Here is a 144,179-nt window from a genome sequence, read left to right as displayed (position 1 = left end):
CCAAGCGCCCTCCCGGCAGATCTGTCTCTGAGAGGGGGGAGGGGCTTAGCATATCTGTCCAGGGTCCACTGGAGTGGGGTTCTGGTGTACGCTTCTTTCCTTACCATCTTGAACTCAGCGGTGGACTGGGTACAGCCAGTGACCCCCCGGGCCAATCCACTCCTCCCCACTTCTATCCCCCGGGTCCTGACAGGACCTTCCGCCGGCGGGCACCCCGGATCTGTTCTCGCTAGTATTATCTTCACCCCGGCTACCTTCAAGTGGCGTCCCCGGTCATGTTTCGGCCCTCGTTGGTGGCACAGTACTTTCTTCTGGGGCTTCAGGCTTCCGCCCCTCTACCCCTACCCCTGGCCGAGGCCGAGGGCCACTTCAGTAGGGTGGGGGGAGTCAATGTGTGGCCTCCCTTTTCTCAGTGACTGGCCCGCTAGGCCTCTCCTCGCCCCTCGGGCCTCAGACCCCTCACCCCTGTCTCCTGCTCCAGCGTCTGATCTGTGCGCCTCACCCTCAGTGCAGCGCCACAGCCAGCCCCGTGCTTAGTATAGTAGATCCTTCAGTAGGTTGGGGAAGGGGGGGTGACGTGTGGCCTCTCCTTTCACTGTTTCCGGCCCGCTAGGCTCTCTCAGCCCCTCTGGCCTCAGACACCTTACCCCTGCCTCCAGCTCCAACGTCGGATCTTCAATCCTCACCCTCTGTGCAGCACTGCTGTCAGCCGCGGTGTTCAGTGTCGCGCTCGGGCGCCCCGGCCGCCAAAGCGGGTGAAGGCGGCTCCCCCACCGCCAGACGGGCTCACCTCTCTGGGCCCCATCTCTGGCCGCTAGTCTTTTGCCGCCGCTGCTTCTCTCCTCATCAGCGCGGCCGTTTAGCGCTCCACATGAGCCCAGGCGTTACTCCACTCAGCCCCGGTTTGTCCTCGGGCGGGTCCGGAGCACCAGTCCACTCACCTCACGCTGCTCTCCGTCACCGGTGTCTGTGTCTTCGGCTCCATCCGGTCCTCTCTCAGCACAGGTATGCCGCCATTTTGGGTCCGTCCTCGCATCTCTCAGGGTCGCCTCAGGCTTCCACTTAATTTAGGCGGTTTTACACTGCATCGCCCGCATTTACTCGTGACCAGGACGTGGCAGCACCTTTACATTTGCTGCAGTGACGAAAACGGGACCACTCGACATCGTTTTGCACGTCGGATCTAGTCGGCTCGCTGGAGCTGCAGAGGCTCCCGACTTACTCGGCCATGCTGTCTACTTTTTTAATTTTGCACAGGAACTTAGGCACTTTAGTAAATCACTGGCAAATTACCATAAGATGAGTAACCGAATACGTATTTGTAGGGAGGAACATATAAAAAAAGTATATTCGTGCTGAATATTATACGATTCTTTGTATGTAATTTTGAAATGTCACTAACATGAGGCTTCATGTAAATATGTGTTTATATTAAGGAAACATTTTGCGGGGCGTGGCTTGGGCGCCGATGGCGATGGTCGCCTGAGAGCTCGGCTCCGGGACTGAGCCCGTGATTATCCTGTAAATCGGAGGCCGCGGGGCACCCCAGCCCCCGCATTCTGCTGACCGGCCCGACGGAGACCTGACGGGGCCCTTGGCGAGGTCTGAACGAGTGGTGACCCGGCGAAAATTCGAAGTTTGCGGAGTTGCGGAGTGCGACCCAACATGGCGCCCGGACTTCATTGTCCCCCTGGCCGGATCCATTAGGCTGGAGGGGCATCGCCGGCGGCGGCACACCCCCGGCTCTGCCATCTCCCAGTGATCTGTGTTCTGGATATCGGTCAGATCGGACTTTTTCAACGAGGATTGCATTCGGATGGGTGACTGGGCGGATGCCCACGTTATAGTGGATCCCGCACGCGGACGTCTGGAGTTCCCGGTGGTGGCCCCACTCACGACGCCGCACTTAGCTACCTTTTCCTGGCCGACCCCCTTCCATGGGAGGCGCAACCCTCCGGCGCCGCAAATCGTCCGGTGGGGTTGGTGACCCTCGCCCCGGGACTTTATCGGCCGTGCGGGCCTGCCCGACCTGGCGGCGACTGTCTCCGCCTCCTCCTCGGTGCCCTCGGACGACGTGGTGGTGGCGCGAGCCGAAGCGGAGAAGTTCCAACAGGCCCTGGAGACGGAGATCTCCGGCACTCGACTTGAGGCCCGGCAACCAGGAGAGTCTTAGCCGGAGCATGCACTCGGAGACGCCTGCTCCTGGACCCGCACGGTGTGCTCCCGGCGACATGGGGAAACCTAGAGGAGCCAAGGGGACTACCCCAGCCGCCTCAGACTCGGAGACCCAGGACAAAGAGGAACGTGGGGACCCAGGGAGTTCTGGTGGTGCATCGATGCAACAGCAATTTGACCGCGTCTTGGAGGCGATAGCGACCACGCGCTCGGCCCTTCAGCAGGACATTGCCCAGGTAGCGACGAGCCTAGGTCTCCTTAGAGCGGACCACGGCAAACTTTCGGACCGGGTCAAGGAAGTGGAGAGCTCGGTGAAAACCTTGGAGCCGGCGCAGCGAACCTTGGCTGCGACTATGAAGGATGCTTTATCCCGGATTACGGCCCTGGAGCAGAGAGCGGAGGATGCGGAAGGCCGCAACAGGAGGAACAACATCCGTGTGGTGGGCCTGCCGGAAAAGATTGAGGATGGCGACATGGTGGCATACTTGGAGGCCTGGCTCCGTGACACGGTGGCCCCGGAGGGTCTATCCTCCTTCTACACCCTGGAGCGTGCCCATAGAGTCCCGGCGAGGCCACCGCAGCAGGGACGTGCCCCGAGACCAGTGGTGGCGCGGTTATTGCACTTTAGGGACAGAGACTTCATCCTCAATGCCGCCAGACATAATGGTCCATTCAAAGTGGCGAACATCTTCCCGGATTACACCTACGAAACTCAACGCAAACGGTTTTCCTTCCTGGGGGTCAAGCGCGAGCTCAGGAGCGAGGGCATCCAGTACTCGCTCCTCTATCCTGCAAGGCTCCGCATAATTGTCGATGACAAAACTCAATTCTTTGATACCCCGGAGGATGTCTGTGCCTGGCTCGAACTCTATAGAGCAGGGAAAGATGGCTTTGGCTCCTCATCCCAGCAGGCGGCGGAGCCGGAGCAGAGACGGTGATCCAGGAGGATTCTGAGTCGCCGTGGCCGCTCGGGGGGGCCCTCAACTGCAGAGACATCGACGGAGCGGAGGGGAGTGCTGGAGGTGTTATCTGCGCTATCTGGCTCACGGGACGATGCCATTGAGGAGGAAGCAGACCCTGGTGACGAGGGGGCACCAACGGACTCCGAGGAATCGGTGACTGATAGCGTCCATACACCGGTGATCACACCGAAATCGGTGGAAGACCTTCTGGATGGACAGGGGTAAAGGAGTGAGCTACTCCATTTTGGGAGGGGGCCCGGCAGGGGGGTGGCGGGTGCCGACGATTGCTGTTGACTCCCAGGGCAGGGAGGGTGGGGTGCCCTGTTTTTGCCCCGAGGGTTTTTGGCACTGTTTTGGGCTTGCTTTAGTCCTGGTAGCCTGAGCGTCGACGGCCCACTGCCTCCGCCCGGCCCGCACCTGGCCCTTAAGGCCTTCCTACGGTGGCGACCGCAGGATTAGTAGGGGTTAGTGGGTTGTTGATGGGTATGGTTTGGATGGGAACTAGATGGTGCTATTTGGGTCCTGTTCTGGGGAGGGTGGATGGGGGTTTGGTTCATTCTTGGGTTGTTCAGTTTTGGTTGGGGAAAATGGCCGCCATCAGTGCTGAGATGATTGATATCCTTTCTTTGTTGGGACCCAGATGGGGAGACTTTGCGAGAACATTATGGGACAATGGCTGATGTTGCTAATCTGAAATGTGTTACTTGGAACGTGCGGGGGCTCCATACTATGTCCAGGCGCCACAAAGTCCACGCTTATTTAGTGCGTAGGGGGGTACAAATGGCGCTGCTGCAGGAGACTCATCTGAACAAGGCGGAAGGGGCGGCGCTACAGCGTAGATGGAGGGGGCAGGTCTTTTGCACTTCGTACTCCGCGTATGCCAGAGGGGCGCTGATTTGGGTTAGAGCTGGGGTTCCCTTCCAGGTCACGAAAACAGTGATAGATCCAGAGGGGCGTTATGTGGCTATCTCGGGCACTTTGGGAGGGAGGGACTTAAACGTTTGCTGTGTGTACGCTCCTAGTATAGACCAGACTGCCTTCCTTTCCAGGTTATCGGGCTCGTTGGCCCACTTCTTCTCCGGGCCCCTTCTGCTCGGCGGAGATTTCAACTCAGTAGTGGATGTAGACACTGACCGCTCGCATCCACCCCTTCCCGATTCTCCGGTTCGTCGCATGGCTAAGGGTCGTAGGGACTGGCAGACCCACTGGGGTCTAATGGATATCTGGAGGGCGCAACACCCCACATCTAGGGACTATTCCTACTTTTCGAGCCTCCATGAGTTGCACGTTAGACTGGACGGATTTCTTGGCTCGCCCGAACTGGTTTCGGCAGCAGTCCGGTCTGAATATTTGACCAGAACCATATCAGACCATAACCCCCTCCTGCTGGACCTTCGTTGGTTCCCCGGGGCGCCTGCAGTGCCCACCTGGAAATTACGGCCTGAGATCCTTGAGGACAGTGTTTTCAGAGCAGACCTAGGTGATAAGGTCTCAGAGTACTTTGCGTCCAACGGCGGCACCGCGAGCACGAGAGCGTTAGAGTGGGACGCTTTTAAGGTGGTGGTGAGGGGTTACTGTATTTCTAAAAAGGTAGGCATGAGGCGAGTTATCCTCGCCGACCTGGATGCAGCGGACCGGAAACTCCGCGAGCTGGAAATTCGCCGCCCCGGGCGCCCTGAATTACAGGTACGCACGCCGGAAGCGAAGGAGGCGGTGGCGGCGGAGGTCGAACGGCTTCGCTGTTTTGACTACAAGGCCTATACGGTTCGGTCCATCGCAGAGGGGGATAGATCGAGCGCGTTGCTGGCATGGCTGGCCAACCCTACGCGTCAGTCCTCATTGACGACATCTATGCGCACGGCAGACGGAACCGAGGTGTACACTCAGCCTGAGATTCTGAGCTGCTACCGGCAATATTATGGACGTTTGTACCGCAGTCGCTCAGCCCGAAACCCTGACCTGCTCGATAATTATTTACGGCCACTGGAGCTCCGAACAGTGGAGCAGGATGTGGCGAAAGCCCTGGGGTCCGACATAGAACTGGGAGAGATCCGTAGCGCCATTAAAAGGATGGCGAGGAATAAGACCCCGGGCCTGGACGGCCTTCCTGTGGAGTTTTATGCAGCTTATGCTGACCTCCTAGCCCCTAGGTTATTGGTAGTCTACAGAGAGGCGAAGAGGCTCGGGCGACTCCCGAGCTCGATGTGCGAGGCGTTGGTGGTTCCACTCCTCAAGCCCGGAAGGGACTCGTCCGACCCGGGGTCTTACCGTCCCTTATCAATGCTGACGGTTGACTATAAAATACTGAGCAGTATCTTGGCCTCGAGGCTGCTGGGACACATGAGCTCCCTGGTGCATGAGGACCAAGCTGGCTTTATCCCTAGGCGTAACACGACCATGAACATTCGCAGGTTGTTCCGCTTGCTAGGGGAGCCGCTTGTGGATGCCCCGTGCCCGGTTGTCTTATCGGTAGACCTAGAGAAGGCTTTTGATAGCCTGGAATGGGACTACCTTTGCACTGTGCTACGGAGGTTCGGCCTCGGTGAGGGCTTCATCAGATGGACCACGGTTCTCTATGCCTCTGCATCGGCCAGGGTTCGGGCGGGACCACTGATTTCCTCACAATATCCAGTGGAACGGGGCACGAGGCAGGGATGTTCGTTATCCCCACTCCTCTTTGCGCTGGCGGTGGAACCACTCGCGCTGCATCTCCGGTCGGGAACCCATTATACGGGCCTATGGACTCCTCCGGCCCGCACTACATTTCGCTGTATGCAGACGACCTGCTGCTCTTCTTGGAGGACCCGCTCGCCGCCCTACATGGAGCTGCGACGGCGCTCACGGAGTTTGGGGAGGTCTCGGGCCTCCGGGTGAATTGGACTAAGACCTGTCTTTTCCCGGTTCGCAAGGGCACCCCCGCCCCTACTCTAAGTAGGGAGATTAGATGGGAACCCGACTGCTTTAAGTACCTGGGGGTGTACGTCTATCACGAACCATCCGACCTTCTAGATGGGAACATTGCCCGCAGCACTCGAGCACTTCGAGGCTGTATGGACTTCTGGGCCACGCTACCGCTCTCGGTGGCAGGGCGGATTGCTTTGCTTAAAATGGTGGCGCTTCCCCGGTTGTTATATTATTTCCGGACACTACCGATTTGGGTCCCACCGGCCACGTTTCGACTACTACGATCAATGATAGTCGGATTCCTCTGGGGCTCGGGCCGCCGACAGGTGGCCCTCAAGACCCTGATGAGGCCGAAGGAGGAGGGTGGGCTTGCGGTGCCGGACTTTGAAAAGTATTATTTAGCGGCGCAGCTCCAGACCTTCACCCAGGAGATAGCCCGGGAATTCCGGGGCCCAGAAGACAGGAGGGGGACGGGTATGGCCAGGCATGTTCTCTCCTTCATAGCGCTGCGACAACGTTTGGCCCTACGGGACTTGTCGCTGGAGGAGCGGACCGTTCGCCTGTGTTGGAACCGAGCTCAGGCCCGGGGCCATCTGAAAACACCGTATGCGCCCGAAATACCTTTGGGGATGCTGACGGCCTTGCCCCATGGCGGCGATTGGTCACGATTGGCGAACTGGGAAGACACCGGCTTACAGCTAATGGGAGACCTGTATGAGGATGGGGCGCTCTTGCCCTTTCAGGAGCTCATTGATCGCTTCGAGATCCCCCGCGGCGACTTTCTGCTGCACTCCGCCCTTGTCCGAGCGATCCAGGCGCACTGGAAAAGCGGGCAGGAGGAACCCACTTTATCTCCGGTGTGCCAATACGTGATGATGTCTGCGGGCACGGTGAAGGCGGTCACTTGCCTTTACGGCAGACTGATCAACGAGGGGCTGGCTCCCCTCACTACTTTGAGAAACCGCTGGGAGGAGGACATTGGCAAGGAGATCCGGGAGACGACCTGGTCCCAGCTGGTGCGGCGAGCCTGGAAGGGCACACGCCACGCCCGCTTTCAACTGGTCCACTATTACGTACTCCATAGAGCATATCTGACCCCGGTGAAAATCAGGCGATATTTTGCTACGAATGCGGCGGACTGCCCCAGGTGCCCGGCCCAGGAGGCGGACCTTCTCCACATGCTGTGGGCCTGCCCGGGATTGTCATCCTACTGGGTAGAAGTGGGGAAGACCCTGGAGGAAGTGACGGGGAGGTCCTTATCTTTTGACGCGGCGGTGGGACTCCTGCACTGGTTCCCTCATACCCCCAAGAATAAAATATCCAGCAAATTCATCGACTTAGGGCTACTCCTTGCTAAACGAGAGGTGACCAGGAACTGGAAGGCACGAGTTGGTCCGACAGGGAGCCGGTGGCACAGCGAACTCTTGAAGTGGGCGGCGGGGGAGAGCACGCTAAGATACCAGTTAGCTTGGAGGCAGCGCAATGAGAAGGCGCAGGAGGCAGCGTTGGAGTGGGAGACGTTAGTACAGGCCCTTAGGGATTATTGCGCCCCCAGCGACTCTGAAGGTGAGGAAGCGGCTCGCCCCATGTCCCGATAAACGATTACATTTTCAGACCTGCTGCTTTCCCCATGGGTCCCTTAGCAGATCCTGTTGCGGTTGTTACCGGGCGCTGATGGCGGGGTTGGGTGGGGTTTTCTTTGATTTGTAGCGTTTTGTGGGTGGGGTTTTTCTTTCTGGGTTTATAGGCTTGTTTGGAAAAGCAGATGACGGACAGTGGATCATCCGGACCAGCTTCGACATCCTTCTGAACCCCCATTGAATTTCGCCGCCCGCCCTCAGGGTTGTGGGCCGACTGGCTGTGTAAGAAACTTACGGCGGGGGGACGGAGGGTTGTATCTCATTGATTTTGCTTGTGCTATAATGCTGGTCGATTATGTAACGATTTACTGATTCCTGCAATAAAAATATATTTAAAAAAAAAAAAAAAAAATTAAGGAAACATTTTGCTGCACATTAAAGTACAGAGCACTTTCTTTCACACTTTGGACATTATATTACTTGTCAGCACTTTATAAGATGATAAATAGCATAATTAGATTATGACAGGAAAAGTATGGTTGACAGCATATATATGGTTTAGCATACAATTATAATTTTGAGCCAATCATATACATATCCGTTATATATTGACCTGTGATTATACATTAGGCTCTAGGGGCTTCACAGCATAGAAGTTTGTTCAATTACATGATGGTGTTAGAAGTAGAGCTATGGGTAACTACTTCAAATGAGCAACATAGCATGTATAAAAAGAATTGTTCGTTGCCTAATCAACTAGAAGGTTTATATTTATATGTACATAAGAAAATAATGTATTTATAATGCCATTAAGAATTGTATGATGGTGTTGTCTAAGGTAATGTGTTTATATAATCTAATCACATGATGAGAGAGTCTTTTTTCCATTGTACTTTAATGAGCTTGCACGTGGACACAGTTGAGTGGTTTAAATAGCACATTGAGATGCAGGGCTGTCATGTGATCATGATTGTGGTCAAACAGTCGAAACGTGTCATAGTTTCAAGGCAGTAGCCTGGAAAGTTTGGGAATTTATGATACCTGAATAAAGCACATGAAATATCAAATCGACGAGCGGTCCGTTTCTATGTATATATGTGCGTGTGTGTATATATATATATATATATATTCACTGAAAAAAACATTGGTTTCACCCATGCTATAGTTAGCTGGACATTTGACTCATACAAAACCATTGAAATTCCCCCGTTATAGTTAGTTCAGCTAACTATAACTCGTGCGCCCGCAATGCACTGCTGATGACGTCACATATTACATCACTCATGACATGGTCAGTGGCATCACTCATCACATCACTGATGACATCTCAAATGACATCACTGATGACCTCACTGATGACATCATCCAGTGAATGTGTGTCTTTCAGAAAAATAAATATTTTTTATAAATGTATATCTAAAGGTTGATGGAAGAATAAATGGGTAAATAAGTGTCTAAATGGATGTTTTTTTTGTAAAATTGATTGTATAACTGACTTATTAAGCATACCTTAGTGAATACATGTATTAGCGAGTAATGTTTAAATATGTAAATATCTATATCAGTGTCTCACTTTGTATATAAGTGACTGCATGGGTTGGTGAGTACCTACATGAGTGTCTATATGGGTTATTAGTTTTTTTTTTTTAGTATTAGAATGAGTGTCTGTATGGTTTGGTGGGGGGTATTACTTAGCGCACTGATGCATGAATGACTGACTCACTGTATGTGTTTTGAAAACAGAATGTGTGCAGGACTGTATGGGTGGACAAGTGTGTGTATGGGTGTGTTAGTGAGTGAATCACTGTCTCAATAGTATCTTTATGAGTAACTACATATGTTTAAACTAGTATATGTGAGTTTTGATGTATATAAGTGAGTATATGTGAGAGTAAGAGATTAGAGGAGTTCCTGTATAAATAAGTATGTGTTTCTATAAGTGACTGTTTAAGAGAGTAAGTATGTGTACGTTTCTGTAGAAGTAAGTGTAGTGGTATGTGCATAGCTGTATATGCAAGTAAATGGATGTTTGATAGTTTATTTGCATGTGTGAGTATGTGTGTGAGTAACTCTATGGATGAGTATCGGTGTGTAACAGGATGTATAGGTGTATGAGTACATATGATGAGTGAGGACATGTATGAGTGACTATATAGAACTGTTGCTGAATGAGTGGATGTGTATGTAGATGTTGGAATTACCTAATAGGTTGTTGTAACTGGTATTGGTATCTTCATTTTTTTGAAAATGTTAGTTTCTATTTTTGAATGTGTGTATCAAAGGTTATATTAGGGTGAGAGGAGGTCTGCCACTCTTTCACAAGGATGATGTCATCAGTGAGGTCATCAGTGATGCCATTTGAGATGTCATCAGTGATGTGATGAGTGATGTCACTGACCATGTCATGAGTGATGTAATATGTGACGTCATCAGCAGTGCATTGCGGGCGCGCGAGTTATAGTTAGCTGAACTAACTATAACGGGGGAATTTCAATGGTTTTGTATGAGAGAAATGTCCAGCTAACTATAACATGGGTGAAACCTATGGTGTTTTCAGTGAATTTCTAAGGTTTTTCAAATGCTAATTCGGAACTATAACGTGGCTGAAACCTATGGTTTTTTCAGTGAATTTCTAAGGTTTTTTAAATGCTCATTCCTAACTAAAACGTGCCTGAAACCTATGTTTTTTTCAGTGAATATATATATGCACTGGAAAACTAAACACCCACTTCCTTGACAAAGAAATGGAAAGTTTGTAATTTTTCACCTTAGCCATTCTCCAATCAATCAACACAAGAACCACAAATACACACACCTACTTGCTACCATTCTTGCCTAACCTTATCAATTATTCTTCTTTAATTCAAATTCAAAGTGCAGGCCCTTTATTCAGCCTTCTTGGTAACTACTACCTGTGAATAGCAGTGGGTAATTTGCACACTTCTGTCCATTCTTGCATCTTTTCTACCACACACTGCGGCAGGTTTACAAGCCCCTTGGGCCACTTTTGCATCATTTTTCCCACAACCTTGTAAATCTTCCCAACTGTGTGCACTTTATGCACTAGCTTTCTTCCTTAGTTGTTGTACTAGTTTCTCTTGCTCCCACTGCAGAATCCAACACCCTATCTGTGTAATGACCAGGTAATCCAAAGATCCACTTCACTGACTCAATCTACACATCATCCACACATGCACACATCTAATTGCTGCATTCCTTAGCTGTGATTATTAATTATTCTTCTATTTTATATTCATATTCAAAGTGCAAGCCCTTTGTCGAGCCTTTTTGTTGTAACTACTATTCCAGGAATTCTGCTCATACACAAAACTGTGCATAAAGACTTAAGACCTCAGTGAATTACGGTGTACCAAAACCCACCTTACTACACAAACCCCCTACCAAAGTAGCAATCAGTCACTCATTGGTTCTTCCCCCTAGAGCAAAAACACCAATGACTAGTCAACCCAGAACATGCAACTTATATTACATGAAGTAAAGTGGATAACAAAAACACTCTTTCAATATACTCTTACACCAGTCAAAAACAAGATGTAAATAAAGTCATGTGCAACTTTGAAATGTTTATTTCTAACGCCATAATCTCATGCACACTACCTTAGAAAATACAACCAAACATATTATCAGAAACAAGGTTGTCAGCATTGTTACTATTCTATGAAATACAAACGGAAAAAACATCCTATAATGCTAAAGGTAAACAAATGTAAAATATACCTACATTTCACCCTCCCTATCTAGCAGATTAGTTTAGAACTACAGAAAGTCTCATAGGATTACATGAGCACACCCATACCTCTGGTACTCAGCAGTAATGGATCACATTCAGTGCTCCACAAACTGTCAAGATACGAATGTTCTGCAATTGTGTGTAACTTTGCCTCCACAATGGATTATGAAACATGCAAGTATCAGAGGTTCCCACAGCTCCATATGGATTATGGCTCGAACATGCGAGGATCATTCTGAATAACAGACACAGCATTCAAGATAACCTTGATGTTCCATGCTCTCACTATACACACAAAACTAGCAAGGCAGTTTACAAATCTAGCATACCAAATTATTCTCATATAAAGCAAAATACTCAGCCTTCTCTAAACAATATCACAAGTATGTGTTGTGTGCAAAGCAGAGCAGGAAAGCAAAAATAGCATGTAAGCTTCTAATAAACCCATGCTAACTTAACAGGGTGTGACTGCAAGGCTCAGCCCCACGACACCCTTCCTTGCTCGAAGCACGTGATATAAACATGCAGAGACACAAATCCAGGGCCCAGTCGAAATCGCAGCTCAAGCAATGGAACGCAGGTTGAACGCATGTGAAAAAGGAAAATCGAAACGATAATCCATAAACTGCACTCAACGTTGCAAGAGGCAGCGCTCCATAGTAACTAAGCATTTATTTGCAGAGTAGCAACAGCCGGGACATATTATCGTCTTCTGCAGGATGTGCATCCATATTTATGTAAACAAATTAATAAAAGCACACCGGCAACTAATGCGAGTATTAAGCGCAATCCACCAAAGATGCTGGAAAAAATCGAATGAAAAAATCCCAAAAAGAAACCAAATATACTTACTACAGAAGTCACAAGGCCGCTGCTTCTAACTTTAAAAAAGTACGGTAACCCCGTAGTCAAGGACACATTAAAGATACTCTAAATTAACTTCCCAAAATTCAAGACCACATCTGTATTTAATAAATCATGCACTTCTGTGCGGGTGTTTGCTACATAAAGGGCAAATGTTTCTGTACCAGATATAAGAGCGACCTCTTTTTGAGACAATAGCGCACTTATACGGCTCATTTGGTTGACTCTGCTTTCAAGGTTGAAATCGACCGCCAGATGGAAACATCCAGCTTCCCATGCAGAGGAGTTAACACAACCTTTTTTTTTATCAAACCACACGCTCAGTTACCATAATCATGTAAGCGATGCCTGCTAACATTGCACAACAATCTCCATTATTTCAAAGTAAATAACTCCTGTTTCCAGTAAACTGAACGTTGTTAAGATAGCAGGTGTCGGACTACCTTTCAAAACTCAGTCCAAATCAGGCGCATCTTGTATACAAGAGCCATGCAATTGTATGTGTCTACAAATTAAGGAGTGATGTGGTACTATTGTGCAATCCTCGCCATTCACATAGACTTCTTTTCCCTCCCTCAGGCACCCATATGTAAATGATAATAACCAAGGTTCATGGACATAAGCGCTGCCAAAACATCCATATCTGCCTATAGCCTAGTATTTCATGCAAACCTCAAACTTAAACAGGTTAAAAAGTAACGTTATGATACCATGGATAAGCCACACACCTGAATTGGATTAACGTGGGAGTCCCTAATGATCTTCAGTTATATGGACTCGAATGTTTTGGAATGATAGCACCAAGGTGCAGAAGTTTAGCTTTTTTCTTTGTTCCCTGGGAAGTGTCTGCGTGACATCTGGATAGGTCCTGAGGAAGGTGGCTTATAGAACTGTTGTCCACCGAAACGCGCGTCGACCTTGTGCGGAGTCCTTGGTTCGTCCGGGACTCCTTTTCTGGCAGCAGTATTGTCTTGCCGGATATCACTCAACTATGTACAGATATAGTATGAAGGTAGCTGTGGTGAGAGTGTGTGTATCTGTGGGGTTGTAATTTGATTATATGTATTTATTCTTTTCCAGGGTTAATTGTTCTTTGGTATAATCCATATATAAATGTTGTATGTTTTTGATTGCAAATTATTGCATTGTATTAATATGGAATTATGAAGATGAACAACTGTAAAAGAAATGAAAAATTTTGTTGGATAATATGAACTTAAATATGTTTTAAAAAAAGAAATGAGAAAAAAAGAACATGAAATAATAATAAAAGAATAATGAGAAGAGTTGAATGGTCACTATTGCTTTCTTAATGTTAATTAGTTTGATGAAATGCATATGAACTAAATCAATAGTTAAAAGTGTGTAGGTCACCGAGCAAAATATTTAGTATTCTGCTACAGCGTATACCCATCACAGACAGTCTCACTGGAGCTCAATTAACCCCAGAAACTTCTTTAAATAGTAACTCCAAAACCATAATCATTCAGGGAACTATCCACTGCCACATTTATTCCTAGCCACATTAGTCCTAAATGTTCTATTGTTCTATAAATGTCTACCACAGCCTCTGATCTATTAGCATTATAAATGACAATGCCTTTTATTTATGTGTTAATTTCCAAAACAGATAAATAAAAGGAATTGTCATTTACAATGCCAATAGCTTAAACCCTTGCAAAGGAGAGACCTATTGCGGTGCAAATGCTTGTTTTAGTATATGGTTTCCCCCCTCCCCCCCCCCCTTAGTGGGGCCCATGTGTGTTCCTATGCTTACTTACCTGTTTTAAAGTATTTATTTGTGTGTATTGCTATCTCCGGGTAGGAGACATACCAAGTAAATCTTAGTGTTGTGTTTAATACAACAGAACTATTTCTCGAACACTGGTGTGGTTCTTTCGTGTGTGTAAGCTTACTGACTGACTATTGTGGTAAAGGCGAACGACCTTTACAACGCGGTTGTTACACCGCAATACACTTACATTGCGGTCATTAGAACGCAAGTCGTTACAATGACTTGCCCTGGATGGAGCTAAACACTAAGGAATAGTATGATTTACTATTCCAACACCTTCCCTACTGTTACGTAGGCTGGAGTTGGAATAGTAAATTATACCATTCCTAAGTCCAGGGCCTCGAGCACAAGTCGTTGTAACGACTTGCGTTGTAATAACTGCGATGTAACGCACTGCGGTGTAACGACCGCGTTGTACCGTCCCATATTTGGGGTAAATGCACCCGCTTTCCACCCTCCTGAATAAGCCTTAGCTGCTCTCCACAGCTGCCCCCTGAGAGTTTGGTTATCAGGGACCACACCAGCTATCACTTAGGGTTGCCTGGACTCCGTGCAGGGTGCCTCTCCAATGGGCGTTCACCATACACTGAGCCAGCCTCCAGCACTATTGAAACGTGGCACCTAAGCAACTGAATTTGGCAGCTATGAGCTCATGTTGTAAGGAACCGAAGCGAGAGGGGCGAGGAGGTTATGCACATGTAACAGACCGAATGTTCTTGGGTCCGTTTGTTGCCTAGGGACATTTCTCAATTTAATTATCCCGACTTCAGAAATGTTGCTGAGCATCACTTGTGGGTTTAGATGTCACTTTCCTAATGAAGTGTTTTATGCCCCCCTTCCTTGGTTCTGGCATGTGTTGGCACGCCTGGATAGGAATGACCCGAAGCGCCTCTAATGCGTGAAAGAGATCACTGAACACATGGTAAGTCACAAAGCTCGCCAGAGGTCGGTGACATGCCCAGAGTCACACACTGTCTCAGGGAGGAGCTGGGATTTAAAAGCCATATACCTCTACCTTGCAGCCCCGCACATCATGTATAACACAGAAACCTAATAGGAAACATCATGCCCTGCAGCAGCACAGCCTGGCATCAGCCCGAGCCCCATGCAATGTGCTGCATTACTCGTTACTGCTGCCAAAAGAGGTGTTGTTGTAAAAATCTCGAAAGCACGAGGAAGGGTGGGGGAGATTGGAGCAGAGGCCTCAGCGGCCAGGGCAGGAGTGAGGAGTGAGGGGCGGTATCGGCAGGGTGGCATAAATACAGGTGTGCCACGCCTCCGCCTGCAGAGGTCGGCGCCAGGCAGTCGGGTGAGTACCTGACCCTTTCTATCTAGCCTTCTCTTTAAGCCTCACATGGGGGAACAGAGGGGTGTTTGTGCCCCTGTGGACAAGTTACAGGGCGAAAGCTACAGCCTCCTACCATTTTATTTCTTCGGATTCTGGCTGTGCTGGAGAGGGAGTCCCTTCTCTCATCTCCTCAGGCTGCGGCTGTGCTGGAGAGAAAGTCCCTTCCCATCTCTCCAGGTCTTGGCCGTGCTGTAGCGAGACTCTCCCCTTTCATCTCCTCACGTTCTGGCTGTGCTGGAAAGAGAGTCCCTTCTCTCAACTCCCCAGACCTCAATTGTTCTGAAGAGAGAGTAATTTCTCTCATTTCCGGTGGTTCTGGCTGTGCTGGAGAGGGAGTCCCTGCTCTCATCTCCTTAGGCTGCGGCTGTGCTGGAGAGAGAGAGTCCCTCCTTTCATCTCCTCAGGCTCCAGGTGTGCTGGAGAGATAGTCCCTCCTTTCATCTCCTCGGGCTCCAGCTGTGGTGTAGAGAGAGTCCCTCCTTTCATCTCCTCAGGCTCCAGGTGTGCTGGAGAGAGAGTTCCTCATTTCATCTCCTCAGGCTCCGGCTGTGCTGAAGAGAGAGTCCCTCCTTTCATCCCCTCAGGTTCCAGCTATGCTGGAGAGAGTCCCTTCTCTCATCTCCTCAGGCTGCGGCTGTGCTGGAGAGAAAGTCCCTTCCCATCTCTTCAGGTCTTGGCCGTGCTGTAGCGAGACTCTCTCCTTTCATCTCCTCAGGTACTGGCTGTGCTGGAAAGAGAGTCCCTTCTCTCACCTCCTCAGACCTCGGATGTTCTGAAGAGAGAGTCATTTCTCTCATTTCCGCTGGTTCTGGCTGTGCTGGGGAGAGAGTCCTTTCTCTCATCTCCCCAGGCTGCAGCTGTGCTGGAGAGAGAGTCCCTTCTCTCGTCTCTTCAGGCCTTGGCTGTGCTGTAGAGAGAGTTCCTCCTTTCATCTCCTCAGATTCTGGCTGTGCTGGAGAGGGATTCCCTGCTCTCATCCCCTCAGGCTTTGGCTGTGCTGGAGAGGGGGTCCTTTCTCTTATCTCTTCAGACCTTCGCTGTGCTGTAGAGAGAGTTCCTCCTTTCATCTCCTCAGGCTGCGGCTGTGCTGGAGAGGGAGTCCCTGCTCTCATCTCCTCAGTTCTGGCTGTGCTGGAGAGGGGGTCCTTTCTCTCATCTCTTCAGGCCTTGGCTGTGCTGTAGAGAGAGTTCCTCCTTTCATCTCCTCAGTTCTGGCTGTGCTGGAGAGGGAGTCCCTGCTCTCATCTCCTCAGTTCTGGCTGTGCTGTAGAGGGAGTCCTTTTTCTCAGCTCTTCAGGCCTTCGCTGTGCTGTAGAGAGAGTTCCTCCTTTCATCTCCTCAGTTCTGGCTGTGCTGTAGAGAGAGTTCCTCCTTTCATCTCCTCAGTTCTGGCTGTGCTGTAGAGGGAATCCTTTTTCTCAGCTCTTCAGGCCTTCGCTGTGCTGTAGAGAGAGTTCCTCCTTTCATCTCCTCAGTTCTGGCTGTGCTGTAGAGAGAGTTCCTCCTTTCATCTCCTCAGTTCTGGCTGTGCTGGAGAGGGAGTTCCTCCTTTCATCTCCTCAGTTCTGGCTGTGCTGGAGAGGGAGTCCCTGCTCTCATCTCCACAGGCTGCGGTTCTCACCATGCCTTGTTGTCAGGGCGGACACATATTCATTATTATTTATTTAATAGTTTTGTGTAGTACTGGTCTGGGCTAGGCAGCCACTTTATTGAGCCATGCTGAAAAAAGTACCTTCCTGGGTGATGGGGTATCTGTACCTGTGGGCAGGGGCACACCAAGACTTGAACGTTGGGGGGGTTGTACTTAGTAGTGTTGGTGGAGCTACCATTTCACACACACCGAAGGCCGAGACAGTATTAGACTACTCGTTTGGAAGGCCAATAGGTCTGGATGTGATGCACTAACACACGAAAAAGGCCTATGTCCATGCCTGTTCTTTCCTGCAGTGATCAACAAAAAGAAACGGGGGTCTAAAGGCCAATGTAATGGCGGGTTAATCCAAACTTCACGGTGGTAAGTTAGTACCCGAGTTACAAAAGAAACCCAAGAAAAAAAGAACTCATAGAAGGAAGAGAACACTTAAGTGATAAGTGGTAAGAGCCAAGCTCATGTATCTGGATTGCCATCAACTTAACCTTGTGATCAGTATTATCATTTGGTCGTCCAGTTCATGAAATGATGTGTCTCTTGATCATAGAGACGTACTACCATTACAATGATAGTATGCTGGCTCTTACCCACAGTCACTTGTCAGACAACAAATAAACAACTAAATAGTTGATTGCAAAAGAGTAAGTGCAGTGCAAAACACAAATAAATATGTGGTGAATTAAAATAGAGTGTGTGGCCAAAAATAGAGCACATTTTATTGAGATATAGACACATCCCCTAGTTAAAAACAGAACAGTGCAAAGGGCAGTGTAAACAAATAACTGACAAAAAGGGCCAACATGCAGTGACACATTAAAGCCAGAATGTTGTCTTAGCCAATGCATTCCACTGAGACACCGAGCGCTGCTGGAGGTCAGAGAGTGCCCACTTGACCTGCCTGCATCAGATGTCTGCAAGATGGTTGGTACCAAGCAAGTCCTGTGCATGTCAGAAATGATAGCACCCCTGGCATACTGGACAAGTGTCTTTTCTGCTTAAAAGTAAGATGAAATGCATAATGATAACATGCTTCCAGGGAACAAGAAAATGTGTCTGGATGAATCTCCCAAAGTGCTCTCACGAACATTGAGAAATAGACTTGAGGTGTAAAGAAAGAACCAGGATAAAGAAAATCGTGGGAGCTTCTATTGGGTTGTCACAAAACGAGGGAGGCTCACCAACAGCTCAAAAGGAAGGGGTATCCACAGAGAAAAATAAGCTGGGCACCTGTTCACAATGTGAAAGCATGCATGTGTTGGTATTTCTATAGCATGGACCTAGCCCGAGAGCGTTGCCCATTATAAAAAGTGACGGAAAATGATGCAAGATTGCATTCATCAAGTGGTGACTAATATTGTTTTGTAACACACACTTACACACTTGCACCATTATCTCACACATTTTACATTTAAGGCACATTGTGATGAAGTGATTTCCCAGAACTTTATCATTTTCTGTCCCTGCCAGGCTGGGCTGAAACCAAGGTCCTCAGCTTAGCCTCTAGACATCTTCCTCCTTAATTGATGAACTAGACCATGGGTACTCACAAACTTTCTCTCGGGGGCCAAATTTACAATGTGGTTTGTTTCCGAGGGCCGCATCGGTGGGGGCGGGGTCAGTGGTGGAGGGGGCGGGGCTAGATCAACAAAAAAACCTATGACCATGAGGTTTCTCACAGGTCCCTGCAGCGGATGCCTTCTTCGACTGCGCCACCACACCCAGCATACACACATCTGTCTCCCTCCCTCTCTCTGTCTCCCTCCCACTCCCTCTCACTCCCTCTCACTCCCTCGCCCACACTCCCTCGCCCACATCCCTCGCCCACATCCCTCGCCCACATCCCTCGCCCACACTCCCTCGCGCACATCCCTTGCCCACACTCCCTCGCCCACATCCCTCGCCCACACTCCCTGGCCCACACTCCCTCGCCCACACTCCCTTGCCCACACTCCCTCGCCCACACTCCCTTGCCCTCACTCCCTCTGTTACCCTCACTCCCTCTGTTACCCTTACTCCCTCTGTCACCCCTCTGTCACCCTCACTCCCTCTGTCACCCTCACTCCCTCTGTCACCCCTCTGTCACCCACACTCCCTCTGTCACCCTCACTCCCTCGATCACCCTCACTCCCTCTGTTACCCTCACTCTCTCTGTTACCCTCACTCCCTCTGTCACCCCTCGGTCACCCTCACTCCCTCTGTCACCCTCACTCCCTCTGTTACCCTCACTCCCTCTGTTACCCTCACTCCCTCTGTCACCCTCACTCCCTCTGTTACCCTCACTCCCTCTGTCACCCTCACTCCCTCTGTCACCCTCACTCCTTCTGTTACCCTCACTCCATCTGTCACCCCTCTGTCACCCTCACTCCCTCTGTCACCCTCACTGCCTCTGTCACCCTCACTCCCTCTGTCACCCCTCTGTCACCCTCACTCCCTCTGTCACCCTCACTCCCTCTGTTACCCTCACTCCCTCTGTCACCCTCACTCCCTCTGTTACCCTCACTCCCTCTGTTACCCTCACTCCCTCCGTCACCCTCACTCCCTCTGTCACCCTCACTCCCTCTGTTACCCTCACTCCCTCTGTCACCCCTCTGTCACCCTCACTCCCTCTGTCACCCTCCCACCCTTTGTTACCCTCACTCCCTCTGTTACCCTCACTCCCTCTGTTACCCTCACTCCCTCCATCACCTTCACTCCCTCTGTCACCCTCACTCCCTCTGTTACCCTCACTCCCTCTGTTACCCTCACTCCCTCCGTCACCTTCACTCCCTCCGTCACCCTCACTCCCTCTGTCACCCTCACTCCCTCCGTCACCCTCACTCCCTCCATCGTCCTCCTCTGTCGCCGCCCTCCCTCTGTCTCCCTTTCTCTGTGTCCCTCTCCCTCCTTCCCTCTCTCCCTCCCTTTCCCTCTCTCCCTCGGTCTCCCTCTCTTTCCATCCCTCCCTCTGTCTCTGTCCCTCGACCTTCCTCTGTCATCTCACCCTGCCTGTGTGTCAGCCCCGGGTGAGACAGCTTCCTGACACATACAGCCAAGGCCATTTGCATGCTAATGAGGCTTTGTTGTATTCCACCTCTCCTTAGGCCCCTGCTGCTCCACTCTGGCTAAGTGAGAATCGCCCAGCCGCGCTGCAGCAGACAATCTTTAAAAGAAAAAAAAATACATTGGTAGGATGTCTGCAAGGTCCACGGGCCAGCAGGGTAGGCTTGCATGGGCGTACTATGAGTACCCATGAACTAGACCTTTTAAAAAAGCTTTAAACATTCAACTTTGTGAACACTCGTGGTTTGTTTATGTTTTAACATAGCCATTAGGCTGCAGCACTCATGCGGTCTAGTGAGTGGACCAGATGCAAATTATTTTGGTATTGATGCTTTATACACCTAAATGAGCTGTCTCTTGTTTAAGGTTGAGGGATATCTTTTTGTATATACACAATGGTTTAAAGGTAAGTACATGCAGAACACACATAAAAGGTAACTGTGTAATCTGTTCCAATATTACTATTGAGAGGTTCTGATGATATTTTCACCCTGTGGTTTGTAAAAGTCCCCAGTTATCTGAGATGGCAATGAGAAGGTACCTGTGATGAATTTTTGTATGACAAGCTGTTTTATTCAAAGGGCAGCTAATAATGGGCATTGACTGGAATTAAAATGTTGATTTTTTTTTTACCTTTCACAGATCATTTTTTGATATAACAAAAGGCAATGGTGGGATCAGTGGATTTATGTAACTATGTGGCTGCAAAGTTTACAGCATGGTTATGAATTTACTGAATTTGCCATATAATTCCAAAACATGCAGATTGCAAAACAAGTGTTGTTTCCAGCTCAATCGGATGAAAGTAATACTGCCTGATAAAGTGCCACATAATTTGCACTTTTCGTCTCAGGGTAGAACAAAGATCGTGGTGCGGATGTGTCTCTCTTTTAATGTGGTATTTTCTGTCATCTTTGGCAGTGCTCAAATGGTTGATGAATCATTCTTCAGTTTTTGGCCCTGCAATACTTCTTTAAAATGGCTAAACACTGCTGTGAGAGAAATGAGGCTATATTGTAAATTACAACAATAGAGCAAGTTTCCATTTTGTTAGAACTAAATTAATTTTCTTATAAAAAAACACATTTACACATAAGCAAAACATGCACTCAGTCTCTGTTTCTGTCTCTTCAAATGATACAAGATTATACAAAGTTGCACAGCTTTAAAAGTGTGCATGCTGTAACACATGTTCATCATGGGAAGTGGTGTTGGCAGTCCAGTTAGTAAAGAAGCTGAAGCCATGTAAAGATTACATGTATTCTTGTTGTGGCAAGCATCAACACCAAAAGACACTTTGCAGGATTCGATTGATAGCGCCAGAAGGAGACCTGTGAGTAGACCCAGGCGTCTGGAAAGTTGTGTGACCATAACCCTGCAGCACAGCTCTCAGAGGCTTCTGTAGCTCCAGCCAGTGCACAACGCCCGCCCCCTCAGTCAGTGTGGAGCTCATGTTCCTTCAACTGAACAGATACACTTCACAAATACCCTTAACATAACACAACATAACATAAAGTTTGCCTTAGCATTAATGGTGTGGAGTTGTTCATATATCTCTCACACTTTGGCCCTGTTCTTTTACATCTCACTCACACTCTCCTCATTTCTTGCTTTCCTTTCTGTCCATATTTGCACACATTCTTAATTCTTTTTCACTTCCATCTACCATCTACCTTCTCTCTCTTTCTCTCTCTCTTCACTCGCTTCTCTCAATCCCTTCTCTCTGACTGTCCTCCTCCCTACCACCTTCTCCTCCGGACTTCCTGTCAGAAAGATTAACCTGGGTGAAAGATGTGTGATTCTCACACATAATATCAGCTGGCCCTGGTTTCTCAGTTCCCACAGAACCTCGGATTTTACTTAGAGTAATGAATGCTGGAAGAGTTCACTTTGGCTGTGAACTGGCTGACCTGTATCTATGTCTGCGTAGGGGCGCACCACTTCTGCGATGGAGCTCAGCTGCATATGTGGAAGAGCTCAGCTCTGTCTACCCAGGGTTGCAGTGCTATGTATGCAGGAACTCAGCTCCAGCTCAGTGAAAGAAATGACCCACAGGTACACTGTCTGTGCTCTACCTTTGCATGGCTTCTGCACTATGTATGTAGGGACTTGGCTGCATCTGTGCTGGAGCTCAGGTCTAGCTGCAGAAGAGTGAGTTCAGCTCTACAAGATTATAAGATATGGTAGAGCTCTCTGTATGCACAAGCACCTACTTTTCTCTGTGGAATGTAGGTCTTCTAAGTATTTAGCCTTTCCAGAAGAACAACCTACTTTCTCCCCTTAATAAAATAGGCACCAAAATGAGCATCTTGAGACCAAGCAGACTTCACCCTTTTGAATGGTGATTTTTTAATTGACTTTGCGCTCCAAGATTTTGGACACATGGTGCTGAACTCTATTTACCCTGTCTTCTTATTTCTCTCAATGGCACACCCTCTCCTTCCTAGAGTGCGATTTGTTGTGAACGTCTTCTTGGTGTTCACTGCTTCGTCTGTTCTTTTGGTGTGTTCTTTTGTTCTACATTTGTAGTGAGGAAATTTAGAAAGAGCAGGGATGGTGAGGCTTAGACAACGACACAATGTTAAATATGAAACGAGACAAAGATAAAAAGTATGGGATGGAATAGGGCAGGTTGCGAAAAATGAAAAAAAGATGATGACGGAGCAGGAGAGACGGCAGCGCGACACGTGGAGATACTGACAAGAGGGACGTAGGGTAGAATGAAAACTGCTGAGGTCCAGGTGGCTACCTGTGGGCAATGCAACAGAAGTTAAACTGCACTGTAACACATGGGAAGGAAGGAGTTGGCCTGAGCAGAGAAGTAAAGTTAAGGAAAAAAAACCTTTGAACTCTTGTCTGTGAGCACCGAGTGTGAACTTTAAATCAGGTGGACTCTGAAAAGGGGAGAGCCAGGTGGACCATGTCTTAAAAGTAGGTGTGTTAACCCATGGGTCTACCCTTACAGGCTTGGATCCTTTGTAATGTGAATGTATCTTGGATTTAGAGCAGGCATCATTCTCCTTTTGGCTCAAGGTTTCCCAACCACCAATTGCCACTTGCAGAGACAGTGAGGATGATCAAGAGGTAGAACACATGAGGGCAAAGCAATCTGGGGAAACCCTGCTGCTGTGGCAGAAAGCTTTGGTGGTAGAAGTGCCAGGCGAGGTTTGCCCACAACATCATTCTGATCCGCCTCTTCAGTCTTTTATATGGCTGTCTACCAAACAAACAAGCAATGGAAATGCAATAGGTCTCGCATTTGCTGGAGTTAGAGCTACTGGTGTTGTAAATGCCAATGCCTTTCACCCATGTGTTATGGAATGATGTATGTGGTGTGTAGTGGAATTACATGGATTGGATTGGAAGTCTTAGTTGTGGATTTGAGAGGCGTGGAATTGTATGTTGTGGAGTGGATTTGTGTAGTGGAATTATGTGGCATGGTGTACAGTGAAAATGTTCAGCTAGACATTATGTGATATTGAATGCACTGGAATTTTGTGGAGTGGGAATGTGTGTTATGGAGTGTAATTATGTGTAATGGCAATGGTATTTTGAGTTATGAAGTAGTATGTATTGGAGTTTAATTATTTGGTGTGCTGTAGAATTTTGTGGCATGATGTGGAATTCTGTTGTGTGGATTGGATGTATGTGGTGTGTTGTGTCATTGTGTTGTTGAGTTGAATGTTGTGGTCTGGTGTTGATGTCTGTGGTGTAGATGAGAAATGTCCACCACTGCAGACCAAATGGGTCAGCCTGCTTCAGTGGATGGCTGTTTGGTCTGTGATAGAATTTCCTGGTGACACGTGCACATACCTCAGGCAGCACAGTATATTTGCTAAAATGGGGTTGTCAGGGCACACATCAGTGCATCATTTTGCTACGCGTTTGTGTGTGTGTTTGTGAGTGATTGAAAGTGAACAGGATCAGTGAAAGTGTGTGTTTGAGAGTGTCAATGAGAGTGAAAGTCAGAATCAGAGTTTGGGAGTGTGCATGAATAAGTGAAAGTGAGTACGAGGGAGTGAGTGAAACAGTATGAGTGTGCTACAACATGTAACTGATTGGAGGTTGTGAGAGGAAGTGGAAGCAAATTGTGGGTGTATCTATCAGTAGTTCAGCAGGTGCAGTTGCAGCACGGCCCAGAGTTGGTGAGTGTGCGTAACTGTGTTAGTAAGTGTGAATGAGACAGGGGCGTAACACAGTCCCTTGCAGCACCCGCGCTGCAGGGGGGCCCCCTCGGCACTGCACTCTGACCAGAGAGCTCCTGATTGAACCTGGAGGGGGCCCTGCTTCGTACCGCGCAGGGAGACCCCCTTAATTTTCGTTACGCCAGTGGAATGAGAATTAGTAAGTATGAGTACTTTTGTGTGTGAGTGATAGTGAGTGGGAGTGGGAGTGAGGAGGAGTGAGAATGAGTAAGTGAGAGAATGTGAGTTAGAGTGATTGAGGGAAAAGAGACTAAGGCCCAGGTTACTTTTACATAACACAGCACAGCATCCAAAGTTGCTGTGTTGTATAAGAATAAGGGAGCAGGAAAGCACCATTCCTACAAAGATATTACACCATCCTTCTCTTTCCCTAGCACTGGCAGGCAATTAGGCTATCGATCACCACACACACACCTTTGCCCAACAGTGCAAAGATGCATGCTTGAGCCTAGCATAGGTTTTGTACTGGAAGGGTGCTCTTCCAGTACAAAATATAATTATTTGATTAACTTTAAAAAATTTCCTACTTAGGATTTGTGCTGTACAGTCCAATATACATGCCTAGTGGGAACAGGTAAAAGAAATAGAAGCATTTTTCCATTTTAATGCCTGCTTTCATGTGTTTTTGTTTTTTAATGCTAAAAACTCTCTACTATTGTTAGTAATGAGAATGAGTGAGGCAAACTTTGAAAAAATCGGGTAAACTCCTGGGCGGTATTACACTCCACCGCTTTCAAAGTCACCGCTGCCTTTAATGCCAACTGATGAGATTTGGCCTAACATCCTGACCTGCCAGCTTTGGGACTGGGGAACAAGGTTTGCATCCCAGCATCAGCTCAACAACCTGTGGTCCGGGGTAAGTCACTTAAACTCCCTCTGCCTTAAAACGAAATAATCAGATGTTATGTAATGTAATCTGGTACTCATGCCTTTAGGCCGGGTTTGCTCTATATTACTACATAAAATTGCACTGATAAAAAACGACAGACAGCCAGGAGCATTTTGCCTAGAGTGTCAAAACTGCTACCCACGGACCCTCTTTGCTATCCATCCAGCCCACACCAATTTTGCCAAAATCATTGTGCATGTTCTTAGAACATTTAGGACCAAAACCACAAACTCCCCCCATTCCCCTTTGTTATTGACTGAAAAGTCAGGACTTCTGGATGGTCATTGAGTTTAAAAAGCAAACAAAACTCTTTGTACCCTTTTGAGCTTTTATTTAGCGCTTATTACCCCTCACATGTGTAGTAAGCATTATATAAATGCATTTACAAATCAAGGTAATTTGGGACGTCTGCCTTGTCTGCTTGGAAGCAGAGGAAGATGGCAGAGATTGGCTTTAAGTTGCAAATGTGGTCCTTTGTCCAAACCACCAGGCGCCCAGATACTCATGCATGTTTCAGAAACAACCTTGAATCCCTCATCCAGGTGCCATGGTAAACACACGAGCTCTGTGCTCACCATGGCTCCGCGCGGTACCCCTGTTGTGGCTGCATCACTAGAACGCCTGAGGAGACAGGAAGATGACTATGTGTCACAGCCCCTCCTGTGCATAATAAAACAATGGTCACTGTAGAGTCATCGAAGAGGTCATGTATGTGTGGGCGCAGCCCCTCACCACTCAAGGAACATCAACATGGTATTAAACAGTATAATTTATACAACAATGTGAATGCAAATAAAAGCAGAAAACCAAGCAAGGGAACTGTCCTCCATACAGTGTATTATAGAAGTAAATAGGTCATTATGTAAATAAGCAAATCTGGTGCTCAGACGGTAGTGATCAAATAGTGCCAAGTGAGTGAGAAAGTGACAACAGTATGTTCAAAAGGAAGGTGGGGTTAAATAGACTCTACATGACCTGCCCTTCTTGTAGGCCCAGTAGATAGCGCATGGGTCTTGACCTCGTCTAGTTGGCTCTCTGGTTACCTAAACGCCTGGTAAAGGATGTCCATAATCACCCCACCAAGTGATAGGATTAGCTCTGGTGTCCGAAGACCTGTGACAAACATTAGGCCATTTTTTTCTATTCTTTATTCAAGTACAATGTTTACTTTGACCGAAACGTCTCTAAATTTAGTCTAAAAAGGCAAAAAGTTGGCGGAAAAGTGAGCGTCCATACCCCTAACCACGGACCTGTAGTCCACAGGATAGAAGCGGGCCAAACACCCAACCATACCCAATCATGGACCTGTAGTCCACAGGCATGAAGCAGGCCAAACACCCAATCATGGACCTGTAGTCCACAGGATAGAAGCAGGCCAAACACCCAACCATGGACCTGTAGTCCACAGGCATGAAGGAGGCCAAACACCCAACCATGGACCTGGAGTCCAAAGGCTAGAAGCAGGCCAAACACCCAACCATGGACCTGTAGTCCACAGGCTAGAAGTAGGCCAAACACCCAACCATGGACCTGTAGTCCACAGGCTAGAAGCAAGCCAAATACCCAACCACGAACCTGTAGTCCACAGGCTAGAAGCTGGCCAAACACCTAACCACGGACCTGTAGTCCACAGGCTAGAAGCAGGCCAAACACCCAACCACGGACCTGTAGTCCAAAGGCTAGAAGCAGGCCAAACACCCAACCACAGACCTGTAGTCCAAAGGCTAGAAGCGGGCCAAACACCCAACCATGGACCTGTAGTCCACAGGCATGAAGCAGGCCAAACACCCAATCATGGACCTGTAGTCCACAGGCATGAAGCAGGCCAAACACCCAATCATGGACCTGTAGTCCACAGGCATGAAGCAGGCCAAACACCCAATCATGGACCTGTAGTCCACAGGATAGAAGCAGGCCAAACACCCAACCATGGACCTGTAGTCCACAGGCATGAAGGAGGCCAAACACCCAACCATGGACCTGTAGTCCAAAGGCTAGAAGCAGGCCAAACACCCAACCATGGACCTGTAGTCCACAGGCTAGAAGTAGGCCAAACACCCAACCATGGACCTGTATTCCACAGGCTAGAAGCAAGCCAAATACCCAACCACGAACCTGTAGTCCACAGGCTAGAAGCTGGCCAAACACCTAACCACGGACCTGTAGTCCACAGGCTAGAAGCAGGCCAAACACCCAACCACGGACCTGTAGTCCAAAGGCTAGAAGCAGGCCAAACACCCAACCACAGACCTGTAGTCCAAAGGCTAGAAGCGGGTCAAACACCCAACCATGGACCTGTAGTCCACAGGCTAGAAGCGGGCCAAAGATCCAACCTCAAACCTGAAGTCCACAGGCTAGAAGCGGGCCAAACACCCAACCATGGACCTGTAGTCCACAGGCATTAAGCAGGCCAAACACCCAACCATGGACCTGTAGTCCAAAGGCTAGAAGCAGGCCAAACACCCAACCATGGACCTGAAGTCCACAGGCTAGAAGCGGGCCAAACACCCAACCATGGACCTGTAGTCCACAGGCATGAAGCAGGCCAAACACCCAACCATGGACCTGTAGTCCAAAGGCTAGAAGCAGGCCAAAAACCCAACCATGGACCTGTAGTCCACAGGCTAGAAGCGGGCCAAACACCCAACCTTGTACCTGTAGTCCACAGGCTAGAAGCAGGCCAAACACCCAACCATGGACCTGTAGTCCACAGGCTAGAAGCGGGCCAAACACCCAACCATGGACCTGTAGTCCACAGGCTAGAAGCGGGCCAAAGATCCAACCTCAAACCTGAAGTCCACAGGCTAGAAGCGGGCCAAACACCCAACCATGGACCTGTAGTCCACAGGCATGAAGCAGGCCAAACACCCAACCATGGACCTGTAGTCCACAGGCTAGAAGCGGGCCAAACACCCAACCATGGACCTGTAGTCCACAGGCTAGAAGCGGGCCAAACACCCAACCATGGACCTGTAGTCCAAAGGCTAGAAGCGTGCCAAACACCTAACCACAGATCTGTAGTCCACAGGCATGAAGCAGGCCAAACACCCAACCACGGACCTGTAGTCCATAGGCTAGAAGCGGGCCAAACACCCAACCACGGACCTGTAGTCCATAGGCTAGAAGCAAACCAAACACCCAACCACGGACCTGTAGTCCAAAGGCTAGAAGCAGGCCAAACACCCAACCACGAACCTGTAGTCCACAGGCTAGAAGCGTGCCAAACACCTAACCAAGGACCTGTAGTCCACAGGCTAGAAGCGTGCCAAACACCTACCCATGGACCTGTAGTCCACAGGCATGAAGCAGGCCAAACACCCAACCACGGACCTGTAGTCCATAGGCTAGAAGCGTGCCAAACACCCAACCATGGACCTGTAGTCCGTAGGCTAGAAGCGAGCCAAACACCCAACCACAAACCTGTAGTCCACAGGCTAGAAGTCTGGTAGGGTCAAACACCCAACCATCGACCTGAAGCCCACAGGTTAGAAGCAGGCCATACCCCCAACCATGGACCTGTAGTCCACAGGTTAGCGCCAACATTGCCTTCATCTGCACAAGATAAATAAGTCGACTTCCATTGAGTTGGGGACGAGCACCCTCGATGGGAGTTGGGACAGGCAATCCTCAGAGATAGAAGGGAGGAGGGCTGCACCCGCCTCCAGAGGCTCTGGACCACGAGAAAGATTGTTCACTCTCTTAATATGTTCTCAAGGTGTTGTACGTATGCATCATGCATGTAGAACTCCTATGCTACAAAGTTACGGCTTTATTGACTTGAAAATACCATGCCCTTGGTAGACTCTGCAAGCCTTCCTCAAAATATAGGAAGCTTCCCACTGGACTTGAGCATGGATTCAATAGCCCCTGTTTATAACATCTTCCCACTCTGCTAGATGGACTTCTCTGTGAACCAGAAACATTTTGTTTCAATCCATTAAGGAGCCTCCATCCCTACCTCTCTTATAATTTGCCTCTTCAGAGATGTCCCCTCTGTCCAACGCAGGAAGCGGTGAACATTTGTCCATCTTAATAGTCATGTTTTAGTATATTTAATTTCTTACATCTATTGCTGTTGTGGTTGTAGACACAATGTTTTAATGGGTGTTTCCTGTACAATTTACAAGTTTTGGAGTGTCATCTATATTTTACATATTTCATTGGAAACAAATCTAAAACTATGATGAAATGTTTTAATAGACAGAATTGATCAAAGCAATGATTTTTTGTATTACTTTTTTATTAATATTTGTATTTGCATTTTATCATATAACAATAAAACAGTCATGTCATCACTGGTCCACATATCCCGCCTGCCCACCCTCCGCCCCCTTAGCCTTACTATTAAAAACAATACTTCAGTGTCCTCGGCTCCCACTTGGCTGCGTATGGACCCTCTTCCCGCACCCCTGCTCACAGACCCCCAGAAAGCAATGATTTCTTGATAGCAGGAAGAGCTCAGTGGGTCAGACGAGGCGGCTGTGCCAGGGCAGTGTGAAGAAGAGAGCAATGCTATCCTAACTTGAACCTCTGCTGGATCCTGGAGGCCAACCCTAGGGGTGAAAAGAAGAAACAGAACACTTCATTACTTATGGAAAATGTATTGGACTGGCTTGGAAAAAGATTCACTGCTTGTATTAGGATCCTGCTTGGTTGACCTTCGAGAAAATAATCCATTGGGGAGACCTGGAATTTACTTTAGGGTAGGAACTTCTATTACGTAATTTTTGCTCCTGGCAGAGTTGGTTCAGGCACATGCACTGTCAACAAACAGTGGCAAAGCCAATAGGTCTCGCCAATAGACAGGGCAGCCCTGGGTTTGGTGTCTTAATGGACTAATGGTACACTGTAATGGCCTGTGTTTGACCTCATGGTCACAGGTTCAAATCACAGAAGGTCTATTCAGCCATTCATCCTTCTGAGGTCGATAGAAAGAGTACTTTTTAGTTGGGTAACAATAAACGTGCACCAAGATGCCTACGGGTGAACGTGCGCTTTACAAATACACATTATCTTATATGAGAGTTATTGGCATTGGCAATGCTTTTTAGGCATAATATACAGCAGCATGGCCCTGTACCGTTTCTAAAAGAAAAGTTTAGAAACAAATGCTATCATGCTGACTACTTAACTGCAATTTTTTTCTTCTGGTCGGTGGGGGTGGGCAAGACAGACACGGGAAAGGAGGATGCGAACAGGCAAGGCAAAATAGTAATGCCAGATGCAGAACCCATTTATGGAAAATAAGTCTTGTACATGGCCTTCTTAGGGGAATTTACCCCCAAACTTTTCACTTTCTCCTTCTAGTCTTTGCCGAATCTCTCCACACGACCGTAGGACTCTAGGCACTTTCCCACTGTACTGCAGAGGGAAGGTGCATGCAGTCACCTCGTCCACATTGGGCAGGCGGTGCATACATGAGAGGTTTAGGTGCCATACCTTCATGTGCCTGTAAAAAGGGTACACCTCATACACATGGCGGGTATGGCACTTGCTAGTAGTTGGACGCAGCACTAAGTATGCTCTCCACCAGAAAGCTTTTCAACACTGTATCAGGCCTGTCATTGCAGGCCTGTGGGGGTGACATTGCACTCCTGCCTAGGTTAGCATCACTTACGCCTCAGCCAACCCTGAGTGGGTCATCCCATACCATGAGGCAAGTCCTTACCCATATGGTGTAAGGGAGGGTGGTAGGCTGAAGGCTGGGCAGGTACATATGGATGTTCCCTGTCCCGGTAGGGCGGACCCCCCACGTGGGGTTTCCCCTAGTTTGGAGTTCATCTCTTGGGGTGTTGCCGTTTCTCTTGTGTAGCCTCAGGGCCTTGAGCACATCCTCACTGTCAAGGTAGTAGGGAAGTGCGTGCACCTTCCTACACGGGCTAGGAAGAGGTGCTGACCAGTTGTTTAGAAACATAGGCTGGTCTGGCAACTCAGACCATAGAGTGTGCACTTGTATCTGAGAAGTGTTAACTATGCGCCTGGGTGAGCCCAGGCCCTTATGCTGTTTTGAATACGAGTCCAGCCTGCCTTGTGCATTAGCAAAGACACACGTATTATTTCAAACCATGTCCAGACTGTGTGTCCAACCTGCCAATACAGGTGTGTGTGCACAATAATGCACGTGCGCCGAGGTAGTGAGGAATACCTATATGTGTTTTTACTACCTATGAAGCCTTCTCTTCCCATTAAGTTAACACCGGGAAGTGGTTGACATCACATCGGGCTGCAATAGTGGATTGCAGTGGAGCAGACTCCTGTGTTTCCTGTCAATGGATTTCCCATGTCAAGCCCTTTCCATTGGAAAAGGGGGTTTTGGCACAACTCGCTTAGAATGTCACTTACATAATATGGACATTTCTTTGCTCTAACTCCAGTGGACACCTGGGTCGGGGGAGCACATCTGTGCATTCTCCAAGAAGCAGCCTTAAACCGTTGGTATCCCACAAGAACGGCATAGATTGGAGAGAGCATTTTTGACACTTAGCCTCTATGGGCCGTTTCATGGATCTACTAAAGATTAAGATCTGCATTCAATGGCTCCATGACAGATAGACCTACAATTAAGGGGAGATCAAAGTGAACCTCTTTAATCCACCCCACTTCAAAGAAACACAATAGTATAACAACGGGGGCCATCCTTCAGTAAACAGTGATAAACACTTTTGGGACGTGGGACTGAGAAGCCGGACTGTATGGTGCACACTGCCAGAGGACTCTGTTGTGTATATGGAGTAAAACTGTCCAAATAGTGGCTGGAATGGGCAGAGGATCTGTTGAAGTGTGGCGCCCTGAAGTTTGCTCTCCAAGGGTCCGACACGGGCCTCCTGATCTCAGGGAGATCTCAGGGATATCAAAGATCTCCCATGAGGGACCTTCACCATTTACCTATGACATCTGGAGAGCTGTGCCAGACTGCTTGACTCCTTGTGCTTTGATACCTGTGGGTGATCTTCCAGTACAGCTGCTAACCTCTCCCTTGTTTACGCCTACCTCCTAATTCAAACTGCTATATATTCCCACCTGCTTCCTGAGGACCCACACTAAGTGTGGCTTTGGCCATGTGTGGACCAGTGTCAGGGAGAGGGGTTTGGATATCTTCCATCCGGGGGTATAGGACAAGAGGGGTGAACTTGAGGTTGGAGGTAGGCTTGGGCGACGGAGTCCGCAGAGGCTGAACCATTGACCTGCTGGGTACCAGTGACACAATATTACGGTACTGAGTGAGTATGTGTGCAAGAGAATTCTGGCTGGACTGGCTAATACCTACTGCACTGCGTAGCTGTGCAGAGTGACGGACTGGCTGATACCTACTACACTGCCTAGCTGTGCAGAGCGAGTGAGTGTGTGTGAGTGGGAGAGGGAGTGATCGTTCACGGACCACCTGTGATTTATGACACTGGCTGGCGGTGCCGCTTCATACTTTGAATGTATGCCAAAAGCACAATACCATTGGGTTTTTGCAGCATGGCTCATGCCTGTGGTGCTGCTCACAAGTGTTCTACTTTCGTTTACGTACATATTGTTTATATCGTGCACCGCATAAGGGTGTTTCTCTCAATTGGGTGGGGGGTGGGGGGGGGGGTTAGATTCGGAATTGTCCACAGTGTGCATATTATTGATAGCATAACAATACAAGTGGGCCTGGTACTGCTTGTAATATTTCCTATTGTGTTTTATGACCAAAAGTATAAGATAGTCATGATTTAATGATTGAATATGTGTGTTGAATATGAAAGTTTTTAAATACATCCTGTGTGAAGCCTCTTTTGTGAAGCTCAGTGCATTTATTGTGAGTGGCTGCTGTGCCTTTGCTGTCCTCATTGCTCTGTAGTGAGCCTGACTGCGCAGTGCCAAGCTACCCAAGGGTGAGCACAGGCTATACAGCACGCGTAATCACCCACCCATGACGGGAGCAGTAGATTCTACCTTGCTGTGAGCATCTCTTCCGCCAATCAGACACTGCCGGTTCCAACAATATGTGCTTGTAAAAGGAGAGGCGATGATGTAAGAAGGTAAAATGGGGTTGATTGCAAGAAACTGGAGGCATAACATGTGCTAGACGGAAACACACACTGAGCCTGATGCTAAAGGACAATTTCTTTTCACTAATGATAAATATGTAACAACGCATTGGGTTCAGTCATCTCTGGAGTCACCGCTGGGTAAACGTTGAGAAGTGGTTTCAGGATCTACACATGAGTGCAGCCTTCTTCGAGGGTTTAGGAACTCAGTCCAAGTGGCAAAACACTGGATTGCCCAAAAAATCCTAAATTGTGTAATCTTGCCTTCTTCCTCATAAATGACGATGCAATTGAATCCACACTCGAGGGCACATATGTTGATTACAATAGACTGCATTACTGCAGTTAGCGGGCAGTTTATCCCAAGAGCTCCATTATTTTGCCTTTAGAGGCGACAGCATTTCCGCATTTGCCGCATCCATTTCATGCTTCCTGTTATGCTGCTCCTAAAGTTAATGTATTTTTTAGCACAGAGTGCATTCTGAAGGTTTGTTACCAATAAGAACAAATATAACATGGGAGATTCTACAGAGAAATATATGCTGTGTATGTTAGAGGTGATATTGGGCTTGATAATATGCCCTTGAGAATTCCAATAGAAGCCCAGGTTCACACCAAAACATGGGCTTCTATTGTAATTCACAAGGGCATATTATCAAGCCCATGATCGCCGTCTTAGCGGCAGTTTGCTGCCGCTAAAGCGGCGATAATTTTAAAGCTGTTCCTTGATAATATGCCCCCAGGTTCGAGTCCCAGCGTTAGTTCAACATCCTGTGATTCTGGGCAAATCACTTAACTCCCTATGCCCAATAAACAAAAATGTATGTGTCCTTGTGTAACGCAAGTGGTGCTCGTGTAAAGCATGAAATCGCATCCTCGCCAGCCAGGGAGCATGCATACGAACACACCACACACGAAACTTGTAACTAACATCTTTATTCATCAGCGTATAACATCAAATTGAAAGTTTCTCGTTCTCTCGCAATCATAAATAGCCACACCTTAGCAACTTCCAAAAGATTACGTAATCTTTTCATGGAGCTGGCCCAGCACTGTGTGGTCCTAGTGCCCATAGTCCTAAGATATGACATCTCACCCTTTGACATTAAAAAACATGTACACAATGTGAGAAGGTGGCCTGATATGCAGTGCTCACTATTCTAGTGAACACTATGTATCAGTCCAGCAACCCTTATTGATGATTGGTTGTAAGTCAACCTTATAGACCAGCTATCCTAGTAGCGTGGATACGAGCAGTCTAAGGCTAAAGACTCGAGAGGGCGTGTTAAGCCAGCTGTTATACCACACATATACCCCTTGAACACCAAGTGAAAGGACACCACACAAGTGTTATGAAAATAAACAGTATATTTATTAAGAATCACAACAGCCCTGTACTCTTTATGAGGACAGGGTACTAGGCACAAAACAAAAGGCTTATGAAAATACTTAAGTTAGCACAGTATATACAAATGCCCGAGGGGCACGGAAAACCATATACTCTGAAAGTGGAATGCGAAATTACTAGCAGGTAAGTACAGTACTAATAAGCTTTGGAATCGCTAGGTCTTGACTATAGAACCTTCAGATTACTTACAGGAGGCCTAGGGGACTCGGGTGCAGAGTGTGCACTCTCACGCGTGATGCGGGACAAAGTCTATGGTAGCTAGTAAAGACAAAGTTAGTGTTCTCGGGCGAACCCGACCTGGTAGGAGGAAAACGAAAGTGGATTCTGACCCTTGGATAGTGAGGCTATGCTGGGGCACCGAAATGCCGAAGTTACCTAGCCCAGGGGCTGCAGCTGCATAGGTCTCAAAAGACGTCGGGAATCCTCGTAGACGGACCAGGAGCCTGGAAGAAAGAAGTTGCTGGCAGGCGACCAGTGAAGAAAGTTCGATGGATCCAAGCCTGGATCGAAGGAAAATGACACCTGAAAGCAGAGGGGACCAAGTTTGAGACTACTAGCCAGTAGTCAGTGGGCACCAGGAGGGCACCGGATGGTAGCCACCTCGACTAGGTGAGTGGGTGACGCTGTGTTTGCAGATCTCACGGACCAGGAGGCGTTGTCGGCGACCAGGATGGAGGAGCGAGCTGTCCCACGATGGATGAAGCTGTCGGCGTCGCTGGACCCAGGATTGGGCAACAAAGCCTTGGCAAATTCAAGCCCACGCGGTGGACTCAAAATGGCGTCTGGAGTGGACCAGGAGGGTCCGGGGTGCCTCTCTTGAAGAAGGAAGCAAGGGCCAGTCTGGAGCAACCAGACCAGCAGCAGTGATGTCGTCGGGCGTCGTGTAGAAGGCCACAAGCCAGCCGGCTAGTAGCCACACAGCGCGGTGAGCACGCAAAAGCAGAAGGGCCCCACGCAGATCGTGGAGATGCTGGAGGGCTGATCTTCGGTGCTGGGGCTGCTCAGGGTTGGGGCTTCTCGGACCCCAAAGCACTCACCAGTGGAGCACACGGTGGGCTTGTTACAAAGAAGTCGTGCAGTCTTGGCGATCGTCGGTCCCTCGAGGTCTCGTCGCACTCACAGTTCTCAGCTTTGCTGTAGAGGTGAGTAGAGGTCAGAGGTGCCAGGGAAGCCGGGTCTCGTCGAGCTGGGTCGTCGGATTCGTGAAGAAGGACTTGCAGCAGACCGCAGTGTTCTTAGGATGGTGCCTGCGGATGCAGGGTGACTACTCCTTAGCCACAAGGGAGAATCTTGAAGAAGGAAATCTTGATGTCTTTCGCAGAAAGTCGGGTCTTGATTCCAAAGATGATCTAATCTGAACAGGGGGCCCGCTCCCATCTTTATACTAAAAAAGGGGGCTGACCCGGTGACTAGGTCCTGCCTATGGGTGGGACTAGGAGGGGGGTGGTTACACCCCTCTCCCATGCCGGACTTCCCCAGGCCAGGGGCTGGTGTGCCCCTGGAACTGGTTCAGACTGGCCTATGCGTAGTGAGCACCGGGGTGCCACTCAGCAGTCACCTTCCTGAAAAGCCCTGCCTACCCAGGATACACAAAACCATGTCTGGGACGGTGCTAGCACCGCCCCTGACAGGAAACCCTTTGTCCAGGCTCCCCTCGCTGGAAGGACTCCCAGCTGCAGGGGGTCAGACTCGTGTCTGTGGTGGCAGCATCCATTTTGTGGAGCTGAGGCTTCGTTTAACTTTAACCGGGGTTCACAGTTACATACATGTCGTGTCCCTCTAGAAGGGTGGAATGCTAACCCCGTCGCCAGAATTGGCGAGGGGTTAGTATTCCAATTCGTATGACACCTTACTCGACATGTTTTGATAAAGCAATACCAAAGATAGCATTTAACCGCGAGGATTATAATGCACTTAAGAGTATATGGTATGCGATATCATGGAACAGCTATTAGGACTTGGTTCCGCAAGCTGCAGACAGGCTCAGCTCATGCCAGAGCACCATCTCACACGATTCCAAGCACTCTGCCTTCAGGATTGTCAAGGCCTGCCATAGGAGTGACTGATAGGAATCTGTGTGTCCATTTTAGGGTTAGATATAGGTATACTATATCTACAGCAAAGGGTGATTACACGACTTTGCCCCAGCTGTCATGCAGCCAGTTGTGTTAAATTTAGGAGGCCAGCCAGGGGTGGCATAATACATGCTTCAGCCCCTGGTAGGCCCTGGGTACACCTATGCCCTGAGTTACAGGGTCTGATAAGGTGGCCCAGTACCAATTGGAAATGTACCTAGGGTACATGGAATCCATTTTACAGAGAGAGCAGTAGGCCTGGGGTCCTGATTGGCAGGATCCCAGGTCGACTATGTCAAAAACCAGCTAAAACACAGGGCAAAAAGTTGGGGGCAACCATAGTCAGGAGGTACCTTCCTACACAACCCCCCCCCCCCCCAAACGAAAGGAGATAAGGCTATCCTTGTCCAGGTATGCCTCTATTACCTAAGTGGCCATATAAGGAAGGACCAGCTCTGGCTTGGTTTCCCCCTGGGTCATGGTCCACTAGGCAACCCCTCACCCTAAGGGTATCTGAGGGTCTCCACCATAGGGAATCTCTGCCTTTGGTGTGTCTTGGGAAAGAAGAAGGCTGATGCTGGGATGGAGTACTGAAGTGAGGCTCCTCTACCTTTGGGCTCAACTTCCTCCAATCACCATTCATCATGTGTGCCTTTCTTTCTTTAGCTGAGATGCACTGAGCTCTCAGGGTCAGCCTCTGGCTACCTAAAGCTGGAGGCTGAGTCCCTCTGTTTGGCTTACTGGAGGGACAGGTCAGGTCTGGGGTTTTTAGGCCCCATGTTTGGCTGTGCCCAACAGTGTCCAGCTGTGGGATGTCCCTAACTACTTTTAAGGGGGATCCCTCAGGAGTCTGATTTATTTTCACTTGGCTAGGTTTACCAGCTTCAGTGATCCTAATCTGCTGATTAAGGAGTTCTTTTGGACAGGGGGGCCTTTGGGGTCCACCACTGGCCTCCCTGACCTCCACAGCCCTGGGCTGACTGAGGCAGGGTAGAGAGGTGCAGGTTACCTGCTCCAGACTGGGTCCCACCTGGGAAGGGTCCACTGCCATCAGGGGCCCTGCCAGGCTAGGCCTGACTACCTCTGGGGCAGTTCCTTCAACAGGGGTAGAGTCAGTTCCCTGATGAGGCTGGCTCTCACCTAGTGTCTGGGAGGGGGAAGACTCTTCTTCCTCCTCAATGCTCTCTGTTTGAGTGGAGTGATCCATTGTTTCAGGCTTCACAACCTCACTATCTGTTTGAGTAGAGGCTGAGACCATTTCAACCTTGCCAACCTTTTCAGGAGGGCACTCAGTTTGTGTTGGGGCTGTGACTGTCACAGCCCTCCTATCCTGTTCTGGAAAGTCTGTCTGAGCCTGGGCAGTGGCTACCACTGCCCTTCCAACCTTTTCAGGGAGGAATGATGCTTGGACTGGGGCTGTAGCTATTACTGCCCCACTAACCTGTCTGGATAGGCCTATCATTCTGGAGTGAGTTTCCTGCTCCACCTCAGCCCATGCTGAGAGTTCCAGGTCATTCCCCAGTAAGCAATCTACAGGTAGGCTATCTGTCACTGCCACTCTCATGGGCCCTGTGGCATTACCCCAGCAGAGTTTGACTACTGCCCTGGGATGCCTTCTCTTCACTCAATGAATGTCTGTCACCTGATAAGTAAAACCAGGGGTCAGTTGAGCAGAGGGGACCAGATGGTCAATCACCATGGTGATGCTGGCCCCTGTGTCTCTGAATGCCTCAACTTTCTGACCATTCACTATGACCTCTTGTCTATACTTTCCCAAAATGTGGGGTCCAGTAGTGAAGTTGGCAAACCCCATGCCAGTCTCACAGACAAGAGTGTGGTCAGGGGACCTGGCTAGGCCATAGTCCTCCTGATTGCCCAAAGTAATGCCCACCACATTCTTGGGGACACTCCCACCACCTGGGGGATTACCACTAGTGGTAACAGGAGGTCTGGGAGTATTACTTTGGGGTATGTTTTTCTTATTGCTATTTTTAGGGCACTTGGCATCACTTTTGTAATGGCCCACCTGTTTAAAGGTATGGCAATAAGGTTTCTTCTGTTCTGAAGGAGTGTTCTGGGACCCACCACCCTTGTTGGAGTTTTGGGGCCCTTGGGAAGTGTTCTCTGTGGATTTATCCCCACCCTTCTCTTGAGGCTTGGTTGATTCCTTCTTTTGGTCACCACCCTGGTTTTTAGGCCTGACCCTGGTTCTGACCCATTTGTCTGCCCTCTTACCCAGTTCCTGTGGAGAGATCAGATCAGAGTCTACCAGGTGCTGGTGTAATAACTGGTTCTGACAATTACTTAAGATTTGCTCCCTCATAATTAGATTGGTCAATCCTTTAAAATCAGTAACCTTACTACCCAGTAGCCAGCCTTCAAAAGCCTTAGTGGCACAATCAACAAAGTCAGTCCAATCCTGAGACTGAGTTTTCTGGGTGTCTCTGAACATCAACCTGTACTGTTCAGTGGTTAAACCAAACCCATCAACCAGTGTATTCTTCAGGATCTGGTAATTGTTAGCATCCTCCACTCTTGTAGTGAGGAGCTTATCTCTACCTTTACCTTCAAAGGAGAGCCACAAGATAGCTGCCCACTGACTTTGGGGAACACCCTGCACAGTGCAGGCCCTCTCCAAAGCAGTTATCCATTTGTGGATGTCATCCCCTTGTTTAAAGGGGGGCACTATCTTATTCAGGTGCTTTGTATCAAAACTCCTTTCCCTATTGCTAGGTATATTGCTGCCACCAGTGGGGACTACCCCACTTAACTGTTGCTCTCTAGCAAAGGCAAGCCTCTCTTTGGCCAGGGCAAGTTCTTCCCTTTCAATCCTCAGATTGACTGCCCTTTCTTTAGCTTCATACACTCTCCTCTGAGGGGAAGTCATCCCTCTGTGAGAAGAGCTTTGAGAGCCATTGGTTTGAATAGATCTGCCAGAGCCTCTTGATAGAGATCTGGCTCGTCCTTTCCCAATGTTAAGCTGACCTGAGAGGGGCCCCAGGGGTCCCCCAGTACCAATCTCATGTCTGCTTAAGTTGGACCTGGTTAGTCTGCTGACTTCTACCTGTCCCTTATCTGCCTCATCCCCAGAGGGATCCTCATCCTCCTCCCCCTCTTCAGTCTCAGCTGAGAGGTGGATTAGGTCAGGGTCTCCTCTGGTTCCCTCAAGGGGAGGCATGCTTCCATCTGGATTAGAAGAGCTAAGAAGTTTCTCAGCTTTTCTGGCATCATAAGTCTCTAAGAGACCAATCAGAAAGGAAGTTGTGGGGTTAGACCCCTGTTTTATCTTCCTAGAGGTACACACCTGTCGTAACTCATGGAAGCTAAGAACAGTATATCTGGAAGGGAGGACCTGTGGAGGGTCCACTGACACAAGGGGACACTCAGAGTTTCCTCCTTTGTCTGACATACTGTTTATAGTGTGGTGTAAGTGATGCACCTACCTACACTATGTGTTTGCCTACTGATCCCTTGCTAAGAGTTGCAGCCAAGGTGTGCTAAGCCTTGAGGAGCTGCAACAGCTGGTTCAGTAGAACTCAGAGTATTCTAAGCTAAGTTATATGTACCTAACAGTACTTATGTGATCTTTCAACAAGATATTCTTAGGATACGTGTGGTAAAACAACAGCAAGCTCAAATCCCAACCGCTGCTCACCAATGTGAGAAGGTGGCCTGATATGCAGTGCTCACTATTCTAGTGAACACTATGTATCAGTCCAGCAACCCTTATTGATGATTGGTTGTAAGTCAACCTTATAGACCAGCTATCCTAGTAGCGTGGATACGAGCAGTCTAAGGCTAAAGACTCGAGAGGGCGTGTTAAGCCAGCTGTTGTACCACACATATACCCCTTGAACACCAAGTGAAAGGACACCACACAAGTGTTATGAAAATAAACAGTATATTTATTAAGAATCACAACAGCCCTGTACTCTTTATGAGGACAGGGTACTAGGCACAAAACAAAAGGCTTACGAAAATACTTAAGTTAGCACAGTATATACAAATGCCCGAGGGGCACGGAAAACCATATACTCTGAAAGTGGAATGCGAAATTACTAGCAGGTAAGTACAGTACTTATAGGCTTTGGAATCGCTAGGTCTTGACTATAGAACCTTCAGATTACTTACAGGAGGCCTAGGGGACTCGGGTGCAGAGTGTGCACTCTCACGCGTGATGCGGGACAAAGTCTATGGTAGCTAGTAAAGACAAAGTTAGTGTTCTCGGGCGAACCCGACCTGGTAGGAGGAAAACGAAAGTAGATTCTGACCCGTGGATAGTGAGGCTATGCTGGGGCACCGAAATGCCGAAGTTACCTAGCCCAGGGGCTGCAGCTGCATAGGTCTCAAAAGACATCGGGAATCCTCGTAGATGGACCAGGAGCCTGGAAGAAAGAAGTTGCTGGCAGGCGACCAGTGAAGAAAGTTCGATGGATCCAAGCCTGGATCGAAGGAAGATGACACCTGAAAGCAGAGGGGACCAAGTTCGAGACTACTAGCCAGTAGTCAGTGGGCACCAGGAGGGCACCGGATGGTAGCCACCTCGACTAGGTGAGTGGGTGACGCTGTGTTCGCAGATCTCACGGACCAGGAGGCGTTGTCGGCGACCAGGATGGAGGAGCGAGCTGTCCCACGATGGATGAAGCTGTCGGCGTCGCTGGACCCAGGATTGGGCAACAAAGCCTTGGCAAATTCAAGCCCACGCTGTGGACTCAAAATGGCGTCTGGAGTGGACCAGGAGGGTCCGGGGTGCCTCTCTTGAAGAAGGAAGCAAGGGCCAGTCTGGAGCAACCAGACCAGCAGCAGTGATGTCGTCGGGCGTCGTGTAGAAGGCCACAAGCCAGCCGGCTAGTAGCCACACAGCGCGGTGAGCACGCAAAAGCAGAAGGGCCCCACGCAGATCGTGGAGATGCTGGAGGGCTGATCTTCGGTGCTGGGGCTGCTCAGGGTTGGGGCTTCTCGGACCCCAAAGCACTCACCAGTGGAGCACACGGTGGGCTTGTTACAAAGAAGTCGTGCAGTCTTGGCGATCGTCGGTCCCTCGAGGTCTCGTCGCACTCACAGTTCTCAGCTTTGCTGTAGAGGTGAGTAGAGGTCAGAGGTGCCAGGGAAGCCGGGTCTCGTCGAGCTGGGTCGTCGGATTCGTGAAGAAGGACTTGCAGCAGACCGCAATGTTCTTAGGATGGTGCCTGCGGATGCAGGGTGACTACTCCTTAGCCACAAGGGAGAATCTTGAAGAAGGAAATCTTGATGTGTTTCGCAGAAAGTCGGGTCTTGATTCCAAAGATGATCTAATCTGAACAGGGGGCCCTCTCCCATCTTTATACTAAAAAAGAGGGCTGACCCGGTGACTAGGTCCTGCCTATGGGTGGGACTAGGAGGGGGTGGTTACACCCCTCTCCCATGCCGGACTTCCCCAGGCCAGGGGCTGGTGTGCCCCTGGAACTGGTTCAGACTGGCCTATGCGTAGTGAGCACCGGGGTGCCACTCAGCAGTCACCTTCCTGAAAAGCCCTGCCTACCCAGGATACACAAAACCATGTCTGGGACGGTGCTAGCACCGCCCCTGACAGGAAACCCTTTGTCCAGGCTCCCCTCGCTGGAAGGACTCCCAGCTGCAGGGGGTCAGACTCGTGTCTGTGGTGGCAGCATCCATTTTGTGGAGCTGAGGCTTCGTTTAACTTTAACCGGGGTTCACAGTTACATACATGTCGTGTCCCTCTAGAAGGGTGGAATGCTAACCCCGTCGCCAGAATTGGCGAGGGGTTAGTATTCCAATTCGTATGACACCTTACTCGACATGTTTTGATAAAGCAATACCAAAGATAGCATTTAACCGCGAGGATTATAATGCACTTAAGAGTATATGGTATGCGATATCATGGAACAGCTATTAGGACTTGGTTCCGCAAGCTGCAGACAGGCTCAGCTCATGCCAGAGCACCATCTCACACGATTCCAAGCACTCTGGCTTCAGGATTGTCAAGGCCTGCCATAGGAGTGACTGATAGGAATCTGTGTGTCCATTTTAGGGTTAGATATAGGTTTACTATATCTACAGCAAAGGGTGATTACACGACTTTGCCCCAGCTGTCATGCAGCCAGTTGTGTCAAATTTAGGAGGCCAGCCAGGGGTGGCATAATACACGCTTCAGCCCCTGGTAGGCCCTGGGTACACCTATGCCCTGAGTTACAGGGTCTGATAAGGTGGCCCAGTACCAATTGGAAATGTACCTAGGGTACATGGAATCCATTTTACAGAGAGAGCAGTAGGCCTGGGGTCCTGATTGGCAGGATCCCAGGTCGACTATGTCAAAAACCAGCTAAAACACAGGGCAAAAAGTTGGGGGCAACCATAGTCAGGAGGTACCTTCCTACACACAAAAACAGTCCTATATCTTTGATAAGGCATTGAGGTGCTTGTACAGTCTGGCCAGATCGTGTGGTATGAGGTAGCTGCAATGTCACTGGAGGGAATACCAAGGGTACAGGATCCACCGTCTGATTTAGACCTTCGGGTGGAGCAGGCTCTTTTGAGACAAACTGGAGTGACAATTGTCTAGATAAGCATCTGAAATGCAAAGAGTCTCTTGTGACAGACTTGCCTGGATGCTGTGTTGTTATCATTTGTCCTTTTCTCCTCACAACTTGCAGCTTTTCAACCACAAATGGAGGATCTGTTTTTCACTTCTTCCTTTGTTTTACGAGGACCAAATTGCCTTTTTCGAAAACAGTCTCTCAGACTTAAGGGGGATAGGAGCACACTGCTTCACCTCTCAGCACAGTTCACCCGTTAGCATTATGGTAAATGCAGCACACATAGAAACAGCAAAAATAAGGAGAAATAAAGCATTTATCCTCATTTCACAATGTGAAGACCAGGTTTTCCCTGGTCTTAATTTGGCGCTGCCTCCTATTTCCACCACCCTTGTAAATCGGGGCACCGTCAAAATTAATGGATGCTGCGACGGAATGCCCACTGCCACACCCATTGCCCACCCCATTCACACTAAGTATAGCATCCATGAGTGCCTTATTTTCAAGGCGGCGTTAAGCCACGTTAAGCAGCTTAAGGCGGCCATGTAAATAAGGCGAAGACCCTATCGTCACAGGAACGTCATTAAAATTCGATAAGGGATTGTAAATATGCCTCCAAGTATCTTGACAATCCCAATTATCGTTTCACTGACTTTTTGTCTCGCTTGACTGAAAGTGTCCATTCATAGTCAATGTCTGACATCGGTTTGAACTTGGCCCTCAATGCTTTTTTAAGTTGACTGTGCGATATTGTTCCAGTCTGTACATCATATCTTTTACTCAGTCACCAGCAAGATTCTTTAAGTATTTTAGGGTTTTTGCATCACTTACTTCTTCCAGAGTAGCAATGAAATCATCCGAGGTTTTGATCCATGTGGCCCATCTGGCACAATATTCTGCTTTTTGGCGGCAGAGGTTTCAAGAATACCACAGCTGTGTATTTTGTGCCTCTTTCTGTGGTCATTGAGTGTATGTGCTTTTCAGAAAGCAGTTGATTAGCAACTGATTATGAACCTTCTGGAAGTACTGGCTTAGCGATTGAGTTTGGGTCACTGGTTGCGTGGCGCTTTCTTCATTTTTATCGCTAAGTGCATGTTCTGTTTCTTGCATGCTCTGGTCTTTACTTTTCTCCCTTGGCTTTGTTTGAGTAATTCTTTTGTGTTATTTCAACATCTTTCACCACTCACGGTTCAAACTTCAGTTTTCAATATCGACGGGCTGCACATATGAATCCCCTCACTTGGGGCTTTACTCGAATATCCTTGATGCCAATGCTACGTTGCACACATCCCCTTCTCCAGCAGGTCTTGCCTGGTGTTAAACTTGCAAACGATTTGCTTTGCTGGTGAGTATATCTTTGCACTTCGTATCTGTTTGTCGCTGTCTTTTATGTTGAACCTGGTTGTCACTGTCCCTTGCGTTAGCTTTGTATTGATGTTGGCTCTGTGTTATGGTGCAGCACAGGATCTCTTCTTCACCTGTCTTGGTAGGCTTTTCCAACAGTGCTCCTCTGCTAGGGCTTCGACTTCTTTGCGTGGCCTGGTATGGGCTGGAGCAGAGCTGGCACTCCAAACTCGCTAACTGCAAACAACGTTGCACTGGCTTGGGGCGCACATGACACACCCAAGCAGTTTGCCCTAGGTTTGCAAACTCTCAGGGAGAGAAGTCTTGCTTCTTTGGGGCACGTATCCCCACTGATCGCCAGCTGTTGCATTATCAACGGCCCGGAAGCATGCACAAGAACCTGCCAAACACGGAGCTCGGAACTAATGTCTTTATTCATCAGCGTGCAACATCAAAATAAAACTTTCTCATTATCTTGCAATCATTACAAGCCACACCTTAACACCTCCCAAATCATTACGTAATTGTTTAAGGAAGTCCATCCAGGACCGTAGGGTCCTAGTGCTCATAGTCCTAAGGTACGACACTAACCAATACTTTTAGTTCACAGTATATAAAATTGCAGAGCAAAACAAATGTGGAATGATGATGTAATTACATCCGCAGGGAGAGGGATGGGGCAAGCAACGATGGCTGAGGGGCTAAGCAGCAGCAATGAGGGAGGTGGCGGGGGATCGGTCAAGCAGCAAAGGTGGCGGGGATGGGGAGACAGGCAGGCAACAACGGGGAAGGTTGGGAGAAAAAGACAATGATAGGAAAATAAAATCAATTGAAGCAAGATCAGCAGAAGGAAACTTAATTAAGCATTACTTGGTCCATTCTCTAGAGAAGTGAGAAATGCACAAAAAGGACGTAAAGCACACTTGCACCTGCAAATGAGAAGCAAGGAAATGAGAATGACAATCAAGCCAACCAATAGTCAGTAATGGGTCCTTCCCTCCACAATTCAGGGAGGCACTTTGGCCGTTAGCGTATCCCCTACTGAATTCTGCGGGCCAACCTGTTAAGAACCTGGGGATCTGGTTTAGTGAGGAGCTCCGGTTTTCCACGCAGATAAAGAAACTAGCCGGACTGTGCTTGGCTCATTGAAATCCCGCAGGAAGTTCTTCTCACTGTTACCCAGGTCAGCCAAGGAAATGGTTACCCGTGCCCTTATTCTCTCACGCATTGACTATGCTAACGCACTGCACATTGGCTAGTGAGGGTACCAGCTAAAGAAACTGCAAATAATACAAAATGTTGTAGCCAGGGCTCTGTTTAATATCCCAGGAAGATCAAGCATAAAACAACATTTGCATGACTTACATTGGGTTCCTGTGGCTCATCGTGTCAAATTTAATGCTCTCACTCAGACACATCGAGGGTTGACCAACGGACTACTCTTTGGATAAAATCATCATTTGACCATCCCCTTCCCCTCCCCCGTGTCTTGATAAAGACCCGCCGCGACCACCAACTGCGGCGCAAACAGGGTCGAAACGTCGACGCTTTTTTCTGGCCAAGCTAATTCCAGGAACTTGGACATCAACCATTTGCTTTCCTTGGAACATTTATGTTTATAATACTGGCCACATAACGACAAAGAACAATTTGTTTTGTCCTGCCCCCTCCTTCCCCCTTGTGATTTTATTGTATATATATTCTGTATATAAGTGTCACTATATGCTTTGCACTAGTCACTTTAATCACCACAGTCACTATTCACGAATTTGAAATATCTATCATGAATTTAGTGGAATGAATTAATTCCAATGTATGTTTTTTCCTTGTTTTTTATTTTATATAAAACAACTTTGCTTCAGAGAGGTTTGTTTGTCTTTTGAGCTGTTTCAGCCTTACTTAAAGCAATTTATTTGTCACCCAACAGAACCAATTGTTTGTTAATCATTACATGAATGAGGGGCAGTTCCTTATCTTTTAAGGCAGCAGAAGCTTGGAATTCCCTACCATACGAACTGCGGAACACACAAGACCCCAGGCTGTTTAAGAAGCAGATAAAAACCCTGCAGTTCATCAAATCCACAGTTGTTTTCAGCTCTGTAGCGTTCGCTTTTGGCTTCTGCGCCGGGACACTCTTGACTAGCCGTCCGCGATATAAGTGTTAATAACATAACATAACTTAACAATGAGTGGGTGTTTGATTTGGGGGTCTCTAGTTGGCATAGGTAGGTACCTGTGACAAATAGGGACCCTTGCGTCTAGTCAGGCTAAGGAGCTAATAACCCCTGCTCCCTCCCTTGGTAGCTTGGCACGAGCAGGCAGGCTTATCTCAGAGGCAGTGTGTAAAGCATTTGTGAACACATACAGTAACACAGTGACAACACTAAAAATGGACACCACACAGGTTGTATTATAAAAATAGGTATTTTTATATAGACTTAACACAAGACACAAACAATAAAAATCTACAATACTGTACTCAAAAATTGTCTCTAAAAGGTTATAAGATAGCTCAGTTCCCTCAAGTTGTAAACATGCTTCTCGTTGTTGCGTCCCAGCGACCCACAGTCTCTCAGAAGGCCCAGCACAACAGCAGGCACATCAATTCCCACCAAGGGAATTCAGGGGGGAGCTGGTTGGTGAAGTCTTGTATCCCTGAGACTTCAGGCAGGAGGCAAGCTCTAGTTCAAGCCATTGAAGATTCTTCTTCAAGTTGATAGAAAGAACACTCAGACCTTTTCTCCTCTCTTTGGCAATGAAGCAGCCACTGCAGGCCAACCCCCAAACACACAGCACAGGGGTAGTCTCCTCCTTCAGCTTCCTGGTTCTTCTCATCAGCAAAGGTTCATCTTGATTCCCAGAATGATCTAAAGTTCTTGGGTCTGAGTCCCAATATTTATACTACTTTTCTCTTTGTTCTCTGAAGGCAGAGATGCCTTTGCCTAGTCCAAACCAGTTCTTGTCAGTCCTGGAGCACTTTGTTGACAAGACTCCTGCTTTCCTTTCAGTGTGTAGGCCAGGGACATCAGACACACCACAGGAGGCAGAGCCAGCATTGTGGAGGGAAGGAAAAGCCCTAGTCAGGTCCCAGGTGCAACTCCTCCCTCACATCTGCATGCAGATCTCTCTATTCAGCCCTGTGCTGACTCACCCTGTCTCCTGGAATCCCCCAGCCCCTGTCACTCAAACCCCAGACAAGGAATACACAACCTAGCAGAGGCAGGCTTGGATCAGCGGCGTCACTAGGGGGGTGCGGGGGGTGCGGACCGCACCGGGTGACACCATACATAGGGTGACACCAATCTGACTGGTTACGCTGTGTAAGACAGCTCTGCAGCCAGCCTCGCCTCTACTCTGCAAGCGCACCTGCTTAGAAAATATTGCAGTGTGCCCTGAGCTCGGCTTCCCTGACAGTCGGCCTGTGCGCTGCCAGAGCCCCCACCCACACAGCTTGGAAACAGACAAAGGATGCAGGGGTCAGGACACACGGGCACACACAGTCAGACACACGCACAGCCATGCCCCCCCCCCCCGCCCCTCCAGCTTTATTGGTTTATTTACATTCTGGCTCTTGCCGTTTTCCTTTTCTCGTTATAACCAGCTTCTAAAGTATGGATGTTTGACATTTCAGACTGGATTCGGTCGGATTTATTTTTCTCCAATTGGCATTTATCCATATTTTTCAGTGGTGAAGAAATTAAGTTGGAAGTAGTATATTTTCACTTTTATTTAAGTGATAAACGTGTACAGTACTTGCACCGTGGTGTCTTAGTGTGTTAAGGAGACACATACAATAAAGTATATATTCGCCTGATAATATTAGCATAACCCTGGTTATTTTTAATCCGAGTGGAGGATGATTTACATAACCTTGTTTGTTGTTTTTTGTGGCCCATTAGAAGGATAAAGCAACAGTGCACATTCTGGTGGGGAGCAGGAAGTTATGAGGAGCAGTGTGATGCAAGAGAGTGCGGCTGAGAGATTGGAACCTGCACTTGGAGATGGGAGAAAAGTGCACAGCTAGTTGAAGTGAAGGTTCCCTCCTTTCACCATGGCACATATATTCGCCTGAAAATATTAGCATAACCCTGGTTATTTTTAATCCGAGTGCAACAGTGCACATACAGGAAAATATTAGCATAACAGTACTAACAGATCCCCCCACGTGCAGCTATGTAAACTTCATTTGGAAATCTCTTTTTAATCTCCCTTATGCGCAGCTATCGGCCGGCCATCCGTCAAGCGTATCGCAACAATAACATGGTCCAGTATTTTTCAGCGTTTACAAATAAATGGAAACAGGGATCGAACTTTGGGCAGATAAGGGAATTATGCAGTTTTCCCAGAATAACACAATTTGGTGAAATCGGGATTAGGAACTAAGGGGCAGATTTACAAGCCCCTTGCGCCTCTTTTACGCCACAGTTGCGTCACTTTTGTGACGCAGCGGCGGCGCAAAAGATGTGCCATGGTGCGGGGTATTTACATGACGCATCTCCAAGATGCAACACGTTGTAAAGCCCTGCGCCAGAGGGAGGCATTCCATTGCAGGGGGGGGGGGGCCTTCCGGAGCAGGAACACCTCCTAAAAGTCACTGAGTAAAATCGACAAGATTTCAGTCACTTACTTTTAAGTCCATGCTGCGTCAAAACCCTGCGCCTGCTTGAAGCAGGCGTAAGGATTGACACAGTATTTTCAGGATAGGGCACCCCCGAGCCTTGCTGGAGCTGCTTCCAGCAATGCACCGCCTTACGGCAGCAGATGTGTTCCGCATCTGTCCATTTGTGCACCATGGTGCGCCACATTGTAAATGCGCCGCATCCATGGTGGCGGAGCCGTGAGGCACAATTACTGGTGCATCCCTGCTGATATGCAGGGATGCGCCAGTTATTGTAAATCTGCCCTAAAGTATCCTGTTCCCACATCTTGTAATTTAGCTGCTGGAGCACGCAAAAATGGAAACATTGCATGAAACATGTTAAAGGCCAATTAAAATGTCTTTCCTTTTTAATTCTGCAGGCACAGGAATGTTCTAAAAGTTGTAATTTCCGATTTTGGAGTAATTTATTGCAAGTGGATGACGAGGCACATAGATAGACAGGATGTGAATGTGTAGACATGATGTCAAAATTAGGAGCCGTGAGAGTAAGGGGAGGTGAGGAAAGGTAGAGATGGGAGCTTGCAAGAGGGAAGGAGCAGCAGGAAGTTAATGAGCAGGATTGGGAAAGGAGCAAGAAAAGTTGGGAAGAGAATGCCAAAACAAGAAAGATGGATGCAAGAGGAAATAGCCTTTAATTTGCTTATGGTAGGAACATCTCTACTAGTCAAAAGGTAGTAGGAAGTTGAGGGTGTCGTTAGAAGCACTCTGGGTTGAGTAACGTGCATTCTATTCCATAACAATTCAACTCTGTCGGCTCAAACTATTTTGAGAGTTTCATTATTAATTTCTTTATCAATAGTTTTCACATTCTGTTTTGTAGATTTGAGGCAATATTCCGACACGTTGCGATCTGAGCTATGATAAACCAACCAGCTTTATCAAGAAATGTATATTTGCTTATTAATGATGAGTGAGAACCAGGCTTAAGCTTTCATGTCCCCCACAGATTATGACATCTAATGCAAAATGTATTTGTATAGGGCTATGCAATGCTCAACGTGAATTGCTTATGTCAACTCTTCCAATTTCAGGGATTCATCTTATCTTATCTTATGTTGAATTTGTTAAGCGCGCGGTCACCCAGGGGTTTCATGGCGCTGAAGAAAACAGATGGTGGATGGTAAGAGAAGGGGCAGATGGAATAGTGCTCTAACCGTACGCTTGTATGAATAGCCAGGTCTTCAATGCACGCCTGAACTCTGTCAGCTTGGTGCAGTTCCGGATAGACAAGGGCAGTGAGTTCCAGGTTTTTGGGGCGAGGTATGCGAAGCTGGATCCGCCAAGTCGTTTCTTTTTGAATGTCGGCACCGTGAGGAGGGACAGATGGGCAGAGCGGAGCTCGCGAGTAGGTTCGTGTTTGTTTATGAGTTGGTTAACGAACCTGGGGCTTTTTCCGTGGAGAGCCTTGAAAATTATGCAGCCTGTCTTAAAGGTGATCCGATGGGAAATGGGGAGCCAATGGAGGGAGGCCAACAAAGGTTTGGCTTACTTCCTGCGATTGCTCTTGAATATTAGTCTGGCTGCTTGATTTTGAACAATCTGCAGGCATTTAGCGATGGTGAGGGGAAGGCCCAGGTAGATAGAGTTGGAGAAATCTAATCGCGAGAGTACCAGTGCAAGTACTACCTGGATGAGGGCAGAATGGGTCAGCAGATGGGCGATTTTTTTGATCTTTCTTAGTTGAAAGAAGCAGGAGGAGATCACTGTTCCGGCCTGGGTTTTCAGTGAGAGATCGGCGCTGAGAGTAACCCCGAGGCTTTTAGCTGACTGGGAGGGGGAAGGGGGAGTGCCCATTGAGGATGGCCAGAAGTGGGGGCCACAGCTGAGTGCGCTGTTGCAAGGGAGTACCAACTCAGTCTTTCCTGGATTTAGCTTAAGGTGGTTCTGATCCATCCAACTCTGAATGTGCAGCATGGTCTTTTGAAATTCCTCGACGGAGTCCGGGGAATTGAGGGGGAATACCAGTCGCAGATCGTCTGCGTAGTTATATATAATGACTTTCCTATTTTTCAGGGAGTGCAGTAGGGGTTTAAGATACAGATTAAAAAGAAGGGGAGAGAGTGAGGAGCCCTGTGGGACACCGCAAGTGGTTGGGAGTGTGGGGGCTGTGAAGTTCTCCAGCTTTACAGCCTGGGATCGGTCCGTCAGGAAGGACTTGATCCAGGAGAGAGCCGCGCCGCTAAGGTCGGCTTGTTCGACACGGTGTAAAAGAATGGTATGGTCCACCATGTCGAACGCGGCCGATAGGTCAAGAAGTACGAGGGCCTGGTGAATTCCATTGTCGGCGTTTGTCCGAATGGAATGGAATTCATACAGACTAGAAGATGGAATAGATTAAATGCCTATATTTCAGAGGTTTTCAAACTAAGGTCTATGAGATTTCCGGGCTATCCACATAAGGTAAACATCCTTAAAATTAATAGAACTAGAAATTAGTTTCACAGCAGCTGGAGCTGCTAGTCATTACCAAGCAACTCCCCAGTACCTTGACTGCCCTTCACCTTGGCTGGGGCCATTTAGTGTCCTAATTCCACTCGTAGCTAGGGCCACTGGAATTATGCAGCAGAGGTGGGCCACATTATGTGGGAGGGTTGACTAAATTATGCAGAAAGAAAAGGAAAAACACCTGGTGTAATGTGGCATAATTTTTGATAGGGTGGCATGGTCCTGTTATTTGCTAACTGTGTCCACTGGCGGACTCGGCGCGGAGGAGTTCGATGCGGTAAGTCGTGAGGGGGTGACACTATGAGTTACCCTCACCGGGTGACACCAACCCTAGTGACGCCACTGGCTTGGATAGGTAGGCAAGAAAATACCTACTTTCTAAAAGTGGTATTTTCAAACACAGAATGTTAAAACCAACTTCACTAAAAGATGTATTTTATCATTCTGAGTTCAGGCATACTAAGCTCGCATTTCTACCTAGTTCCCTGAGTCAGTTAGGATTATAAAATGTAATAATCTAACTGCTCATTCTGGCCTATGAGTTACAGGTAGCCTTGCAATAGTGAAAAATTATAATGGATGTAATTTACTATTAGGACATGCCACACACATCATGGCATGTCCTACCTTTTACCTACAATGCACCCTGCCTTGAGCCTACCATAGGGGTGACTGATATGTATAAAAGGGAAGGTTTAGGGACTGGCAAGTGGGTGCACTTGCCCAGCCAACATGGCCGTACCAGACTGCCCACAGGCTCTGCAATGCCAGACCTGAGACACACTTTACAAGCTGCTCCGGTGGGTGGTACAACCAGTGCTGCGAGCCCACCAGCAGCATTGGATTTACAAGCCCTGTGCACATGCAGTGCACTGTACTAGGGTCTGACAAGTAAACCAATCAAGCCAATCATGGAGTCACTAATCCATACATCAAGTTACCATAGGAAGCACTTGCACTGTGGCACTGAACAGCAGTGACACAGTGCCCAAAAGCATATAAAACCAGCAAAAACATAAGAGGAACAGCAAAAAGTGGAAGGGAGACCCACGCCAATGGTGCCAGGTCTAACAGTGGGCTACTAGCCTCTTTTGTGTATACAATATCTCTTGCAAAGTAAAGCGCAAATGCTGTCACAGGCAAGACCTTAATATTAGTGATTTTAGTTCATTAGTCACATCTAAGATGTTACACTTTCAAGCATAGAAGACAAATTCCTTAAGGTTTCTTAAGAGGTGCAAATGTATGTATATCTGTTACGAAGGAGGAGAGGAGGAAGCAGAGAAGAAGCACTATGCGGGGTTGGACTTGCCTCTAAGGTAATCAGGCAGTGCCCGATGGGCTGGAGTGACAAGTCAGTGTGTGGACCTGTTCTATAGTCTGCTGGGCTGGATTTTACTGTTGATTTCCCTGATATTAAAACAAGCATTGCCTGCAGCAAAATTCAAATCTATGCAGTCTTCCATACCTTGCAAAATACTTATCCAGCGGCCTTCATATCTTAAAAACTGGCCTGATTGGCAAACGTGGGCCACCGTTTTTGCCTATCTGGTTTGCTAATGCGGCCTACCGTTATTTTGGTGCCCAGGCCTAAATTTTGTTGCAGTTCAACTCTGGAATTATGGGACAGAGTGTTTGAAGGGAGACAGGAGGGGTGATGAGATGAGAATTAAAGAAAGGGTGAGTGTATCAAAGAGTTTGATCGACATGCAGTTGTGTGAGGACATATGGTGATAAGGCGTGGGAGAAGGAACTCTTCGGGAATTGTTCTGAAATCCGGACGCATTCCCTGTGATGATGTGTTGCTTGAAGAGATAACCATTTAAAGTGAAGAAGGTCCACCGCAGAAGAGACTTGTTAACTGGTTTCGGCAGAAAATGTAGATGTTAGTGGCAAAAACGTCAGATGTTGGACTTTTGAGACTTCTCCTTAAAATAATGGGGCACCAGGGAATTTTGAGGTTTAAACTTGAATGTTACAAAGTAAGATGCATTTTTGGGCACAACAAACAAGTGGATGTGCCTGCTGTTGAAAAGAAGTTAGTATTTCTCTGGTGGATACAAGCTCAGTGAGTCAATACCTGGGACAGGTGTGCTGGAGTTAACTTCAAGACAATCTTTCTTTTCCCAACAGGATGGAATTTCTTGCAGTTCTCCTGTTCACAATCAGCATCTTCAGAGGAATATGGACAGACCATGTATGCTACCCAACACCAGCAAGTAAGAGAGGGATTAATTTGAGCAGATTTAAATCAGGAAAATCACCATTTAAGTAAGGGTTTAGAGATAAAACCTCAACGGTCAGGTATAATGTTCATCATTGAGGTAGATTTTCAATTTCGTCTAATTATGTTTGTGTATGACTTTTCTGTGATACGTGTAAATAGAACAAAACTATTTTATTTTGTGCATAAATATAAATTTAAGTTTCATACTGAATTTCTGACAAATTTGCTAATTTACCAGACAGCAAATATTTATATGCCAAAGTAGGAGTCTGATGCACAAAGCCATTTGAGGTACCGAAGCCTGTAATTCGGAAAATCATAAGTCCGCCGTAATGCATCACTGTTTGGAAGGGGCACATTAGGGCATCCTTTTCAAATAACAATTCCTTAACACCTTGGCTGCTAGGCGTTTTCCCCCTCCTGTGCTGAAAATTACCATTTTGCTGGTGTCATGACGAGCTCAGCTCGTCATCAGCACAGCTCAACTGTGCATCATGACGAGCTGAGCTCGTCATGAGCATCGAAAGGGTTTAAAGTATGTTTTAATATTTTGTGACTGCAATCTGATCGTAAAACATTGAACTTTCACCACACCTCAAAAAAGTTAGCAACACATTTGCAAACAGGAATGGGTGTCCTTGAAACCTCTTCCCCTTTGAAAATGTTTTTTAAAAAGTGTGCTGAGGAGTAAGCAGTGGTCCAGGGGACTGCTACCAGGTCTCAAACAAACACATTTTTTTTAAGTTTTACTTTTAAATGAAGCATTGTTTCCTTTAAGGAAAAGGGGCTGCATTAAAAAAATAAGTTGACTCCCTGTGATGGTCTCCAATCTTAGAGAGTCACAACAGACCTCATGAATATTGATTCGGTAGGTCAGATTGTGACTCGCTATGATTCTCATTTTTTTAACCAATCTATTTGTACATAGGTTAATAATCCCAGCTGTAAGGTATGCTTGACGAATTACACAGAACTTAATAAGCTTAAACATCGCATTTCGGGAGGCCTTGAGTAAACATTCCAATATGGATATCCAATCTTTCTCCGGTATGGACACTCCCAGATCCTCCACCTTGGTGGACCTAAGATTATCTAAAGTTAGTTGTGCGTCACCCCTCAGTATTTTATATGGATACGTGACAGCCTTAAAGTTCTGCTTAGAGAGGAGTATTGACAGCTTTTTGTGAGTGGTGGTTCCGCCATGCCCATTCTCCAGTGTCTGCGTACTGCTATCGTCACTGCACCGTGAAGAAGGAAATGGCCCCTGTAGTCGGTCACATTGTGAACTCCTCAAATGGAAGTAGCGTCTCATCACAAAAGAGGGTACTCACTATTGTTGCGCCTGCTGCCACCCAGTCTGTCAGGCCTGGCCAATCACCACCGTGTGGAAGCATTTCAAGGAATCTCAGTGGAATATCAGGGGAGTATGGGAATTTCACCTGTGTCCTCCGCAGGCTCTGGATCCAACACTGCAGCAGAAACTGAAATTATATGGTGCCGTCCAGCCGAGATGGGTGAAGTCCATGCATCACCCTAATCAGTTCAGAAAGTTCAGGCGCAAAAGGGGCCATTGTCCTCCCCAGTGCAAGTCTGCCTGCCATCCACTGCATCAGCCACTGCAATATATTAGGCTTCAATGTCGGAAACAGCTAAGCCTCTATCCTCTCTTGCTCTCTAAAGGGTGTGTTTAACCACCCTCCTGTGGTCCGATCCCCAAAGAAATTCTGTGATGAGTTTAGCATTCTCCCAGAAGGACACCCCAGGTATCCAATACCTGCAGTACCACAAAAAGATATAGTAAACAGGGGAAAGCCTCCATCTTTAAAAGTATCACTGATAAGGGGAGTATAGACCAAAACTCAATGCTAGAGCAAAGAGCTCTCAGAGCCCTCCCTCCCCATATTCCACTCCAGCAGGTCTATGGGTGCATGATATACCTGAACCCCCAGGTAAGGCAAACATCTGGACTCCCATTATAAACCCCCTGGTGTAGCCAGGGGATCCCTGGCTGCCAGTGTTGAAAAATGCAGAACTTCTGCTAATTAACGCGCATACCAGAGCGGGATCCAAAACCCTCCAGTAACTGGCATGCTCCAGTCAGCTCCCAGTCCCCGCCATGCAGGAATAGCGCAGGTCATCCTCTTACTACGCAATGTAATGCATTTGTGCGCCAGAGGTTGGGTCCCAGAAAGCTCCCCAGGCTCTGATATAGCTGGCCGGAGGCTCCATTACCAGGGCAAAAAGCAAAGGTGACAGAGGGTAGCCCTGGCAAGTCCCACGTTTCACGCTGTAATCACTCAAGATAGTTCGACCCATCCAAACTCTGGCAGGGGGTTCCATATACATTAGTTTTGTCCAGGCTATAAAGTCCTGTCACAAACCCAAAAAAATTATTACACCATAGAGGAAGGCCCATTCCAGGCTTTCAAAAACCTTTCCAATGTCCACTGCAAAAACCTCCGCCTGTCTCTTGTCGTATGAATTATCCTCTAACAGTACAAGGAACCTGGGAATGTTGAGTGATGTATTGCAGCCCGGGATGAATCCCGCCTGTTCTGCATGTATGAGGGTGGGCAGATGCTACAGGAGTTGAGTGGCTAGTGTCCTACTAAGTATTTCATAATCGATGTTCTTCATCAATAATGGAAGGTTTGCTTTTTTGTCATGGGCTGGTTTTCCTGGCTGCAGCAGTGACACTGTTGGGAGGGTCAGAGGTATCAAGAATGCCTTGATATCGGCAGATGACATCCAACAAAGATGTGCATTTAAAGTTGGCTGCCTTATTATCAAAACTCTGCATGGTGCTAGTACAACATATTTAACTAAACTTGACCAGAAATATTTACCTGCGCGTAGCCTTCGCTCTGCCCACAAGAACATTCTAACCATCCCTTCCTACAAACGGAAACAACTAGGTGGCTGCAGATTTGCTGTACTGGCACGCAGCTTTTGGAATAATCTCCCTTCAGATCTAAGAATCTGTTCTGAGTTTTCTAGATTCTGTAGGCTTCTTAAGACTTGGCTATTTGCCCAAGCCTATAACTAGACCTTGCAGACAACTAAAATACACAGGGCCCCAGCAATACCTCAAGTTTAGCTCCAAGAAATTAATCGATGTATGTGCGCTTTATAAGACATTTTAACATAACATAACATGTAGAACTGTGGTACAAGGTGGCATATTAATTATAAAATTCCCGGTTAATGTCCTCTAGGGAGTGGAGCTTGGTATCCTGTTCAGAGTCTAGCTCAACAATAAATGAGCTTCTTTTTGTTGTGTTGGCTAGCCTCTCCAAGAGTGAGCCAGTACGGTCACTCTCTGCATGTGCCCTCACATATAATCCTTATAGAAAAACTTATGCAATCGCTCCACTTGTTCAGCTACTTTTTCTTTGCACTCTAGCATATCTGGTTGTAGGTCTGGATGACCTGTTCGGTGCCTTTCCATTGCTCAAAGGGACTCCTCCACCTTCGAGACTTCTAACAACAGGGTCCAATGGACTCCGACCGATCCAGATTGCAGCGTCCTCTGATCACTGTTTTTAAACGTGTCCCACTCCACTTGGGGAGTGGGCGCTGACCCAGTGTTATCCTCAAAGTATTTACTAATAGCAGTCCCCATAGTATCCTGGAAGGCTCCGTCTTCTAATACCTCCAGTTTAACCTGCCAGGCCGAGATGTATGGTGGGGCTCTCTCCCATCCCATGCCCACAAGTAGGGGGTTGTGATCAGAGATGGCCCGGTGAGGTATTCTGAGGATTGGACTAAGCCATGCAGGTCAGGTGTACAGAGGGTCCGACCTAAAATGCAAGTCAGGTAAATGAGAAAAAAAGGAATAGTCCCTTTGACCCAGGTGGTGCATGCACTAGGAGTCAATCACTCCCCACTCCCTCTACCACGCGGAAAAGGGTGGGCTGGTTGCATCACAGGGGAATCTGACAATGGTGGATGGGATCAACCTAGACCTGGATCAACCATACAGTTATAGTTACCCCCCAGGATAATGTAGTCCACCAGGTGAGGGGCCAATGTCCTAGATAGTTCAGTGAAGAATGTTGCCTGATCATTATTTGGCCTGTTTACACTACCTACAACAATGTCACATCAATCCAAGCACCTTTACACCACTACATAACAGCCTGCTAGGTCTATGAGATGCTCCAAATGTTGGAGAGGGACCCCTGCATGTGTCCATACCAACACTCCTCTCACGTACGCTGAATAAGAAGAAAAGCATGCCTACCCTCCACCGGCGCTGGAGCGCAGCTCCTTCTTTTGTAGTGTAGTTTCTATATTCCCAATAGGCTCTGCGCATTGGAATAATATATCCTATGGATTAGACGTAGGACTCAGGTCAACTAGGTCTCTATCGAATATACTAAACTTAATTGTGTGTGTGCCAACTAACTCAGAGGTCACTAGAAAATTTCTCGAATATACAAGAAGGGATTCGTTTCTGACAACCGCATAAACATGACAACTTTGTTTCAAGAATAAGAATATATCTCTCAGAGTCGCGGAAACAATAGATAAGAATTTCACTCAGTAAATTGTGCATGCTTCGTTTCTACAGCGTTGCAGAGAAATAGTGAGAAGGGCGTTTTCAATAAAAAGGGTTTATTGAACAGTCTTCGTTCTCATGCAAGAGAAGTGAACTGCTACTATCGTTATACAGACTGCAAAGTATAATGCGTACAGCGTAAACAGTAATATGAAATAATACTGTAATAGCATTGTATGGTTTCTAAGCCATAAAAATACATACATAAATAACATTTTTTTTAAACCGTTTTTATTGGCATTTTCTCCAAACTGAACAGTGCAGTCACCTCTACAGCAAAGTGCATTATGCATTTCCCCCCGCTCCCGCCGCCCCCCCCAGTCATTACCCACAATAAGGCATACAATTCACATACAAAGGTGAGCACCAGATGGGTTCTCCACAACATCATCAGCATTTCAATTATCATAAAGTCTCTTTGTCCTCCAGTATGGACCTCTCATGATGAACCCTTACAGTCCGGCATCAAGTCTGTGATAGTTGCGCCATTTCCCCCACACTTTTCTGAACTTCCTGGGACATCCCCTTGCCTTATATGTAACCCTCTCAGCCGCCATATACATCTCTAGGCCTCCCCTCCATTCCTCTAGACGTGGATTTACTGGTGCCCCCCAGTATTTCGCAATGTCCCTCTTAGCCACTCCTAAAGACAGAACAAGGAAGGTCAGCAGAGGGCGTGGAAGGTCCACATCAATTGTCATGCCCAATAGAGCCAGCTTGGGGTCGACCTGTAATTGAATCTCTAGTACTGCAGACAATTCCGTGAAAACATCCGACCAGTACCCCTGCACTTTAGGGCACGACCACAGGACATGAAAGAAATCCCCCCTGGGGTCCTGACATCGCAGGCATTTGGCATCATCCGTATTTCCCATCTTTTGAAGCCTCGCCCTGTCGAAGTAGGTTCTATGTAGCACGTTAAATTGGATAAGGCGGAGTCGAGATTTAACTGCCACCTCACTAGGATGTGTTAAGACCAGTTCCCAGTCAATGTCTTCCATGCCTCCCACGTCCGCCTGCCATTGTTGTCGGACAGATCCCCCAACTTGTTATTCGTGAGGGTCTTATAGGTTAGAGATACCGCCTTCTGCTGGATATGTTCCTGTAGGAGCCTGACTTCAAGTGGGGCAAATTCTGCCAGATCTACAGTGTCAATATTCGGGTTTCCCCATGCATGTTGTAATCTAGTGTATTTGTATCTCTGTGTGGGGTGTAGGCCGAATTCTGTGGCCAGGGCCGTGAATGTTTTCAGTTGCCCTTTGGCAATGACATCTCCCAACGTGGAAATCCCTATGTCGTCCCACCTACTGTATCTCGTCAGTTTGTGGAGCTCCGTCAGCCACGTGCAGTGCCAGATTGGTGTTTGTTTTGTTGGCTTCCCATCCCACCCCATGCATTTCGTGGACGCCCTCCAGGCATGGATGATAATTTCAGTTGCCGGTAGAAGACGCTTCCGGCCATGTCCCCCATATAGATAGGAAAGGATGTGCCTGGGTGCTAATTTGTGGCGCTCTAGTGCATAGGAGGGGTGGTCCGCCTGCGCCTGCAACCATTCGTTAATCGGGGCCAGGTGTTCCGCCCAGTAATATGCTTCTAGATTCAGGAGCGAGATCGCCCGCTATATTGGTGCCTCTGCAGGGTGGTCAGAGCCACCCTAGGTTGTTTGCCCAGCCATATAAAGGCACGGAGGTCCGCATGTATCTTGGGGAAGACTTTTGGGGGGAGGGGGCAGTACTCATTTTGAAGGGCGTATAGGTACTTGGCTAGAGCAATCATTTTATATATGGCTGCTCGGCCTAGGAGGGTGAGAGGGAGCAGTCTCCAGCGGTCCATATCTGCAATGGAGTTCACCATGATACGCTCAATATTACGGGTGTATGAGATATGTCTATCCAGGGTGAGGTAGACCCCTAAATACTGAAATCCCTCAGTCGTAGTGAGCAGCTGTCCTGGCAGGTCCGACCACTCCTCTCTCCCTGCGGGGTCGTATAAGACCGACTTATGCCAATTTATTCTGTATCCGGCATGGTCACCGTACAGTTCCAGTTCGTGAAATAGCTGCGGAATCGACGTCTCCGGCGAGGTTACATACAGGAGGACGTCGTCTGCATATAGCGAGATCTTTTCCTCGTTTACTTCTCCTTCGGTCTGCCGGAAGCCTCTGATGGTCGGGTTCTGGCGAATTCTAGCCGCCAAGACCTCTATCGTTAGAGCGAATAAGAGTGGGGAGAAGGGGCACCCCTGTCTGGTCCCTTGTCGTATTTGGAATTCCCGCGAGAGGACTCCATTTACTCTCACCCTGGCCCTCGGTTCAGTGTACAGCAGCTGCACCCATTTCTGGAATTTCGGCCCAAAGCCGAATTTCTGTAGGACACCCTCCAGAAAAGGCCAGTGCACCACATCAAAGGCTTTTTCCGCGTCTAGGGACAGGAACCAGTGCGGGTCCTCCCTGTCTCTGACCTCCTGTAGCCAATTGTGAGTGCACCTAAGATTCAGTCTGGTAGCCCTGTCTGGTATGAACCCAGTCTGATCAAGGTGGATCAGCTGCGATATCACCTGTCTCACTCTCATTGCCAGGATAGTGGCCAATAGCTTTGTTTCCGAATTTAATAATGAAATTGGACGATAGGACTCGCAAAGCTCTTTCGGTTTGCCGTCCTTGTGAATAGGGACAATAGTGGCCATGGTCAGATCGGGAGGGAGCCTACCGTCCCGGAGGGCATCCTCATATAGGCCCTTCAGATGTTTTACTAGTAGGTCAGCCGTTCGTTTAAAGAATTCGGCTGGGAAGCCATTGGGGCCTGGCGTTTTCCCCGGTCTCAGTTTGGCCAGTGCCTCCGATATGTCGTCGAGTGCAATGTCAGAGTCCATCGCTTTCGCGTCCTCAATGGACAAAGTCGGGAGGTCAGTTTGGTCCATATACTGTATCGCCTCTTCTCTTGTCCCTAGATCTCTAGACTCATAGAAGTGTTCATAGTGGTCTGCGAATGCCTCAGCTATATGTACATCTGAATGGTGTGTCGTTCGCTGAGGGTCTGTAATCTGCTCCACCCATCTCTCTGCCCGTTCTTTTTTGCTGAGCCACGCCAGGAGCTTACCAGACTTATCCCCTACATCGTATAGGCGATGTAAGGTAGCCAGTGCCTGTGTTTTCGCCTCTCCTGTCACCAGCTCTCTATATTGTGATTGTCTGACTGTGAGTCTCCTGATTGCCACTGGTCTCTCGAGTTCTGGCATTCCCTTTCCAGATCCAATATGTCCAGCTCGATGATTTCGGCCTCAGAGTGGAGCTTTCTTCGCTCCTCTGCCAACCTATTCTTAGTCCTATCCTTCATAACTGTCTTGAAAGCCTCCCAGAAAACCACTTTCGAGGTCACTGAACCCTCGTTTTCGGCAATATAGACTTTAATGTCCGCTCTGAGTCCCCGTAGGACGTTTGGGTTTTGCAGATCCCATGCCGTTAAGTGTAAGTGCTGGCTATCTCCCCGGCGTTTCGCCCCCAGTCTGACTAGCAGCGGTGAGTGATCCGAAACCCCTCTAGCTTTATATTCTGCTACGTCTTGTAACGTCAGTTATTGGCAGGCCATAAAGACATAGTCCAATCTCGAGAAGGCCTGGTGAGCGCCCGAGAAGAACGAGTAAACCCGTACCTCAGGGTGCAACCACCGCCTTGTGTCCGTGAGACCTAGGTTGGTCGCCCATTGTGACAAGGGGGTCTGCGTCCCTTTCCTCTGTGCCGTGCTTGATCTATCCTTAGAGACCTCCATTACGTCATTAAAGTCTGCCCCTACAATCTGTATAGTGTCGGCTGTTTCCAGCAGTATGTCTGCTACTTTCTTAAGTGTGGGGGCCTGGAGTTTCGGTGGTGCATAGACTGAGACAATAGTGTAGGCGCATCTGTTCCATATCCCCTTGATTGCTACATATGTTCCCTGGGGATCTGTCCATGTTTGTGTTATGAGAAATGGAGTGGTCTTTTTCAGAATAATGGCGACCCCTCTAGAGTCCGACGTATACCCTGCGTGTGCTAGGAGCTTGAAACGACCTCTAGCTAGGAAGCCGCACTTAGTACCTTTGAGATGTGTCTCTTGTAGGAGCGTGATGTCTGAGGCTGCACGTTTCAGATACGAGTTGACCAGTCCCCTCTTGATCTTACTGCCCAATCCATTCACATTCCATGATAAGATACTAATCCCTCCCCGGCTTTCCCGGTGTGTGTCTTGGTCAGCTAGCATGGCGTGGGCCTGAAGTGGTCAGGCGGGCAACCCCCTCATGGTAAGCGACCCAGGCATTCGTATGGTATGTTGTGAGGTACCCAAGGCCATCTCTGGGCATGTGGGAATGACTTGCGGTGCGGAGGCACGGCACAGCACACCAGTAAATTTGACTGCAGTTAACCAACTGTCCCCCCCTTTCCCCAACAGAGATCCCCCCAACAGAACTGTTTCAACTGTTTCCCCCCATCCTCCCTCCTCCCTACCATTCCCCCCCTTCCAGCCCATTCGTGTAACCCTCAACTGGTTGGACTTTCAGGCGGTGAAGGTCTGTCGCCCACCCACAGGATCCCAGGTCAAACTACGTTCAGGATGCAAACCAGGGGTATAGTCCTTACCGGCGCCCTGTGGAGCGTGTCCCGCCTCTCCGGAGATAAGCAAGACCACAGGGGCACCAGCAACACCCCATGTACAGTGTTTCAAGTCAATAGAAAAGGTAATGAAATATGAAAAGGGTTATAACTTGCACAGCACTAGCAGCGGCGTGCTGCTACTACGGATGCAAGGTCCAAGCTTCCTCACGATTGCGAGTCCTGCATTTCAATGTCCTGTTCCTCTGTTCCGCCAGTTGCACCCAGCTCCATCTCGCGGATTACCTCGACCAGCGGGTGTGTAGAACGGTCAGTTGGGTCCTTCACCTCCGATAAGAGTTCGTTGTCGAGGCCTCCAGTGTTTGCCTCTTGTGAATGAGCCAGTCCTCCAAATCTAGATCTCTGATCCCTGGGGTCGAATCGCGTTGCGGCCTCCTCTGCCTCATCCTGCCGCATGCGGGTCCGGATAGGGCGACGGGTGTGAGCCCCGCTGCATTCTAGGGATTTGGGATCTTTGCGCCCTAGGCGAGTTCCTCCGAAAGTTCGCGGCCGCCATTTCTGTTCGGATTCTGCGGCCCTCCTCCTCGGCTTCTCGAAGCAACGGTCTTTCCTCCAGCCAGTGCAAGGCTTCCTCTGGGCAGTTAAAGAAATGTGACTTCACCTTGAACATTACTTTCAGTTTCGCCGGAAAGAGCAGCATATACGAGATATGGAGTTCTCGAAGTTTCGCCTTGACAGAGTCATATGATCTTCTCTGTTTTTGGACATCCTGACTGTAATCAGGGAAAAGCATGATGTTCACATTTTCAATCCGGAGCTCTCCTTTCCGCCTAGCTTCTCTGAGGATAAGGTCTCTGTCGGCATAGTTCAAAAAGCGCGCAATGATCGGCCGAGGCCTTGCTCCCTCGGGCGGTTTCGCTAGTAGTGCCCTATGCGCCCTTTCAATGATAAAGCAGTTAGAGAACTGGGCCTGTGGGAAGGTTGAACGTAGCCAGTCTTGTAAGAAGGCCGCAACATCTGTCTTCTCAATGCATTCCCTAAATCCTACAAATCTGAGGTTGTTTCGTCTTGCCCTGTTTTCGGCGTCGTCTACCCTCCATAGCAGCTGCCTGTGGGAAGCCTGCAACTCCGCCATTTCTTTACGGAGAGTAGTAATAGAGTCTTCCGTTCCGCTAATTCTGGTCTCCGCCGTCGTCACCCTTTCGGTGAGATTTCAGAAGTCCTGGCATAGCAACAGAACCTCGGAGCCCACCTCTCCTATTTTGGTCTCAAGTGCCGCTCTGGAGTCCTTGATATCAGTCCTGGAGGCCTGAATCGCCTCCAAAAGCATGGCCGTGTCCGTGAGCGTTTCCGGGGGGCTCTGGGGCATCTCCTTTTGCGCTCTTGCCGTGGCGTAGGTTTAAATGGTTTCCTGCCTGGCCGACCTTGCAGGCAGGTCTCTCTTCCCCATGTTGCTAAATTGGGACAGCGAGGTGGTCCTGCGGGTACGGAGGGCGCCTGGTTCGTATCGGGCCGCTCGTCCCCCGCGGATATATCGTGTTCTCACCAGGAATAGCGATGGAGTGCCTCAGGAGGATTCGATGGGAGTTCCCCAGGAGCCCCGCAGGCCAGGGCAGGGTTTTTCCTCTCCAGGGACGGGGGGTGTCCCGCCTGTCTTCTCGGTCGTGCCGCCCGCCAGTCCCACTCAATTGGCTCGGGCTCCTCTTCCAGGGCGAGGGTCCTCGGGGGTCTCCCCAGGCCGGCCGCGGCGCCGGCCTCACCCAGGCTCCAGCCGGGCACTCGCAGGATGTGTCTGTGCGATGTGGTTACCCCCTCCGTCAGTGTCGCTTTCTCTCTGGCTCCGATGTCTTGAGAGGCCCTCAGCAAGAGTCTCTGGTGCTCGGGCGGAGTCAGAGCCAGGCCGCCAGCTCTCGCCCGGTCGCCATTTTGTTGCGTCCGCACCGCTTCGGAAGTCTCCTCTCCCCGGCCGATTGCCAAATTACTTGAAGTTTTCGTGGCGAAAGTATCAGTGCCAGGCTGGGGCACGGATTTGGGCTGTTTTTGAAGGCTTTGGAGAGATATAATCGTCAGATTAACGCAGCACGCCGGGAGCTGAGCCGAGGCACGTCTTACTCCTCCATGCTACTGGCCTCGCCCCTCAATACATAAATAACATTGACTAAAATACTCAACTGGTGCTTCTAAATACGCGTACCCCAATGTACCTAACCTAAGTCTAGTACGAGGGAAGAAGTAAGTATTGTGTAGCATAGGTTTAGTTATTGCCAAGAATCTACCAAAGGTGTCTCTAGGTTCTAATCAGCTCATACCTTGGTTAGAATGAAGGAGGTGTGGTATCTCTGTCTCGGGACTCGATTTCCCAACACCCCGCAAGGGGAGCCGGAAACACTGGAGCTGGATTCTTGGCATGAGAAAGTAAGCTTCCTGATCAGTGTGTCAGCTGGAGAGTCTGCTTCCTTCTGCACTTGCTGTAGCGAGCTGCGTCTGACAAGTAGGTCTTCGAACTGCTCCGAACTACCGTATCTTGCTAGAGTAAGTGAAGGTATATTTATATCGTGAAGGTGTTTAGGAATGCCATAGTTTGGTGTAAAGTCGGCCATATGAACGTCAGGAACAAACCCCTAGGGTAAAGTAACTGAGTTCTTGGACAAATCAAATATTCAATATTCGAGCAAGGGGAAGTTCCCTAACTGCTTAAGCTGGTTTTCCAAGAAATCGTTGTGACGTTTCGTACGGGTTGAAGTCGCCATGCCTGTTTTTGGGTAGCATGAGCTATGCCTAAATAAGGGCTTGATTTCTATGCCTATATAAGGGCAATGTGAATTGTACTTATATAAGGGCACGAATCGGGAAAATTCACTCAGAGCTTAAAACGCCACACAACACTTTGACTATTAGATGTGTCTCCTGGAGGAGTGTGATGTGGACCCCTCGTCTGTTAAGATATGAAAGTACTTTATGCCTCCTAGCCATGGTATGCATCCCGCTAATATTCCAGGAGACAATCTTATAATTTAAGGGAGACGGCATTGAGAAAGATAATGCGAGAAAGGGTGGCACCAACTCAGGGAAGCATCCTCCCCACAAGGACTACCTGAAAACCCGCAAGAAGAGGAGACTATATCCAGGGCACGACTTAAGAACCCACCCCCCACAACAAAGAACCAATGAACGCCCCAACACACACACCACAGGACAAGCAGGCAAACACCACCCAGTCAGTCAACGCATAAGCAGTAGTGGGAGCACCCAACAAAACTACTAGGAACAAAAAGCTTGGGGGAATGACAGCTCTAAAACTTCTAACCAGACTGATCCCCCACCCAACTGAAAAAAGAGGAGAGTACACTTGGGGCCTATCGTTAATGCAAGTTATACGCAGATTATTAAACAGTTAAGCCTCAAGAGGCAAGAAACGAAGCCCACACCAGTATTAACATTCAATTAATACATCACAGACTTTAAATGAGTTTGTTAGAAGAACCAGGGGTGACCTGTGGAGTTCATTGTCTGAGTCCTCTGAGGAGCTAGCACCCAAGGACAGGTCTGAGTTCCTAGTGACACCAGTCCCCACCAAAAATGTCCGGCTCTAGAGGCTGTCACTCATCGCCACCACCACCTCCACTGCTTGTTGCTGTTCCCATTGGGGCCCGCATTCGTTGGGGCTCCACCCCATAGGGCCCTGCTTTTGTGCCTCAAAGATTTCTGCAGGGGATCCGCGCCTGGGGCTCTTGGCCAGGGTACATCTGTGGTTGCATCTAGCTCCATTCCCTTGCCGCGCCCGGGGCTCTTGGCTACGTCACATCTGTGGGTACCCCTAGCTCCATTCCCACACCTCCTGTGGAAAGCTAAAGAACTGTATTCCCTTCAGGGTCACCACTCGCAGTCCGACTGGGAAAAGCATAGCATATGTTAGGCCCATCTGGCTCAATCGTCTCTTGGCATCCTGGAAGGTGGAACGCTGTTTCTGGACCTCCTTAGTAGAGTCAGGGAAAATCATAACTTTGTGATTGTCCACTATAATGTCACCTCTGTCTCTATCCTGTGCGAGGATAAGGTCTTTATCTTGATAATGGAGGAGCCTGGCCCCAACTGGTCTCAGTGATGTGCCCAGGAGGAGGGGTTGGGACAGAACTCTGTGCACCCTCTTCAGGGCATAGATCGAGGACAGGCCTTCTGGAGCAAGTGCCATGCGCAGCAAGTGTTCCAGGTAGGACAGCATGTAGTTCCCCTCAATGCATTCCGGGAGTCCAACAATGCAGATATTGTTTCTCCTGAACCTGTTTTCGCTGTCTTCAGCTTGCACTTCTAGGGTGCATACTTTGTCCTCCATATCCCATAGCTGTGCTCGCATCGTCGCAAAGTCAGAAGGAACATCCACCAATGAACGCCCCATTGTTGTGACCCTTTCAGCTAGATGACCATGATCATCCTTCTGGATGGTAGTCGTCAAGGAGGAGGGAGAGTGATCAGTCGATCAGCCGGGCACCAATTACCACCCAAGGAGGGGGAAGGTCCAGTGTCAGCTTGTGCCCGTGTCAATTACACGTTAAACAAAGGAGAGTGCTGCACTGTTCCTAAAGAAAGTAAAACAGACTGGCGTGACCGGAGGTGTGTGTGTTACACCTTTGGGCATCCATTTTGTTGGACGTGTTTGCCTCACACACCCGAAAGGGTGTCATGCTTCATCATAGGCATTGCTCCTCGTCGGGGAGGCGGTGCAATCCCCGACGGGGTCACCTCAGAGAGGGGCTCTTTGGCGGAGATCTTTTTGTCCAACAGCCTATTGGTGAAGTGCGGGTGTGTGGGTTAGGGCAGTAAGTTTCCTGGAGAAAGTGATTAATATGTAGCAGGGGGTGCCGGAAAAAGCTTTATTCTGAGGGTCCCCCTACTGCAGTTAAAAACGTGGATATAGCTCGCTGGGTGACGGCAGATTAGGTAGCGTAACCCTAGACGAGACTAGAGTGAGGGTTGGTCGACATGTTTCTCGCCTGGGAATGATCTCCCGCGATTCTTCAGGACCTAGTGATGGTGAGAGCTAAAAAGAAAGAAAAATATGCTAGTGTCATGTGTTTCGTGTTGGTGTAGTTTACCTAAGGGGTTAATCCTATGCCTAAACAGGGGAGAAAAAAGGAAAAGCTTTTTCCGGCACCCCCTGCTAGATTTTAATCACTTTCTCCAGGAAACTTACTGCCCTAACCCATACACCCGCACTTCACCAATAGGCTGTTGGACAAAAAGATCTCCTCCAAAGAGCCCCTCTCTGAGGTGAGCCCGTCGGGGATTGCACTGCCTCCTCGACGAGGAGCAACGCCTATGATGAAGCATGACACCCTTTCGGGTGTGTGAGGCAAACACGTCCAACAAAATGGATGCCCAAAGGTGTAACACACACACCTCCGGTCACGCCAGTCTGTTTTACTTTCTTTAGGAACAGTGCAGCACTCTCCTTTGTTTAACATCCTTCTGGATGCTCAGGTCTGTTCTGTGGGTGTGGATCTTCATTTCTAAGGCCTTGCAGGACGCAGGGATAGCTTATAAGATATCCTGGAGGGTGGGTCCCGCCGAAAGCTCCACCTGAGAGGACACCAGTGTTTCTGCAGGGCCACTGGTAAAAGTCACCTCAAGGGCCAGGCCGCTGCATTCAGGTGATGAACTACAAAAAATATCAGAGGGTCGAAGAAGGAAGAGGTGAACGTCAAATATAAACTAAAAAAGAACTAAAACCCCACTCCTAGTGTTTATTCTAAGGTCACCCCTACACCCAACCCTCAAAGTGGTCAGGTAAGGATGCCCATCAGTCACCACACGAAACCGCCCTTCATCATTGGGTTTCCTTAAAGACCACCATTGAAGGTGCCACTCGTCTTTCACGGGGAGTGCCTAGATTGAAAAATGGCTCTCACCCGGTCAGACCGAACTACTGTGGTCTCGCTTCTCACTTAAGAGGATGTGACAATGTTTGAGGGGGGGGGACTGATGTTGCAGTGCAAGGAATAAATAAAGTGTGAAAAAATAAGAAAAAATGTGTATTTAAAATTGGATGAGGGGGGACTGGAAATTAATTTTATTCAGGTGCTACCCACTCTACCAATGTTAAAAAGTAGTCAGTGACAACCACAACATTTTTGGATTGTCTACATGTAATGTGAGGTCAACATGTTTCAGCAATTAGCGACACATTATGTCATTGCTTTCATCAGGACCATTTAAACTGATAGCTACTGCAAACCAAGTGATAAAGTAACAAGAACTGTGCCCAAAACCATATTTAGTAAAACTGATACAGAGATCACCTGAGTCCACTAGGTGTCCGCATCATTTTCTTCACCCTTCCAAGTCAGGAGAAGTTTCCAGCTTGGAAGATGTACAGACCTCACCCCACCTGGCCACGGCTCAGGGACTAAAGGGGGAAGCACCGCTCTCTCCGTCGGTACTTCTGTAATCGGCGTCCGAGCTGCATTCAGGTTACATTTCTTGGAAACTTTACCCATACTCAAAGAATTATATGAGACGCCGAAGAGCTCTACCAGGGCTCTGCCACAGCAATGCAACAACTTCAATGACTATAGTCAGGCAGGGGGGGTAGGGCTTGGGCAGCAAGGGGCCACTCCATCGATAGTCGTACAGAGACACCGTTTCAAGGCAATCCTCGCCTGCAGGGTCTTGGGTAACCGATATCCTTAAGGCCCAAGAGGGTGGCTGGATATCTGTGAGTTTCAAAGTGCCTCAGCTGCAAACCACAGGGTCCCCTAGTAGTAGGACCCCCAACTCCTGGAAAGTATATTACAGTGTCCCCAGGCCACAAGCCTCTATGGAGCAGAATGTCAGAGCCACCTCCTTCAAGTGACCACCATCCAGCATAGCACCCACCGCACCAGTCCAAACTGCAGTGGCTTTAGAGAGTCATCCAGCAGGACACAAGCCCAAGACAGTGCTAAGCCACATGCAGTGGGTGGCAGCCAAGGAAGGGGTTCCTAGATTTCCTCAGAGCCTACGATAATGCACTGGATCCTGGTGAAAGACACTCCCCTGTGTAGCCACAGGCCAAAAAAGCCTGCAGGCCCACTCAGGCCCCTTCAGCTGTACACTGGTGTGAATCTTGCCAAAATAGTGTCCAGCGATAGGTGGAGGGAGGCCAGGATTTGGCCACAGCTCCTTGGGGCCAACCGCTGTTTCGCTACCCGCAAGACCTCCACACCTCACAGAGCATCTGGCGCCAGCAGGAGCATCTCAGTTGGACTCCACCCTTCGATCATTACGCGGGACCAGGCGGTGTCTCAAAGCCAACTGTGCCCTTGAATTGCTGCAGGCATCGCACCAGTACAGTGGCCCGCCATCGTCTCTGCAGACACCGGCTCCCACCTGCAGTGCAAGGGCCAATATGATGCTCCTTCAAGGCCGGTAGCTAGGCCCAGCAGCGGCGGCACTCACTTATCATCAGTGTTGCCAGTCCCAATGCTCGAGCACCGGGATGCCTCACTTCTCCATCCAGGGCCCCGGAGCTCGGCGGGCCTATCCGCTGGCGTACTGCCACTCAGGTGCACCGTCTGCCGCGCTGCAAAGTTGTCCTCAGTGGGTGACACACTCAGGTTGCGAGCCCAGGCCTGTTCATGGCTCAATACCCAGCGGCCGCCATGTTCTCGCCACAGCCATGCCAGGAGCTGCCCTCAGGTGATTTGTTCTTATGGCAGCCCTGATACTGCAACAGCATTGGTCGGGGAGGTCAGCTGCACTTTGGGGGGCTCAGCATGATGTTTGGGGGCTCCCTGGTGGCATAACTATGCAGAATGTCGTAGGATATGGGGTTGCCAGGCGAGAGCTCCAGAACTCGCAACTTACGGCATCTGCATCAGGCCGCGCCCTTCCTTACAGAAATGTCCAATCCCAATCCCCCAATTTTACAGAATCGGTAAATTTACCGATTCTGTAAAATTTAGGCCCCCCTACATCTCAATCACCAAATACCGGTCGGCCGTTACCGACCGGCATTTGGTGACCTACATCTGGCCCTTGGTCTCTGAGCCAGACTGACCAGTGTACCTTCTTAACCCTGCAGGGAAAACCCTAGATATGCGCAAGAAACTAGTTCACTGCAGGCACCAGTGTCCACTATTCACCCTCAGGAACACACAAGGTGCAAATGCTGCGCCAAATATCCAGCAACAGAGTGGAAGTAAAATAAATTTGACGGGCTGCCAAATATCCACAATAAAAGTAGAAGTACTTAGACTTCAGACTTAGTATATTTAACACGTTGCCCAATGCAAAAAAATACCTACAGGTCACATTTTCAAAGTTGCAAAGTAAATGCTGAAGATAAACAATTGCAGCGGCGCTTTCATAGAAAAGTGCCATCGGATGCTGCAAAATCATCACATACAAGTTTTCGAAATGACAGGACGCGTGAATAAAGCTAGACCAAATACAATCAGACATGACGGTTCACCCGTAGGCGGCGTAATGACGTAGCCGCAGCGAACGTGAGTGCAGAATTGTGCTGTGTTGCAGGAAGAATGACATAAGCTTTAGCACGTCACAGAGAGCTAGGGTGACCAACTAGCAATGGGTGCAAATTCAGTAACGTAAGTGTAAAAATTCAGGACAGAGGATACAAATTCAGGACAGACGGTCAAAATTCAGGACAAAAGTTACGTTTTACAGACACATCAGAGGAAGTTGTGCTATAGTATAAAAGTAAGTAAATGGACAACCACTTAAGTACAAGTCAAAATAGGTTTTATATTAGGTTGAGACAATCGTGCACGTCACGGTTTTTCGGTATGAATGTAGCTTTGAGCAACTGTGCAGGTCTTTTTGTGGTATTTCATATGATAATAATCTATTTATATGTTTGCTGCACTGGGTTTTCCAGTCTGATATTTTGTTTATAATTCATGGTCCTGAGATGGCATGTTTGGTGAGAGAAGTGGTCAGGAAGGTCTGCTCGGATACACTTTGTTACTAGCATCTCATATCTAAGTGCTATTGTGAGATGAAAAGAGGCACACATAGGTGAGCTAAAGGGAGGATTGCTGTGATGAACCCACTACAGGGAACGCGTTATGGGTGTTTCAGCAAGTGGAACATACATTTGCTTATGGGGGCTTTCCAGAAAGTTAAGCTATCTGACAGAAGTCAGAAATGTGCTTCTCCGTACAGCTTAAAGAAGGCACTGGCTATACACCATTACATCGTTTATTTTTGACCCCTTACCTATTGCTACAAATACAATATTCATCTCAAGCTCAGCTCATGGCACCATGAGGCTCTTTCTACAACCTTGAACAAAACATGCAAACATTTACAATTCCTAGGGTAACATTCTAGTAGCAGTTGGGTGTCACTCAAAATGTAATCTATTAATTCTTTCATCCATCATTCAGTCTTTTACCATTCATTCTGTCCTTCCATCTGTGTGCCCATCCATTTCCAATCCTTTTCAACCATTTGCACACCTATTCTATCCATCATTTTACTCATCCATCCCTTCTTCCATCCTTTCACTCATTCATCCATCCATTCACCCTTTCTCCCAATCATTTCACTCATCCATCCACTCTTCCACCCATCCATCCATTTACTCATCCATCCAACCATTTACCCTTTCACCCATCCTTCCATCCTTTCACTCATCTATCCATCCATCCTTTCTTCCAGCTCTCCACCCTCCCTTTCACTCATGTATGCATTCTTTCACTTATTCATCGTTACATTCTTTTCACTCATCCATGCACCCATTTACCCATCCATTCTGTCAATCATCCATGCTTTCACTCATCCATCCATCCTCCCTTTTTCTCTCCATTCCCCTTCCACCTAGCCACCCATCCTTCTATCCACCCTTTACCCACTCACCCATCCACCCACCCATCCAGTGCAGACAGAAAAGGCCCATCAAGAACTTCATCCTCGCTGTAGTTCCTAAAGTAAGGGGGGGAGGTGGGGGGGGGGGGTCACTTTGCCCGCACCTAGGCAATCTGAAAACTTGGAAGTCATGAGTCATGCATGATGCACAGGGCCAGGACGCGAGGTGGCTGTGACATGGTGTTGTTTCCAGAGCTTTAAGTGGGATGAAAATTTGGGGTCTCTCCAAGGAGCGTGTCTGATGTAATTAAGGGCGTGACTTAAAACACCTCAGCTAAAAATATGTGCTGAGCATAATGTGCCGTCCGACTGGTATTTTGCTCTTTCTATCATTGCATCCAGTAAGATTAGACCTACAACAAGCCATGACTATTGGCTTTGTCAATGGATGTTAGATGCATAAAATAAATAAAAAAGCAGCAACTATTGCTTCGTTTTATATAATATTAAAAATGCTTCAGCTCTGAAATGAAATGATGACTGTAGGAACTATAACCTCTTCTTTTTAACTTTGTACATTTTTTTTGTATGTTTCGTCCATCTAACCCTAACAGAATGCCCTGCCCTTAATCGCGGCAGGAGGTGGCCCACCACATGCTGTAACACCCCAAACTGGCCCATTGTCATTCTGTATGTGGCAATCAGCCTTCATGTAGAATGACAATGGGCGGGGTGGGTCTGCTCTTGTACTCCGAGGATGAGTGTGAGGCAGCCCCATCAGGGAGCTGAGGCCTCTCACAGGGGAACAGCTCTGCTCCATGCAAGGCCCAAAATTAGGTGCCCGTAAAAGGGATCCTCACGGACAACAGACGTGAGGTCCAAATTACGGACGGTCTGTGAAATTTACGAATGGTTGATCACCCTACAGAGAGCTCACGAGCTCAGGAGACACGTGAGTGCCAGGATGTTTATGGTGCCACCAATGGCCAGTAAGTGCAAACTTTAAGTCCTAAATCACATTTTTGTACAAATTCAATAACTCACGGCCCACAATAAAGTGGGAGACTTTCCTGGGCTACATAAACAGTACCTCTGTGACTCCCATTAGACTAGTCATGAATAGCGAGAATTAAGGAATCCATACAGAGAACTTCAAAATCCAACAATGACTTTGCGTGAAGGTTTCCCGGGGTTGTGCTGTAACTTGTCACTACTCTGTAAAGTAATACGCTTACCATAAGTAATGCTTTAATTAAGATTTATTCATCTACAGCACCACTAATAACAATGTCCTCTGTCTCCCGGCTCATTGCAGCACCTGACTGGTGACAACACCATCAATCCAGACTGGAACTTGTAGTGCACACCATAGCAGCATGGCACAGGCACATATAAACACAACAGTGATCCGCAAAGAAGCACATTTTACCACATTTAAAATGTAATCCTATAATTGCAGCATTCCAGGCCATACACCCTGTAAACCATTGACACCCTAAAAAGAAATGGCCACATAATATTAGTATGGGAACAAATTTCATCAGCGGATTCCTCTTTTTGTTTAGCACCTCCTCCATATGTTGGAAATCTACCTTGCCCTATAGGACTCAATGTATAGGGTAAATCATTAAGTTCTCAAATGGAACAAATTGCATACGTTTGTAGAGGGTGAAATATCAAGCGTGCTTATGGAACCATCTGCATACAACTGTACAGGCTAAAACATCAAGGGAAAACTTTATCAACACTTTGCACTGGCGCAAGTCAGAAGATACAAACTGGTCCATAGGGTTGATAAATGTTTTACCTTCCAGTGCAAAACTGAAATTTACCATAGTAGTAACATGATAGTGCACTTCTTTACATGAAGGAAGCATTACATGAGTGGTACATGTGCATTCTCACACAATCTACTAAAAAAGATAGACAGGATAAAGTACTAAAAAAATGCCTCTTCGAGGCAGGTGCCAACAAGGAGAAATGTTTTCACTTCTAACTTTTCACATTCCATGCGTATTGCACTGTACAGCATGCATATAATGTGGGAAACACTTTAGAGTCTATCTAAGCATAGTATTTTGTACAGGGAGGGTACCCTTGCATTGCAAAGCCCATGCCAGACATCACTCATACACCTTTTCGCTAGTGCAAAGGTATGTGCAAGGCACTAGGCAGCCAGGCCTGAGGACGAGAACAGCAGTGCCATATTTTAATACATATGGCGGTGCCCTGAGCTCTCCAGCGTTACAGCTTTGGTGGCTGTGCTGCGTTGTGCTATAAATTAGTAAATCTCCACAAAGTTCACCGATAAAGCGGACTTGTGTTATAGGTGAATCACAAATATATTGACCTGCTTCAAAATATTGGCTTGCACAACATTTTCAAGGCAAGCATGCACAGAGGAGTGTAAATTTACTATTCTATCACCACATCCACTACCATGATGATATTGTGCAAACTAATATCTTGCATTAAATGTTACTGCAGGTAGGTATATCTGAGTTGATATTTTCTATTGAGCCAGTGTTTCGACTTATTTTCTACTTACTCATTTGCGTTTCATTTTTAGCTGAAAATTTGGCACTGGAAGGAACAGCTACACAAAGCAGCCAGTATCCAAACCTTGGGCTGCCATCATACCCACTAAACTGCGACCGCAATGGGAACTACTATGAAAAGTACTGCTCTTCCACCAACGGGGACATGAATCCATGGTGGAGACTGGACTTAGGACAAAGTCAACCAATTGGATCTATTGTGGTAGTGAACAGAGCCGACTGCTGCCCTGAGAGACTCAGAGATGCTGAAGTTCGGGTCGGAGACAACAAGAACAATAACAACCCTGTGTAAGTTCTGATAATTGTGCATTTGACTGCAGTGAGTCAAGGGAAGCTTGATATTGGAGAAGCTTTACCAACAGTGTTTAGCATAACCTTGTTGCTCAGCAGGTACTCAACAAACCTCTCCTCTTTGATTGGGTGATTGGTGATGTGACTCTTAATCGATCTTCCTCAAGCTTCATAATACATTGTCCCAAAACTCACCTTCGTCTTCGGACCGCACCTTATGTTCGATACTGATGGGTGGGCTTCCATGACATCAGTTCTGCCTAACTTTGTTCCTCTGCTTGTCTCTCTGGTTCTACAGGTGTGGCACCATCACTGACCTAAGTGCCGGATCCGTAACTACGCTCTGTTGTGAAGGGATGGTGGGCCGCTACGTCAGTGTCGTCATCACAGGCCGTCGGGAATACCTCACCCTGTGCGGAGTGGAAGTATACGGTGTTCTGCCAGAACAGCTGCCACCACAGCTGTCACCACTGCTGCCGAGTGTGTACTGGTAGTCAAGAGGGGCGCTCGCTCACATCCATGGTCATGTGTCCAAGATGGTTCTGTTACTTTGCAGTCACTTCTTATGTAGCAAATACCTGTAATTTTAAGTCCAGCAAGAGTTGTGCAACCCAGTATGCACCATTGGTTCCCTGGGCATTTAGTATGTGTGAAGTGGCTGGAAAGCCATTATGTTTGCTCTGCTTGTTAGAAACAATACAGTTCTCTGTTTGAAGAAAGAGGTTATTTTTGCCCAATTATGAAGCAGTCTATATTAAGGCACCATATGCTTAGTAGAGGAAGATGAAATCACTGAAAGTGCCTCTGTGCTGTGAGGCCAGTGCACTTATTCCATGGGAGAATGAGAGGAAATGGGAAGTAAGACGAAAACCACAGGTACCCTGAGAGTTTTGCAGTTCGGGTGTAACTCTGTTATGCAGACCATTGCCATTAGGCAGGTTTACCAACATTTCAAAAAGCCCAACTTTGCTCCAGCCGCAGCCGGTACAGGTAGGAGCAGTGGGGTGGGGGGCCCGGGTGAAGGGGGATTTTGATGGACGATGACCAGGGGAAATTAAATTATTATTTAATTTGCCCAGGTCATCGTCTGTCGAAATCCGCCCCTCACCCGGCCCCACCGCCTCACCCTTCTTACCTGTACGGACCGCGGCTGCTCTGCTCAAGAGATATGTGGAATGACATTATAGCTTCAAGGTCACCGAGGTCAGCCTGATATGTGGATAGAGCTACCTTTTCAGATGCAAACACATAGGATTTCCATAGGGATACAAGGACTTTTGGTTTGCACTCTATCAACAACTAAAGGACACCTTTCGCCAGATGCCTACTGTGCCATGTACGAACAAAGGTTTGCATTCGCCCAGTTTTGCAGCGACTGGAGTCTCTTCCCACTTTTCATCTCAGTAAATTTTCATTGTTGAGTATACCAGCATGGATCATCTCCTGTCTTGCTATCAACTTTTTCTACTTGAGACCCAGGTATTCAGGATCCAAATCTTGCTTTGGTAGGTTGTTGGAGAAACTGGTCACTTTTAAAGGGAAAGCAGCCATGCCACTATGACACCACCATTTTGGCATTTCTACCAGCTGAGTCTTCGGAGCCTGTCAGCTGGCACAGTCCATGTGTTCATGCAGGTCCTGCATGCCGGCTTGTTCAGTGATGTCAAGTTATGATCATGTCCCCCCTCTCCATGCAGTAGCCTCAGATCTGTGCACTGCTTTGTCTGGCTGTCTTTACATACATTGCTGTTGCTAGGTTACATCTTGCAGCAGTGGTACTTACTGAATGACAGCATAGATTGTGGACTTATTTACTCACATGAGATCTGAGAGGAGGATTTTAAAGAAAGAGACATTTGAGCAAAGGCTTTTATTGAACCACGAGATGCTTATGGATTTGGAACTATAATGAGAATCTTTTCTCAGATGGCTTTCTTCAGCTCCCTCCTTTAAAAGGCTCTGTGTGAACCTGTGGTCTGGTTGCTCTTGGAGGTTTCAGTTACTTTCAGGATTTCTGAAGAGAATCAAAATGATATAGAGATTTTGAAAAGTGACAGAACATGAAATAATGCTTACCTTGTTTTCAAAATCCGTATAGCATTTCAATTCTCTTCAATGTAAAATTCCACGTCTTTTCTAGCATCACGCCTACCTGTAAATTCAGCCTTTTCTGTATCCATCTGACTGATAACCTACTTGTAAGTATCATGGACAAAGGTCAAAAGTTTTATAAAACATACATTCACAGCCAGAATAGGAGAGAGCTAGATATATATTACAAGCTGATAACAGCAGTGCCATCGCTCAATTTATAAGAAACTTGCTGATAATAAATTAGAAAGTTATACCAAGCTTACCCACTTAGGCCTAAAACAGCAGTAGTGATATTATAAAAAGTTGTATCTACATAGATGATGAAAATGCCAATACACGAGCCAAAACATAACATTTCCAAACATTTAGCTAGTTTCTGGAAAAACTCATAATTTAACTTCAAATACAGGCTTTCGATTTTGGATAAATATGTTTGAATTCACTAAAAAAGTGTTATTTTTGTGTTTAAAACACAATTTATATTCTTAATTGCCAGATCTTCATATATTTTTTTATTTCACATAATTTTGACTTTCATTAAAAAAAAAAACATAATAAGTAACAACAGTATGGGATACACTCCGGCTACAGTACATTCGAAGCACAACATGAAAGACCAGGTTAAAGATTATGTCTGAAAACCTATAGTCAAGACCATGAGTAGGGTGTAATATAAGTAGTAACAAGTATTGTGTTTAAAACCTGGATCAGACTGAGTGTAACTTGGCAGAAAAGTTGGCTCATGGAAAGAGAGAGATAGACTATACAAAAGGCAGAAGAGAAGAGAGGGAGAGAAAAAGAAAGGAGGTAGAGAAAGAAAAAAGGAAAAAGTGGGGAGGGTGCAGTAGGGAAGAGGGGGTCTGCTGTGGGTTGTAGACGCACATGGCAACATGGGGATTGACAACCTTAGTGGATCCTAGTGTACTAGTCTTAGCTTGGGGTGGTTTGTTCTCTTGTAGGTATCTGTCTAAGGCATCCCATAGTCACCTAGGCCTGTTGGAGGAGCGGAGTCTGGAGGGAAGTACATTGTCAGCATCTTTGATGGAGCATAGTAGGTTCCACCATTTCTCAAAGGGGCTCGGGGTTGTCAGTTTCCAGTCTGCAAGAATGGTTTTAGGTCCTAGTGATATAAGAAGGTTCACTAGTAATGTAGTATTGCATAATATTTTAGAGGAAAGGGGGTTAGCGTGGAGATCCACCGTTAATGTCAAGAAGTCAATTTACAGATCTTTGTTTTTAGGGCTCTAGCGTTTATAGGCGGACCCTCAAGCTAGCGGTAGTGGTTATTTCCCATTTATTTTAATGTGGTAATTGAAAGTCCCTGGAGCCATGTGTATAAAATAGGTTGGATTTATTAAAGCTTAGTTCCAGGTTAAGTTCATTATGAGAAGATAGGTAGATGGAATAAAGCTCCACCAGGAGCCGCCTCCCTGCCCCTCGGCCTGCCTGCCATCAACTGACACTCTACACTCAGGCCAGGCACTCCAACATTCCATGAGGTCATCAGGCATTCTAACAATCATACTTGCTGAGCAACAGGGACGACACAGGCAGAGCAAGGAAAGACACGTCAATTATAACAGTTAAGCCCCCCCTATTAATCCGTGACCCACTCCAACTGTTTTCAAATCATAAGTGTTCTAGTGCAAAAGCACAAGCTGGCCCCCGGGGCCGACTGGCCCAAAATCAGTCTTTCTTGGACCAGCAGGTTCGGAGTCTCTGAGTCTAATCCAATCTACAGGCGCTGGAGCAGCAGATGCCTCTGGTAACTATTTCACTGATGGCCTGACGGGTTGCAATTGGTTGTCCTCTAGTTCCTCACATGTAGTTGTACAGCAGCAGCGATAGAGTGGTTTGCTGCTCCTCCAAGCCACGTAAGTTCTGCTCTTCATATAGTTAGTGGGGGTGATGTGAAGGTCCTGGTGCTAGTCATCAGTCAAGGTGCAGGCCCGCTAGCTTCACCTCAATAGCTGCCTCTCATCTCTGATGATGATCACGAGCATGTCACACTGCTTGGTTGGCCCCAGTTGCCTCCTCTGGCACACGAGGTCACTCTCTCTCCACTGTACACAGGCTCCACCCAAATAGGCACAGTGGGTCTCCTCACAGTGGCCCCTTCTGGCATTTGAATCTTCCAGTTTGCCACCATACATGGACTACGGACCACTCAGCATTGCAATACTCTTCATAGCAACCTTATCTGGCATATGGGGTCACCAAAATCACACTGCACCCAGCCGATGACCCATTCGGTCAGCGACGTTCACGTTCCACTTCGGGCAACAAGCCGATTGGTGCAGCAGTCATCTCTTCACACCTTGCTAATGAGATCCACCAACACACACAATGAATGCATCCAGGCAAGGGGGACCTATCTCATAGGTATGGTCAAAAACCCAAGTTTTCTGATCCACAACAAAGTTGTTTGTTTTAAGTACGAGAAGCCTTACCAACCCCTAGGTGGTCTGCTTCATCATACCATCTACAGGCGCATTCTCACACCAGATGTGGGTGAGAATGAAATACCAGATTTGGGTGAGAATACCAGCATGTGGTGTGAATAGGGTGAAGATGAAAAATTCCTTGTGGTGGAGTACATTATTAAATAAGTCTCCCCAAGGAATATACTAAAAATTATTAGGGTGATATGACTTCACCTAGTTGTGATATTCAGGTCTAGATATACTTGACATTCTCATACCCTACTAAGGTATGCAACCGTTTCAACGCAACTTTTACAACGCATACTGTTTCAACGCACACCATTACAACGCAGGATCCTTTACAACAAATGCCTTTACAACGCATGACATTACATAGCAGATGCTATTACAACGCATGCCATTACAACGTAAGTATAGGTAAGTATATCATTTTATTTAAACATTTTTTTATTACAATTTTTTTTAATTAATTTAAAAAATATTAAAAATAAATTAAATAAATTAATTTAAGTAATTTTATATATATAGTTTGGGTTATGGGGTACAGGGGCATTTTTAGGGTTCAGGGCTGGGTTTGGGTTTTGGGATACAGGGGTATTTTTAGGGTTCAGGGCTGGGTTTGGGTTTTGAGGAACAGGGGTATTTTTAGGGTTCAGGGCTGGGTTTGGGGTTTGGGGTACAGGGGTATTTTTAGGGTTCAGGGCTGGGTTTGGGGTTTGGGGTACAGGGGTATTTTTAGGGTTCAGGGCTGGGTTTGGGTTTTGGGGTACAGGGGTATTTTTAGGGTTCAGGGCTGGGTTTGGGTTTTGGGGTACAGGGGTATTTTTAGGGTTCAGGGCTGGGTTTGGGTTTTAGGGTACAGGGGTATTTTTAGGGTTCAGGGCTGGGTTTGGGTTTTGAGGTACAGGGGTATTTTTAGGGTTCAGGACTGGGTTTGGGTTTTGGGGAACAGGGGTATTTTTAGGGTTAAGGGCTGGGTTGGGGTTTTGGGGTACAGGGGTATTTTTAGGGTTCAGGGCTGGGTTTGGGTTTTGGGGTACAGGGGTATTTTTAGGGTTCAGGGCTGGGTTTGGGTTTTGGGGTACAGGGGTATTTTTAGGGTTCAGGGCTAGGTTTGGGTTTTGGCGTACAGGGGTATTTTTAGGGTTTTGGGGAACTGGGGTATTTTTAGGGTTCAGTTTTTAAATAAATAATTTAAATAAATTAAAATATTAATTTTAATAATTTTATTATTTATTAATAATAGTTCTTTTGTAATAATAGTTCTTTAAAAAATAAAATTAAAGTAATGTTTTTCCCTACACTATCCAGCACTTACCCTACTATTACACTCCCCAGAGTTAGAATATTATTTATAAACACCTAAACTATTTTTTATATATATATATATATATATATATATATATACAAATAAATTAATTTAAAAATAATGTAATTTATTTAAATAATTAAATATTTATTAATTACATTTTTAATAAAATAATATACTTACCTATACTTACGTTGTAATGGCATGCGTTGTAATAGCATCTGCTATGTAATGTCATGCGTTGTAAAGGCATTCGTTGTAAAGGAATCTGCGTTATAAAAATTGCGTTGTAATGGTGTGCGATGTAAAGGTATGCGATGTTACGTCATACATCCCCTACTAATGTATGTATGGCATTCATCAGGAACAAACTGTTGGATATCACTCTGTAGAAAAATCTGCGTAGATAAAAACAATAATATTGTGAAAATATCAAACAACCAGTGGACTATTTCTAATGTAAATATGTTCGTCCGCTGTTGTAACCTAAAAAGGTCAGGTTTCAGGCCTCGGCTCACAGTCCTACAGACAGTGTGCTTACAGAGCCAAACTGGTCTGTTGTTCTGCCAAAAGAATCTTAAAGGAGACCTCCACCAGGATTCTCCACCTGACCTTGCTCCCTCTAACACTCTCTTTTTCCTTACAGGGCACATTGGTGTTCTAGGTTCCAGGGCAGGTGGTCTTTTGTTTATATATATTTATCTGTTTAGAGAACATAATCAGGAAAAGCAAATCAAGTAACCATAAAGCTGTATTGAGTCGAGCGTTGCGATGCCACTATCTTTAGTAGGAGAAAGGTATACATCAGAAAGCGCATCCCATGGATAGGATAGATTCATAGTAGGATATCCTGTCTCCCTATATCATATACTGTTTCTCAGGGCACCCCAGGATTTGAAAACACATTCTCTTAGGTAATTGCAAAGTCCATCTCCCAGGTCCATTAAAGAAGTAGAGTAGATTAAGGGTACATTGGTGTTTTATTTTCATGAGGTCCGCCGTGATGGCGGGATCCTGGTGGTCAGCGAAGAACCAGTCGGTGATGAGGAGAAGGTGGGTGGCCAGTAATATAATTGGAGATCAGAGAACCCCAAACTGCCCTCGTAGGCGTGTAACACACATTTCCGAAAGAGATACGTGGTAGGCCCCCATGCTAAAGGAAGCTTGTTATCTCTGCTTGTAGTGTGCAGAAAAAAGAAGGGGGGTGGGGTGGGGTTAGTTCTGCAGGGTGTAGAGAAATCTCACAATCTTGAATAGGGCGAGAGTGGCTGAGTGGGCCATATCCCTCCTGGCTGTAGAAACGAGAAGAATGATGGTTCCATGTTAAAATATCGATGAAAAAAATATCGATGTAAAAATATTGATTACAAAAATATCAAATCCCTATACTTAAATAGGTGAGTACAGTAATATCGACTCAAAAATATTGATGTAAGAAATATAGATGTAAAAAATATCGACTTTAAAAAGATAACATACATTGAAATAAATGATTTAAATAATATTAACAAAATAAATTACATTTAATATATATTTAAAATAATTATAATGAATAAACATAATTTATTAAATATAAACACAAAAAGGTGTACATATACATATATTTACATACATACATTTTATTAACTATTATCTTTATTGAATTTATAAACTTTTTTAATTATATAGAAATAAAAAAACACATATATAAATAATTTAAAATAAAATATTCTATATTTAATTAACACCTTAGCTGCGTGTAAACATTTCTCCCCAGTGCTGCGCTGTCCATTAGAACTAGTGCTGAATGGACGTTCAATGGTCGTGCGCAGCACTGGGGAGGTAGCGCTGCTGACGACCATTGGCCGTCAGCAGCACTTAAGGGGTTAACACATTAAACTATTTAAAAAAAATAATACATACATTTAATAACCAAATAAAAACATTAGTAGTTAAAAAGTTGGATAGCAAAGGGGTAATAATTACTATTCCCACTCCAGTGAGTGTAGCAGTAGGGAAGGCGCTGGATAGTGTAGAGGTTAAAATTACTATTCCCACTCCAATGAGTGCAATGGTAGGGAAAGCCCTGGATAGCGTAGGTGTAACAATTACTGTTCCACTCCAGTGAGTGCAACAGTAGGGAAAGCACTGGAGCCCAAAACAATTTGAAAAAAACATCAACATTTTTATTAAATTAATTTCCAATATTAACATCATATATTATTTATTATAATATTAACAAAGATAATAATTACTAATTAATTAATTATTATCAATTAATATTATTTATTAATTAATCAATGCAAAATTAATTACTTACCACCTTTCACACCCTTTACACATATTAATATCAAAACACACACCTAAAATGAATTACACAATACAATTAATAATTACTAATTAATTAATGGTAATTAGTTTTAAAATATTTAATAATAAATCAATAAAAAAAGGTAATTACTTACCACCCTTCACACAATTTACACATATAAACACCACAACACACACCTAAAATAATTAAGCAATCAACATAATTATTTATTAATTGACTAATTGAAATCAATTAACAACTTATTATTAAACTATTATTTATTAATCAATTAACACATTAATTATTCAATACATTTTATAAAATTAAATTACTTCCCACCCTATTCCCCTATAAACCCACAACCCGCTACGGAAGTAAAAACGCAGAATTAAACTTAAAATAAATTCATACCTAGTAAAACTCTAAAACATGTAATAAAATGACAAACAATTCTCATTAAAAACACTAAAATACATACAATTATTAATAAATCGATATTTTTGTAAACTATATTTTTGCAAACGATATTTAATACAAAGATATTTATGTAATCGATATTACTTACCTGTCAAGTCTATATTCTTGTCAACTATATATTTTTTGTCGATATTTCTTCCCCACGATATTTTTGCGGCGATATTTCTGTCCCACAATATTTTTGCTGTAATATTTCTTCTCTGCACCAAGTGTGATGTTGGGTTCCTATGCTTAATGTTGTGAGAGGGCGATATTTATCTCTAGGTAGTGGAAATGTTCCTTGGAGCATTAAAACAGGGTTATGGCCTGCATATCATTATGGTAGCCCAGGAGTGGGATAAAAAGGTAGATTTTGACCACTTCACAATGACACCTGAAGCATCAGCATAAATCTGTAGCATATGTAAGACACTTGGGATCGAGGCCTCAGGGTTGCCCACATAAAGGAGATATTTAGGATCATCTCCGACCTCGCTAATTTAAATAGAGTAACACTCCCGGCTATAACTACCCAAACCTTGTGTGACTCTTTCAATGCTTTTTTTGTGAACAAGATTGGGGCCATCAAAAAAAGCATTTCTTCTTGCTCTACAAACAATAATTAATCTTTACGTGATCCTAATAGTCACACGCTGGATCTAGCCAATCTTTGAATCAGAGTCAGTCTGGATCCCCAAAATATAATTGTCACTCGTAGGTCCTGAGAGTAGTAATAATTTACTTTGCCGATTTAACACTGTCACTTCTCAACCAATCAATCCATACCGGGATCATTCCAAATTCCTTTAAAAGAGCAATCATTGCACCTATTCTAAAGAAAGTGGGAGCAGATCCTTTGGATATGAAAAGTTATCGGCCAATTTCCCTTCTGCCATATCTGGCAAAACTACTTGAGGCTCATTTAGGTCCCCATCTCTGTTCATTTTTAGAGGAGTCAGACTTTTTAGTCCCGTGTCAAGCGGGTTTCCGGCCAGCACATTCCACAGAGCAGTAATCATGCCCTTAACCCCTTTGCTGCAAGGCCTTTTCCCCCCTGTGCTAAGCCATTTTTTGGCCATTTGGGGTAGTTCGCGCTTAGGTCCCTATATCTTTTTGACCACATAAGGTATCCACACCAAATTTGCGTCCTTTTTTTCCAACATCATGGGGATTCTAAAGGTACCCAGGATTTGTGGATTTCCCCTGGAGGGGACCCCGAAATTATCCAAAATACAGGTAAACTTTGTTTATTTTGGGAAAAATAGGAATAAAGGGCTACAGATGAAAGCATCTGGTTTTATCCCTGCAAATGGTATAAACTAAGTAGTTGTGGTGCTGAAATCAGCATTTTCCCAGCTTACAGGAACAATCAGACATTTGTCAGAAAAGCACATTTTCTTTACACCGTTTTGGCATTTTTCTGGGATATAGCCTATGTTTGCTATTTATTTTGCTTTCAACCTCCTTCCAGTTTATGGTAGAAATGGGTATGAAAGCAATAATGGATCCTGGAAAGCTATACATTTTAGAAAAGTTGAAAAAATTCGAAATTCAGCAAGGGGTCACTTGTGTAGATCCTTCAAGGTTTCTTCATAGAAACTAACAGTTAAATATAGGAAAAATTGAAAATTAGTTGGAAAAAAACAGCCATTTGGGCCAACGTTTTCACCTGTAACTTCTTCTAATTGTGACAGTTGTTTGAAAGCAATACACTGTTAGATCCGCTAGACCTTTTTGAATGTGAGGATATATAGGACTAGTAGGTTCACCAAGAACCCGACGAACCCAGAGCCAATAACTGAGCAGCGTCTTGCAATGGTTGTTCATTATGTTCCGTTATATAGCAATTAATTTGGGGAAATATGTACATGGAAAAATCGGTATGAAAGACACCCATGTATTTTCTTAAATTGGAACAAAATATAGAGTTTAGAAATTGCAGATATTAGCACATTTCCGAAATTGTGAGTACCCACACTAGCATGAGACTTAAAGGTTATTTTTCAAAATGACTTCTTTTTTACACGTATTTCATTTGGAAGGCAGAAATGCATCGTAAGTCAATAGGTAATAACAGTTGCTCAACAAATCTGTGTTACCCTAAGTCTCCTGATAAAAATGGTACCTCACTTGTGTGGGTAGGCCTAGTGTATGCGACAAGAAACGGTCCAAAACACAAGGTGAACACACTTTATTTTTACAGTGAAAACTGACATTTTTTTTGCAAAGTGCCTAGCTGTAGATTGTGAACCCTAGTTCTGCCGGCCCCTGGGGAAATCTAGAAAACCTATAAATTTTTAAAAAGTAGACACCCAGGGGACTCCAGGGGACTCCAGGATGGGGTGACTTGTGTGGCTCTCACCAGGTTCTGTTACCCATAATCCCTTGCAGACCTTTAGAATTTGTCAAAAATACCCCATTTTCCTCACATTTCTGTGGTTGAAAGTTGCTTTTGCAAGGGGGGGATGGGGGGGGGGGGCAGCTGGGGTTTTGGTGCTCAGCGGCCAACTAGTGAAACCTACCAAATTTCGCTGAAAAAAACTCCCCTTTTCCACACATTTTTGTGTGGGAAAGTTGTGGCATTACTGGGCTGACACTGATTTCCTACCACCCAGCGTTTCCCCAGGTCTCCCGATAAAAATGGTGCCTCACTCGTGTGGGAGGCCTAATAACGTATTGACGCAACATCAAAATTGTCTATCAAATAACGATCTGGTTTTGCAAGGGGGGGTCACCTGGGTTTCTGGCCTGTGCTCTGCGGCCAGCTAGAGAAACCTACCAAACCCACACATTTCTGAAACCTAGACACCTGAGGGATTCCAGGGAGGTATGGCTTGCGTGGATCCCCCAACTTTTTCTTACCCAGAATCTCCTGCACACCTCAAATTTAGCTGAAAAAATCACTTTTTCAACATTTTTTTGTTTGAGAAAGTTGTGGCATCACCGGGCTGACACAAATTTCCTATCACCCAGGGCTCCCCCAGGTCTTCCGATAAAAATGGTGCCTCACTCGTGTGGGAGGCCCAACTACCCGCGACAGGCAAAGGCCCAAAACGAATTGAGGCAACATCAAAATTGTCTATCACAAAACGACCTGGTTTTGCAAGGAGGGTAACCTGGGTTTTTGGCCCCGGGCTCGGCGGCCAGCTAGGGAAACCTACCAAACCCACACATTTCTGAAAACTGTACACCTGGGGGATTCCAGGGAGGTATGGCTTACTTGGATCCTTCAAATGTTTTCTTACCCAGAATCCCCTGCAAACCTCAAATTTAGCTGGAAAAATCACTTTTTCCACATATTTTTGTGTGGGAAAGTTGTGGCATCACCGGGCTGACACAAATTTCCTACCACCCACAGGTCTCCTGATAAAAATGATGCCTCACTCGTGTGGGAGGAACAAGTACCTGCGACAGGCAAGGGCACAAAACGTATTGAGGCGACCTCAAAATTGCCTTTCACAAAACGACCTGGTTTTGCAAGGGGGGTCACCTGAGTTTTTGGCCCTGTGCTCGGTGGCCATCTAGGGAAACCCACACATTTCTGGAAACTAGACACCCGGGGGATTATAGAGAGGTATGACTTGTGTGGATCCCCCAACTTTATCTTACCCAGAATCCCCTGCAAACCTTACATTTGGCGGAAAAAATCACTTTTTCCACACATTTTTGTGAGGGAAAGTCATCATCTGGCGGACACAAATTTCCTACCACCTAGCATTCCCCCAGGTCACCCTTGGGGTGGGGGTATTGTCATGCCCATTTTGGGCAGCCCCCACACCTACATGAATAACAAAAAAAATACCTGGTTTTTAATCGGCTTTCTGCCCCCGGTGGGGGGGGGGCGGATTGGGGGCTACTGACCGCTACAGAGCAGAAAGACTGTAATTTTGGGGGGGGTGGAGAGGTGGAGGCTTTGGGATGCCCATTTTGGGCAGCCCCCACCCTCATTTTATTTACCCAAAAAAAATCCCTGGCGTCTAATGGCTTTTTGCCCCCAGGGAGGGCAGAAAGGCTGTATTTTGGTGAGGGGTTGTGGGTGTTTTGGGCAGCCCCCACCCTAAGTAAATTTTTGGACAAAAAATCCCTGGTGCTAGTGGGCCTTCTATCCCCCCTCCCCCTCCCGGGGCAGATGGGGTCTACTGTCCCCATCTGCCCCCCAGGGTGGCAGAAAGACTGGTGTCCCCAAAACGCAATGGGGGGGAGCAAAGGCCCTTGCCCAAGGGGCTGCTACTCCTTCCCTGGTGCTAGTGGGTAGATCCCTGCTTGGGGATTGCCCTCCCAAGCAGGGATCCACTAGGAAAGGGTACCATTAGAATGGGGAGATTCTCCCCTTTCTAACGATACCTCTCCCAAGTGTTTCTGTGCTCGGGGGCTGAGATAGCCCCACAAACACTGAAACTGTTTTGTTTTCAATGTAATGACATAAGCGCGCCATACGCACAATCGTCATTACTTTGAACACAAAGGGAGGGCCTCAGGAGGTTGGGGAAGCTCTTCCCCACCTCCCGAGGCCCCCCAGAGGCTGCTATTTACAGCAGAGGGATTTCGTGCCCTTGGCCTCATGAAGGAATGGTTCCGTCATGAGCACAGGAGCACTGGTGCTCATGACGGAACCATTCCGTCATGAGCACCGAAGGGGTTAAGAGAGGACATGTGCAAGGAAGTAGACAGTGGTAATACCCAAGTGTTGGTGTTACTTAACCTGCCTGTGGCTTTGGACACCGTCAACTTCACCCTTTTGGCTGACCGTGTCAGAACCGCAGGGCTATTGGACACAGTCTTCGACTGGATCACTTCGATTTTGAGTGACAGAGCTCAATCGGTTAGACTACCACCGTTCAATTCAACAGAGGTTCAACCTAACTGTGAGGTGCCACAGGGCTCCTCTCTATCTCCTCATCTTTTTAACATCTACATCCGCCCCTTGTTAAGCTCTTTTAAAAAGAAGGAAATCAACATCTTCAACTACGCTGACAACATGCAACTGCTATTTATGATCAACAACAGTTCCACGTCTAGACAGCAATTTCATGACACAATGCTATTCACTCGTGTTTGGATGAACAGTAACCACATGAAGTTAAACTCTGATAAAACTGAGATTGTTATCACACAAAATAAGGTGGATCATTGGAATCCCTCCTTCTGGCCAAGCGAGATGGGCTTTCCTCCTTTGCCCAAAAAGACGATAAAAAGCCTTGGGGTCATCGTTGATGAGGAGTTATCATTTAAACAGCAGGTAGGCTTAGTGACATTGGCATGCTTCTGTCAACTCTGGTGCATAAAAAAGATAAAGAAATTCTTGACAAGGGAGGCCTTGATCCAAGTTATAATAGGCTTAGTCTTGTAATGCATTGACTATGCCAATTCCCTTTACTTGGACCTCCTCAAATTTCTTCTGCGTAGGCTCCAGCGATTGCAAACTCAGGCCTCTCCGTCTAACATACTGTCTACCTAAAAATGGACACATCTCTCAGGTGACTAGGAAACTCCCCTGGCTGCCTGTGGTACAGAGAACCATGTTCAAGGTGTGCTTTATAGTATTTAAGGCCTTACAAATGAACTGCCTCACCTTTGGTAAATCCTGAGTTAGTAAATAATGTCCTACCAGAGAACTGAGATCCAGACACCTACACTATTTGGATATTTCACCATGCAAAAAATTAAGGACCAGTCGGTGTAAGTTCCCCGTCATTGCTACCCGAGCTTGGAATTTATTGACACTTAACTCAGGACTACCACTAACTATGTCAGATTTAGACAGCTACTGAAAACATGGCTCACAATAACTGTGGATCAATATCGATCTGCTTCCTAGCACCAAGAGACCGCTTGGTGAACGTGCGCTCTAGAAATACTCAATAACATAACATTAAGAACGGAGATAGGCCTCTAGTATCCACAATCCCTGGAGGGGGGCTAGTAATGTGGGTTAAGGATGACAGATATTGTGGGTCTGTGAAGATCACACAGGAGTTTGCCCACCTCCAGTGGCTCCTCATACATTGCAAGTAGGGGTTAGATAGCAAAGAGGTGAATTTTTTATACACTTCCAATGGAATACCATTGAGGCCTGGTGTTTTCCTACTAGGGAGTGCCCCTATGGTTAATGTAATTTCAGCTGCCATAATGGGTTACTCCAGTACTTGCCTGCCACTGTTGGTTAGTCGGGGGCGAATGAGATCCTCCACAATAGAATGAAGTAGTTCAGCCTCCGGTGTTGGGCGGTCGACATAAAGGCTTGTGAAATAACGGGCAAACTCCTGCTTTACTGAGTGTGGGTCTGCTGCCTCTTGACCAATCTCCATAATAATGGAAGGGATCAGGTGAAGAGCCAGGTCCTGTCTTGTCACCAGTACAGGAGTTTCCCAGCCTTCCCTGACCTCATAGATCCAATCCTGTGTGGTAAGGTGAGCAGAGGTCGTAGTGTTCAGTTGTTTCTAGCGGAGTACACGTTTGTTTAAATCTGCTGTATGTTTCAGGTGGGCAGTGAGGTTAGCGTTGTAGGCCTCGTCGGCTAAGCAGAGGTCCTGTTCAATTGTCAGGCCCTCTTACAAGTCTACAGGTGCGTAAATAGCAGGAGATTATATGGTCATGATGTTTTGCCTTCAGGGCCTCCTTGACTGTGGTGGAGGAGGTAAAGAATGCTGCATTATCTTTAAAGCAGTATGAAATGTGTGTATGAAGGAAGTCTGCAAAATCGGAGTCAGTGAGCTACCATGCGCTTAGGAGCCATTGACTGAGTTGTTGGTGTCTAGCAGGTCTAAGAGTCAAAATGATAGAGGCATGGTCTGTCAGTGCATTTGGGGGGATATGTGCATTGAGCAGTATGACAGCATCAGCAGATGGCAGAAAGAGGTACATAAGCATATCGTGGGATATATGGGAGTGAGAGTAAAAAGTGTATTCCTTGGCCTGATGATGGAGTAGGCGCCAGGAGTCAGAAGGCCAAAGAGGTAGTCCAGTTGACCAGATCATGCGTAAGACGCACAGAAGTGTTGCTTGAGTCAAGCTGAGGGGTCATGAGTTGAAACCACCATCCAAAAGGGTGGGATCAAGGAGTGATTGGAGTAGTAGGGGGACGAGTGCTTGTAATGCAGGTGGGGTTAGATTTTCCTGCATAACGTCCACTCACCCAGCTGGGACGGATGTACGTTGTTACAACGCATGCTTTTACCATGCATGCTGTAACAACGCAAGTTTTAAAACGCATTCCATTACAACGCATTACACTGGGGGGTGCTGGATTGTGAATAGTTTAATTTACTATTCCAAAACCAGTCCCCGTGGACACTAGGGAAGGTGTTGGATAGTAAATTAAAACTATTCCCAATCCTAGAGCGCCCCCCAGTGTAATGCATTGTAATGGTTTTCGTTTTAAAGTCTGCGTTGTAATAGCACTGCGTGCTAAAAGTTGCGTTATAAAGGTTGTTCCCCAGCTGGGACACTACCCAGCCTTGGCCTCCGATGGAACTACCTGCATAGGGTTGTAGAGGAAAAAACATCAAGCTTGCTAATGGAACCATCTGCATACTGTTGTACAGACTAAAACATTAGGGGGCTGCTTTATCAACAGTTTGCATTGACGCAAGCTAGAAGTGATACAAACTAGTGTAAAATTGTACATTTGCCCTAGGACTAACATACTAGTGCACTTCTTTGCATGATGGGGGCTTTCCATGAGAGGTACATGAGCATTCTCACATTATCTACCAAGAATGGTAGACAGGTTGTGCACTAAAAATGACGACTCTATGAGGCAGTCGCTAACAAGGAAACATTTTTTTATTCATCTTACTTTCGCATAATACATGTGTGTTGCACTGTACAGCACATATATAATGTGGTAAACACTTTAGAGTCTGTATAATCATTGTATTTTCTCCAGGAAAGATACCGTCGCAATGCGAAGCCTTTGCTAGAAGTCAGACACACCTTTGCACTAGTTGCAAAGGTATGTGCATGGTACTAGGCAGCCTTGGCTGAGGACTAGAACAAAAGTGCCATATCTTATTATATATGGGGGTGCCCTGCGCTCTCTAGTGGGACAGCCTGAGGAACAGCACTATAAATTAGTAAATCTTAACCAAGTTCACTAATGGAGCTATCTGACTTGGGTTGTAAGTTAACCACAAATGTATTGACCTGCTGCAAAATAGTGCCTTGCACAACATTGTTAAGACAAGCATGTATAGTGGAGTATAGATTGAATATTCTAACACCACAACCACTACCTTGAAGATATTGTACAAACTCATATCTTGCACTCGAGGTTGCTGCAGGTTGATATTTTTGAGTTGATATTTTCTATCCAGCTGGATTTTCTACTTATTATCTACTTGCTCATTTGCTTTTCTTTTTGACCTTAAGATTTGGCACTGCAAGGCACAGCAACACAAAGCAGCCAGTATCCAAACCTTGGGCTGCCGTCATACCCACTCAACACCGACCGCAATGGGAACTACTTTGGAAAGTACTGCTCTTCCACCAACGGGGATAGGAATCCATGGTGGAGACTGGACTTAGGACAAAGTCAACCAATTGGATCTATTGTGGTGGTGAACAGAGCCGACTGCTGCCCTGAGCGCCTCAGAGGTGCTGAAGTTCGGGTCGGAGACAGCAAGAACAACAACAACCCTGTGTAAGTTCTGATAATTATGCACTTGACTGCATTGAGCCAAGGGGAACTGGATATTGGAGAAGCTTTACCAACAGTGTTTGGCATAACCTGGCTGCTCAGTAGGTACTCAATATACCTCTCCTCTTTGATTGGCTGATTTGTGATGCAAGCCTCATAGATCTTCCTCAAGCTTCATATTACATTGTCCCAAACTCCATCTTTACCGTTGCACCTTATGTATAATACTCATGGGTGGGCTAGCAAGAAAATCGGTCAGCCTAACACTGTTCTTCTTGTTGTGTCTCTGGTTCTACAGGTGTGGCACCATCACTGACCTTAGTCCCGGATCCGTTACTACGCTCTACTGCGAAGGGATGGTGGGCCGCTATGTCAGTGTTGTCATCACAGGCCGCAATGAATACCTCACCCTGTGTGGAGTGGAAGTATACGGTGTTTTGTCACCACAGCTATCGAGTCCGAGTGTGTACTGGTAGTGAGGAGAAGTGGGAGGGGGGTAATACTTGCTTTTATGAAAAAAGAAGCATTTATTTACAGCTACCACTACAAAATTAAATACAACATTCACAAACAATACACAGTTAGCTGATGTCAAGGCTCTAGTGCTTCATAGGCAGATCTCCGATTCCCACTTCCCTCAACCTAGAGGTAATGGGTATTCTCTATTTAGGTTATCCCAACTACTAGTCCAAGTCCCACTCCAACTCGGTATTAAAATCATAAGTGTTCCAGCGCGAAAGCACTATTTGGCAAGCAAGTTCCCTTGAGGCTGACGGGCCCAAAATTAGTCTTACGTGCACCAGCAGGATCAGGGTGACAGAAGTCTTAGAGCATACCCCTGCCACAGCACTCTGAGCATAACCCCTCCACAGGCGCGGGAGCAGCATCTGTCTCTGGTAAGTATTTCACCCACAGCCGTGGGGTTCTCATTGCTTCTCCAAGCTGGGTAAGTTCTGCTCTTCCTGTAGGTAGCAGGGGTGGTGCAAAGCTGCCTGCGCAAGTTTTCAGTCAAGGTGCAGACTCACAAGTGTATCTACACTTGCCACTTGCCTCTTTGGACTATCTCGACCAGATCAAATTTTTTTTGCTTAGTGCCTGTTATCCCACTCTGGAATTCAGAGTAATTGTCTCTCGACTGTACACAAGAGCCATCCAGATCGGCACAGTGGGTCTCCTCAAGGTGGCCCTATCTGGCATACCAGGTCACCAACATCGCACTGCTTATAGGCGATGACTTATTCAGTGCAGTACAGTTCATTTTTCACTTTATGGCAGTCCTCCTCTGGCATTTGAGTGTTGCTGAATGTACCAGCACATGGGCAAGAACCCGATCAGTGCAGTAGCTGTCTCCTCAGACCTTGCTGGGGGAATCCACCAAAACACACAATTAATGCATCCAATCGAGGGAGACCTATCGCAATCGCATAGGTTTGATCACAAACCTAAGTTTTCTGATCCACAACAAAATCTTTGTTTCAAGGACGAGAACCTAAACCCACCCCTAGGTGGTATGCTTCATCATAGGGCTCCTCCTCACAGCTTACCCAATGGTTGGCGATGTGGGCTACAACTCCCATTCGGGGAGGAGCTCTTACAGATTATTCACAGACCATATGTAAGCAATCGGATGTGGGTAGTAATAGCAGAGTGTAGTGTGAACACTGTGAAGATTAAAAATATTTGGTGGATGAACACATTCTTGATTAAGTCTCCCGAAGGAGTATACTAAAATGATTAGGGTGATATGACTACCACCCAGTCGTGATACTCAGGCCAACATGTTTATATCATTCTCATACCCTACTAGCATGTGTGTGGCATCCATCAGGACCAAAAAGGTTGGATATCACTCTGCAGAAAAGTCGGTGTAGAAGAAAAACAATAATATTGCGAAAAAGATCATACAACCAGTGGACTATTTCAAATGTAAATATACTCACTGCTGTTGTAAACTGCAAACGTCAGGTTTTCAGGCCTTAACTCCTAGTCCCACAGATAGTGTGCTTACAGGGTCAAACTGGTCTACTGTACTGCCGAAAGAATCTCCCTGGGGCACGAAGACCTTTACCATGATTTCACAGTAGGCCACACTGCCTCAAATGCTCTCATTTTCCTTACGGGGCACATTAGTTTTGGCAAGCAGGCAGCCGCTGGTGCTCAAGGTTCCAGGGCAGATGGTCTTGGATTTCCTGTGTAATATCTCCTGACCCAGCTGGAAGAATAGCAGGCCTTGGCCTCTAATGGAACTAACTCCATAGGGTCGTAGAAGGTAAAACTTCAAGCTTGCTAATGAAACCATCTACATACAGTTGTACAGACTAAAACAAAAAGTTTCAGCTTTATCAACACTTTGCACTGGAGCAAGCCAGAGGAATTGACTCAAACTGGTGCAAAGGGTTGACAAACGTATTAATTTCTAGCGCAAAACTGGAAATTTGCCCTAGAAGGAACGTAATAATCAGGTGTGGGTGGAGTACATGGAGTGGCACTCTGCGGAGTTCCACGGAGTTAAGAAAAACTCAGTGGAACTCCGCTCTGCTCCACCGTAGTCCTACCGACAATTTTAAAAAGAGAAAAAAAACACTTACCTGCTCTCTGGCGTCTGTGGGCCGCCCTCCACCTAGCTGTGGTGTCTCATCCTTGCCGACATCCTCCTCCTCGTTGTCGGTCGCAAACCCCTACGTTTTACGTCATTGGTGGACTGTGCATGCGTAGCCAACCCAAGAAGAGAAATGCATGGGTTTGTAGCGAGGACAGCGGTGAGGAGGAGAGAAACCACGGCAAGGAGGAGGGCTGCCTGCAGACACCAGAGCAGGTAAGTGGGTTTTGTGTCTTTTTATGGGCTGCGAGCGGGAGCTTAGGGGTGTACTCGGCTCTGCTATGGAGCCCGAGTTTTGCCTCAACTCCACGTTCCCAACGGAGCGCAGAGTTGGTAAAACTCTGCTAACTCCGCTGACGGAGAGGAGTACGATGCCCGGGCTTAATAATGATGCACCTCTTCGCATAAAGGAGCCGTTCCATGAATTGTACACAGCGTTCTCACACTATCTACCAACAGAGGTAGACAGGTTCATGCACTAAAAATAATGCCTTCTCAAGGCAGGGGCTAACAAGGAGAATGCTATTTATTTGTCTAACTTTTCACATATTGCATGTGTATTGCACTGTACAGTACACAAATATAATGTGGAAAACTTTTAGAGTCTGTCTATGCATAGTATTTTGTACAGAAAGGGTACTATTGCAGTGCAAAGCATATGCTAGACATCACACATACATCATTGCATTAGGTGCAAACGTATACTCATGGCACTAGGCAGCCAGGGCTTAGCATGAGAACTTCAGTGCCATATCTTAGTACATACTGGGGCGCTCTGCACTCTCTAGCAGGACAACATTGGTAGCTGTGCTATAAATTAGTGAATCTCCACCAAGTTCCTCCAGGGAGCTATCTGACTTGGGTTGTAAGCAGCCACAGCTTCTGCAGGTAAGAGTGGTAGGGCCCGCTGGGTGGGGTTCGAAAGATGACGATGAGGGAAAATAAATCATTTATTTAATTTTCCCTAATGGTGGTCCCTCAAAATCCCCCCACCCCCGCACCATCACCCACTGCTCTTACCTACCGTAGCTGGTTGTAAGTTAACCACAAATATATTGACCTGATGCAAAATAGTGACTTGCACAACATTATCAAGGTAAGCATGCATAGTGGAGTATACATTTAATATTCTAACACCACATCCACTACCTTGAGGATAGTGTACAAACTCAAATCTTTCACTCAATGTTGCTGCAGGTTGAGATTTTTGAGTTGACATTGTGTATCACGCTAGTTTTTTAACCCATCTTCTACTTACTCATTTGCGTTTCATTTTTAGCTGAAAATTTGGCACTGGAAGGAACAGCTTCACAAAGCAGCCAGTATCCATACCTTGGGCTGCCATCATACCCACTCAACACCGACCGCAATGGGAACTACTATGAAAAGTACTGCTCTTCCACCAACGGGGACATGAATCCATGGTGGAGACTGGACTTAGGACAAAGTCAGTCAATTGGATCTATTGTGGTGGTGAACAGAGCCGACTGCTGCCCTGAGCGACTCAGAGGTGCTGAAGTTCGGGTCGGAGACAGCAAGAACAACAACAACCCTGTGTAAGTTCTGCTAATTGTGCATTTGAAAGCAGTGAGCCAAGGTGAGCCTGATATTGGAGACACTTTTACAACAGTGTTTAGAATACCCTTGTCGCTCAGCAGGTACTCAATATACATCTCCTCTTTGTCTGATTTGTGATGCACCTCTTAATAGATCTTCCTCAAGCTTCATAATACATTGTTTCAAACTCCATCTTTGCCATTGCACTTTATGTATGATACTGGTGGGTGGGCTCTCATGAAAACCGGTCAGCCTAACTATGTTCTTCTTGTTGTGTCTCTGGTTGTACAGGTGCGGCACCATCACTGACCTTAGTCCCGGATCCGTTACTACACTCTACTGCGAAGGGATGGTGGGCCGCTATGTCAGTGTTGTCATCACAGGCCGTCGGGAATACCTCACCCTGTGTGGAGTGGAAGTATACGGTGTTCTGCCACCACAGCTATCGAGTCCGAGTGTGTACTGGTAGTGAGGAGAAGTGGGAGGGGGGTAATACTTGCTTTTATGAAAAAAGAAGCATTTATTTACAGCCACCACTACAAAATTAAATACAACATTCACAAACAATACACAGTTAGCTGATGTCAAGGCTCTAGTGCTACATAGGCAGATCTCAGATTCCCACTTCCCTCAACCTAGAGGTAATGGGTATTCTCTATTTAGGTTATCCCCACTACTAGTCCGAGTCCCACTCCAACTCGGTATTAAAATCATAAGTGTTCCAGCGCGAAAGCACTATTTGGCAAGCAAGTTCCCTTGAGGCTGACGGGCCCAAAATTAGTCTTACGTGCACCAGCAGGATCAGGGTGACCGAAGTCTTAGAGCATACCCCTGCCACAGAACTCTGAGCATAACCCCTCCACAGGCGCGGGAGCAGCATCTGTCTCTGGTAAGTATTTCACCCACAGCCGTGGGGTTCTCATTGCTTCTCCAAGCTGGGTAAGTTCTGCTCTTCCTGTAGGTAGCAGGGGTGGTGCAAAGCTGCCTGCGCAAGTTTTCAGTCAAGGTGCAGACTCACAAGTGTATCTACACTTGCCATTTGCCTCTTTGGACTATCTCGACCAGATCAAATTTATTTTGCTTAGTGCCTGTTATCTCACTCTGGAATTCAGAGTAATTGTCTCTCCACTGTACACAAGAGCCATCCAGATCGGCACAGTGGGTCTCCTCATGGGGGCCCTATCTGGCATACCAGGTCACCAACATCGCACTGCACATAGACGATGACTTATTCAGTGCAGTAGCGTTCATTTTTCACTTTATGGCAGTCCTCCTCTGGCATTTGAGTGTTGCTGAATGTACCAGCACATGGGCAAGAACCAGAACAGTGCAGTAGCTGTCTCCTCAGACCTTGCTGGGGGAATCCACCAAAACACACAATTAATGCATCTAATCGAGGGAGACCTATCGCAATCGCATAGGTTTGATCACAAACCTAAGTTTTCTGATCCACAACAAAATCTTTGTTTCAAGGACGAGAACCTAAACCCACCCCTAGGTGGTATGCTTCATCATAGGGCTCCTCCTCACAGCTTACCCAATGGTTGGCGATGTGGGCTACAACTCCCATTCGGGGAGGAGCTCTTACAGATTATTCACAGACCATATGTAAGCAATCGGATGTGGGTAGTAATGGCAGAGTGGGGTGTGAACACTGTGAAGATTAAAAATATTTGGTGGATGAACACATTCTTGATTAAGTCTCCCGAAGGAGTATACTAAAATGATTAGGGTGATATGACTACAACCCAGTCGTGATACTCAGGCCAACATGTTTATATCATTCTCATACCCTACTAGCATGTGTGTGGCATCCATCAGGACCAAAAAGGTTGGATATCACTCTGCAGAAAAGTCGGTGTAGAAGAAAAAAATAATATTGCGAACAAGGTCGTACAACAAGTGGACTATTTCAAATGTAAATATACTCACTGCTGTTGTAAACTGCAAACGTCAGGTTTTCAGGCCTTAACTCCTAGTCCCACAGATAGTGTGCTTACAGGGTCAAACTGGTCTGCTGTACTGCTGAAAGAATCTCCCTGGGGCACGGAGACCTTTACCATGATTTCACAGTAGGCCACACTGCCTCAAATGCTCTCATCTTCCTTACAGGGCACATTAGTCTTGGCAAGCAGGCAGCCGCTGGTGCTCTAGGTTCCAGGGCAGATGGTCTTGGATTTCCTGTGTAATATCTCCTGACCCAGGTGGAAGCATAGCAGGCCTTGACCTCTAATGGAACTAACTCCATAGGGTCGTAGAAGGTAAAACTTCAAGCTTGCGAATGGAACTATCTGCATACAGTTGTACAGACTAAAACAAAAAGTTTCAGCTTTATCAACACTTTGCACTGGAGCAAGCCAGAGGAATTGACTCAAGCTGGTGCAAAGGGTTGACAAACGTATTAATTTCTAGTGCAAAACTGGAAATTTGCCCTAGAAGTAACATAATAATCAGGTGTGGGTGGAGTACATGGAGTGGCACTCTGCGGAGTTCCACGGAGTTAAGAAAAACTCAGTGGAACTCCGCTCTGCTCCACCGTAGTCCTACCGACAATTTTAAAAAGACAAAAAAAACACTTACCTACTCTCTGGCGTCTGTGGGCCGCCCTCCACCTAGCCGTGGTGTCTCATGCTTGCCGACATCCTCCTCCTCGTTGTCGGTCGCAAACCCCTACATTTTACGTCTTTGGTGGACTGTGCATGCGTAGTCAACCCAAGAAGAGAAATGTATGGGTTTGTAGCGAGGACAGCGGTGAGGAGGAAAGAAACCACAGCAAGGAGGAGGGCTGCCTGCAGACACCAGAGCAGGTAAGTGGGTTTTGCGTCTTTTTATGGGCTGCGGAGCAGGAGCTTAGGGGTGTACTCAGCTCTGCTATGGAGCCGGAGTTTTGCCTCAACTCCACGTTCCCAACGGAGAGCAGAGTTGGTAAAACTCTGCTAACTCCGCTGATGGAGCGGAGTACAATGCCCGGGCTTAATAATGATGCACCTCTTCGCATAAAGGAGCCGTTCCATGAATTGTACACAGCGTTCTCACACTATCTACCAACAGAGGTAGACAGGTTAATGCACTAAAAAATAATGCCTTCTCAAGGCAGGGGCTAGCAAGGAGAATGCTATTTATTTGTCTAACTTTTCACATATTGCATGTGTATTGCACTGTACAGTACACAAATATAATGTGGAAAACGTTTTAGAGTCTATCTAAGCATAGTATTTTGTACAGAAAGGGTACTATTGCAGTGCAAAGCATATGCTAGACATCACACACATCATTGCATTAGCTGCAAACGTATACTCATGGCACTAGGCAGCAAGGGCTTAGCATGAGAACTTCAGTGCCATATCTTAGTACATACTGGGGCGCTCTGCACTCTCTAGCAGGACAACATTGGTAGCTGCGCTATAAATTAGTGAATCTCCACCAAGTTCATCCAGGGAGCTATCTGACTTGGGTTGTAAGCAGCCGCAGCTTCTGCAGGTAAGAGTGGTAGGGCCCGCTGGGTGGGGTTCGAAAGATGACGATGAGGGAAAATAAATCATTTATTTGATTTTCCCTAGTAGTGGTTCCTCGAAATCCCCCCACCCCACCCCCGCACCATCACCCACTGCTGGTTGTAAGAAAACCACAAATATATGACCTGATGCAAAATAGTGACTTGCACAACATTGTCAAGGTAAGCATGCATAGTGGAGTATAGATTTAATATTCTAACACCACATCCACTACCTTGAGGATGGTGTACAAACTCAAATCTTTCACTCAATGTTGCTGCAGGTTGATATTTTGTATCACGCTAGTTTTTTAACCCATCTTCTACTCATTTGCGTTTCATTTTTAGCTGAAAATTTGGCACTGGAAGGAACAGCTTCACAAAGCAGCCAGTATCCATACCTCGGGCTGCCATCATACCCACTCAACACCGACCGCAATGGGAACTACTTTGGAAAGTACTGCTCTGCCACCAACGGGGACATGAATCCATGGTGGAGAGTGGACTTAGGACAAAGTCAGCCAATTGGATCTATTGTGGTGGTGAACAGAGCCGACTGCTGCCCTGAGCGACTCAGAGGTGCCGAAGTTCGGGTCGGAGACAGCAAGAACAACAACAACCCTGTGTAAGTTCTGTTAATTGTGCATTTGACTGCAGTGAGCCAAGGGGAGCCTGATATTGGAGACACTTTTACAACAGTGTTTAGCATAACCTTGTCGCTCAGCAGGTACTCAATATACATTTCCTCTTTGTCTGATTTGTGATGCACCTCTTAATAGATCTTCCTCAAGCTTCATAATACATTGTTTCAAACTCCATCTTTGCCATTGCACCTTATGTATGATACTGGTGGGTGGGCTCTCATGAAAACCGGTCAGCCTAACTCTGTTCTTCTTGTTGTGTCTCTGGTTGTACAGGTGCGGCACCATCACTGACCTGAGTGCCGGATCCATTACCACACTCAGCTGCAAAGGGATGGTGGGCCGCTATGTCAGTGTCGTCATCACAGGCCGCCGGGAATTCCTCACCCTGTGTGGAGTGGAAGTATACGGTGTTGTGTCGACACAGCTGCCAAGTGTGTGCTGGTATTGAGGAGAAGTGGGAGGGGGGAATACTTGCTATTATGAAAAAAGAAGCATTTATTTACAGCTACCACCACAAAATTAAATACAACATTGACAAACAATACCCAGTCAGCTGATGTCAGGGCTATAATGTTTCATAGGCAGATCTCTCAGGACCACTTCCCTCAAGCTTGTGATAGTGGATAATCTCCATTTAGGTTATGCTCCACTACTAGTCCAAGACCCACTCTGACTCGGATTTAAAATCACAAGTGTTCCAGCGCTAAAGCTATATCTGGCAAGCAAGTTCCCATGGGGCTGACTGGCCCAAAATCAGTCCTATGTGCACCAGCAGGATCAGAGTGATCAAAGTCTCTGAGCATACCCCCTCCACAGGCGCTGCAGCAGCATCTGTCTCTGGTAAGTATTTCACCTGAGGCCCGACAGGCTGCAGTCGGTTGTCCTCGCGGTCCTCACATGTGGTTGTGCAGCAGCAGTAGTCGTGGGGTTCTCATTACTCCTACAAAGTGGGTAATTCTGCACTTCCTATAAGTAATGGGGGTGGTGCATAGGTTCTGGCTCTAGTTGTCAGTCAAGGTGCAGGCCCGCTAGTGTTACCACAGCTGCATCTTGCCTCTGTTGGCGATCTCAACCAGATCACACTTCTTACTTGGTCCCGGTTGTCCACCCTGGCATTCAGAGTCACCACCTCTACACTGTACACAAGCTCCATCTAGATAGGCACAGCAGTTCGCCTTACAGTGGTCCCTCCTGGCATAATGACCCAGCAGCTTGCCACTTTACATGGGCTACAGCACACTTGGCACAGCAACCCTCTTCATTGTGACCCTATCTGGCGTATGAGGTCACCGACATCGCACTGCATATGGGCGATAACTCATTCTGTGCTGTAGCATTCACCATTCACTTTATAGCAATGTTCCTCTTACATGCGAAGGTTGCAGAATTTACCTGCATGTGGGCAATGACCAGGTCAGTGCAGCAACTGTTTCCTCGCACCTTGCTAGGTGGATCCACCAAAACACACAAAAAATTAATACAATCAAGGGATACCTATCACATAGGATTGATTACAAACACAAGTTTTCTGATCCACAACAAAACTTTTGTTTTAAGGACGAGAACCCACACCCACCTCTAGGAGGTACACTTCATCAAAGGGATCATCCTCACAAACATACCCAATGATTGGGGGTTTGGGCTACAACTCCTATTTGGGGAGGCGCTCTTACAGATTATTCTTAGACCCTATGTGAGCTATCAGATGCGGGTAGGAATAGCAGAGTGGGGTGTGAACAGTGTGAAGATTAAATATACCTCTTGGCGGAGTAAAACATTCTTGATTGAGTCTCCCCAAGGAGTATACTAAAACTTATTAGGGTGATATGACTACAACCCAGTGGGGATACTCAGGCCAACATGTTTATGCCATTCACATACCCTACTAACATGTGGGGCATCATCAGGACCAAAATGTTGGATATTACTCTGCAGAAAAATCTGTGGAGATCAAAACAATAATATTTTTTAAAAGATCCTACAACCAGTGGACTATTTCAAATGTGAATATGTTCGCCTCTGTGGCAAACTGTAGGTTTTCAGGCCTCAACTCACAGTCTCAGAGATAGTGTGCTTACAGGGCCAAACTGGTGTTCCAAAAGAATCTGGCTGGAGCAAGCTGACCCTTACCAGGATTCCCCACCGGACCTCGCTCCCTCCAACACTCTCCTCTTCCTTAAAGGGCACATAGGTCTTGGCAAGCAGGCAGGCACTGGTGCTCTATATTCAAGGGCAGATGAGTTTGGATTTCCTGGGTACTTCCCCTCACATATCTGGGAGACTAGCAGGCCAGGGCCTCTAATGAAATTAACTGTATAGGGTTATGCAGGGTAAAATGTCAAGCTTGCACATGAAACCATCTGAATACAGTTGTACAGACTATAACATCATGATTTAGCTTTATCAACACTTTGCACTGGCGATAGCCAGAAGAATTGATGCAAACTGGTGCAAAGTGTTGACAAATCTTTTACTTTACAGTGCAAAACTTAAAAGTTGCCCTAGAAGTAACATAACTGAACACTACTTTGCATGAAGCAGGCATTACACGAATGGCACATGAGCGTTATCACACTATCCACTAACAAAGATAGATAGGGCCATGCACTACACAATATGCCTACTCGAGAAAGGCGCTCACAAGGAGAAATGTTTTTTATTCGTCTAACTTTTCACATATTGCATGTGTGTTGCACTGTACAGCACGCATTTAATGTGGGAAACGCTTTTAAGTCTATCTAAGCATAATATTTTGTATAGGAAAGGTACCCTTGCAGGCAATGCCTATGCTAGACATCCCACCTATGTCAATGCACTAGTTGCAAAGGTATGTGCATGGCACTAGGCAGGCAGGGCTAAGGACGAGAACAGTAGTGCAATATTTAAGTACATATGGTGGTGTCCTGCCCTCTCTAGCATGACAACTTTGGTGGCTGTGCTATAAATCAATAAATCTCCACCAAGTTCACTAATGGAGCAATCTGACTTGGGTTGTTAAGTTTACCACAAATATATTAAACTGCTGCAAAATAGTGACTTGCACCACACTGTCAAGGCAAGCACACATAGTGGATTATTGATTTACTATTCTAAAACCACATCCCCTACCTTGAGGATATTGTACAAACTAAAACCTTGCACTCGATGTTGCTGTAGGTTGATATTTTTGAGTTGATATTTTGTGTCGAGCAAGTTTTTCAACCTATCTTCTACTTACCCATTTGCTTTCCTTTTTGACCTTAAGATTTGGCACTGGAAGGAACGGCTTCACAAAGCAGCCTGTATCCATACCTCGGCCAGCCATCATACCCACTCAACAACGACCGCAATGGAAACGACTTAAAAAAGTACTGTACTGCCACCAACGGGGACATGAATCCATGGTGGAAAGTGGACTTAGGACAAAGTCAGCCTATTGGAACTGTTGTGGTGGTGCATGCCGCCGCCGACTGCTGCCCTGAACGACTCCGAGATGCTGAAGTTCGGGTCGGAAACAATGAGAACAACAACAACCCTGTGTAAGTTCTGCTAATTGTGCATTTGACTGCAGTGAGCCAAGGGGAGCTTGATATTGGAGACACTTTTACAACAGTGTTTAGCATAACCTTGTTGGTCAGTAGCTACTCAATATACCTTTCCTCTTTGATTGGCTGATTTGTGATGCAACTCTTAATAGATCTTCCTCATACTTCATAATGCATTGTCCTAAACTCCATCTTTTCCTTCGCATCTTATGTATAATACCCATGGGTGGGCTTGCATAAAAAACTGATCAGCCTAACTTTGTTCTTCTGGTTGTGTCTCTGGTTGTACAGGTGTGGCACCATCACTGACATACGTGCCGGAGCCATAACTACGCTCTGCTGCAAAGGGATGGTGGGCCGCTATATCAGTGTCGTCATCACAGGCCGCCGGGAATACCTCACCCTGTGCGGAGTGGAAGTATACGGTGTTTCACCACAGCAGCCACATGGGTGCTAGTATTGAGGAGAAGGGGGGGGGGGGGGGGGAATACTTGCTTTTATGAAAAAATAAGTATTTATTTACAGCTACCTTCCCAAAATTAAATACAACATTCACAAACAATGTACACAGTCAATGAGGTCAGGGCTCTAGTATTTTATAGGCCGATCCCTAAGTCCCACTTCCCTCAAGCTAGTGGTAATGGTCATTCTCTATTTAGGTTATGTCCCACTACTAGTCAGAGACCCATTTCGACTCTGTATCAGGCTTAAGTGGAACCACCAGTATCGTAGCAACCTGATTCTCCAAGCGTACCCCCTCCACAAAAGCTGGAGCAGCAGCTGTCTCTGGTAAGTATTTCACCCACGACCCAACAGGATGCAGTTGGTTGTCCTCAAGTTCCTCCCACGTGGTTGTGCAGCAGCTAGGGGTTTCTCATTGCTCCACCAATTTGTGTAAGTCTGCTCTTCCTATCGGTAGTGGTGCAAAGGTCCTCGCGCTAGTTGTCAGTCAAGGTGTAGGTCCCCTAGCATCACCACAGCTGCCTCTCGTTTCTGATGATGATCTCGACCAGGTCACACTTCTTGCTTGGTCCCAGTTGCCCCGTCTGGCATACAGGGTCAGCGTCTTCACTGTACACACGCTCCATCAAGATTAGCACAGAGGATCTCCTCACGGTGGCCCCTCCTGGCATATGGATCCACCAGCTTACATCCATACAGGGGCTATGGCCCACTCGATATGGCAATACTCTTCACAGTGGCCCTATCTGGCCTGTGGGGGTCACTGGCATCACACTGCACTTGGGCCATAACCATTCAGTGCAGCAACGTTCACAGTTCATTCATGGCAGCCCTCTTCTGCCACACTAGGGTTGACGACTTTCCCTGCATAAAAACAACAACCTGATCGGTGTATGAGTCGTCCCCTCACACCTTGCTAAGGGAATCCACCAAAATACACATTGAATGCATCCAGGCAATGATGACCTATCACATAGGTTTAATCAGAAACCCACGTTTTCTGATCCACAACATAATTTACCCCTAGATGGCATGCTTCATCATTGGGCTCCTCCTCACACCCTTATCCAATGGTGGGGGGCGTGGGCTACAACTCACACTCAGGAAGGAGCTCTTGAAAATTATTTTCATACCCAAGTTATGCTATCAGATTTGGTTGAGATTAGCAGAACGTGGACTAGACAGTATGAAGATTAAAAATACCTCTTTGTGGAGTAAACATTTTATGATTAAGTCTCCCCAAGGAGTATACTAAAAATGATCAGGGTGATATGGCTTCAACCCAGTCGCGATACTCAGGACAGAATATCAACTAATGCTTAACTTTTTTTCAAAATTGCTATAACATTTTAATTCTCTTCAACATACATTCCACGTCTTTTCTACCGTGGCTATTACCTTTAAATTCAGCCTTTCCTGTATCCATCTGACTGATAGCCTACTTGGAAGGATCATGGACGAAAGTTAAACGTTTTATTAAACTTACATTTACAGCCAGAATAGGAGAGCTAGATACAAATTACAAGCTGATAACAGCAGTGCCACTGCTCAATTTATAAGAAACTTGCTATCATATGTCCCCTGCAGGCCCATTGTCATTTCCCCTATGTTAGAATGAGCACATTGCAGACTGCCCACTGCTTTGCGCGCGTTACTATACAAACTTATTTTGCTTTGTGCCACACTGTACTTTCACACAGACCTTGCTGTTGTTTTGCGTTCTCTTTTTTTCCTGGGATTTAGTCTGAACACCATAGAAAAGGTCAAATAACAATGCCCCTTATTATTGTAGTCTGGTCAGACAAACATGCAGATGCAGCTGTTGTTTGGGAACATGTACTTTTGTCATATAGGTATGCACAGATAGGTAACAACACACTTGGAGAGGGATCTTTCCAGGGAAGGGATTGTGAAAGCACCTAAAATGTAGAAATGTTATCTGTGTATGCTAAGCTACGGGGTGTTCTGCTAACACCTAGAGATCTGATAGATAATCATTTTGCCTCTGTGGAAGGGTAGAGGGGTTAGGCTACCCTGTCTTATATAATGCCAGCTCCTTTTATGATTTCTGGACTATTTACTATGCTGACCATTTTTGTGTTAAGCATCTTCTTTCTTATTGTGGCACATATACTGCATACTAGAGCATGATAGTTAAAATAAACATTTTAAACTTCTCTTGTGTCTCTGTCAGAGCTGATTGAGTACTGGTACGAGTGTAAGAGCGAAAGGGTGTGTCCTGCAACAGCGATTCCTGAGAGAGTCAGGAGTGTTGTGTTCTGGGGTATCTAATCACTTGTTCTTCTGAGTGAGTAGGAGGGCAAGTGAGATACTATAGATAGCCGGTTCCGGGCTCATGGGTAACTAGGTCGTAGGATAACTCAGTCCCTACCTATTAAGGTTCTATGATCCCAAGCATAGTTTTGTGACTCAGCAGAATCCCTGCAACACTGCTAATCATACATTAGAAAATGTATACCAAGCTTACAGACTTAGGCCTAAAACAGCAGAAGTGATAATATTATAAAAAGTTGTATTGATATAAATAATGAAAATGCTAATACACCAGTCAAAAATAACACCTTCAGCAGTATGAACATGAATTGTTGCTATAATAACAATTCTAATTGTTGTTAAAAATGCAACCTTTGTGTCTCCAAACGTTGTGCTAGCTTCTGAAAACACTCATAATTTAACTTCAAATGCAGGCTTTTGATTTTGAATAAATATGCTTAATTTCACCCAAAAAAGTGTTATTTTCATTTCTAGAACACAATTTCTATTCTTAATTGCCGGATCTTCATTTTTAAAAATACAAGCTTGTGTTCCCTCCAACAACGATAGGATGCTCAGGTAGGTCATTAGTATTTATTGTAGAAGAGCAGGAATCTACGTCTGCTTCATCTCCAGTTTACATCCGGTCTTTTTCAGCTACCAGTCCCCACATTCTAGAACCCTTTACGTCCTTTGTAACAACTATCAGGGCAACCAAACTGTATCAGGGTAGTGCTGATACCACACATCCTTCCCTTTTAACAAATATTACAAACGATATAACAAAAATAAAGATTTCAATTACAATTCCTAAAAACAAGAATTACACAGATGAATCAACTACTTTTAGATATAATTCTAAACAGTGCTATATAATTACGTACTCTCATATTATACAGAAGATGACGATGTGGTATAACACAAGTAAGTGCATTTGTAACCTTACATAATAACATTATTAACTCACAATGAAATCCTTAAACTTCTTAGAACAAGAAATAATCCTTACTCTTTGAGTAGTCTTGGACACTTCCTTCTGATCAGTAGCCCTTCCGCCTCTTCTCTCACACATTCTACTAGCCCTCACAATCTCCTCCCCATCACAACTTGTTCCATTTACATCCAAATCCTGCCATAACCAATTGTCATTCAAATATCCATTGGTGCCAATCTCCATTCCTTTATCGCCTTTGTTACATTTAGCTACTTCACTGCAATTACAGACTTTACCATAGGATAGTTTAGATGTGCAAGCAAAAACCTCTACCACTTGAAGAGGCAGAGAAAACGTACTGCCCTTCTTGACTTTGCGATCAATCTTGATCTGCACCCATTCATCCTTCAGCACCAAGAACACTTTTCTTCTTGCGTCCGTCAATACTCGGGATGTAAGCTTCGTAAAAAAATGCCTCTTTCAGGTTTTACGAAGCTTACGTCCAGAGTATTGACGGGCGCAAGTACTTCAATGATTCAGGTGAGTGCAGTTTGTAAGCTCACTCCTTAAATCACCACTAACCCAGCTCATAATATTGATAGTTGCCGCATTTACGTTTCACAGATAACTTTGATCTTGTGAGATCAGTCGGGACTATCGTGTGTCTACTTTTATCGCTGACGTTAAGATTCATGGTGACCACGTGCATTTCATAAGGCAAGCTTCTCTTAACGTTTCAACCCCAGGGTTTGGTATCTTTGTCACTGACTATTACAATTGCATGTTACACATCTCGAGGTGACTTTATAATGCTGGAATTTATTCGCTTACTTTAATTAGACAAAGCATAGAACTCTCCACTCACTTTCCTTTATGAGCACCTATCATAGTTCTGAGTGCAAATCCTAGGTTTTGGATGCAGTAGACTTACTGCGTTTGTTGTCTTATAGATTACTGTGGATCACATCGACATTGGGAAGATGCCTTTACTGACGGAATTGATTCTACCCTGATGAAGGGTCCAATCTTGAACCCGAAATGCTTTGGGATTTTTAAAGTCAATGACATTGTTTCCGATTCATATGTTTATGTATAATGTTTTGTTACTCAATTAACCACACAAGGAAACATTTTTAAGAACGATACATGACTATTAGCAATGCATATAATGTTTGGAGCCATGTGTTCATATTTTGTCGCAAAATGTTGATTTGAAATTTGATAAAACCTTTTTGCCCTTGAGCATTTTTGAATACTTGTGTTTGAGCTAGAACTCAATTAGTTTGATTTGAGACATTTTTGTCCATTAGCTGTGCACTCCCTTTACTGTGGGTATTCCCACAGTCTATATTTGCATTCTCCCTCAGAAAGGCCTCTTCTAAAAATGAAACAACCACATCAGCATCCACTGTGGAATTGACTCCCACTTTCGGCCATTTGGAATACAAATCCATGAGGACAATGACAAATTTTGGCACACCAACTTTATCTGGAATGGAGCGCAACATATCCACTGCTAAAGTTTGCCAGAGACTTTCTCGTAATTCAGTCATTCCCAACGGAGATCTCAACGTGTTCTGGGACTTGTCAGCATTAGTAAAACTACGGCTTACTTTTCTATTTCTGACTATAACCCCGGTTACCAGTAAGAATTATTTTCTGCATTCTGGTCAGCTGATCTGAACAAGTGCTTCAGATTCTCTGGCAGAGCAGAGCGGCATGGAGCAAGGTCACTGTACAGGGCCAGCAGTGCAGGATGAACAAACCAGAAAAACCTGAAATGCAGATGGAAATTCTCCAAGGAATGGCACTCACAATGCAGACATAGCTAGAAAAAATTACAAGATCATCAAGGTCAGCAGCAGCGTGACCCCCACACTGGACTGTCTGTGACCAGAGATAGTGGACAAACTGGCCTTGCTTCCAACTGCACTTACCTTATTGGTGGTGGAATTGAAACGCATAATTAAAAATCACCCAGGCACTCAGATACCTGACCCGGCCACGAACAACGGATTTTGGGCGACCACTGAATTAGGCCAGGAAATAGACCTCCCAAACAGTCAAACCTGCCCACAAATCAGATCAAATAAAGATTTGCTATCACATCCAACCCCCACTATAGTGCCCAGCAATCAAATTGTGGGGCACAAAGACAACATCAGGGGGCACTGGAATGGAGGATACCTCCCACCTCACCAGATGTGACTGGAAGAGAAAAGAAACGTCTCAAAAAACAATGGAAGCACTCAAAACAACAGTCATAAAAAACAGCATCCACCATATCACGTAATATGGCAGAGAAAAAGGAACCAGTAACACAAACAAGCCTGGCAAGAAACAGTGCTCTCATTACAGCACTTTACCCTATATTCCAAATGAGTACACAACGCTTGGCCCTACCAATACAGGGACACACAACAACAAAATACACCAAACATGCAATCATACGCCCAGGGGGCCACCATCAGTCAGGCGACCACAGACCTATAAAGGGACAACATACAACATACCCGGAAAGAAATGCCTCTAATAGAAAACAGGCAAAGCGTCCCATCATGACACAAAATGAAGATATGATCTACTCAACGCAACACATTTTGCACCTCCAACAGTGATTCAAGCTAAATCACACAAGGCCAGCACCCTGATACATTTCAACCCATTGTTAACCAAGCCTTACCTGGAGGCCACACAGGACTTCCGATAAAAAAAGCTCCCGCCATAGGCGAGAGAAGAAGGCCGTCCATCAATCAGGAGATGTTAGGTAAACACGGAGCCAACGCCAATAACAACAAGGGCACTTAATGACACAGCAAACAACACACCAAGGAAGCCCGGGGAACAACGACAGAACAAAGGAACTACTTCAAGGGCCCCTGTCAGACCCCAGGCTAACAGAACTCCCAAGACCAGAACAAGGGTCACAATCTTGTTTGCAAGGACACTTACAAAACCCAAAGAGCACCCAATTACTTGCTCCTCCAATCCCATCAACACAAATGGCTCCACACAGTGACATTCGCCCATGGCCAAGCAACTATACCCCTCACTCACCGACCTGGTCGGTGACATGCTTCATCATCGGGGTCCACCCTGACAGCCGAGTGCCATCAGGGTGTGCTGCGACACCTGGACTACAGTGGAGCGGGTATTTTGTGTGTGAAGTGAAAAAAATGTTAAAAATTGTCCTGGTATACTTGTGTAGAAAGTTTTTATTATCAAGAACTGGACAATATTAAAATATGTGTGTGGATACGTTTAGGTATTATGACCGTGTGTATCTCTTATGTGTGAGGTCTACATGTTTCAACCCGTATGTTGGAAAAATTCCGGGTTTTCGTCAGGACCAAAAAGGAAAATGGGTGGTCAGGACACACTAACGCCCTGCCGGTCCCTATTTTCCTGTGCACAACTGACAAAATTAGGTCAGAGTGAAAAAAGCTCATAAACAGCAATGGTTGAGCTGAAAAGCCAAAAGACCTGTAGGAGAAGAAACGTAAAAGGTCATAAATATAATTAATACAAGCCTGTTACGAGGTGCCATGCTGGTTCTCACGTGTCTTCTGCTGTGTCGTACATTCCATTCAAGGATATTTGTGATCGGTAGTGATTTGCTATCACTAACGCTAGCACACTCTTCCATTGGTGATGTGCTCGGTGATCACTAAATACTCACTATAGGCATTCAGTCAAATTAAGCACTGAATCGTGCGTGGAAACACAAACTCACAGTGCTATTAGCGTGAGAGAACAACGCAGTGAAATCTACGTGTTACACCTATGACTCATACTTGCACACTCTGGTGATGTTGGTGCGCTAAGTGGTTAGGTGGTTGATTAATAAATTATCATTCAAAATGAGTAGCACTCAGCACTTCCGAATGCTTGACATGTCTGCTCACGTACAAGTTAGAGTGAGCACTGATTAACGTAGTGAATTTGCCCCAACAAACAAACACTCACACTCAGCAGTCACACAAACAACTCACAAACACGGGCGCACAAAGGGGAAGTAAGGCTTACTCCTATTTAGGATCTTTTAGGCATCACGGGGTGGAGGGAAGGTAAAACCATGCTGCCATATTCTGCGAGGGGATTAAAGGAGATATCTGTCACGGATAGGGTCTCAGGATACTGAATCAAAGTTGTCAGTATCGGGCTTGGAGTATTACTTACAGTTCAGCTGGTCACAAAGTTCTAGGTACCTACTCGCCTCTCCGTGCCTCCCCGTAATGATACAGGCGCCGCCGGGATTGTTATAGCGGCAACTGTGCTTCCGGGTGGGGCGTGGCCACGTCCATGCGTGATGACGCCATGGTATCTCAAGAGTGGAAAGAGAGGACGGGGCGAGTACGTTCCGGGCGTTGCTAGGCAATGCCAGGCAGGATTGTTTACATGAGGGTTAAAAACGATCCTGTAGCGGGGGGAATTTTAACACGGAAAAGAGGCTGTGAGTGCACCCAATTTAGGCAAGAAACACACAAATCTCGGGGTTAGATTACATGGCTGCCGGAGTGAGAACTCTGCGAGAGGAGCGGGGGAGTCCCTGGCAGTGATGTTGATTACCTAGGTGGGGGGTAATGAATGGTTCAAGAAAAGGTTGTCAAATGGCAGACCTTGGAGGTATTGGGAAGCTCACTGTCTATGGTGGGTTTAGTTAATGTTGGCCCAAGGAATATTATCATTCAGTCCTGTGACATGAGTGGATAATCTATATATCCATCTTTGCTCTTTTTCGAACAGCCGTTTTTGCATGTTAGGTCCAGCTTTGATTTGTTCAATCACAGTCCACCACATGTCATTGGGTGTGTGGTTATGTTCAAGAAACCAGAGCAAAGATGGATATATAGATTATCCACTCATGTCACAGGACTGAATGATAATATTCCTTGGGCCAACATTAACTAAACCCACCATAGACAGTGAGCTTCCCAATACCTCCAAGGTCTGCCATTTGACAACCTTTTCTTGAACCATTCATTACCCCCCACCTAGGTAATCAACATCACTGCCAGGGACTCCCCCGCTCCTCTCGCAGAGTTCTCACTCCGGCAGCCATGTAATCTAACCCCGAGATTTGTGTGTTTCTTGCCTAAATTGGGTGCACTCACAGCCTCTTTTCCGTGTTAAAATTCCCCCCGCTACAGGATCGTTTTTAACCCTCATGTAAACAATCCTGCCTGGCATTGCCTAGCAACGCCCGGAACGTACTCGCCCCGTCCTCTCTTTCCACTCTTGAGATACCATGGCGTCATCACGCATGGACGTGGCCACGCCCCACCCGGAAGCACAGTTGCCGCTATAACAATCCCGGCGGCGCCTGTATCATTACGGGGAGGCACGGAGAGGCGAGTAGGTACCTAGAACTTTGTGACCAGCTGAACTGTAAGTAATACTCCAAGCCAGATACTGACAACTTTGATTCAGTATCCTGAGACCCTATCCATGACAGATATCTCCTTTAATCCCCTCGCAGAATATGGCAGCATGGTTTTACCTTCCCTCCACCCCGTGATGCCTAAAAGATCCTAAATAGGAGTAAGCCTTACTTCCCCTTTGTGCGCCCGTGTTTGTGAGTTGTTTGTGTGACTGCTGAGTGTGAGTGTTTGTTTGTTGGGGCAAATTCACTACGTTAATCAGTGCTCACTCTAACTTGTACGTGAGCAGACATGTCAAGCATTCGGAAGTGCTGAGTGCTACTCATTTTGAATGATAATTTATTAATCAACCACCTAACCACTTAGCGCACCAACATCACCAGAGTGTGCAAGTATGAGTCATAGGTGTAACACGTAGATTTCACTGCGTTGTTCTCTCACGCTAATAGCACTGTGAGTTTGTGTTTCCACGCACGATTCAGTGCTTAATTTGACTGAATGCCTATATGAGTATTTAGTGATCACCGAGCACATCACCAATGGAAGAGTGTGCTAGCGTTAGTGATAGCAAATCACTACCGATCACAAATATCCTTGAATGGAATGTACGACACAGCAGAAGACACGTGAGAACCAGCATGGCACCTCGTAACAGGCTTGTATTAATTATATTTATGACCTTTTACGTTTCTTCTCCTACAGGTCTTTTGGCTTTTCAGCTCAACCATTGCTGTTTATGAGCTTTTTTCACTCTGACCTAATTTTGTCAGTTGTGCACAGGAAAATAGGGACCGGCAGGGCGTTAGTGTGTCCTGACCACCCATTTTCCTTTTTGGTCCTGACGAAAACCCGGAATTTTTCCAACATACGGGTTGAAACATGTAGACCTCACACATAAGAGATACACACGGTCATAATACCTAAACGTATCCACACACATATTTTAATATTGTCCAGTTCTTGATAATAAAAACTTTCTACACAAGTATACCAGGACAATTTTTAACATTTTTTTCACTTCACACACAAAATACCCGCTCCACTGTAGTCCAGGTGTCGCAGCACACCCTGATGGCACTCGGCTGTCAGGGTGGACCCCGATGATGAAGCATGTCACCGACCAGGTCGGTGAGTGAGGGGTTTCTTAGAAAGGAAGGACTCTCTTCTTTTTCATCCCATTCATTCCATTCAGAGCGCTTTAACTAAGCTACTTCTGATGGTACTCCTCTCTTGTTTTGTTTATTATTGATACCTAGGGGATCAGGAGTACTCTCCGTTCACCTTTGTGAACAAATTCCCTCACTCTCTCCTTTGGTTTATTGCAAGCAACTATACCCACAGAAATGGCCCATTGTCATAAATGAGCATGTCTCCATTGTACCCGTATACAAGTAAAATAGACATCTTAAATAGAGCAAACATTCTAAAACGTCTGCAACACATCCAATAACTGTCTCACATCACCAGCAGGAATTATATTAGGGTGCAGTTTGCCCCCCATCTCCCCGACCACAGACACAGGGAGGGAGCCGACAGTCATAATATAGCGAGACACCAGTACATCAGCAAGGATACAGAATGAAAAAGGGCAATTTGCCGATTGGGGGATCGATATCCGGATGATTGACAATGAACAGTATCCATTCATCCTAAAAGTGCCCCCAGAAATACTTCCATGGTGTGTATTTTGAAGGGGACTAACCAAGCCAGGTCTCCAATTGAACATGGGAACATGAATATTAGGTGTAGGCTGGGCGGCCAGAATGGGGATAGGCAAGTAACTACCATTACCACACACATTGTACATGCTCGCCCATCGTTTTCCCGCAACTCAGCCTACTGGAGCTGGAGCCCCTCCAAACTGGCCGAAAAAATGCAGTCCGGCCCCTAGTGTAGAGCTCCTCTGCCCCAACAGCATGGAAGGTAGAAAAGAACTCTTTAACATCATGACATGGAATGTCGTAGGTATCTATAAGACCTTCCAAAGTGCAGCTGCAACAACATTTCTTGAGAGGGCAGACCTCATCTGTGTGGAAGAAACATGGGCATTTACACCTACTTCACTACCAGGATACTCGGAATTCCATAAAGCCACCAGGAAAAACAACCTATTCAGGAGGCCTTCTGCAGGCATCTCTCTAAACATTCGCTAAAGTCGAGGTGTGCTGAACTAAAAACCACTTCTGACATGCTCTTAGCGGGCATCCTAAAAGGTTTCAAAAAGCACATCTGGCCCCCTACCCATACTAATAATTAACTGATACCACAACTCCCAGGGCCCTCTGAGAAGTTGGTTCAACTAATCAAACCACTAATAGCGCAGCATGCATATCTGGAAATCACCTTTCTCGAAGACTTCAACATGCATCGGCTGGGGGAACGCAATACTCATGGCAGGACCGCCAGCGACATGGTGAGTTTTAACATCTTCTTCCAGGCCCACAACTTAGAATCAGCACAATTTACACCAACACAGGCCGGGTCTGGGTCAGCTTACCCACCCACTTTCAATAATCAAACAACAATTGATTACATCTTGCTGAGCCAGCGCATAGGCAACGTCAAGCTAAGCTAGGATGTGGTCCGAGGGGACTAAAGCAATCATGCAGCATTGCTGCTTTGACTAGATGCAACAGCTGGAACATGCCAAACCCTTTCCCCTCTCTGGAAGGCTAACGGCGAGGACCAGCACAGACTTCTAAAGAGAATAAAATGGACACAAACGACTACCAACAAATTTGACAGATGGATATTGACCTGGGAAGGCTAGCCGCCAGGGACAAACAAGCTGGCCACCATAGAGGCATGGGGAAAGCTTGCACTAGAATTGGGCACAATGTACAGCGGAAAGAGACCGAGAGCAAAAACAAATATGGTAACTCATACCCTCATAGTCCCAGAGATCAAACAAAGCGCACATGTGCTAAAGATAAAACAATGAGCAGACAGGAAAATAAAAAAGGGAAACCTCAAAACAGCAGCTAAACTCAGCAGCAAAGCAACATAAACAACTTATTTGGAAACTTAATTGGAAAACACATCAGGAAAAATGGAAACAAATGTTTGAGCTGCTGGCCCCTAGTAAAACCCAACAATTCTGCCAATACCTGAATAATCTAAATTACAGGGCAATAAATAGTGTAAACACGATTTCAGCCGAGAAATATAGGTTGCACATGTAAAGTCCCTCAACACAAAGACACGTAAAACATCTGCCGCAATTGTGGTGTGCGCTCTAGTCTATGACGCGAGCGCGATGACGCGTCACGTCATAGACCGGAGCGTCAGGAGCGCGCGCATGCGCAGAACGGGAGGCAACGAAGGCGCGAAACGGGAATCGGGAGTTGGCGACCGGAGCTAGGCACAGATAGACGCTCGGCGCCCTTGCTCAGAAGAATTGTATTTGAATTTGAATAAATACCTGTTACCACTACACAGGCTCCGTGTGTACTTGAAGGGGGAAGACCAGACATTACATTGGCGACGAGGCTGGCACCTAGAACATCCACGTGCACACAGAACTGGATCTACACCCCCCTAACAGTCCCACATCAGCCAAAGGGACAGGACAACGAACAGCAAGAGCACAGGGCGTGGCAGCAGCGCAGGAACCGCGAGAAAGACCGGGGAACAGGTCAACTCACCAGGTCAGTGCTGTCCAAAGTACAGAACTCCTAGCCAGCACCCTGGCAGCCAAGAGCTTCACCCCTAAATCAGAGGTAGAGACACAGGAAGATAACCCCACACCGCCCATAAGGGACAGTACCCCAGGCAGCCCCAGGAGTCAAGGGGACGCAGCGGGAAGTGCGGGAACATCCAGGGGATTCAACCAGTCAGGCGCACAGGAGGAGAACCCCAGAGGTGAAGCAAGAATGGCAAATCAAGCCTCAGCCTTGATGGCACCGGTACCGTTTCTACCCAGGCCGGGGGAGCCGCAGTTAAAATGGGAAGACTGGAAAGAATACTTCCTAAACTACATAGAAGCCCTGGAAGACGAAGGCGAAGCGGAATACACCCCGGCAAGAAAGAAGAGATTGCTGCTCCACAATTTAGGCCCAGAAGGGGTGAGGGTGTTCAAGAATCTAGTACCCAAGGAGAGGGGCGCAGCAGAAGTAGATGTCTTCAAGAATGCAATCGATGATCTGGACAGCCACTACCGTCCAGCAGTATGCGTCTCCATAGATCGCTACAACTTTCAGCAGAGAAAACAAGAGGTGGGCGAATCCGTGGATGATTATGTGGCAGCTCTACGACGTTTGGCCATCACGTGTCGGTATGGTGCCCTCCAAGACGAATACATAAAAGACCAGATCGTGATGCACACGACCTGCAGAGCCGTTCAAGATAAGTTATGGGCAATGAATGAAACCACTCTCAAGGAGGTGGTGGCGATGGTCAAGAAAGCAGAGATGTCCAAACGAGGAGCAGATGCAGCGAAAAGGGAGAGTGTGCCGAGGCAAATGATTAATAAGATCGACGAGGTACCCCACCCCAGCAACCCGAAGGGCAGGTACGGAGAGATGCGGAAAGACACCAGAGGAGCGGGAAAGCAGACGAGTCGCTCCAACCCCAGCAGCAAATTCGCGTGCTACAGGTGCGGCAGCACGGCGCACTCGGCTCAGGACCAAAGATGTCCCGCCTTCCGCGCCAGGTGCGCGTTCTGCGGTTTGACCGGACATTTCGAAAAGGTATGCCGGAAGAAAGGGTCGAAATCCTCAGTCAAGTGCGTAGAAGCAGCAGCCGTAGACGTGAGCGGGGAAGATGAAGTGGACGATGGGGATTTGGTGTTGTGCATCGAGGACCAAGTGCTGGAGGTGGCGGGAAAGAGAAGCGACAAACCCCGCACGGACATGCTCATTGGAGGGGTGAAAGTACACGTGGCAGTGGACTCAGGATCTCCCTGGACCATCGTGCAGAAGTCCATCTGGGAAGAGGATTTCGCTCCAGTTGTGGGGCCAGACCTATGGCCTCCAGACATCAGGCCCATATCATACACGGAGAACGCCATCCCCTTAGTGGGGTGCCGGGACTTTGAATTTGAATTCAGAGGAAGGACGGCCACGTGCACCCTGTACGTGGCGGAAAAAGGCCCATCTGTGCTGGGATGGAGAGACGCAGGAGACCTGGGCATCATCCTCAACCCTGGGGGGAAGGAGCAGATACTTTTGACAGATGAATGGCCCCTTGACCGAGACGAAGATTGGAGATCAGCATACCCGAAAGTCTTCGAGGGCACAGTGGGCAAATTGGACAAATTTGTACACAAAATGATCCTCAAGGAAGGAGCTGTGCCCGTGGTGCACAAAGTTCGGAACATACCCATCTCCACGAGCGATCTGGTACATCAAGAATTGACGAGACTGGAGGATCAGGGCATCATTGAGCCGGTGGACAGTGCAGAGTGGCTCTCGCCCTTGGTTGTGGTCAGGAAGCCAAACGGCAAGGTCCGCCTCTGCGTGGACCTTCGGGAACTCAATAAAAATCTCATAGTGGAGAGGTTTCCGCTCCCCAGAATAGAGGAGATGTTGGCGAAAACAAAAGGCGTTACCCATTTCACCACAATAGACCTCACGTCAGCGTACTACCAGATTGAGCTCCACCCGGCAAGCAGGAGGTACACGGCCTTCATAACACCATTCGGTTGTTACCAATTCCGGAGAATGCCCTTTGGCCTAGCTTCCGCTGCGGCTGTGTTTCAGAAGCTCATGCATAGACTGTTCAAGGACATATCGGGGGTGCAGTATTTTCAAGATGACATCCTGGTGATGGGCTCATCCAAAGGTGATCACGACAAAAAGCTGCACAGAGTCCTTGGGGTGCTGCAGGACAAGGGCATGACGGCGGAATGGAGCAAGTGCCGGATTGGAACACAGGCCGTGACGTACTTGGGCCACGAAATAGGGACGCATGGGATCACTCCGAAGGCACAGAATGTGGAAGCCATCAAGAAAGCCAAGGCCCCATGCTCGAAGGAAGAAGTGCGGTCATTCCTGGGAATGGCTGAGTTTTACAGTAAATTCGTGAGGCACTTCGCCACCCGAACACACAAATTGAGGCAACTAACCAGGGAAAAGACCAAATTTGAATGGGATGCGGAAGCCCAACTGGAATTTGACACCGTCAAGGATTGCATCAGCCAGGCTATCCCACTGCAAGGATTCGTGCCCGATGGCAAGTCCATAGTAACCACGGACGCGAGCGACAAAGGTTTGGGAGCGGTCTTGGCACAAGTGAGAGAAGATGGGTCTACGGAGACAATCAGTTTCGCATCCCGGGCACTGTCCCCAACTGAACAGAGGTACAGTGTGATCGAGAAGGAGATGCTGGCGGTCACCTGGGCAATGAACAAGTTTCGCCAGTTTATTTGGGGCACCAGATTTAAACTCCAGACAGATCACAAGCCGCTGGTGAAAGTTCTGACTTCCTCGGGGCATGATACGGCGACCCCGAGAATAGCAAAGATGACCTTGAAACTGCTGGACTACACATATGATGTGGAGTATCTGCCTGGGACACAAAACAGGGTTGCGGATTACCTCAGCAGGGCTGCGGCCATGGAAAAAGCGCCGGAAGATGGCCAGGACAGCGAAGAGATGGTGGCCAGCATGGAGGACCACGAGACTACGATCAGCGCTCAGGAGTGGAAGGCTGCCTACGATGGGGACGAAGAGAAGATGGAGGTGAAAAAGCACCTCACCGCCGGCTGGCCGAACAAAAAAATGCTTGCAGAAGGAGTGCGGAGGTTCTTCGAAATGAGGGAAGAACTGTCCGTCAGTGATTCTGGTATATTCTTGTATAGAGGTGAGAGGGTCGTGCCCCCGGAGTCCCTTATACCCAAACTGTTGGAGCAACTACATGAGGGTCATTTGGGCATAGTAAAAACCAAGGCAAGAGTCAAGATGATGTACTGGTGGCCGGGGATGGACGCACAAATAGAAAGACAAGTGAGAGAGTGTGGACAGTGCCAAGGAGCAGACAAAGTGTTACGCCCCCTCAGACCGGCACTAGGGAAGTTCGACACCCCTCAAGGCCCCTGGGAAAATGTGGCCATAGACATTTTAGGGCCCATCCTGGACAGCAGAGGAGTGAACAAATACATATGTGTCATCATGGACAAGTACTCCAAGTGGCCTGAAGTGGACATACAGGAGTCCATGGAAACGGACACCATCCTGAAATTTCTATCATCGGTCTTCCTGAGGGAGGGCATACCAAAATCTATCCTCAGTGACAACGGTCCACAGTTTGTATCGGATAAATGGGTCCGGTTCATGAGAAGGAACGGGATTGAATCGAGGCACACAGCTGTGTACCATCCGGCCTGCAACGGTCAGGTGGAGCGGTTTAACCGCGTGTTAATGGGATCCATTCAGGCTGCTATCTCGCAGGGTAAGGACTGGGAGACGGAAGTGATGAGTATGCTGTGGGCCTACAGAATCACCCCCACGGCCGTGGGGTACAGCCCCTTCCAGGTACTAAGAGGCAGATATCCATTCACACGTGACAATGTAGTGTGGAGGGAAAAGACCATCACCAGCAAGTGGTCTCCTGCAGTGGTGCAGCACAACTTGGAGAAGGCCCAGAAGATCTACGCCGCCCACTACAATAACCGACGTAATGTAAAGGAGACAAGTCTGGAAGAAGGGGAGTGGGTCAGGGTCAAACTCCCTACCATGCAAAGGAAAGGCGAAAGCAAGTTTAGCCAGCCACTACAGGTCAAGGAGGTGCGAGGCAGAGCGGCACTCCTTAGCGACGGAAAGGTGTGGTCGCAAGACCGCATGGCCAGAGTTAACAAGATAATAAGGTGGCCCAAGGCAGAAGAGGAAGAGACACTGATAAACAGCCCAGTAGCAATGCCACAACCAGAGCAAAATGTGGCGGACCAGTGGGAAGGAGCAGAAGTAGACAATGAGGTAGATACACCCAATCAAGGGCCTACTGTAAGAGAAGAGGCACCAGCGATCGCAACACAGAGAGAAGATTCGAGAGATGGGGAGAAATCACGGTGCGAGTCTGATGTGAAGGAGAACATGCCGGTAAGACACACTCGCAGTGGCAGGCCTGTCATGGCGCCCTTGCGATACAGGGACTTTGTGATGGATGGACAGTAGGGAGGGGCCTGACCCTGCGCCCCCCACAGACTATGTCTTTGTCCACCGGACACCCAGCTTGATGGGGGGGAATTGTTATTTTGTTCATATAAAAAGGGGGGAGATATGTGGTGTGCGCTCTAGTCTATGACGCGAGCGCGATGACGCGTCACGTCATAGACCGGAGCGTCAGGAGCGCGCGCATGCGCAGAACGGGAGGCAACGAAGGCGCGAAACGGGAATCGGGAGTTGGCGACCGGAGCTAGGCACAGATAGACGCTCGGCGCCCTTGCTCAGAAGAATTGTATTTGAATTTGAATAAATACCTGTTACCACTACACAGGCTCCGTGTGTACTTGAAGGGGGAAGACCAGACATTACAGCAATGAATATGCCCCATGAAGAACATCAGAAGAAAAGGGAGCTGAGGCCATGCCTCCTACAAGATATGTGGGCCTCAGCAAATCAGCAATACGTATCGTCTAAACAAGTCAGAAAAGACGGAGGGGCAGGGCTAACCGCTGTGCATGGCAGCTCTGTGACCGCTGGTCTCCCGGCCTGGGGGGTCCTTGTCAGCACTAAATCCACTGTTCGAGGCGGCACCCGTTCCCCCATAAAGTGCTGGCGGCGCGGCATGAATACTGTGGATCGGGTACTTACACCGGAGCCTCGCAATTTTGAGGAAGAACCCTGATGCGACGTAGGTGCGCAACAACTCGGCCCAGAAGAAGATGGCTGCTCTCGTCTTCGACGGATGTGCGCAACAACTCGGCCCAGAAGAAGATGGTGGCTCTCGTCTTCGCTTGAAGGAAGACGGAGGGTCGAGCCGGAGCGGCGGTGTAATTCGGCTGCCCTGAGGCCAACCCTAGAGATTTCCTGTCAGCAGCTGTGGAATTGCTGCCCAGTCGCGTACCTTATGAGCACGTCGGCGAGGTGAGCCGAGACGCGCTGTGTGCGGTGGATCCAGGGACCACGCGGAGCGGCTGCCTGCGGAGTTCCTGTGCGGCGGTGGCGCATGGTGCCAGGCCGGTTACCGGACGTGGAACCTGCGATGCACCCGGTGGGGGATACATTCTGGAGTGAGTCTTTTGTTCTGTCAAAGCTTATCATGTATGTAGCATGCACTCCGGACCCCACTAGACGTAGTTGCTCCAGGGTGGCTCCATGCCAGAGGCAGGCCGTGTGAGTCAGGGCACACGCGGGTGGACGGCGACCCTCACTTATTTTACCGGGTGGACGCTGTCCCCCCTGCCAAACAGCTGGACTTTACTCTTTGCCCTTGTAATAAGATAGACTGTAGCCGAGATGTGATGATTTAAGAAGGTTTATTGATTCATTATAAGTCCAAATCATAGGATCATTAAAGCCCCACCAGTAGCAGCTCTCTTGCTGGTCAGCCCAATCTCCCAGCTGTCAACTGTCATACATTCACCAGGCATTCACCACATTCTATCATTACATCACACACTCCAACATTCCACCATTCATCCACACAGGCTGAGCAGCAAGACAGGTAAGCGGGGAAGGTACATGGCATCCAAACCAGAATACCAAACCACCTTCCCCCTTAAAGGGACGCAAACAGATGAATAATGTACAAATAGAGTATGGTCATTCTAAAATTGAAACTTACATTGTAAAATTGAAACTCTCAATAAATGCAAAAATGAATCCAAGAAGACCACCTCTTCCCCCATTTCAAATAAAATAAAGAAATGAAAGTACTAAAGTTTTTACACAGAATGCAAGAGATGGAATTCTATGCCACCGACCGGACATACTAGTTGGCCAGACTAGCATGGTGAAGGTAACAGAAATTTCATCAATTTAAAAAGAATGCAAAAATGAAAAGCACAAGGAGGTACTATCTACTACAAGACATACTTAACTTAATTACAATTCCTACTAAGTAACGTGTGCACAACATACTGATGGTAATATGTAGGTGACTAATCCACAGCAGAAATTTAAGTAAGGGTGACCAGTCACATGCAAAGTACTATAATTTAAAATAAAACATAATACACTAAAATGTGTAGGTGACGAATCCACGAGAAATAAATTTTAAGTAAAGGTGGAAAGTCACATGCTCATAAGATAACTTATTACACTGTAAATTAAATTAAAATCATGTACAAAAGGTCACATAGTAGGCGATATCTAAATTAATTGTAAGATATGTATTCATTCCAAAATGGAAGAACACGAGCTAATAAACGTATACTTCATTTCATGAAGCTTCCCAAAAATGAATCCTAAACAATAGAACAGTTACCTTTAGAATGTTCAAATAACATATTAATTGTACATATTAAGTATGCAATGAACTAAAAACTCATACCACATTTTAAATCCCATGTACAATTAGGCATAAAAGTAATAAGACATCTTATATAATGATCTACAATACATATGAAAATCTAAATACAGTCCCCCATAAAACAATAAATTAAAATAAATGAAGTAGACACCGTTGTCAGGAACAGGTGAAGAACTGTGTTAATAAACAGGAGGCAGACTTAACTCCTTGTAAAATGATGCAGATCTTTAAATGAGATGAAATGTATCCATGAACTGCAGAAGAACTTACTTGGAACTGCTGCCCACCGTATACCAGATGAAGAGAAAATCGAAGAAGTCAGCCTCAAGTAGCTTGAAAATTATAGGGTGCACATTGCTGAATTTGACGTGCTTGACTGAATTAAGAAGTCAATTAGCATGCGCATCGATGAAATGAGAAGCACAGTATTTAATTAATTATAGATTAGCGTGCGCGTCGCTGAAGTAGGACGCGCTGTATTTAATTAATTATAGTTTAGCGTGCGCGTCGCTGAAGTAGAACGCGCTGTATTTAATTTACTAGATTAGCGTGCGCGTCGCTGAGGTGAGGCACGCTGTGCTAAAATAAACACAAGCGTGTAAACATAGAAAGATATCCGGTGTCTTCAAGTTAAGATGGCGGCACATTCGTTTGACGGTGAGCCGGGGTGGCTCACGGCAGAGAAATGCTCCAAAGATTACCCAGCAGATGAAATGACGCAGAGAAGAATCGGAGCACGGAGACATTGTGAAGATCGCAGATAGGTAAGTGTCACGTGCTCAATATGAAATTTAAAATTAGAAAGACGGTTATTAATAAAGTTGATGCTCTTTTTTAAATCAAAACCAATTTTAAATGACATAGTCCATGGGCCTCATTTATGAGAAATGACGCATTGCTGCGTGAAAGCAGCGATGCGTCACTTCTCAGTGCGCACTCCTTGTGTCATGATTGATGCGTCATATTTATAATATGACGCATCATGTCACAAGGAGTTACAGATACGTCAGTATTTCTGATGTATCTGTAGGCGCAAAAGTGACGCATTGCTGGAGTGTGTCACAAAGGTGACGCAAATCCAGCAATGTGTACTTTCACATGGGCAAGTCCCATGTTGTTAGTGCCTGCGTCAGTCTTACGCCTGCCATGAAGCAGGAGTAAGATTTTGACGCATTAGCGGCCAAGAAATGGCGCAGTGAAACCTTATAGATTTCACTGCGTCACTTCCATGACCCTTTCCTGCGGCAAAACGCCCCCCTTGCATACATTATACCTGGCGCAGGGGTTTACAAAGTGACGCATCTACCTAGATGCGTCACTTTGTAAATATGGCGCAATAAGGCGCATTTTTTATGCCACTGGTGCGGCACAAAAAGTGACTCACCGGCGGCGTAAAAGTGACGCACAGCCTCATAAATGAGGCCCCATGTTCCGAACCTCCCTCTCTGATTGAAATTGTCCCACATATGCCTCTAAATGCCACAATGAGCCGTTAAAACTAGGCTAAAAGAATCCTCATGGCTGCAGCTGTCGGTAAACAATCGAGGTACAGATGGATATAAAAAAATTATTTTAATTCACACTGGTGCCATCTAAATAAAATGATGATCATTATGAGTCGACGTCCTTGAGAATTCTGGCTGCTCACAAAATAATAACCAGTAGATGGCAGCAAACCACCACTCGCTTCTTTTGTATGACATTCTAAGATTTCGACTCGGATGCAGATCAGGAATCAGATAGGTATTCCTTAATCTGTTACCGATTTTCATCCCTCGTTCTGGCTCTTTCAAAGTTGAATGAAGACAGCATAGCATCGAAATATTTCCAACAGAATTTTTCCGAATATGAAAAATGTTAATTAAAGGAGTGCAGATCGGGTAGGTAAATGGATCTGCAAGTAGATAAAAATAGTAGTAGTCCCAGATGCTCTTCAGTATTAACCAGGTAGTGTCCTCAATGACGAATAGATAGGAAGAAACGTTATGTTGAGAACAGGCAGGTACTGACATACTTAAACTGAATGCTGGCATTAACTGGGCAGGGAAGAAATTACAGTAGTTCCTGGCGCTCTTCAGTATTAACCAGGTAGTGCCCTCAATGACGAGTAGGAACAGGCAGGAAGTAGCGTTGCACTGTGAACAGGCAGGGACTGGCATACTTAAGCTGTATGCTTGCAGTAATTGGCACATCCAAGGTTGTGGGCGACCGGTGGTCAGTCATTCGTGGGGCTTAGTTGGGGTGTGCCAGTAAGCTTGAGTAGCTAATGAAAAATATTTTTGTCTTACTTGTAAATCTTGATCACAAAGTTTCTTGAAGATCCTTGATGTTATATGCAGTGTTGGTTCAGTCCAATCGTCGCCAAATGTAATAAGATAGGCTGTAGCCGAGATGTGATGATTTAAGAAGGTTTATTGATTAATTAGAAGCCCAAATCATAGGATCATTAAAGCCCCACCAGGAGCAGCTCTCTTGCTGCTCAGCCCAATCTCCCAACTGTCATACATCCACCAGGCATACACCACATTCTATCATTACATCACACACTCCAACATTCCACCATTCATCCACACAGGCTGAGCAGCAAGACAGGTAAGTGGGGAAGGTACATGGATGGCATCCAAACCAGAATACCACAGCCCTCTCTGGGATGAGGAGCTCGGAGCTCACAGCACGCTGCTCACGAGCTGACTTCTCAGTTGCAATCGCATCTAAGGGGTGAGCGAGGGGAGGCAATGAGCCCAATGGTGCAAAGCCACCTTTCGTGACGTCACTTCCTGTCGTGACGTCACTTCTGGTGACAGCGTCCCCCCACTTCTTTTTTTAGGACTTGTGCCCTGCTGTGAGTTGATGTGCGAAGCGGCCGGGGCCGCAATTGAAGAATCGTATAAGGCATCATTTTACGAGTCATACTGAGGTTCGCTGTGTTCTCGGCGCTGATTGTATGGGGCTACCGAGACTGAGTCAACCCCAGAGAAGCAGACAACACATGGGAGGGGAACCCCAGCCCTGGGGGACACTGGCTATGATACAACACCTGTCCACCATTGAGTGCTGCAACGACTTTGAGTAGCAGACCTGGATTGTATGCTGGTGTCTGAACTCTAAGGTGCTGCAGTCCAACGAGATCAAGTGACAAAGGGAGCCCAGACTATTAAAGGGGACGGCATGTCGCGGTGTGTTTGACCCTGTCTGGGTGGGCTGGGGTGCTGGCCTCCACTGCTCTTTTATAATTGTGAACCAAACATTATGGGGGAACTGAGACACAGGCCGTATGGTAAAAATAGTCTGGATTTGGGGATCTGCCCCCCTCCATGTTCCTGCTGGCGATTGCGGCACATACTGATCGGAGCCGGTAATAGCCCAGGATATACAGAAAAAAATTTCTGGCACTCGAATTTAGTGGTAAAAATATATACCTATCTGGGTCTTGACGTCCTCCTCACTTGGGCAGCTGCTTGCAACAGCGAGGCTGACACTTCCGAAGGTGTCACGGTTTCGCTTCCTCAGGATCAGGTGATGCTTAAAGGGGGTCCACCTCCAGATTACCCTATACTCCGAATGTAAGAAATACACAGAGCATAAAGGAAATCAGGCGAGGGAAAAGGTAAGGAAGGAACCGGAACGGGAAGGGAGGCTGAAACGAGAAATGAAGAACATATATAAGATTACATACAAGAAATCACTGACTACGCTCATTCAATTCTCGCTAGAACACCACCTACCAATGGTAACTAACTGTGGACTGCTCTCCTCCTCTTTCGTGGTAGGTGTTGGATAATAACCTTTTACCCTAACGTCCACTTCTGTAATACATAAACCAAGGAAATAATCAAATCAGAAGGTCTCACAACATGCCCCAGCAATTACCACTCTTCAGAACCATGCATACCTTCCAGCCTTCCCTTTTTTAACTGAAAAAATCCCCTTTGTTCATTCCAAATGCTGAACTTAAAAAAATAGTGTTCCAGTATTAAATCCAAGGCTGAACAAAGTTATATCCGACTCATCAAATCCGATGTGGAACAAATATGTCTTTTCCTCGTGAAAACGATGACAGTTCCAAACTTTAACAGCCAAGTTCATAAGCAGATGAAATGTTTATCCGGATAAATGAAACTAAGGTATTTACACTTCTCATCCAAGTACATGAGTACTCACGAACAGCTGAACTCCCAGTTACTCAATCCAATAGATCGCCAAAATCACTGGGTGTCCATTCTCTTCAAACGCCAAAAGAAATGTTTCCAGCAGCCGCCAGAAAATGCGTGCATCCGTAGCCTGGATTCCAAACAACCCGCCTCGTGTATCAGCAACACAAGTGAGTCCTGTGCACGCTCGGCAGCCGCCCTCTGCCGACAAACAATCCAAAAAGGTCACTGCTCCTTGCGTGTCTCAGCCGAGACACGGCACGACCTTGAAGTAACTCGGACGTCCAGCAGCCGCTGAACGGAATAACGAACAGGAAAAACCCAAACAAGCTCAGGACCAGTCTCGAGTTCGGGTAGCAAATGACGTACGGTTTGCTGACCGCGAACCGGCCACCTAAGTAAACACCTAGCTCCTCCCACTCATAGGCATTATGGGACTTGTAGTCCATGACGAAGCGCTGTAGTATCCTGCACATCCGAGTTTGGTTACTCATGCAGGCGCTTCACGTGGATCGTGGCAGATCATGACAATATGTCCCTCTCCCTAGCGCCTCCTAGCATCAGGCTGCTCCGGGTGACGGGCATAAAACCTGCGAACCGCAAGAGGGGCATGGACCCCCGAGCTCGGCTCCCAGGAATTGTCCTCCGCAGTATACCTCTTCCATGATACAAGAAACCACATCCGAAACCGGGAATCCAGAATCCGACGGACCTCATACTCCAGGTTCCCATCCCGGAGGACCGGAGACACCGCCTTCCTGTTGCCGATCGAGCTGGCTTCAACAGGCTACAATGGACCACTGGATGGATCCGCAATGACACAGGAAGCTTGAGTTTATACGCCACTGGATTAACTTGACGCAGAATCAAATAAGGCCCGATGAACTGAGGATGAAAAATACTCCGGAAACAAATGTTCTTGGTTGAAAGCCATGCTCGATCTCCCACCTTATACACCGGACCTTCCCTCCTATGCTTGTCTTCCAATGTCTTGTACGACACCTTGGCCTTCTCCAAATGCTGCTGTACCTTCCTGTGTATCTTCAGAAGAGCCTTCACTTGGCCAGCCACCGTGGGATGGTTCATCACATCACTCGGAATTGACACAGGCAAAACATCCGCATGAAATCCAGAGTTGGCACGAAAAGGAGACTCACCAGTGGAACAATGCCAAGCATTATTATATGACAGTTCCGCCAGCCACAACAGGGAAACCCATGAATCTGCCGCTTCATCTGCGTAGCAACGCAGGTATTTCTTTAGGGTTTGGTTCAACCTCTCAGTCTGACCATCGGACTGTGGATGGAAACTTGTTGAAAGGGCAGCAGATATATTCAACGCCTTACACCAGGTACGCCAAAACCTGGCAATGAACTGTGGACCTCTGTCCGAGATGATAACCTGAGGGAGGCCGTGAAGACGAACCACCTGAGTTAACAGCAACTGAGCGGTTTGGGAGGCTGTCGAAAGATTTTTACAGGGGATAAAGTGACCCATCTTTGTAAAACTATCCACAACAACCAAGATGGCATTGCTACCTGCATCCAGAGGCAAACCCAACACAAAGTCCACGCTGATGACCTGCCACGGCCGGGAGGGAGTTGGAAGTGGCATGAGCAGACCCGCAGCCTTTGATTGAACATTCTTCGCTCTTGCACACGTCTCACATTGGTTTACCCACAACTGCACGTCTTTGACCATACCTTCCCACCAAAAATGGCGTCTCAACGCATGAACAGTCTTTTGATGTCCCTGATGTCCCGCCACCAAAGCATTGTGGCACCAGTTGAAGGCCATTAGCCGAAGAGCATGCACAGGAAGAAATAGACGGTTCTGTACCATTGGCAAACCATGTTTGAGAGAACGATGCCTATCAGCTGCAGCCCATTTTTTCCATTGTTGCAGAGTCCGATGCTTAGCCACAACATCCATAAACTGCTCCACCTGAACGGAGCACAACACCACTTCTGGAGAGAGAATGGGACGCGGATCTGTTTTCAGATGTCCTTCCGAGTCCAACTGCCGAGAGAGGGAGTCCGCTTTTCGATTTTCTACTCCCGGCCGAAATGTAATAGTGAACTCATACTCCTCAAAAAAGAGCATCCAACGCATCTGGCGTTGGGACAAATGGCGAGCAGTCTTAAGGAACTGAAGGTTACGGTGGTCAGAATATACTGTCAATAAACTAGGGGGGGAGAGGGTCTGCAGGGATAATTTAACGACCCCAATATGCTACTATCCCCAGGAACAATTACAACAACAAAGGGTAGCACGGGGTCAAAAACGAACTAAGTAAAACACTAAATAGTGCCTCAGAAGAACAAAAGACATAAACTAATAGTGTGTGTGAAACGAAAGGCCATGGGACCACTAAACTCGTTGGGAGAAAATTCCCATCAGTCACCATCCGATTCCGCCCTTCATCATCTGGGAACTATCACCCTCAGAGACAGAGGTATGGGACCCACAGTGGACTGGTCAGTTGTTAAAAACCTAATCTCACCTGTGGAGTCCTGAAATGAGGGAAAACTCAAAAAAGTTGGTGACTGAAAGCAGTGCTTGAACAAGTGAGGTGCAATGTGCAATGGTGAAGTACAGAGTATAAAATTAGGTAGGGAAGTGAAAAGGAATTATTTATTAAAGAATCACTTCACTCCTAAAGTAAAAACGTGAGTGCGTAGTGGTCTAAACAAATAACCACTGATGGAACAAGGAGGTCGACATGTTTCTGCAGACTGACAGGATCAACATAGTATCCAGCTGCTTCTTCAGGACCAAAACGCTACTGCTTTAAAGACACAAAGAATTATTACCAAGAAGAAAACAGATATCACCTGGAATCCAGTGATACTATCCTTCTCCTGGCTGTGTAGTTCAATGTCAAGAATGGTTTAATTCACTGTGAGGCACACATACAGGGAGAAACAAAGTACTAAAAAGGAAGTTATTAGAGACAAGGTGCTGTGTTGAAACACGTTTTTTCTAACACAATTCACTGTCATATACCAGGAAAGAACCAAACGTGTATATAGCATGTCCTGATAATACATGGTCACAAACTCATAGCTGCTCACTTACCAATTTGGCAGGAGAGAAAAATCCCACCTCACCTGGCATACAGCGCAGGTAAAACAGGGCACCGCTCTGAAAGTAGCGAAAGAGATATATGAGAAAGGAAACTGAGCAAAACCGGGGTGTCACGATACTCCAGCAACACTCCCAGACCACAAAACAATTGTAAGAATTTTTTAGAGAAAGTATAACGGCATTATTTGGTTTCGTCATGCCGAGTTCAAGAGTAAATAGATTTGTTAGTTAATTGCGCTCATAATTTGGATAGTAGTAGAGCGCTGACATACTCTCAAAAGTGCTCACAGTCTCAACAGCATAATGGCGTTTAGAAGAGAAACAGAATACGCCCAAACTAACAATTCTGTAACGGAGCGTAGAGAAACTAAGACTGTCTCGTGCAAGGCGGAGGCAAGTATTAACAACTGTGGCGGTTGTCTAACCACAGGAGAGACAAGATCAGGGCACCTACCTGTTCGTCGGTACCCCGGGCGTCCCTCTGGGCTGTCGTAGGAGGTACCGACGAGGTGCCTGATCCGTCCTTATGATTCCGCTTCCTCCCTCAGTCGCGGAGCGCGACTGGGTGACGTCAGTCAGTGCGCCACGCGCACGCTTAATGGGAGTTGAAGTTTCAGAATGGGTGAGTGGGGACGCCACTCTGACTTCTGCCCTGTTGTGAAAGGAAGGATTTGCCACCGTCGAAGGGAAGGATTTACCAGCAGCTTGCGGAACCCGCTCCGCGGGTCCCGCTTCGCCGAGGCTGCCCATCCAATTGTTGGCCCCTGCTTGGTGAGTGTGTGAGTGACAGGGCTGCGAGCGCTGGGACCGGGACTCGCTTTCCCAGGAGTCCCGGCTACCCCGAGGCCAAGTCACCTGGCCCGCTCTCCCTGACCGCCCCGCCCAGCAGAACAGCTGAAAAGGACTCCGCCTGATTAGAAAACCGGGACGCCACTCTGATTTCTGCCCTGTTGTGAAAGGAAGGATTTGCCACCGTCGAAGGGAAGGATTTACCAGCAGCTTGCGGAACCCGCTCCGCGGGTCCCGCTTCGCCGAGGCTGCCCATCCAATTGTTGGCCCCTGCTGGGTGAGGGTGTGAGTGACAGGGCTGCGAGCGCTGGGACCGGGACTCGCTTTCCCAGGAGTCCCGGCTACCCCGAGGCCAAGTCACCTGGCCCGCTCTCCCTGACCGCCCCGCCCAGCAGAACAGCTGAAAAGGACTCCGCCTGATTAGCAAACCGGGACGCCACTCTGACTTCTGCCCTGTTGTGAAAGGAAGGATTTGCCACCGTCGAAGGGAAGGATTTACCAGCAGCTTGCGGAACCCGCTCCGCGGGTCCCGCTTCGCCGAGGCTGCCCATCCAATTGTTGGCCCCTGCTGGGTGAGTGTGTGAGTGACAGGGCTGCGAGCGCTGGGACCGGGACTCGCTTTCCCAGGAGTCCCGGCTACCCCGAGGCCAAGTCACCTGGCCCGCTCTCCCTGACCGCCCTGCCCTTTTACTGACGCCTATAAGAAGCGGCGCACCCCGCTGCGCGGGAGCGCGCGGGAGCGCCCGGGGCTAAGCCCGGGCAAAGGGCGGGCCCTCTGTGGCCCTCAGAGGCCCGAGGAGACTGGACTGGGACAGAAATCTTGGTTGGGCATATATAGCACTCAATCCTTCTCTTATTCTTCTTAAATATACGGGTTATGTCCTGTCGTGAAACGAGAAGTATGGCCGCTGCAGGAGCTAAAAAGCTTACAGGGACTCTGGACGACTTCATTACTCGCACACACGCACTTATTGATGAAGGGATCATACTTATGGACAGGAGAGTCTCCCAAGACCTGGCCATGGCCAAGCGGTCTTCCCTTGGCCTCATTGCCCAGGCTCAGACACCAAAAACTGACTCCCGACCAGAAGTACAGGTCTTAGTACATCAACCTGGAACTAACGGGGACTTGGATGCCTCAAATATTGTCCAGGACCTGGAGGCTTCACCCAATCTCAATATTTTGACTGAGAGTGGAACGCAATGTAGTGAGACAAACATTAGTATCTCTACAGCCAACATAAAAGAGAGGGCCCGGACAGAAGGGGCAATCCCTAAGCAAAAACGTAAAAATAATACCGCAACGGTTGCGAAAGGGAAGAAGGCCATTACTTTACCCAAACTTCCTAATATTGAAAAACCCTCAGTCAGTCTACCTACCCCCAGAGAGGGCTCACTTCTTAACAACCCAGGTTTACTGCTGAGTCTCCCAGACGATACTATAATTGACCAAAGTCTGGAAGAAATTTTGCAACTTAGTGGACCTACAGATAACCCAATAATAACACCATCACAGGAGGAGACCGGCTCAAGCATGAATAACACAGTAATCCTTAATATGCTAAAAGCATTATTAGAACCCACAGAGGTAAGATTACGCTGCTTGGAAACGGTACTAAAAAATATACATAAGGACATAAGTGCCCCCAGTTTCACTTTAAATAATAAACCCACCCAGGTTACTAATCTACCCAAACCCGCAAAGACCCCAGTGGTTCCTAACAAAGTGTTGGAGACTAATAAAATGACGGTTAAGAAATCCAGTAACACCTTAAATCAGGCAGGCTCCAAACCTAAACCCCCTGTTGTAGAGCAAACTAAGAAAACTGATACTACACTGACCTCTTCCAAAAACAATGTAACCTCCCAGCTCACACCCAGTGATGGTCTATCTCAGGCCCCTAAACCTGACAGACAGGATAAGGCTAAGGATATGGCGCATAGAAATATTCACCTCCCACCGGATGCCGCGCCCTATGTGGTTATCCTTACTGGAGTCACTGAAATTCGCTCGCCAGAAGAAGAATCATATCAGGCTCTTAAAAACAAAGTCTGCCACTGGCTAGCGAATAATTATCCCCTCCCACCAAACATACCTACCAACATTTTAATGATAGAGAGGGCTCCCTGGGTAGGAGGCAACAGAAAAAAATTGAAAGGGGACTGCGTGGTGGTTACTTTTGAGAATCCGGAGGTAGTAGATTTTATCTGTAATAGCAGGGCCCCAAGATACCAGGCGAGCAAGGTGACTGCCAGACCTCTTTCGTATTTCTATCTTCCACACAATCAAGCGGATAACTGCTGGAGCTGGCTTAAAGGTTCACACGATCGCATCCCTAGACAGAGGCTTAACTTCCCCTGGGACATACAACCCCCTGCCAGCGAGGAGGGATGGGATGGGGGATGGAATTTGGTGGGGACGAGAGGAGGTAGACCACGCCAAGGTGGCCCCTTTCATGGTTCCCATCTCACCCATCCCTTTTACTACCAGCAGCCACTAAATGGTCCATCTAACCCCTTGCATTTCCCTATAGCAAATCGCTTTGATTGTCTATCAACAACAGATTGGGTGGACTGACATACTCAGGGCTCGCCAGGGGAAAGGAGCGCCTGTGCTAATCCAACCCGTCCCCGCAAGGATGCCGCCATAGCGGACCTGACTACAGTTAATTCATCCCCCACACTCGGAACTTCCCCGAGGATGAGAGAGATTCGGGGCGTGGGTACATCGACTGCCCCTAATACAGACTTAGTACTCTGTAAAGTCCTTACCTGGAATGTGGCAGGATTAAATGCAAAGGCTTTAGACCCAACATGGCAAAGATTTATTAAACAACATCACATTTTAGGACTTCAAGAAACGTGGGATACAACACATAGTTTCTCCCTGGACGGTTTCTGTAGCTTTTCCACTCCGCAGTTCCAGGTGTAAGAGGGAGAGCAAAGGGTGGTTTACTCATATTGTGCTCCCTAGATCTAGTAGGGGTTCTCAAAAAATTAGATACCGCATCAACAAATATGCTTGCGGTGGAGTGGACCCTCCCTAATTCAAAAACTTTTCTTTTGATTAATTTTTATAACTCAAAGGAGTCAGTTACTGCAAACGAACATTTGATTTCTTTGTTAAACTTTTTGTCAGCCTATAGGCGTGATTGCACTACCCTCCCAGAACTGGTTATTCTGGGGGATTTTAACATTCACCCCTGTGAGGGAAGTTGTTTTAACGATAGATATGGGGGTATATCAGCTGAAGCCATTCCTCATTTCGAGCATACATCCGAAGGCGAGTTCCTAGAGTTCCTTCTAGCTAATCTAAACCTCTACGAATTGGACCAAGGCATTACCGAGCCTAGAGCCCCAACTTTTGTTGGGAGAGATGCCAACACTGTCATAGACTATATTTTTGTCTCAAATGGGGCCCTGGCAAAGGCACGTGAGTATAGTGTGATTGATCTTATTTCAAGCGATCATTATCCTGTCCTCCTGACCTTGGACCTAGACTGCTTCCTTACCGGCAGTCCGCTGAACGTGGCAGCTCACAAGGATTTGAAGTCTAAAGATCAGGGAAGGCGCTTAAAATGGGAGATGATTGTCCCAGAAGAATTCTTTCATTCACTCGCCCAAGAGTCCGAGGCCAATATGGCAGTGTGCTTGGACCCATCTGCCGAGGGCCCCAAGGTTTTGGTCGCATATGAGGAGATCTGTTCAAGGATCAGTAAAAACTTGGAAAGAAGGTCAGTTGGGCAAGAGAATATAAAGACTCATAAATGGTTCAACAAGGAATGTTCAAGGATACATAGTGCTCTTTTGAAAGCCATTAAACAAAAACCGAGAGACAGGTCAATAGTGGCCAAGTTAAGGAAGGAATATAAAAACGTAGTCGATGAGGAGGAGCCAAGATGGCGACTGGTGAAGACGTGTAGGCTCCCGGCTCCGGCAACTACCTTTCCTCCGCACCGGTATCCTGAATCCTATCCTGTTATTTTTGACGGCGGAATGTGCGCTACGCTGTGCTGACTTCTTTCATCTTTCCCGGGCCTCTCAGCTCACCCGGCAGCCGGAGATAAGTGATAGACGACTTTGAGCCCTGGCCCCGGGACTACGCCACCGACCGTCCCCGAGTCTGGGAGGCTGAGGGGCGGCCGTTTTGCCCGCGATCCGCTGACACTGAGAGGGTGGCAATCTCCCCCCGAGTCGGGCTCCTGGTTGTGCTGCCTGCTGTGGAACGCCGCGATCAGCGCCCTGTGGTCTATTACCCCTCAAGACGCTTTGCAAGCAACGCGTCTTTGTTTGAGGCGGGTGGCGAGAGAGAAGGAGCACACGGCCATGTTGGGAAGACGTTGGATGCCTGCTCCCATGGCCCGGTGCGACGGCTTGTAGCGCTGCAGTCCTCAGTTTCGACAGCCCGACCTTCATTGATTTCACGGGCTTGGAGCCCTGTGCTGTTGACTGCTCGCGCTGCACTCGCCTTGCAGTTTGCTCTGTGTCTCGATCATCAGGATGGGGTCTATTGCCTCAGAGACTGGGGGCGAGCACCCGTCCCTGTCTGCTGGTTATGTCGCCCGACGAGCACTGGGGGCCAGTTTGCTCGTTCCTTTCCGGGAACATGAATGCGAGAGGCTCCAACGAGATTATCCTGGCCGCCCTATCTGACCTTAGAACGGAAATGCGTGCGGGTTTTCGAGCGCTGGGTGATTGCCTCGATACAATGGCGTCTGATCTACGCAGGGATCGTAATGTGGAGGGCCAGCCAATTCTGGGTCTATCTTCAACTGAACCGACGGGGGATGCAGTGCCTTTCATTCCTGGCGGTGAAGACGTGATTGTCTCTGCCTCTACGGACGCCTGCCACCGGCCGACCAGTGCATTTGCCTGTGATACTCTGTTTCCCTTGTCTACGGGACTTGTCAATCTGCCGCCTGCAACAGTGTTACTGCCTCATGCCCGGGACTTGCAGCAGCTGGCCCCCTCGGTGGATTTCCCATTGTTGCCTTCATTCTGCGCTCCGGAGACCCCATATTTCCCCGATGGCCCATGGAACTTAATTGTGAAGGAGAAAGGATTTACTGGTGACGTTCAATGGCCATTTTGTGTGACTGGTTTACTCTCCTTCGATGTGCGGCCATGTTGGTTCTTTGTCTTGGTGGGGGCGGGCCTTCTTCATGCGCTTCATTTTGGGGTCTGTCCGAGGTCGGGTCAGGGCTAGGTTCTTCTTATGCTGTCGGTTGCTTGGCTGGTTGGACCGGGATTGGAAGTGGTACACACTTGTTTAAGTCGCACAAGTTATAATGTCTTTCCCTAACTGCTTTTGTATTAATATCTGGTTCTCAGTAATCGCAAATTGTGTGGGGATTGTGTTTCTGACTGGGGTACTGGGAATGTTTGGATTGGCTCCTCCTCCCGCTTCACTTGTAGTTTTTGAGAGTCGCAGATTAGAATGGCCTATTCTCACTCTCTATATTTCATAGTAATATTTTTATTATTTTTCTTCCTTTTTCCTTTCTTCTTTTCCTTTACTTGAACTACTTTTCGGGTTCTTTATGGGGCGACAGGCACATTGTCGGGGGGGGGGTAGGCCGTAGCCTCCGCATTGGTGCAGGGTGGGGGGGTAGATTTTATTTTCCTTATTTAGTTTCTATGGGCCTTTTCTCTTACTTTCCTGCGCTTTCTCATACTGTTTTCCTTTCTGGGTCTGTAATAGAGGATGGTTGGGAGTGGGTGGCGCTGGGAGTGGCACGAGCGTGGTTCCTGTTGTCCGCTTTGTTTTTCTACTGTATTGCCACTCTGATGGAGTGCTTCACGTAATTGCTGTTATTTCTCCTGCTGCCTACTCATGTGGAACTAATGTATGGACTCGGATCTCCTTTACACCTATCCTTCATTGACTTTTATTTAATCGGAAAAAACTTTAAAATTTAACCTTTACTGCTCCTTCTCCCTGGCGACATGTCTTTTCCAGCGTAACTGTTATTAATTGTTGATGTATCACCTGATGCCGTTGGGGAACCGTATTGCTGGCACTTGTGCTCAAAAATACTGTGGCCGGCCGGATGGTTGTAGGCCCGTATTTGTTTTTCTGCAACATGCGCAATAAAGGTTTTCAAAAATTTAAAAAAAAAAAAAAAAAACGTAGTCGATAAGCGTAAAACCCAAATCAAGGAGGAAGCTTGGAATAGCCTTTTATCTGTGGATGTGCTAAGAGATAGCAAGAAGTTTTGGGCCATTTTAAATCAGCCCTTTTTTTCAGATAATGGGTCATCGGACTTAGACTGTGTCATAGAGGACAACAGATGGCTAGCCCATTTTGGCAAAATCTATGAATCTACAGTCCCTGCCTCACCTGTCAATACCCGGGCGATTAGAGATACCAGTAAACACAAGGCCCCAGGACCCGATGGGGTACCCGCTGATCTCTACATACAGTACCCACAATTCTGGTCAAAGATTTTGACCAACGTTTTTAACGCGATTTCCACAGCTGGCTTCCCACCCTCTTGGTCCACCTCTATAATTGTGCCTATATTTAAGAAAGGGAAAAGGGCGGACCCGGCCTGCTATAGACCAATCTCCCTGTTGGACTCTGCCGTCAAGATCTTAGGCAGAGTCATCTTGCACAGAATGGGGGATTGGCTGGAGGAGAGCGGGATCCTTTCAGACTTGCAGTACGGCTTCAGGGCACACAGAGGGACAATCGACCAATGCTTGAACCTTCATCTAATTATTAGCAAATATACTGTGGTGAAGGGGGGGCTTCTTTATTTGGGGTTTATGGATTTATCTTCCGCTTTTGATTTGGTCAATCGCTCAAAACTATGGTCCATCTTACGAAATATGGGTTTGGACACTACCTTGGTTAGTTTTTTGCACGACCTTCATTTAAATTTGTTTGCGTCTGTTAGAGCAACGAGGGATGGAAGGTGCACAGCAAAGTTTAGATCAGGGAGAGGGGTCAGACAAGGGTGCATCCTGGCCCCTCTCCTCTTCACACTGTACATCAATGCCTTGGGGAAATTTTTGAACCCAGCCACCCTGGACATTCCGCGTATGGGGGGGCTACCTATCCCGGACCTCCTATACGCGGATGACGCTGTTCTTATAGCGCGGACTGGTATAGGTCTGCAATGACTTTTGGACCATTTTGGCCTCTTCATGGAAGCCCTCGACCTAAAAATGAACACTGCCAAATCCCATGTTATGGTCGTAGGCTCTCGAAAGAAAAATATGAAGATTAGATCCTTTAGCTCTAACAACTCACCAATTTTGAGGGTGCCCTCCTTCTGCTACCTGGGCGTCACTTTTGACGAGAGAGGAACTTGGAAACCACAAATGAAACTTAAGGAAAACGGAGTCATTAGATCCATCACAGCACTTCTGAGCTTCTCCAGAAAATTGGGCTCGAAACCTATGGAAGCCATGACCAGGATCTATAGAGCCAAATGTGTGGCAATCGCATCCTATGGGGCAGACATTTGGGGCTACGTCCCAACTCCAGGCATACAAATCGCTGAAAACAACTTTATACGGGCCCTGCTGACACTCCCGAAATCTTCTCCCACACATTCAATCCATAATGAAATAGGCATGGGATATGTCTCTGATCTTCTAAAAATGTCCCCAGTACTTTGCTGGATTAAAACCTGGACAAATGAGGAAATCAGCTTAAATCATTGCATCCTTAAAGATTGTATATCTCTGGACAAAGCTCACACTATACCATGGCTGGCATATGTTAGAGTGGCATGTGCGAGGCTAGGGCGACCGGAAATGTACTCGCTACCGCAAAATCTTAAAAAAGAGGATGTAAAATGGGTGAAGCCGCACTTTCGGACTTTGTTGGAATGCGAAAGAGAATCGGTTGAACTCAGTAAACCTACGGTGAGATCACTCTTCCAACTTTCCACAACTACAGCTATGGAACCCTATTTAAAATATGTCACAAAGCCTTACCTTCGCTTTCTGCTCATAAGGTTCAGATTTAATTTGATCCACCTTATCCTTGGCTCGTACACAGAATGGGGTACTCCAGAAAACCTTCCCCCCTGTACATGTGACTGTTTTTCAACACAGGACACTCTGCACCTGGTCATGTTCTGTGAGCATTATATGGCGCCGCGGAAAAAATTTCTTGTTCCCATCTTGAAGCCTTTGAATTTCGTCCAGGTACGGCCAGCACTATTATACCTCCAGATGTTGAACTCGGTGCCGGTTGCATATGGTGTAGCTTGTTTTTTAGTAGCAGCCGCCAGACAGAATAAATTAAGAGCTGCCACACCACTTAATCATCAAATCTGACTTTCTGTAAAAACTTTGGCGAGAATGTTTCCAACATGCTGACATAGGTGTTCCCCTTATCTATCAACCCCTTTTAATGAATGTGTTTATTATGTACTTAGAAGGAGTAGCAATCAATTCTCTTCATCTGTTTAATTGTATTTTTTAAATCTGTTTCTATGTATCATGCACTGCTTTTATGGTTTTAATTAACCGAATAAAGTTTTTTGACTGACTGACTGGGTGAATGGCAAATAACCGCGAGGTAAAATGCATGTATATTAGCCATCAGTGACCAAGACAAACGAGATAATGAGTTACATTGATACTCATGAGGACATGAGGAGCAGTAAAAAGGATAAATGAATGCAAAGGGACTCTCAGGGGGTGTAGACGAGGGGAATTCGTCATCATTCGTCACAGAGTGTAGGAGCAAGAGTGATCGTGTAATGTCAATCTAGAGGGTAGAAAAAGTTATTTTAGCTCGTACCCAATCTAGGGAATGTCTCAAAATATATGTATTGTAAGAGACAAGTACCAAAAGCACTCCAAACCAAGTCGCCCCATACAAAATGTTAAAGCTTTACTCTAAAACGAAATCAGATGCAGGGCAGATATCATTTCAGTGCCATCCAAGGAATTTCCTCATTCAGGCCTTCTTTGTCAGATCTAAGTTTGTATACCCATCTTTGTTCCTTTTTGAATAGGAACCCACTTATGTCAGTGATATGAGATGGAATTACAGGCTGTTCTATTACTGTCCATTTGAGTTCTGTTGGTGAGTGGCCAGCTTCTATATAGTGAGCAGTCAGCCTTGTAGCCTGTTTGTTACATCTGATCGAACTCCTATGCTCGGATATTCGTGTCTTGATCTTACGTGTAGTCATGCCCACATATCGCTTATTATAGGGGCAGGTGATCAAATAGATGACATTCTGGCTATTGCAGTTTGTAAAATGTCGCTGTTCCCAGGGGCGACCTGTGCCTATATCAATTTGTGTTGATTTGGTTGTTAGAGGGCACGCCACACAATTCCCACAAGGATGGTGCCCTGTGACTGCTGGCATATCCCATAAGGTCCCGACTGGTCGTGGGCAGGTGTGTTTTGGTTTGGTATGAACCAGCTGGTCTTTTACATTGCGTCCACGTTTGAATGCAAAAAGAGGGGGAGGCAAAGTGGTTGTATCCCTACCAGTGTTTAAAATAGCCCAGTGCTTCTTCACAATCTTTTGAATTTGATTGGACTTTGTGCTGAAAGTATTCACACAAGTTATCCTGTTGGATGTTGGCTTGGGGGGTAACAGTTCAAGTAAGCCCTCCCTGTTATTATTTGAAGCACGTTTTTTGGAAGCTTTCACCAATTTAGTCGGATATTTCTTCTCAAGCAACTGTTTCTCCAAAGTACGAGAGTGTTCTTCGAAGGCAGCTTTGGTTGAACAGTTGCGTTGAATACGGAGAAATTGTCCATAAGGCAGATTGTTAACAAGTGCCCTAGGGTGAAAACTCTCGTAATTCAACAGTGAATTTCTGGGTATTGGTTTGCGATATATTTCTGTGTGCAAACCAGTGGGAGTAGCCGTAATCAGCAGGTCAAGGAAAGATAGCCGATTTCTGTTGTATTCCATGGTGAATTTGAGGAAAGGGTTCCTCGCGTTGAGCCACACATGGAATTTTTTAAGGTCATCCACTGAACCATGCCACACCACCAAGACGTCGTCAATGTATCGTTTCCAAAGATGCACAATTTCAAGAAAAGGATTAATCTCATTGAGCACATGGTGTTGTTCGAAACTGTGCACGTACAGATTAGCGAGACTAGGAGCAAAAACGCTGCCCATACTAGTCCCGCTAATCTGTAGGTACACAGCATCCTCAAACATGAAGAAGTTTTCCGTCATGGCTATAGTGGCCAGAGTCATGATCAATCTCACAGGTGTTATGGAATTGAGATCCTGAGTATCAAGTAGAGTCTCTATAACCTCCAAAGTCTCAGTTTGTGGTATGGAGGTGTAGAGGCTCTCTACATCAAATGAGACCAACAGGTCCTGTGCTGTGTCAAAGGTTACTTCTGGAAGCATTCTAAGTACTGCTTTGGTATCTTTTAGATAAGTTGGCATTTTATGTACCAATGGTTTTAAAAAGCAATCCACGAAGGTGGAAAGAGGTTCCAACAGGGAACCTATGCCCGATATTATGGGGCGCCCCAGTGGTGGTCTATGGGGTTTATGTACCTTGGGCAGTACTTAGAAGTATCAGGCTTGGCTCCAAACTTCCTCGGGGCTGTGATGAGAGTCCAATCCCGGCCCTACCGAACGACCTCAGAGCTCTGTAATAAAAACACAGAGCTGCTAAGAGAGTGCAGCAGGCCGCGGGAAGGGAAGGGAACAGCGGGGAGGGAGATCTGCAACGACAAAGAACAAGATATTAAAGCACCCTATCTCCCTATACTGCAACAAAGTAATCTAATCTCTTCACCCAACTCCTCCCCCCCACTAATCACCAGTTAGTACCTGTAAAGTAAAATACGCAAAGACCAAATCCAATGGAGACAGGAGATTGTTGTGGTGTGAGGAACGGGGTCAAACTGTGAATACAAAATGAACACGATTCACTCCCTCTACTTCAGGCACAGACTGTTGGCTGTTGCTCAAAAGTTAAGTCACTACACATACCCCAATGTAATGCATATGTTTCTATCAATGGGCAGCCACACAGTTCCTTTGGTTGACCTTTCCAATACCCTCCTGTCTCCTGTCCAGAATGATATAAGAAAACAATAATGAATACTGCGCTCCTCAGAATAACTTCCGTGCCACACAGTAAAAGAAACACTTCACATTAGCTTTACAGAGTTAATCCTCACTCTGTAAAGGGTTAATAACGGTTGTGCCCTTAAGAAGTTCTGCTATGACACAAGCAGTGAGGGCAGAAGGAAAGCGAGGCTCAAAGAAAAAAGCTCCAAGTGAGACCTATCGCCTCCTTGCAAGAGTACCAGTATATACGATATTTACAGCAATAATGCACCTTGAAGGCTCAGTTCTGAGTTGGCTCGCTCATCAGGTCCGTTTCCCTGAGAACCAACATGCAGCCACCAAAAGTTTGTGACCGCCCTTTCAATCAATGAGCCCCCTGAGCTTCCAAGTAGTTAGGCACCGAGTGCCGATTTCGAACAGAAAAACCGGGTGTGGATGTGTAGTTGGGATCGAAGCTACCAACGCCACACACCCCAACACCACCAGATTACTCACGGTAAAGATGCCCACGGGAACGCCAGACACCTCTTACCGCCTCCAACCAGGGACTCAGGAACGCCACCGCATACGGAATTATCGGCGTTTCACCGCCGTTAGACCACAGTATTTATTTCCTGGTATGCGCGCGCCGCTCGCGTCGGAACGCGACGTCAGCGCGGCATGCCGGGAATTGTAGTTTTTGCTCTCATTTCGGCCGCCATGGGCGTTCGCCGTCCAGAATATGACAAGAAGTATGGCATCACTGGATTCTCTGCACATAAAAATTGCGCCTCTCTTGTCGTGATCCAGCCCTCAGCCAGAGCTTCTTCAACAATGGTCCCAATAATGGTCGTCAATCTGGGAGTAGGGTCTATGGCCAATTTGCGATAGAATTTCTTGTTGCTCAATTGCCGAAGACATTCTTGGCGATAAGTCTCAGTGTCTAAAAGGACCGTGGC

The 144,179-nt window shown here is 46.9% G+C and overlaps 3 protein-coding genes across 3 annotated transcripts; all 3 read left to right on the top strand.

The window, feature by feature from the left end:
- The first annotated feature begins 53,786 nt into the window (after positions 1-53,786).
- Positions 53,787-76,540, top strand: LOC147724829 (fucolectin-5-like). The gene is made up of 3 exons (XM_086966326.1): positions 53,787-53,871; positions 75,402-75,678; positions 75,980-76,540. The coding sequence occupies exons 1-3, from the start codon at positions 53,787-53,789 to the stop codon at positions 76,173-76,175; spliced, it is 558 nt and encodes a 185-aa protein (XP_086822452.1). The 3' UTR covers positions 76,176-76,540.
- Positions 76,541-80,159: 3,619 nt separating this feature from the next.
- On the top strand, positions 80,160-107,368 carry LOC147724827 (uncharacterized). Its single transcript, XM_086918114.1, has 7 exons — positions 80,160-80,310; positions 92,645-92,915; positions 93,211-93,374; positions 96,791-97,067; positions 97,360-97,523; positions 104,450-104,723; positions 105,021-107,368. Exons 1-7 carry the CDS (start codon positions 80,160-80,162, stop codon positions 105,184-105,186), a joined length of 1,467 nt encoding a protein of 488 aa, XP_086774240.1. The 3' UTR covers positions 105,187-107,368.
- LOC147724828 (fucolectin-like) lies at positions 99,768-101,653 on the top strand. The gene is made up of 3 exons (XM_086966620.1): positions 99,768-99,875; positions 100,846-101,186; positions 101,479-101,653. The coding sequence occupies exons 1-3, from the start codon at positions 99,768-99,770 to the stop codon at positions 101,651-101,653; spliced, it is 624 nt and encodes a 207-aa protein (XP_086822746.1).
- Positions 107,369-144,179: the final 36,811 nt, after the last annotated feature.

This window comes from Lissotriton vulgaris, chromosome 4_1, assembly GCF_964263255.1.
Source record: "Lissotriton vulgaris chromosome 4_1, aLisVul1.2, whole genome shotgun sequence".
NCBI lineage: Eukaryota > Metazoa > Chordata > Amphibia > Caudata > Salamandridae > Lissotriton > Lissotriton vulgaris.
The sequence above is the reverse complement of the archived record's forward strand: the minus strand, read 5'-3'. Positions and strand labels throughout refer to the sequence as shown.

Bases quoted from the DNA above. Each gene is read 5' to 3' on its own strand.
- LOC147724828 (XM_086966620.1), top strand. From the start codon at position 99,768: ATGCGTAGTCAACCCAAGAAGAGAAATGTATGGGTTTGTAGCGAGGAC. The intron at 99,876-100,845 runs GTAAGTGGGTTT...ATGTTGCTGCAG, and splicing joins GCCTGCAGACACCAGAGCAG to GTTGATATTTTGTATCACGC. The intron at 101,187-101,478 runs GTAAGTTCTGTT...CTGGTTGTACAG, and splicing joins AAGAACAACAACAACCCTGT to GTGCGGCACCATCACTGACC.
- LOC147724829 (XM_086966326.1), top strand. From the start codon at position 53,787: ATGGAATTTCTTGCAGTTCTCCTGTTCACAATCAGCATCTTCAGAGGA. The intron at 53,872-75,401 runs GTAAGAGAGGGA...TTTCATTTTTAG, and splicing joins ATGCTACCCAACACCAGCAA to CTGAAAATTTGGCACTGGAA. The intron at 75,679-75,979 runs GTAAGTTCTGAT...CTGGTTCTACAG, and splicing joins AAGAACAATAACAACCCTGT to GTGTGGCACCATCACTGACC.
- LOC147724827 (XM_086918114.1), top strand. From the start codon at position 80,160: ATGGTCAAAAACCCAAGTTTTCTGATCCACAACAAAGTTGTTTGTTTT. The intron at 80,311-92,644 runs GTGAGAATACCA...TTTGACCTTAAG, and splicing joins GAATGAAATACCAGATTTGG to ATTTGGCACTGCAAGGCACA. The intron at 104,724-105,020 runs GTAAGTTCTGCT...CTGGTTGTACAG, and splicing joins GAGAACAACAACAACCCTGT to GTGTGGCACCATCACTGACA.